The 142220-nt window shown below is 49.7% G+C and overlaps 4 protein-coding genes across 5 annotated transcripts; 1 reads left to right on the plus strand and 3 right to left on the minus strand.

Annotated features, from left to right (window-relative positions):
• The first annotated feature begins 7877 nt into the window (after positions 1-7877).
• LOC123362493 (ly6/PLAUR domain-containing protein 2-like) lies at positions 7878-18530 on the plus strand. Of its 2 annotated transcripts, none has more exons than XM_045002834.1 (3): positions 7878-7962; positions 16672-16791; positions 18183-18530. In XM_045002834.1, exons 2-3 carry the CDS (start codon positions 16707-16709, stop codon positions 18392-18394), a joined length of 297 nt encoding a protein of 98 aa, XP_044858769.1. In that variant the 5' UTR covers positions 7878-7962; positions 16672-16706; the 3' UTR covers positions 18395-18530. The 2 variants fall into 2 exon arrangements, with proteins under 2 accessions (XP_044858769.1, XP_044858768.1); XM_045002833.1 differs by lacking the exon at positions 7878-7962 and adding an exon at positions 14241-14443.
• A 12586-nt stretch (positions 18531-31116) lies between these two features.
• On the minus strand, positions 31117-42249 carry THEM6 (thioesterase superfamily member 6). The gene is made up of 2 exons (XM_045003022.1): positions 41638-42249; positions 31117-33480 (listed from the first exon to the last, which is right to left on the minus strand). Exons 1-2 carry the CDS (start codon positions 42139-42141, stop codon positions 33367-33369), a joined length of 618 nt encoding a protein of 205 aa, XP_044858957.1. The 5' UTR covers positions 42142-42249; the 3' UTR covers positions 31117-33366.
• A 5203-nt stretch (positions 42250-47452) lies between these two features.
• Positions 47453-52979, minus strand: LOC123365282 (ly6/PLAUR domain-containing protein 2-like). The gene is made up of 3 exons (XM_045008001.1): positions 52842-52979; positions 48515-48634; positions 47453-47658 (listed from the first exon to the last, which is right to left on the minus strand). Exons 1-3 carry the CDS (start codon positions 52891-52893, stop codon positions 47453-47455), a joined length of 378 nt encoding a protein of 125 aa, XP_044863936.1. The 5' UTR covers positions 52894-52979.
• A 19262-nt stretch (positions 52980-72241) lies between these two features.
• On the minus strand, positions 72242-79579 carry PSCA (prostate stem cell antigen). Its single transcript, XM_045003617.1, has 3 exons — positions 79510-79579; positions 76146-76253; positions 72242-72456 (listed from the first exon to the last, which is right to left on the minus strand). The coding sequence occupies exons 1-3, from the start codon at positions 79559-79561 to the stop codon at positions 72242-72244; spliced, it is 375 nt and encodes a 124-aa protein (XP_044859552.1). The 5' UTR covers positions 79562-79579.
• Positions 79580-142220: the final 62641 nt, after the last annotated feature.

The following is a 142220-nucleotide window of genomic DNA, read 5'->3' on the forward strand; positions in this document are numbered from 1 at the left end:
AGCTGTGCTGGGATGTCTGCCAGGGTGCTCAGTATACCGTTTTACGGGCTCAGGATCATCCCGGATATCCGGTATTTTTGTACCACCGAGGGGGGCGACCCTCACACAAACTGGGGCAGGGAAAGGGTTGTTTTCATCCCTTTGCCACCCCTAAGGGCCACGGGGGGTGGGGTGGAGGGTTTGGAAATTCTCCCCAGGCTGTATTGTGATTTCGGCTGGTCTTCCCTGCAGGGGCCCTGGGGCAGCCACAGCCAGAGAGCAAAGGGCCCTGCTGGGGCCAGATATGTGCCACAGGATGGGCCTTCAGCATCGATAACCTTGGCCTTCCACAGATCCCTGGTCATCCACCAGCTTTGGGGCCCAGCTGGGTGCCATACAAACATGCTTCCTGCCCCTTGCACAATCTAGGGCCTAGATCCTGCAAGGACATCCCATATTGGCAGATCCCTGAATTCACTGCAGGACTAGAGTCCATGACGACAATAAACAGACAGGATGGAGGAGAGGGAAGCAAAGTCAGTCCAGTACAAGTTTTACCTCAGCGTGCCTAGACGTTGTTTTTAATAAACAATTGCACAACAGTTACGTCTGACAGCCTCTCCTGAATTAGCCGCCTAATGACTTGTGAACATAATAATAACACGACCCCTCTATTTCAGGGATTTGGAGCATTGTAATAAACCCCAGGACAGCACCGTGTCCCCCGCTCCACGCCTGACAGCAAGGAAAATAATGAACGTGTCACATTCCATCCTTCATGAGGTTGGCAACAAAACTCGTGACGGTTTGCTAAGGATAAACTAGAGCAGGGGTCGGCAACCTATGGCACGCGTGCCAAAGATGGCACGCGAGCCAATTTTTAATGGCACGTGGCTGCCTGCTGGGACTCCGCGTGCCATTAAAAATCCTACCTTGACAGCGAAGGAGCAAAAAAGATTGAGTGTGACTCATTTATGAGGCTCTGAGAGCTGCTGTATCTTTTTAAACTGAGTTTGCATAGTGGGCAGGGCCGGATTAACCTTTTCTGAGCCCGGCACCAAACATATTTGTGGGCCTCAGTGGGAAACAATTGTAAAAGACAGGAGATTGACACAGAAGTTGTCTTTGGCACAGCACACAGCTGCACAGGTTTTATTTATGAAATGTACAAGGTTAAGTTGCAGATGGAGGCGGCTATGACTGGAATACCAGCAATGGTAGCCCTAGGGCAAAAAGAACACACAGCCATGTACATCAAATACATGATAAAAGAAAAAATACAGAATAAAACACAGTGAGTAAAACCAGCTAACAAAAGCCAAAGCTGGTCAAAACACCAGCCATGTGCTGCTCCTACCAAAAAGGAACCATCACACTCTCTCACCCTTCACATTTCTTACAGGAACTACCAGGGCTTGATTTACATTTTTGTATGAAATTGAGGCGGATGTAAAACATTTTAAAAATAAAAAAAAATATGAAAAGCTTTAATACATTTTATTTAGAGCATCATCATTCCTACTAGTCTCGCTTGGCCTTCCCTGCAGGCAGAGAGGCAGAGACTATGATCAGGACCAGCTGTGCCCTCAAAAAACCAGCCCAACCCTCCAAATTGGAGCACACCCACATCCTCTTGCACGGGACCTTGTCATTACCTCTGTGGAGTGTAGTAGTCTAGGATGGCCAAGAAGGATGAGGTTTTGAGGTAACTAGATCCTAATCCATTAACTCCCCTGAATTCAGGAATTTGCATTGTGTTCCATGATGAATAGGGCATTAGTGGAGCTCAGCACTCAAGAAAGTCTTGAATTGCCTGTACACTAATGCTAAGAGCCTGGGTAACAAACACGAGGGATTGGAACTGGTCATTTATGAGCATACATCTGATCTAGCTGGCATTACTGAAACCCGGTGGGATGATTCTGGAGTGTTAACATGAATGGTTATAACCTATTTAGGAAAGATCAAATGGGCAAAAGGGCAATCCTGCGTCCACTGATGCTAATAAAAGTGGCTGATGTCACCTGGATCACACCCAGGATTGCCAATTCATCTCTTCCCAATTCATCCCCAATAATGAGAGTCTAGCCTCCACTGGAGCCTGCTTGGCCATGGCCGTGGAAGCTCCAGGGCTTACGTGCACAGTCGAGCAGGGAGCACATTGCAGGAGAACAGGCTTTCCAGGGCTGTGATGGGACAGCCAAGCGCCGCCCACACTCTCCCATTATTTGGTGATGTGCCCCCGACCACGGCACGTAATGACACTGCTGCTGCTGGGTTGCAGCTGACAGCACCTTGCTCCTCCCATGGTGACAGTGGCCTCATTGCCAGACAACTAATGCACCAGGAGAGGATTAAGTTCCAACATGAAAATGGTGAATAGTTCTGTGTGCGAGACCTTCCCATTCTTGGTCTCCGCCATATCTTTGTCATAGGTGGGTCTGATCTCCCCCCAAGAGCAGCTGTGCAGGGTAAGAGCAAGTTCCGTCCCTCCCTAGCCCTTCTAGGACGAGCAGCTGGAGCCTGGAGCATGGTAGGAGCTCCCAGCTGGGATGCCCCCATCCCTGCCCTTCCCTCTCCCCTACAATAACTAGATTTCACAGGGGAGATCTGCTTTCACAGTCTGTGATGCATTTTTCACGGCCGTGAATTTGGTAGGCCCCTACCCATGAGGGGTAGGTAAGTTTGAGGCCTTGGTGCTTTGGTTGCCATTAAGCCAGACCCCAGGAAGGGTAAGAATTGTTTGGAATAGGCTGGGGAAGTAGCATCTGCCTGTACCCACTCTCCTAATTGTGGTATCCCGATCAGAGCTGGGGGGAACTTTTTGGCAAATAATAAACTTGGTGAAAAATACAATTTGGGGGGCACCAAAACTATTCGTGAATTTGGGTCAAATTCACGGATAGTTTCAGGCCAAAAAAACCCTGAAAACAAACATTGGAAATGGCGAAACGGTTCATTTTGGAAAACTCAAAATGAACCGTCCTGAAAATGTCCATTTACTTAGACTTTTCATTTCAAACTGTCGCTTCGAATTGACACTTGAAATGTCTTGTTTCAACTCGAATGATTCCTTTTCAGTTTTTCATTCAGTGAGAAAAAACAAAAAAATTCAGGTTCTGTTTGAAACAAATCGATTTTTTCCCACTGATTTTTTTGGTTCACTCCCCAGATCAAAAAGATCAGTTATTCGTTCAGCTCTAATCCTTATCCTTTCTGCAGGGTTACCAGCCTTTGAGTAGCATCACTCTGCCTGTGTTATTCATTCCTCCTGTCCTCTGGTTTAGCTGATGACTCTGGTATTTTGTTATGTTCTCCTCTCCCAGCTCAGGCCTGGCAGTGCTACGTGGGAGGGGGTGACAAATGCGAGATGCCTACCCAGTGTGCACCTCAGGATAAGTACTGTGTGAAAACACTGACGTCTAAGTTTGGGCATTACTCAGGCTCAGCTAGTAGTGACCAGCCAGGACTTCAGCCTCTCTGGTCTGCTTGCCGTAGGGTTGCCACTTTTCTAATTGCTGGTAACCAGACCCCCAAGGCCCTGCCCCTGCTCTGCCTCTTCCCCAAGGCCCCACCCCATCACTCACTCCTCTCCCCCCGCCCCCATCACTTGCTGTATTCCCCTCCCCACCTGGGCTCCCTCTGCTCCTGGGGCTGGAAAGGGAGCTGCTGCAGCCTGACAAGGAGCCTTCCTGCAGTAGGAGGCAGCCCCGGCGTCCTCCCCACACCCTGTGGTCACCGGACTTTTGGTGTCCAGTCAGTACATCTGACTGGACACTGCCAGGTCCCCTTTTCGACTGGACTTTCCGGTCAAAAACCGGGCACCTGGCAGTGCTAACTGGCACCCAGACACAGAAGCCAAAAACTAGACTGTCCGGGTAAAACACAGACAGGTGGCAACCCTGGCTTACAGATATCCTCTAGCAGGACGCCACATCGTTATAAACAGTGCTTAGCCTTTGTCCTTTCCGTGGACATGGGGTTGAATTTCAGCTGGGATGCATTGTATACCCCCCCCCCTTTATTCATACTCTTTCCTGCAAGAAACACAACTTTGGAGCAGATACCAAGGGCCTGATCTGGAGCCCACTGCCTGGGAGATTAGGCTCAGTGGAAAGACTCACATTTCAATGGGTTTTGCGTCAGACCCTAATATCCCAAAAGACTTCAGGCCCAGAGCCACAAAAGGCTGCCAGCTTCCATTGTGGCTCAGGGCCCGAGTGCCTGTGAGAGGCTAGTCAGTACTGCAGCGAGCTTTAAATCACAGGCTTTGAGAGGTCAGACTGACTAATGGCTGTATCCAGCCTTCTCTTGCGACAACCCTGTCCCTGAACGGTTGTGTGGGAGACAGTGTCCTTGGAAAGCAGAAGAAACAGCTAATTGAGGCCTATCTGTTCTGTGCTGCCAGAGCGACATATGCAATAGTGACTACTATGGTTGTAACCATGGAGACAGGCCAAGAATCAGCTTTGCGGTGATGGCAGTGGGGGTAGCACTTCAGCCAGCTTAATCTTTGCCTTCCTGTGGACTGGAATGTGATATGCCAGGAAACAGGTCACCCCCCTCCACCACCACCACCACATACACACACCAAGGGCCTGCTAGGGCTGCAGCAACCCCTCTGTACAACGCTTTGCTGCTAAAGATTGAGGAGAGCAAAGATTAATAAGACAAGGGCATCATGTGCAAAGTGTGGAAGTGGACCCAGGGCCAGAGGACTGTCGCAGCCAAGGGGATGTAAATCTGATGATCCAATTCCAAATCTGATTGTATTTCATTAATGATAGTCTAGAAACCCCTGTACCAAGGATGTTTCTTTGGATGTCTTATTCCTGTATTGCTTCGCATCTCTGTGCTATCGGGAAAAGGGACAGTGTCTTCCTTTGTGTTCAAAACTGTGAGTGCTACTGGAGTCACTGTAATAAAGAGGAAGAGCCGTGGTGGCTGTTTCTCTTTCTTAGGGGAAGAATCCACCGTGAATAGCTCAAAGATCATTAAAAAAAGGTGACTGGGAGATTAGGCTCACATTTTTTAAAATGGCCACAAACTTTAGGTGCCTAACCCAAGACCCCCAGAGCCCTGATTTGAGAAAACTGCTGATCTGAAGGATTCAAAAATCATGAAATTGGCTTAAAAATCATGAGATTTTTAAAAAATGCATTTGGGGATATTTGCTTCCTGGAGCTTGAGCCTTTAGGAGCACCTGAGTCACTGTTTCAAGCTTTTCTTTATGCTGACATGAGAGCTAGAAACTTTCGTTAAAAAAAAGAGAGAGAGAAAGCAAGCTGAGATTCTCATGCAATAACATGACTCCAGCAGCTGGGACTTTAAGAAACACATCAAATATCATGGGACTCAGGATAAAAACCCTGCAATTGGCAACATTGTTTTCAGAGGTGCCGAGAACCCACAATTCCAGCTGAAGTTGATGGGAGCAGCTGGTTCCCGGCACCTCTGACTATCACGTCATATTTTATTCTATTCAGGAAGCCTATGCATGTGGTGTCTGAGTGCCTTTGGCTGACGGAGGTTGGACATAAGCAGCACGCCAGTGAGATGTTGCTGAGAAGAGATGGCAAGACTGAGACAGAACAACTCCCCCGGTATCTCCTGTTACAAACTATGAACACTTGCATTTGGAAAAAGCAGTGAAGTTTTAGTAACACGAGGCCTCAGGTATCACTGTGCCATGAACACTGGAGCCAGGGGATCAAGAGCGATGCAGGCACTTCCCTCAATACGCATGCACTTGCCTGGGTAAACCGTGAATAAGGACAGGGCTTTGTTCCTGGAGTTTGATTGCACAGTGCCTCCTGCATCATCAGTGCTATGGAAATGTAGTGCTAATATGGGGCTAAATTGTCTACAAGATCTGCTCAGTACAGGAGATGGGGTGTCAGAGAGTCTGTAACAGCACCCTGATTCTGGGGGCTGCTCTGTGCCAGAACAAGGCGTGAGCTAGAGGACCCTTGGAGCCAGATCTCAAAGTTGGGGTTCAGTTGGCACAGAAGTTGGCTACCCCAGCTGAGAACTCCTTTCACTAGCAGGAATTCTCAGCTGGCCAGTTATGGCCAGAAGCTGGGTCTTCTCATGGGTCCCAGATTGAGAATCTGACCCATCATCTTTTTATGGCATGAAATTCCTCCAAAATCCAGTTTTGGTTGCACTAATTTGCATTAAGTGTTTTACCTTAACAAATGTCTTTTCCCAAACACGTTTTGGCAGCTAGCCTTTTACTCTGCCAGACATTAGTTTGATTTGTGGATTTTTTTTTAAATTTTTTTTTGCTTTCTTATCAATCAATGAAAGCAGAACACAACTAGGGTGTGATCTCTACATAAGAGGGGATGTGTTCAGAATAATGTCAGAGCCGTATCTTTCCATGACAGAAAGTTTACTTGCATAACCATGACATAGGTTGGGTGGAAGAGGGAAAACCGTTTCAGTTGCCATAGAGTGTGACTTACCTTTTTGCAGAGTTGAAAAAGGTCTGTGTGACTGATTCTCTTAACATTCCTCTGGTTCAAAACCTCCTTCCTATTAGACACAGATGAGAGGCGATGAAACCACAAAACAAATAGGATGTGATCTCAACAAAAAGGGGAGGCGTGTTCCTCAAAGTGTTAGAGTCATTAAACTTCTTCCATCCAAAAACCTGCTTAAATGAGATCAAATGTCAGGCATACAGATGAATCCACCCATATAGCACATATTGTTCTGGGCAATTTAATACCAGAAACCCAGTCAACCAATGCTTCCAATTCATTCTTTTCTGAATAATAAAACAGACGCAGTCAGTACATTTCCACTTTGCTATAAAGTTTGTGAAGTTCTCAGCTTGGCAAATGGGAAATCTGAGACATCCTGGAGCAGGGATATTGTACATAGTGAGGTCGGGGACACCACAGTCTTCTTCACTAGATAGTCTCGAGATGGAGACAATTACTGGACATTCATAACCAACATAATCAATAAAATGTTATCAAAATATTACAGTCCACTGAATTCACAGGAGAACAGTAGCTAAGAATTTACTGTAGATCATTCCAAAATTTCTTTCATAAGCATGGTGGGAGTTATAGTTTACACAACTTCAGTTAAAGCTAAGGAGCCTGAGTAGAGATATGTCAGAACAAGAAGCAATGGTCTCAAGTTGCAGTGGGGGAGGTCTATGTTGGATATTAGGAAACACTTTTTCACTAGGAGGGTGGTGAAGTACTGGAATGGGTTCCCTAGGGAGGTGGTGGAATCTCCATCCTTAGAGGTTTTTAAGGTCAGACTTGGCAAAGCCCTGGCTGGGATGATTTAGTTGGGGTTGGTCCTGCTTTGAGCAGGGGGTTGGACTAGATACCTCCTGAGGTCACTTCCAACCCTAATATTCTATCTATGATTCTATGTCAGTTTACACTAGCTGAGTATCTGGTGGCTATTCTGAGAATAATTGAAGTCCTGACCCTTTTACTAGTCTAGTAACTAACACGATCCTAACCCAGGTTTCTGGCATAGCAGTTACTCTGATGAATGCTTTATTGTGTTAAACACTGGGTCCATATAATTTTAAACAATGACAACAAATGGGTGGCAGTGAATCCCCGGGAATTAATTCCATCTCAGAGTCCTGGTGACAACCTAAGGAATGAGAATTTAATAACCTTTGGGTGGGATTGTCTCCCTTCAGCTCAGCTATTATTTTCTATTTATAAAATGCACCCCACGGGAATCGGAATCAGACTGGCTAACGAAGGTTCCAGCTGCAAAGTTATCTGGCAGAGCTACACAACAGGACCTGTTAGCCAGTGGTTGCAAACGTGTAAGAAGAACACATTCAAAACAGGAGCACCCCGCCTTCCAGACAGAATGTATTAAGCACCAACATTGCACTCAGCATGATACAGGACATACAATGAAGGCACAAGATAGACATAGAAAAGGCAGAACTAGCTGAGAAGACAGGGGAGAGTGGTAGTCTCTCAATTAGGTTTGGTAAGTACAACCCAACACTTTAAACTGCCCCTGGAAACCCAAAGGCAGCCAGTGCAGATCAATTGAATACGCTCAGGAGAAGATACTCCCTTTACCTGTAGGCCTCTGCATTCTGCACTAGATGATTTTATGTTAATGGTATGAATATTATTTGTACCTGATACTAAAGGCATTTCATAGCCTCGTCTTTTTTATCAGACCCAATGTGAGTTAACAGTTGACAGTTGGGTTCTCAAAGTTTCTGTTGAAGGATGAGGTGTCAAAGACGTTGGTATCAGCTGTGGTTTACAAAAAAAATCAAAGTTCAGTCCTCCTCATTTCAGCCACATCCAGCATCCCTGAGGCGTAAGGCACTGAGTTCAGGTCCCGTTTTGGGAATCATTAGCAATCTGTGACTCTGGGCAGCGAATCAAGTTACAACCTTTATGTCGGATGGACACCCATTTTCTCCTCCCACCCCTCCAGGCCAAAGGAGATTTTGGGTCCTCATTTTTAAACGAGTCTCTCACTCCTCTCTCCAATGCCATGGATGCAATTTTTGCCCCCATGCCCCAGCCAGATGCCCAAGCGTTGAGATCTGCAGCTGCAATTAGTTGCAGAATTCTAGGTACAGATTTTTGTGAGCGCAAATTAGCATCTGCACAGAGGTCCTTTGAGTGTATTTTGGAGGCTCAACATGGAAAAGGGTTCGAATTTCACCAGCTATTACCATGGCCCCCATGCCCCTTGCTGGTCTCACATGGTCTGCCACTTCTCAAGGGCAAAAAGTGGGGAGGGAAATCTCTTAAGAGCTGCTGCCACTGCCTCTTAAAAGTCCCATCTGTCATTACAGAAACTGCTCAGGTGCCACTAATTGCTAAAGAAATGTCAACAAGGCCCAGAGGAAGTTGGAGATGCCTGGGATTAGATAACACGCACTTTGTTGTGAAGAACCAGGGGATGAATGGGGATCACACCTTGTTGCAAAGAAGGTGGACATAATTAGTTTAGTATCAGAGGGGTAGCCGTGTTAGTCTGGTTCTGTAGAAGCAGCAAAGAATCCTGTGGCACCTTATAGACTAACAGACGTTTTGCAGCATGAGCTTTCGTGGGTGAATCTTGCATCCGAAGAAGTGGGTATTCACCCACGAAAGCTCATGCTGCAAAACGTCTGTTAGTCTATAAGGTGCCACAGGATTCTTTGCTGCATAATTAGTTTAGCTATTGTCTGCCATTCAACCCCTTATTGTCTTTCCCAAGCAGCACGAAAAATCTAAAAAAAAATGTACAGCAAAGCGGGAGGTGGGGCCCTGTAATTAGAGATTTAATCCCTTTATGACTCAGACTTGCTTTTCCAGTACAGCTGGATCTCTGGGTGGGAGGGGGGAAAGAAATGGTCAGAATTAGTAAAAGGAAAAACCCACCCAGAGGGTGCATTGATAAAGCTACCTGCGAGGAGCTCCAGGCTGCAAGGCGCTGCTCAAGATGAAGGGGCTTCTGTCTGTTCTGCTGGCTGCCCTTGTGTGCGTGGAGCTAGGTAAGATTCTGCTTTATTAACCAAGCCCTGATTTTGTGGTGGGGTAGGAAGGGTGAATGAAGGGACATCTGTGACAAAATGTCATTGACTTCAACTGCAGAAAGATCTGTCCCTGTGGGAACCTAGAATTCAAGTCATGGGTCATGGCCTGATGTGACAGAAGTGGTCTTTGCAGCCTGCCCAGATGTTTCAGAGCGTCTCTTACAAAAATAGTAAGTTTCAGGCTGGGATCCCTAACCCAGGATAGAGACTTTTAGCAGCTACCAATGGATGTCTCTCCACTGATAGATATTACTTGGCTTTATGTGTGATTTCTTTCATCTGCTCTTGGCTCTGCCTTTGCCATGAGGCCTGATGCTTTAGAGGGTTTGTTGCTCTATCTTGTTCCCACGGGCTGGTGTTGTTCTCGCCTGACACAAACCCAGGAGTCTCTACACTCCTTTACACGCTCTGCTTCAGCTGTCTTCTCCAGCGGCTTGTTTCATGCACCGCGTGTGATTCATAGACACCTGGGCACTTAGAGATGGAAAGGATGGGCTCGGCCACCCAGTCAAGGTCCCCCGGCGGGACTGATTCGCACCACTGCCGTCTGGAGGCTGTTCCCCAGAACAAGAGACCTCAGCATAGGTGTAGTTTGAGTTTTATATTTGGGGAGGAGGCAGCTTCAGTCAGGCCAATGGGGCCATACACAGGGAGGGAGGAGGGAATTCTGCACCTGCCCGAGGCTTGCAATTTGGGGGGCAGCTCCCCCATGTCTCCCTAACTGTACCCAGGCCTTACGGTGGTTTTCAAGATGGCCTGCTGGCATTTCTCTTTGATTCACATCATTCCATTGCATGTCACTGGATGCACCAGCAGCCTGTTCTTCTTGCCACCTCCCTATCAGGGTTGCCTGTGCCACCAGGGATGGGTTATGAGAGCACAGTCCCTGTCGGTCAGGGTGGGTGGCCAAGCAGGAACTGCTATTGTGTCTGGTTGGGTGGGGGAAAAGTCCGATGTGAGCCCGCACAAGGACTTGAGTTGACACAATCCAACTCCCGTTCAGGTCAAGCATGTTCTTCTAAGGGCTGCCTCGCTATGCTGCCATCTCCATCCAGCTCAAGATGATGCCTGGGTTACCACGGGGCACAGAGCAGCGATTCCCTCATTCCCCCCCACATAGGAAACAAACAACCTTATGCAAGCCACATTGTGACTGAATGTGCGACAGTCCCTGTTCTCTGCTCTCCTCGGGGGCTGCCGGCTACCCAGGAACCACAAGCGCGGCCTGCATCTGGTCTTCTCTGCTTCATTGTGACAAGGACACAATGGCCACTTTTTTGTGGTGATGGCTAGGCAAGCCCTGATCGGTGTAATGTTCAGGGGCATTATGGCCCAGATCCCAGCCTGGGAGAGATGAAACCCTCAGGACTTCAGTGAGCGGGAATGCCTCGAGCGAGAACTCCTTCCTGTCAGGGAAAGTCATGTAGCATCTGTACGGCAGCCGGGGCCACCCTGCTGATGGCTGGAGATTTCCATCTGTTCTTATCCAGACTAACAGGAGCCACCATATTGTGTCCCAGGAGCCTTCCTCTTCACTCCCTTCCTCCTCCCGCAGTGGGCTCAGGGGAAGGAGGAGAGTCCAGTTCCCTCCCCTCCTGCGTCTCTCAGAGAAGCCATTGAGCTTTCATCATCTCTATCCGCCCTTCCGGGGTCATGGACCTTCTCAGTCCTTTCTCCCACCCTACAAGGTCCCCTGTTTCTCTTACTCCTGACAGCCTATTTCTCCCTCCCCCGTTCTGGCTCGCCCCCTCCACTTGGCACCCCCATCCCCACTACGGCAAAAGTGTCTCCCATTTGTGGCCCTGGTTTTCTGTGCGTCCCCCCCAGTGCTGGCCCCCCCTTTGTGTATGTGTGTCCCTCCCGTTAAGTTCCTCCTCCCCTATCTGTACGTCCCCTCTCTTTTGCCCCCTCCCTCTTTCCTGGGTAGCCCCTCATTTTGGCTCTCTTTGTTTGCGTTCCTTCTCCATGTTGTTGTTTGAGGGCAGGCAAGGAAATTAGATCTGTGACTGCTTCCCGGGCAGGGAGGAGTATTAGGGGGTGGGGAGACCGGGGGAAGAGGGGTTTGGGGCTTCAGTGAGGGGAGGGGGATGATGATGAGGGGGCTAAATGGGGACGGGTGGAAGGGGAGGGGAGGGGAGAGTTTGAGGTCTCAGGTGAGGGCGGCATGGGGCTTAGGGAGAGTGTGATGGGGTGGGACAGTGGGAAGGGGGACAAGGGGGTGAGTGGCAGGGAATTGGGGGAGAATAGGGGCAGGAGGGCACCTGTCAGCCTCACAGTCTCCTCCTCCATGTGTGTGCCCAGACCTGGGGGGCTCTCGCCCCTCTAGGGGCATCTGAACCCCTCCCTCTCCCTCCCCTGCTCATATGAGCCGGGACATGGGAACCTTGCCCCGCTGGGGGTCTCGGCGCCCCGCTCGCTGCCCTCTGTGTGTGTGCCAGGATGGGGGGCATGTGCCCCTCTACAGGAGCTGGGCTCTTGCCCCTGCCCCGCTCAGGTGACCTGGCTTGGGGTGGGCTTGCCCTTTGGGGAGGCCCCCAATGTGACCCAGGATCCGGGGGAGCCCTGCCCCTTTGGGTGGGGAGCTGAGGACAGGCATCCTTCATGCATATCGCTGGCCTTAAAGCACTCAGGAGGGGGAAGGGAACAGCCACTGAGAAGGAATGGAGCCGTTCCCATGCCTCAGAGCTAGTGTTGCAGGTTGTATCATCTCCCTGGCGAGATCAGCAGAGACCATCCCATTGAGAGGGAAAGGGCCACTTCACACCTTTCAGAGGTGCCTGGGCTGCAGGTGGAGGTGCAGAGGAGCCCTTCCTCTCCAGGGTCTCGTCTTCCTGTTTAAAGGACAGTGCTTCTCAGTGCTCTAAAATCTGCATGCTTGCATGGATTTTCTTGAAATTTGCTGTGCCTCCTGGAAGTGAAAAGTAGGGCTACTGACCCAAATTTGAGGTCAATTGAGGAAGGGGTTCTGCAGATATAAACTCCCTCCCTAGCCCTTTTTCAAAAAGTTCCTAGGGGTGTGTGTGTGTGTGTTGTTTTGGGGGTTTGTTGGGGTTTTTTTATTGCATGGAGCTAGAGATTGACCTACTGCCGCAATGCAGGTCAAAAGTCTCAATCGGTTTTTACCCATGACAATGCATGGCACCCCCCATGTCTTTGGGGCATCTGCACTGTGAGTGGTATTTAAGAACAGGTTCACGTCTTCACTTGCACAGCTGTGCAGTCTGGAAGGATTACAGGGTGCCTGTGCCAATCCATCAAACAAACACGGGAGGTTTCCATGCAGACACTTTAAGCTTGTGTAACCCACAGCCTCCTGGGTGTGGTGTTCTGTCCCATATAGTGGCATCGAGACCACTTAGAGAGAGATAAAATGAGTCTGCTCTACAGCCTGTTGGCTTTTAGCTCATGCGGTAGAGCAGGGGTGGGAAATAATTTCCCCGGGGGGGCCATGCCAGAAGTTTTGGTAAGTTGTCATGGGCTGCACATTTCTACTGTATTAATGGAGAGGGTGCAGGGTCTGGGAGGGAGTTTGGGTACAGGAGGGGGCTCTGGGCTGCTGCAGAGTGTTGGGGTGCAGGAGAGCGTGCGAGGTGCAGGTTCTGACCGGGAGGCACTTACCACAGGCAGCTCCCGGCCGGTGGCGCAGCAGGGCTCAGGCAGGCTGCCTGCATGCTGTGGCCCCATGCCGTTACCGGAAGCGGCTGCTGCTGGCACGTCTCTGCACGCCCCGTGGGGGGAGGGGGGCAGCGGATCTCTGTGTGCTGCCCATGCCTGCAAGCACTGCCCCCACAATCACCGCCCCCGCAACTCCCATTGGCCGATTTCCCGTCCCCGCCAGGAGCACCCAGAGACATGCCAGCAGCATCTGGGCACTTCTGGGAGAAATGTGTTGTTTCGAATAGTCACTACTATAACCTGTAACACTGGGTTTCTGGTATGATCTCAGGTCCCTGAACTTCTATAAACAGAAGGAAGGGATGCAAAGAGATTTCAAGTTTGTCTTCTTCAGGCCACGTCCCTTCATATGCATCCCAGGCATCATTATTGACTCACCTCTGATACTTGTCACTTCAATAATAATTTTGCTTTCCAGAAACAAGCATTTCAGCAAAATAGAATACAATATTTGAACAGAAAAAGGGTTGCGAATTCTAAATCCGTGGGTTTTAGTCCAATGAATAATATCAGAGGGGTAGCCGTGTTAGTCTGGATCTGTAAAAAGCAACAAAGAGTCCTGTGGCATCTTATAGACATATTGGAGCATAAGCTTTCATGGGTGAATTCCCACTTCGTCAGACGCTGAGGAAGTTGGTATTTACTCATGAAAGCTCATGCTCCAATATGTCTGTTAGTCTATAAGGTGCCACAGGACTCTTTGTTGCTTATTCCAGTGAATGTTCATGAATATTTTTGGCAGTATTTGCCCAGTTCTAGTTAGTATAGAAATCATCCTCAGATGATCATCCATCAAGCCACACGTCTTTAAAGAAAACAGCAACAGTGTCAATTTCTGCCTGTGGATGTGAGCAGATGTCTCCCATCGAAGTCAGTGTGAGCTCTGGGCTTACATGTGATGACAGTATCTTGGCCCATCATTTACAGAAATGACACGACAACGGGGTATAACTGTGGGGACCAGCTGCTATTGTTACCTAAGGATGCTGGGTGTGGTTGGAGCGTTCAAATGGCCAGCCTTCATAGAACAACACAGCCGGATCTGAATGCTGATCCAGCAGAGAGCTGCCTGAGATCTGAATGCTGAGCAGAGCAGGGAGCAGCATGTGGTAGCTAGGAGCAGACTTTGCTTTGTTAGGTGAATAATATGCTAAGAAGAAAGGTGTTTATTTGTTTAACACAAGCTCACCTTGTGTTAATGTGGAGGACACCGCAATAACTAGCTGTATCGGCCCTTGTCTACTTGACGTGAGTAAAATCTACATGTTGCAGGTATTTTCTAAGATGCCACCCATCCTGCTGTCCAAGCACCCAATGCAGAGACAAGCGATGGATGATCCATCACTGTCTAAGCTAAGGTGGGCAAAGCTGGTCAGAGCTCATGCCAGTTTGATGCTGTGTGTTCAATAGTGACTTTTGTTGCCTCTACCCGTGACTGTTATGTGTTTTCTATGAACAGTTAGGGTTCAGTCTCTCTCCTGTTCAGAGAGAGGAGTGGCTTTACAGCTCCCACCCTAGCTGATTCCAGATGTTTTAATCTGTGGGTCTCTCTGGAGGACCTTTCCCCCTTTTTCAATAAAGCCCCATTATTTGGCTGTATCTATTTTCATAGGATTATTTCATTCCATTTCCAACCATGCTCTAAACTGCACAGCACCCTGAGCGTCTGGTCAGACAGGGCCCCTTTACAAATAAAACAATAACAATACACTAGTCGTTAGCTTAGCCACCAATATTTGATGACATCTTGCTAACCCAAAGGACATTAATTTAAACGTACGGTGCACGCTGTCAGGGCCTAAATCTTATTGCTATTAAGATCCCTATATACTTCCCCGTTACTGACTCAGAGAAAGGAAAATCCTGTCGTGTTTACTCCGCTGGTAGCTAAGAGGGTAGAAATGAAGGCCACTGGCAGAGCTACTGCTCTAATGCTGAGTTTAGTGCTTTGCTAAATACGGGAGCTGTATAATTTAATTGTCAAAGAGAACAGCCAGAGCACAGTAAGCACTGCAGAGTGACCACCTCTACATTAGAAAGCCTGAGGGAGCAGCTGGGTCCAGTTTTCTAAGGGATCTTTTGGCGGGTCTAACTGGGGTGGAATTAGCTTCCCTTCAGGTTGTTTGGGCTCTGCCCTCATTTATAAAAGCCTCAGGTTAGAAGCTGGGGGCTTGGTTGGTTGGTTGGTTTTCAGAGGGCCCTTCTCCTTAGAGGAAGTTTATCTAGCAAGTGCTTTCCAGAGTTGTTTCCTCCTGGTCGAAGGACTTGCTTCTGGTATAATACTTGTCCTGTGTTTAAATGTTTAACTTTTTTAAATAATGTGAGACCCACTTTTGGATGCGGAACAAACGGCTCAGCACCGAATAGTCCTAGCCTGGGGCCGGCCTGACTTCCCTCAGGCCCACGCAAATCCCATGGGCCTATTCTAGCTCTCCACAATGAGATCTTACCCAGCTGCCCCAAGGATGCTTCTGTGGTCAGCGCTGACCACTGCTTAGCACTGGAGAAAGTGCAAAATAGAACCAGCCCCTGACCCAAAGAGCTTATAGGCTGAGGGTCTGATTCTCACTTACAAGAAGGCTCCTTTATGCTATTTATAAGGTGTCTTTACACCACTCTGGTGCAGACATGCCAAACCCGTGAAAAAAAACACAGAAATTGGGCTTGTTTTTGGCTGAATTGGTTTGTGAGTTGCTTGTTGGCTTGTAGCGTCTTTTTTTTTCTTTTTTTTTGATCGGCTCCCGGCAAGCCGGGGCAATGGGGGGAGAGAGTCAGGGGTGCACAGCTGGCCCCCCCCAGTCCCAGACTGCACGCCGGGGGGGATCGAGGCACAGAGCGTTGGGGATCTTAGGGATTGGCTTGTCCTGGCCTTGTTTTGAAATGGGATTAGCTTGATTTTTGGCTTAGTGTGAAAGTCGGGGGGCTTATTTACCACGCGAGAGTTGGCAACTGCTCTGGAGCTATAAAGGGGATGAGCACAGGGACTCTAGTGTAAATCTAAATCACAATCAGGCCTCAGGAGTGACCAGCCCACCAGTGGAATGATCTCTGTGTAAATCACTTCAGCCTCTCCATTATTCTGGATCTGGTTAGCTGGCTGAGGTTTCTGCCCCTCGGATAACTGTGTGAGACAGGTCGGATTAGCTAATTGTTACACAGCCGACAGACAAACCTCTTCGAAATGATGCTCTCCAAGGGCTGGATTAACCTCTGATACCCGCATGCCTGGAGGCAGTTTAAGAGTAGCCTGGCGTGACACCGAAGACATGGCATGTGGATTTTGCAGCATGCCCCTCCATACATCAGACAAGATGTCTAGGGAACTGCCGGGTCCTGCGGCACCACATTCTGAGAACTACCTTAGGGGAGTGGCGCTAACTAGAGGCGCTAGTGGTTGCCCTAACAGGGGTGATCTGGAAGGGCAGACAGCACCTGTTGCTCCCCATTTTGCAACCCCGTTTTGTTCCTCTTTGCAGCCCACGCCTTGCAGTGTTACACATGCCTGGAGCCGATGAGCGCCTCCCTATGCATGACCATCAGCAACTGCTCCACGGATGACGTTGTGTGCAAGACAGTAATGTACTCCCGAGAGGAAGGTAAGGAAGAGACTCCCGGAGGGAGAAGCCTGTGCTCAAATGTAGGGAAGGGAAGAACGTCCATCCAGCCCCAACCCCAGGGATCAGAGTTCCCCTGGGATTGCTAGCGATGGACCCAGGCTGCAACACGGGTACTTGGGAGCAGTGGATCCTAGTCTTGGCTCTGCCATTGACTCAGTTGGACTCACGTTGGGTGAGGTCCAGATCCACACAGGCACTTAGGCATTGTTACGCTCAGCATCACGGCGCGTAACTTTTAGTGCCCTGGCAAATCACAGGAACAGTCCTGGGAGCCACGAAGCCTGAGTTAGGGACCTAGGCTCCTGTACAATGAATAGGGAGAGACAGCCACCTTAGACTGCGATTCACAAAAGCCGGCACGCTAGGTGGGGACACACCTCTAGCCAATGGGAGAGGCTGATTTGCTAAGTCCCACCCCTCTCAGCAACAGGGGCAGGGAGGCATCTCTGTCTGCTAGTGATTTGCAAATGGGAACCAACTGCAGCTTAGGCTCGGGGGGGGGGGGGGTGGTTCTTGCAGGAATGGGTTAGGTGCCTGCTCTGTGCCACACAAAGCATCAGGTGGTTAGAGCACTTGCCTGGGCATATGGGAGACCCAGGTTCAATTCCCCTCTCTGCCACCAGGGGAGAAAGGTCTCCCACCTCTCAGACGATGCTCTAACCCCTGAGCTCTGGGGCATCCCAACAGGGACAGCGTCAATCTCCCCTGTTGTGGATAAATAATGAAAGAGTGACGGGAGCTGGTGGACTGGAGCCTACGTCTCCCACCTCCCTGGTGGGTGCCTGAATCACTGGGCTCTTAGGAGCCTAAACTGGACCCCGTGACTTCAGAGCATTCTTGGCACCTCTCCGGACGGGGCCTGCATTGGCCCATAGCTGAGCTTTGCCTAGTAAGGAGACACTTTTCCAGAGAGAGGAGATGGGGCACAGGGATACCTGCTGCGCTAGGATTGGCAGCGATTAGAGATGGGATGTCGTATCTGCAGGGAGACAGGTGACACACAATGCACCCAGGCTTAGGTAAAGCCAGGGGCATGCGCCAGGTATCCCTGCTTAGCTTGTGGCTGACCTAGTGGTGTACGTTCACGGAGCCAGAGGGAGACACGCAGGAAGGACACCAGAGATGGGTCAGCGCCCAGAGAGCCAGAGATAGACCCCCAAGGAACGTATGTAGGGCATTCTCTACATAGGAGACCAGCAAAAGGTTGGTTTGTTTTAGCTCCCAGCTAATCCAACCCCTGAAGCTTTTTGGAATTGGAGCTGGAATCCAATGGGATAGATGTTCAGTGCTCCCCACAGGGCTGGAACTTGCCCCCACCCCAATCCTCCCTTTAATACCCTTTTCTTCTCTCTTGCTTTGAAATGTTGTAGTTTACCCCTTCGTGGGCGACTCAACCGTCATCAAGTCGTGTGCTCAGAAATGCATCCCGTCCGACGTGGATGACATCGGGAGCTCTCGCCCCACCTTCTGCTGTAACTCTGACTTGTGCAACGTGGATGGGGCGGTCAGCATACAAATCAGCTACGTGGTGATGGGGATTTCAGCTAGTTTCCTGTGCGTCCTCCTCAGAACTGGGCTGTGAGGAGCCAGGCAGGTGAAGCCTTTACTCCCGGAGCACCACCCAACAAGCCACAAGCCCCTCTTGGCTGCGCTTGCCATCTGCATTCCCAATGGGTGGCCTTGGACACTTGTAGGAAGATGCTTCCTCACTTTCTTAGACACGCTGGCCTCTTGGAAAGATGTTATCTCTGCATTCCTGTCCCTGTCGATAAAGGGACCTGGCTCAGGAATGCCCAGTTTCTACCAGCTCCTTGCTAAATTAAATTCAATGCTAATCTGTAGTGGAATGTCTTTGTTGTGTCAATTAGTTGCGGAAAATACCACGGCACACCCAGTTACTCAAGGCCGAACTATTCGAATTAAGTGCATGACCATTGTGACCAACACCCCTAGCAAATGGCTATTTCACACGCCCCTGTTCTACAGACATCATTGCTAAACAACCAGTCTGGGGTGAAATTCACCTGAATGCAGTGAGCCAGTGCAACCCCTCAGCACGGTAGCTTTTGTGCTGGCCCTTTACACAGAGTAAATTTCATTCTCAGTGCATGATGAGTAAGGGGGTCTTTGGCCTAGCTCTGAAGGACATGGCAGGAGTCTAGACTTGATGTGTCAATGATCTGATCTAGGTGGGTGAAATTCTTCTGTGCTTTTGTGTCCCTGTTTAAGAGGAATAATAATGAGCAGGAATTAATTGCTTAATCAACTGTAATAATTAAAGTTATTTATAGGTCAACTTTTCTCTGCTGAAATCTACTAGAGGATTCCTTTTTGACCTTCAATTCTGGCTTGAAATGCTATTTAGGCAACAAGTGAAGGGAGTTCCATCTCAGTTCTAAGCTGCGCACTCTGCAGCGCGTGCATAAGACTTTGTGGGACTTAAGCAATGCGGTTAAGTGCTTTGCTGAATCAGGGCTTTATTTCAGAGTCTGGTTTGGGAATGCCTGACATTGTTGTCTCTTTCTTTATCTCCATCTCTGCTCCCTCCCAGTCCCTTAGCTCTGACCTCATCTGTCCTCTCAACAGAGCTGGTGGGACAAGAGCCTTCTCCCCTGCAGCTGATGCCTTGCCTTCTCTAATAGCTTCCTACCATCTCAGGGTTGGAAAGGACCTCAGGAAGTATTTAGTCCAACCCCCTGCTCAAAGCAGGACCAAAGCAGGACCCAGACAGATTTTTACCCCAGCTCTCTAAATGGCCCCCTCAAGGATTGAACTCACAACCCTGGGTTTAGCAAGCCAATGCTCAAACCACTGAGCTATCCCTCCCCGTTAATGTCAAGTATCCATTGAAAAAGGTCCCTTTCCCTGGCCTCTCCTCCCTCCCCAATTTATTGGGAACAGTTATTTAATTCCTTAGTACGTGGTGAGGAAAGAGCAGGCATGAATGATGGGCTTCAAAATAAAGCAATGGCAATGGATCGCATTAACTCATGAGCCAGTGGCAGTGCCCTGCATTGACGCTCGTGGGTTGGTCGGTGCACACCCCTTTCACTCCAGAGGAGTTCCCTCCAGTTAAGGGCTGAGGGAAAGTCTGCACTGCCATGGCCCATCTGCTAGGTGACATTCATCCTTGTGCTGCGAGCCTGCCCAAGGGCGAGGCACAACTTGAGTCCGATTGAAGTCTATGGGGGACTCGAGTGGTGGTTAGACATTGTTCTGGCTTCTCTGCATGGGGTGAATTTCCCCCCTGGTGAATGCTGCCCTGGGAAGGATGGCACCTATAAATTGTACAGCGCCTCACACAGTGGAGGAATGACAATAATAAATTAATAATATTATCCCCAGGGAGGGAGGCTTCATTCCCAGAGAAGATTCAGTAAATAATGGGAGAGTTGGGCAGAAGGGATGGAAACAGGCCAGACTGATTGTGAGAATGGACAGATCCAGCCAGGAAACAAGAGGAAGCTCCAGAAATTGAGAAACACCATGCAGAGGGGGCACTTATTGCTCAGTCATCATGTATCTCCCTAGTGAGTCTCAGGGTAGGTCTGGTGGGTAGTGATCGATCTATCGGGGATCAATTTATCATGTCTAGTGTAGGCACGATAAAATCGATCCCCCGATCGCGCTCCCCATCGACTTCGGAACTCCAGTTTGCAAGAGGCGGAAGTGGAGTCAATAGGGGAGTGGCAGCAAGCGACTCACCGCCGTCCTCACAGCCAGGTAAGTTGACCCAAGATACGCCAACCTTAGTTACGCTATTCACGTAGCTGAAGTCGGCGTATTTTAGGTCGACACCCCCCCGCCCGCCCCGCCCAGTGTAGACCAGGGCTTAGTGTAAGGAGCACCCAGGAAACTGGCATGCTTCCAGTTTGTCTAACTTCAATGTTGCTGACCTTTCAGCTTTCCAGTGCAGGAGAACGTCCATGAGTGGATCATGGTGCTTGTAAGAAACAGATAGGGGAGAGACAGCAGGATCAAGAGACAGCCTTGGTAGGGTAACCTGAGAGGCACAAGTCTGGGACTTTTCAGCTTGGAAAAGGGACGATGAAGAGGGGATATAACAGAGGTCTATAAAACCTTGACTGGTGTGGAGAAAGTGACTAAGGAAGTGTTAAAGCAGCAAAGAGTCCTGTGGCACCTTATAGACTAACAGAAGTTTTGGAGCATGAGCTTTCATGGGTGAATACCCACTTCGTCAGATGCATGTGACCCTAGTTAGGGATGCAGCCCCATGCTCTGAGTGTCCCTAGCGTGTTTGCCAGAAGCTGGAAGTGGATGACAGGCGATAGATTACTCGATGATTCCCTGTTCTGTTCATTCTCTCTGAAGCACTTGGCATTGGCCACTGTCGGAATACAGGATCCTGGTTTAGATGGACCATTGGTCTGCCTCAGTATGGCCGTTCTTATGTTCACAAGAGTCTGTGACAGCAGCAGGATTTATGTCCTCTGAGTCAGGTGTTCCTGTTCAAAAAATCACTTGTGAAAAGAGCCGGTTGGGAATTTTTCGACAAATTGTTTTTTCACCCCCAAAACGCTGATTTGTGAAACTTCACAAAATGGGATTGGTTTTCGCGAATCTCCCACCTCCAACTATTTTGGAAAGAAAGTTTTGAAATTGTAAAAACATCCTGTTTTGACATTATTGAACTAGAAATTCTGGGTTTGTTGCGTCAAAGCGAATTTTAGTTTAACTATTTTAATAAATTTAGACGCCAAGAAAAAAATGGTTGCAATCAAAATGAAATGCTTTGAAATTATTGACACAAAACGTTTTGATTGACCCAAAACAAAATCATTTTCAGATTTTTGGTACATGAAATTTTCTGAGATTTTGACATTCCTTCCTGATGCAGGACAGGAAGTTTTTTTGATACCTTGAAAAATTTCACATGATGGGAAAACCATTTCCTGTCCACTTCTACTTATAAGCTTATGAAACATGATAATTTAAGGCCACATTTCTGAAACTATTAAAAGCTAAGCCCCCTTCAGGAAAATAAAACCAAATTTGTCCTTCTGAAAAAAGGTCAAAATTTCTCAATTTGTATACATCTTCTGTGTTCCTTCATGCCCCTAATTTGGGAAATATTGGTGTAGACCATCATAATATCATCCTTCCTCTCCTTTCTTACCTGCTTTGATGAGCAGTGAAATAATGAATAAAATGGGAGTTAAAATAGCATCTCTGGCATCTAATAGCACTCATTGAAAGCTATTGTTTCAGGCACTCTGCAAACTCAGGCAGACGTTGCTGCATCAGTTAAACTTGTGTCACATTTTGAAGGTTTTTTTCACAGCCATAAGACTAATTATGTTTTGACTAAAATGAAAACTGACTCTGGAAAACAATAGAGGTCTCTCCATACTGCATCCTTGGCAAGAGCTTCAGTTTGTTCCCCAGGCTTTGGGAAATACTGATTTAAAATGAGATATACCAAATAGACCTCCTTTTCTGAGGTGTGCAGTTAAAATGCTCAGTTGAGGAGTCCGGTCTGCAAAATTGCACAGAAAAAAGAATTATGTTCAGAAATGCACCTGCAGCATCAGTGCAAGTGGCAGTTCTCTGCACGTGCTCTTTTGCACACTTAACTTCCCGCTTGCACGCCACAGCTCATGCAACACGTTTCCCACTGAGCTAAGTGGTGTTTACATGCAAATCTCATAATATTCCTTTGCAGCATTAATATAGCTCGTGTCTAAGTCCATTTGGTGATCTCAACGCTGTGGGGTTCTCATCCACCGTTTATAGATGGGCAAACTGAGGCATGCAGCAACTTGCCCAAGGTCACTAGCAGTCAGGAATAGAACCCAGGCCCACCTCAGCTCTAACCACTACACCCTGCTGCCTCTCCCTAATAGGTACAGGTGCATAGTGGAGCGATTCTATACAGCAGCCCTGTATTCTGTCTAGCGCTGTTTCTGTACTTTGACATGTCTCCAGAACACCCACCGCTTGGCTTATCTGAAGCTGTTTAACTGCTGCCCTTCACTGAAGAACACGAGCGCCTTCTGGGTAAAATCAGTAGCAATGGGGACGTTCCTAATGGAGCCTCTGGGGTCTGGTGCCTGGTTTAGATTTTATTATTTTCTCCCCTTTTATAAAACCCTGAACCTGTTGGACACATCTAATCACCCCAGGCCCAGACCTGGCTCGGACATCACGGCAGAGGATGCTCTGAGGGTCTGCCTGGGTGTGTCCTTATTGCACTTTGCACTGAGGATATTCTACATGCCAGCCTGCCCCTCCTCTCGCAAATCGAGCCCTTTAAAGGACAGAGGTGAGGCTGTTACTGCCGCAGGTGTCCCCTCTCCCCCCAAGCTAGAATTCCCTGGGCAATCCCCATCCCCAGACCACAGGGAGATTACAGCCCCAGCGAGGATGGAGCAAAAGGCAGCAAAGATTGTATCAAGCCGGAAGATCACAGCGAAGGGGTAATGTCTTTGTGGTTGCACAACTGGAGACTCGGACGGGATCTCATGGAAATTTTCAAAAACTGGAACCAATAGGCAGGGTCATAATACAAACCCAAGGGATTCAGGAGCGAAGCAGGAATTCGGGCAAAGGGGAGCAGAAATGATGCAGGAGGGTGATTGATAGAGCTTGGATTTTGCAGTTGGGATTGGTCCTGCTTTGAGCAGGGGGTGGGACTAGATACCTCCTGAGGTCCCTTCCAACCCTGATATTCTATGATTCTATGAACTGCCAGAAGCTGGGACAGGATGTCAGGGAATAGATCACTTCAAATTGCCCTGTTCTGTTTCTTCCCTCTGAAGCACCTGGCACCGGACACCATCAGGAGACAGGATGCTGGGCTAGAAAAACCATTGGTCTGACCCAGTATGGCTGTTCTTTTGTTCTTATATTCATTAAGTAATTCCAATCCCTCCTTGGTGTTTGCACACTCAAAGACCAGAGGCAATTATAGAGTAGCCATGGAGCTGTCACTACTTTGACAAGCTAGATACAACTAGTTTCTTATCTTTCTAATCATTCCGTCATAAATGCTTTACTTGCGGGAACTCCCTCCAGTTTGTCAATATCTTTTTGTTATCATTGGTGTTATGGCAGTGTCCAGAGAGTCTGGGTGACAGGCTGACAGTATCCTGTAATATCCTGAACAAACCTTATGGACTTACGATAAACTTTATTGAATTCAGTTAAACCTTAGTGACTTAGGGTTTACTCCTTTGGAGTTCACTGTATTACAAATGCAAATAGTGGTGTATTGAGATTGCATGGAATTTCTTGAGCAGAATGACAAGATTTATGCAATCTCTGGAGGTATGCGGCAGTTCAAAGGTCTTTTTGGAACAATACCCGTGAAGGGGATTTCCTTAGGAAATACCCTGAGGTGAGGGGAATGCAAATTCTTCCCCTCCAAAGCCAACTCTTTGAAGATATGCCTTGAGGAAAGTGGCCCATTGTGATCTAATTACTTGCTTCTGGGAACTCCAGATCAAAGCCTCCTGATCTGTATAGAAAGGAAACTGAACATAGTATGAACATGCTTGTTCTGAGCTGAAGCTTTGGTAAACTTGTATCCACAAGGATGCCCCTAGGGTGGGTATTAACACACTGCACTGGCCACCACCAGAAGACAGGACACTGGGCTAGATGGACCATTGGTCTGACCCAGTATGGCCATTCTTATGTTGCTATGCTGGAGGCCAAACGAGAGGTGGGATGAATTCTGGATGAGAAAAGCCACATTCATGGGACTGAGTGATGAGCTAGCCCCAGCCCTGCGGCGCAAGGACACGAGAATGAGAGCTGCCCTGTCTTTGGAGGAGCACGTGCACTGTGGAAGCTGGCTACTCCAGACTGCTACCAATGGGTCACTAACCAGTTCGGAGTGGGAAAGTCGACATGTGTTGCCGGAAGTGTGCAGGGCCATTAATCGCATCCTGCTCTGAAAGACCATGACTCTGGTGTGTGACATTGTGGATGGCTTTTCACAAATGGGCTTCCCTGACAGCGGAGGGGTGATAGCTGGCAGGCATATTCCAATTCTGGCATCAGATCACCTAGCCACCGAGTACATTAATCGCAAGGGGTATTTCTCAATGGTTCTCCAGGCACTTGTGGATCACCGTGGGCATTTCACAGACAGTAACGCAGGCTGGTCCGGAAAGGTGCATGACACACACATCTTTCGGCACACTGGCCTGTTCAGGAAGCTGCAAGCAGGGACTTTCTTCCCAGACTTTCTTCCCAGGGACTTTCACCATAGGGGAAGTCGAAATGCCCATTGTGATCCTGGGAGACGCTGCCTACTCCTTAATGCCGTAGCTCATGAAGCCATACCCGGGGCACCTTGATAGCAGCAAGGACCCGCTCAACAGCAGGCTGAGCAAGTGCAGAATGACTGTTGAGTGCGCTTTTGGCTGTTTAAAGGCCTGCTGGTACCGCCTATATGGGAGGCTGGACATGGCCAATGACAATATTCCTATGCTTATAGCTGGCTTGTGTGCTGTACGCACCATAATATTTGTGAAAGCTTCACTCAGGGCTGGACTGCAGCAGCTCAGCTCCTGGAGGCTGAATTTGAACAGCCAGAGAGCAGGGCTATTAGAGGGGCCCAGCGCAGGGCCATAAGGATCAAGGATGCCTTGAGGCTGCAATCTGAAGCTGAAAGCCACTAATAATTTTGTTGCTATGCTCGGGAGTGCAGTGCTTGCAATGCTAGGAGGTGATTGTGATTGGTGCAGACGATGCACTGTGAAGGTTTAAGAAAACCGCCTGTGGCTTTGCAGGGCTCTGTTTACTATCAATTAATGGAATAAAGATGCTTTCAAACCAAAACCATTATTTTATTAAACAACAACAACAACCGGAGGAGAGAGACAAACAAAAAATCACAACAGCACTGTGGGGGATGGGAGAAGGGAGGGTCTCAAGAGGAGGTGGGGTCCCGGGGCGGTGAAAGATTTGTGTATGTCCAGGGATCATATGCAACCTTGTCCTTTGGAGTACAGTGCAGCGAGCACTGTACTTCAGCAGGGCCAAACTGCAGAGGGCTGGGTGTTGAGTGCAGTGGGCACTGGGAGTCTGCGGGGCTGGACGGTGACGGGGCAGGAGGGGAACGCAGCGGGTACAGACTGGAGCCCGGAGGTTAAGAGCGGGTTGGCAGTGTCTGGGAGGGCACATGTGACAGCAGCTGCAGGGGAGGGAGGGCGGGCGCACAGCTGCTCGGTTTGCAGTGCTAGAAGCACCTAGAGCGTGTCTGCTTGGTGCTCCATAACATTTAAGAGCCGCTCCGTGGTTTCATTCTGGCCACCTGGAAAGATGCGCTGAGACCACTGCACGCGTCACCTAGCAAACAGGAAGGGGACTTTCAAAATTCCCAAGGAATTTAAGGGGTGGGGCTTGCAGTTGGTCACCTGCGGGCAGGGCAGTAGAGTTCAAACCGATGACTAGAGAGGCGAGAACAGGCATTGTGGGGCATCTCCCGGAGGCCAATCGCAGCGCTGTAATCGACCAGGGTGTCTACCCTGGCACTGCGGTGCTGTAGCCCCGGCACAGAAAGCTCTATGCTTCTCGTCAGGGTGGGTTTTTTACAGCGCTGCAACTGCCCAGTTTCTGCGCACTAAGTGGCTCGGCAGTGTGTCCACCTTGGGAGTTACAGCGCAGAAAGCTGCTTTACTGCGCAGAAACTTGGCAGTGTAGACAAGGCCCCCATCTCTGAATAGAAAGCAAGCAGCTGTCTAGGGTAATCTCTGTGCTGGGAATCACACTGTGAAGGCAAAGTAGAAGCGGCTGAGTGATGTCTTGGCAGCTCAGCTTCCAAGGAAGAAGTTGCATGTTGGGAAGGCTTCCCTCAAGTGGAGCCATTATGACATACCATCCTATTGTCCTGGCTGCACCCAGGGAGGTACCTTTGCTCTGACCTTCTTGATGCTCGGCTTTCTATTGGCACAGCCAAAAGGTAAATGCCACCTTTCAGAAACAATGCAGGCTTCCTTCTCTGTTCCCAGAGCCCTGATCTGAAGATTCCTCTCCCCGTCACTGGCCCCACCTCATGTTCTACATGGCAGTGGAAATTTTTATTAGTGACATTTCTAGGATTACCATGAATTCCTGCGGTGGCAACGCCTGCTACGTAAACAAAAAATCCATTTTCTTCTCCAAAAACCTTCTGTGCTTGAGCTGGGAAAGAAATATCCTGAAGGACGTGAGCATAACACGTTTGTATAGTGTGTGCTGACGGAAGTGACAGCCCAAATGGGAAGAATAATAGACCTAGGGGATGCAACCTCTTGTGGACCACAGATGTGTTAGCCTAGCTGCCCCAGACAGGGGAAACAGGATTGCAAAGTATGTGTCATATCCCCTCCCTGCCCCCCTTCTATGCTAATCTGATAACAACTTACTACCTCCAAATGCTAGCGGAGCTGCCCCTTTGGCTCGACAGTGAGGATGCCATGGTGCTGAAGACTCTGGGTTTTATCCCCATTGACAATCTTAATGCTTGCATTTGTATAGTCACTTTCTAACTAAGATCCAAATTCCACCCTCTGCTGGAGTGGATGTGGGTCCTCCTGTCCATTGTGGTGTGGACATAATACTGATTCCCAAATATCAGAGATCTGATGGGATTCCCATATAGGATAAGCATTAAGGAGCAAAGGCTCCTGGTCTCTTCATAGCCAGAGAAGTCCCAAGCAGCAGGCCTGCTGTGGTTCTGTTCCATGGGGACAGAGGGTGAGAAAAGGCCAACCAGGAAAGTCCTACCACCACAGGCCTGGGTGGGCCAGGGTAGCAGAGTGAGCATTGTCAGTGATCTACAGGAAACCACAAGCTGCACTGCGGAGAAGCCCCATTACAGCAGGTTCATCTAGCAAATGTAATCAAATAGGGAGGCAGCAGACCACAGGCTTCCCGCCAGGCGAGCGGTGGGCGGGGCGTCAGGGGGAGGAGGCCGAGCAGGGGCGGGGCCTCGAGGTGGAGGGCGGGTGGAGCAGGGGGCAGGGTCACGGTTTGGGCTCCAGGGCCCACAAAAGATTAGTCCAGCCCTCCAGGTGCTGCGCACCCCCTATTTCTTTTCGGTAGGTGCTTGACCCCAGACTACCATGGAATCGGTTTTTATGCAGCAGGCCCTGCCCGCTGAAAACTCTGTTTTGCAACCTGGCACAGCCCAGAAAGCGTTGGGAACACAGAGCACTGTCATGTGCCAGGCCATTGCCATGTGATTCATTCTGGCCACTTGGAAAGATGCGCTGAGACCACTGCACGCGTCACCGAGCAAACAGGAAGGGGACTTTTCAAAATTCCCAAGGAATTTAAGGGGTGGGGCTCACAGTTGGTCAAAGGAACTGTTGGTCACACTGGTTGATTTCACCCATATAATTGTTACTGGGGCATTTGATGCACTGGTTGAGGTACCCCATGGGACGCAGGTAAACATCAGCTCAGGACTAAACAAAGACTGTGAATGGCTTGCCAACTACAAAACCAGTTTCTCCTCCCTTGGTTTTCACACCTCAGCTGCTAGAACAGGGCCTCATCCTCCCTGACTGAACTAACCTCATTATCTCTAGCCTGCTTCTTGCTTGCTTATATATACCTGCCCCTGGAAATTTCCACTACATGCATCTGACGAAGTGGGTATTCACCCACGAAAGCTCATGCTCCCAAACGTCTGTTAGTCTATAAGGTGCCACAAGACTCTTTGCTGCTCTTATTGCTTGGGGCACCGTGACTGAGAGGTCAGGGACTCATTCTCCCTAGGAAGAAATATTACACACGTTGGTGTGCAAAACTTGACCCCTCTAGGGCCAGGTGTGGGAGAGGGAAAGAATGGCCTAAGCCATTTTAGCAGCATGTAAAGCAGCAGAGGACACAATGGGTGGTGTAGAATAGCTCACATAGACTTGAGAAATGCATGATATTCTAGTGCTTCTGTGAATAGTGGAGATGAATATTGTGTCTAGCACACTGTAAATCTTTAGTTTTTTGCTTGCATAAACTAAGCAACAATAATTTCCATAATACGATGCTGGGATTGTCACGTCATGCTGAAGCCTAGAATGTCTGTTGAGTCAGTGTGAAGTGGCAGAAACAGCTACAAGCATGTGAGACAAAAGTCAGATCTGACAGGATAAGGGTGAAGGAAGACAGGTCTCTCAGTGCTAGTATAGTGAAGGCCCTTTTTACTATGAACTGAAAAGGGGTTAATTAGAGACACTTGACTCCAGTTAAGGCGTTGCCAGTGACCTTTCAAAACCCCTGTTCTGCTAAGAGAGCAAGAGGAGGTTGAAGAAATAAGTTGCAGCAGTGAGAAAAGGTTTCTTCTAGGTAGAGGGATGTTCTCCTCCCTCTCAGGAAAACACTGAGTTTACTTCTGTTTGGGGAAGAGTTGGGGACCGGAACCCAGCACCAACGTTCTGGTGGGCACAAGGAAATATGTTTCTTTTGCATTGTGGGTTTTCTTCCATAAGAGATCAACTCAGGACTGCCTTGTCAATGTTGTAAATAAACCAACGAGAAGAACTAAAAACCTCCAGGGTAGGACTGATTTACTCCAGGCCCCTGTGGTCCCAAAAGCAGAAGAAAGGCAGAGGCTGACGTGGTGAAAAAGATGCTTTGCCACACATGATGGGGAGCAATTTTTGTTCCCAGTATCATCAGGTTCAGTCATCACTGGTATTCGCAGTCTGTTCCCATATGTATTGCTGCAGGGAGGTGCGTGACTTTCTGAATGACACCTGTGCGACACAAGGGACTTTCAGACAGCGATTAGTAATAAGGGATGGGGTGGTAATTCCCTCTGCATATGACAAAGGGTCACAGAGTGAGGCTGGGTGGATTAAAAGGACAGTTGGTTAAACATGTAGCATTGTCAAGTCTTGATACTTTATTGCAAGTCTTGCAATATCAAGTTTCATGCTCAAAGGCCCAGCTCTCTGGGTCAGCTCAGTACATGCGAATCTCAGATTTCATTAAAAAAAAAAAAAGTTTCTCACCCTTATGATTGTAAAGGAAAGCCCGGAAATGTGAACCAAGAGCATCCTCACTCTTTGGGGCCTGACTCATGCTCCTGAATACTTCAGGTTGGCAGAGCTGTCAGTGATCTATGAAGTTGTTAGCTGTGCTGCTAACAGGCTCGTGCAGTGCTTGGTTTCAGGGACAGGCTCACGGCAGTGGGGAAAGGCAGAGATACATTCTCAAGTTGGTCCCCCTCTGTGGTAGGGGGCTGGCATTCTGTGCTTTGTCCCTCTCACACGACTCAATGGGGACACTCACATGCCTCGAGCTAAGCACGTGCTTAAAGCTTTGCAGAATCGGGGCCAGAGTTCCCAACAACTTGCAGGATCCAGCCCAAAGGTAAGTTCTCGCCTACCTATGTACGTTCCAAGCTTGGCATCTGCCACCAGTGTGACACCTCCACAGAGTCACAACAGCAGCAACCCCCCTCTCTTACTTCCTTAGGGTTTTGGTTCTTTGTATTTAAAATGTGGCACCGTCAGGTGCAACTGCAGGAAAGACTAAGGGCTTGGCTACACTTGAGAGTTGCAGCGCTGGGAGTTTACAGCGCTGGTCATCCAGCTATGTAGGAACAGCGCTGGTGTGTGGCCACATTTGCAGCGCTGTTGGGAGTGATGCGTTATGGGCAGCTATCCCAGCGTTCAAGTGGCAGCAACGTGCTTTTCAAAAGAGGGGGGTGGGGTGGGGTGTAGTGTGACAGGGAGCGGGGGAGAGAGAGAGTGGATTTTTTGAGCCAACACTGTGTTAGCTTCCTGCCTTGCAAAATCAGAAAATGTTCCCGACCCCTTACTCTTAACTGCAAACAGCCTGCATCCAACGGACTCCCTTTCTCCCCTCTGCTCCCGCTGTTTCTCTGCCAAGCAAACACTCACTCCCTGCCTGCCTCATTTACAGGGGTTATCTCATTTGATTGTTCACAGTCAGGTACAGATTGATCACAGCAAACAGGAGCTGTGTTTGTTTTTTAGATAAGCAGCTCCCGGAGCACCGGAGCTCCAGAGCTCCGAGTTCACAACAAAACAAAGAGAGGCAGCATAACAAAACAAAGAGAGTAATTTAGTTAAAAGCATTCTGGGATATCTGCTAATACCCTGGAGGCCAATAACAGCGCTGGTGTGTGTCCACACTTGATGAGCAGCGCTGGATCACCAGCACTGCACTCGCTACACCCCAAGCAAACCAGGTGTTCAGCCAGCGCTGCAGCCAGGGAGTTGCAGCACTGGATGTGCCTTGCAGGTGTGGACAGTTACTAAGTTGCAGCGCTAGAAAGCCTCCACCAGCGCTGCAACTCTCAAGTGTAGCCAAGCCCTAAGTGAGATTCTGTCTGCTGTGGCCACCAGTTGTCTTTACTGGATTTTTTTTTCACTGCCTGGTGGAGTTCCTCCAACTCTAGGGAGGGGATGAGATCTCCATCACTGGAGGTTTTTAAGAGCAGCTCAGACAAACACCTGTCAGGGAGGGGCTGGTTATTACTTAGTCCTGGTTTGTGTGCAGGGGACTGGAGATGACCTATTGAGATCCCTTCCCGTCCTACACTCATATGATTCTCTCCCCATCATCTGACAGTGTCTGGTTAATGTTTATACCCCAAAGCCTTGTTCTAGCCAAGTACTTAAGCATATACTTAATTGTAAGGACACTGAGTAGCCTCCACCTGCTTAAAGTTAAGCATATGCCTGACAGCTTTGCTAGATTGCGGTGCAAATGGATCAATTTATTCCTTTAAAAAACAAAGTTTCTCTCAGGATTTCATCTCATTTAGAATCCTTTGATGTCTTCAAGTAAATGTTAAGATACTGTGGCTAAGCAGTTCCAGTAAGTAGTAGTTGCAAGTCAAGAAAACCATTAGAAGCGGCAATAAATATACATTCAGAGACAATTCACAGCTATCTCACGGTCTGGGTTCAGACCACTGCAGGAGGCTCTGGTATTTAGATTACAGAACACATGCACAAATTCACAGGTTAGCCCCACTTCAAAACATGTTCCCTCAATACAGTCTTGGTGTAAAGTGCTCATTAGAGGAAAATGTTCACGGAATATACAGCAATCTTCCATTTACAAAGTACATAACGAGAACGGTTCCAAATATAAATACAATCAAATATCCAACAATCACAAAGAAAATTGCCCTGTTTGGTTACATGGGCAAAGGGGACCTGAATTCCCTGAGCCCTGCTCTAATGCAGGTTGCAACACCTGGGTCATATCTACGCTGGGACCATTTGTGTTTTTCTTGCCCCTCCAATGGTGTGTACCAATAAAGGGAGACTGTAGCACTGAATGGGCTCCAATGTATTTACCGCTGCGTCCTCTAACCCTGATCTGAATCCTGTTTACAACTACACTCCCAGTGGAGTGTTACAGTCCCGGTTTTCCCAAGTGCAGATACTCAAAGGCTTCATCTCAACTAGGATTTCAAGGTCTGTTGTTAGCTAAGACGTGACACGTTCTAATAGTCTAGTGTAGATATTAACATGTGCCATATACACTGCTTTGTCTACACTACGACCTATTAGAAGGCATCAGGAAAGCTCTCAGCTAGCACCTTGAACCAGCACTCCTAGGACTTCGTGTAGGTCAGGATTTCAAGACACCGCACAACCCATTTGCAGCTACAGAGATAAGAAAAGCAGGGCCAGGGGATACTTTTCCTCTTCAAAGCACATCAGTGAATTACAGTAGTTCTCACCCCCACCCCTGGGAGGTAGCATCTCCCTTTCACAGCTGAGTAATCCAGGACACAGAGAGATTGGTCACACAGTAATTCAGTGGTACAGCCATGAGGGGAACACAGGAGGCTCCTGGTCCTAACCTACTTCTCCCAAATATGCTCGGAATAACCCTGGTGATCATATTCATTCTATCTAAAGATAGAGACAACATATGTATGTGGTGATGCCTTATTTACTAGCAAACACCAAGTTAGCCTCCCTGCCATGGCACTGATGTATTTCCTTCCAGACAAATCCTAGGATAGGGTTGTTATTAATGAATATGCGGCTGGGGTCAGGGTTTTTTAAATAGTGCTAGTGTTAATGACTGAAGGCGTGTGGAGGCAGGGCTACTGCAAAGGATTGTGGGTACAGTGGAGGCATCAGCACATCAGCCAGTGGGGGTGGATGTTTCAAATTCCTGGGGAGGAGGAGGAGGTCAGCTGTGCTGATGCCCCAGATCCCCTGCAGTTTGGGCTGTACCAAAGTTTTGTTTTCCTGATGTTACCAGTCTCTGGAAATAAATTTTTTAGTGAAAGCAAACTCCCTTCTAAAGACCAAAAGGTGCCACTCCCCACTGTGCTGGGCTCTAGGTGCTACCTAGCCACCACAGAGCTCAGCGTACCACTGAGATCAGAGAGGGCTTTAACCAACATAATGGGGTTTCTGGGGGTCCTTTCCTAGCCAGCCGTTTGCCGTTTTCGTCTAGCAAGCTGACGGCAATCTGGATCAGTCTCTTATCCGCAGCGGCATGAGCAGGAAAGCTGATGAGAATACAGCACTTGGGTCTGTTTGGAGCACAGGTCTATTGCAGTCTGGAGAAAGACGGGCAGGGGAAAACAATGTCTGGTTACTCATCCTTGGTATTGATTCCTAGGCCGCTTTCAGCTCTTAGCTTCTGGCTGCTGGCTTCGTTGTAGCTGATCCAATGCTGCACCTCCTCTGGAAGTTCGGGGGAGTCCACCTGGAGGAAACAGAGGCAGGATAGATTGGTTCAGGGTCCAAGTTTTACAGATTCCCTGCCAGCGTCACATACAAGATAACTCAGTGGATCCCAAAATCAGCCTCAGCTCAGCAACATGCACCACTCCCCTTTCTGTCCATTATGTTTCCCTCAAGATTTTGGATATCATAGAATGATAGGACTGGAAGGGACCGCGAGAGGTCATCTAGGCCAGTCCCCTGCACTCATGGCAGGACTAAGTATCAAGGACTAGTATATCCAGACCACTCTGATTTTGCGCCCTGTAAGACTGAAATAAATTCTTTAACAAAAGAACACTCCAGGGCTAAAAATCTTACCTATTTTCTACTTGCTGCTTGTGTTTCTTAACTTTCCAACTCCCAAGCTAGGTCTGCTTTCCTCTCCTTACCAGTGATTGCAGCTCGAGTTACAACATACAGATGTGTTCTCTGGGTTACACAGCTCCACCTACCGTGAGCGTCTCCGGAATCCAGCCCTTCTCAGCCTGCATCTGCTGCTGGGCCTCAAGAAACACGGGCAGCGTTTCACAGCCTTTCTTTGCCAGGGTAGGAGCTGCAGCTACCACATGGCTTTAGTCCTATGGCAATAGTCCATTCTGGGCACAGTGCCATGGACAGAAGTGAGTTCAGTAGCCTCCGGTGCCTGGTGCTATGGGCCAGAATTTTTCAAAGCATAAGTAGAAGAGGTCTGGTTTTCAGAGGTGCTGAGCTCAGACAGCTCCCACTGATGGTCAGGGGGAGCTACAAAAACCCAGCACCACGGAGAGTCAGCTCACTTCTGTTCAAGGGGCTGAATTCAGATTCTAGGGTCTGACTTGGGACACCCAAGCTTGGCAATTTTGGTCTGTTGTTTCTGTCGGCACCACACCGAGCTATCAACATCTTCAGCTGGTGAATACTGACTTCAATGCTCGTTCACACCAGCTGAAGATCTGGTACGATTTTTCTCTCACTAGCAGAGTGATACTAAGCTCATGTCATTTTTCTATTAACCCGTTACTAATAAATCCCCTTCATCTACCTTTAAAAGCACAAAAAAGGCAATAACTGAAACATTTCTCTTATAGAAAAGTCCTTTGCAATTGAATAGGGATTAAACCCATATGATTCTACAGCAACTGAATAAGTTTATACATAAATTCACATAAAAAACAACAGGATTTTATGGAGAACCGTAGCCTATTAACACTGTGAAACTGGCTTCAATTCCTTAAATTTTTAAGGAAAGATGAGTATTCTCTAAACCAGTGTTTCTCAAACTTTTGTCCTGGTGACCCCCTTCACATAGCAAACTTATGAGTGTGACCCCCCCCTTTTAAATTAAAAACACTTTTTGTGTGTTTAACACTATTATAAATGCTGGAGGCAAAGTGGGGCTTGGGGGTGGAGGCTGACAGTTGTGACCCCCCCCATGTAATAACCTTGTGACCCCCCTGAGGGGGTCACGACCCCCATTTTGAGACCCCTGCTCTAAACCCTCTACAACTTTCTGTAAGGGTGAAATTTATTTTTCCTTTAACAAGAATGTTGTCAGATTGAAAAAAACTAAACAGAAAAAAAAAATCACACTCATCTGTAAATATGTCCCTACTCTTGTTGCAAAGCAACAGCCAAGATTCCTGGAACTGAGACATCAGTGAGAAATTCTTCTTTCTCTGTTGTTCACTGTGTGAATCTGGGCAGCACTTTGCACAGGATCGACTCCTTCCCCTATATAGTCAGGTAGTCAGTCCCCTCGGTTGTTTGCCCAGGTCTTTCACGCAGCAGCACGGGAGAAACTTCTGGACTGATATACCATTAAAAAAGAATCCACCACAATACAGAACACATGGGTCCCAGCCAGAGTGATCAGATGTCCTGATTTTATAGAAACAGTCCCGATATTTGGGGCTTTGACTTACATAGGTGCCTATTATCCCTCACCCCCATCCCGATTTTTCACACTTGCTGTCTGGTCACCCTAGTCCCAGCTGATCACTACATTCCTCCACTTTTCCATCACTGACTGAAGGCGATAGGGCAGCGAGTCAGACCCACCGTATGCATTTATAGACGGCCCAATTCTCACTTAACTAACTGTCCATACATCTACCGTAGGTATTTATCTGGCCCTGCAAGGGGGTTTACAAACCCCATACTGAGCATAGGCAGAATGGCAGGGAAGGCTTTCCCTGCTCCCAGGCAATCAGACTGAACACATCCTCGCCCAGCTGCCAGAATAGCCGGTCCAGGAGGCAGGCACCCACAGCTGCGATCCCTAAAGAAACAAGCCCAGCTCTAAAGGAGGGAGAACAGAGAGGAAAAGACCTGCAACAGCCCAATCCAGGCTGCCTCTAAGAAACTGACAAAGAGACAGAAGAAGACTGCAAATGCTAGAGTTTGAGGGCTGATGAAGGCAACCTAAATTGAGACTATGCACTAGTCTAATTGTAAGGGATCAGTTCAGACCCCCAGAGAGAATGCCCCAAGAGCAGTCAACAGCCCCCCTGTTAACATGGTATCTGAGCTTCTTACAACCTTTAATATATTTCCCTTCCCCTTACACCTGTGAGGTAAGACAGTGCTAATATCCCCATTGTACAGATGGGGAACTGAGACACAGAGAGACTGAGTGACACAAGGAGCCCATGCCAGAGCAGGGACTTGAGCCCAGGTTTTCCTTAGTCCCAGGTAAGCATGCAACCCACTGTGCCAGCTTCCCTCCATGCTTGCAGCTGTAGCTGACTGGCTATCCTGGCTGCTGTATTACTCATACCATGCTTTGGTGCCCAGATATTTCCTGTCTTCTTTTGACGGATTAGCCCTATGACCACACTGCACCTTGCTGGCTTTCAAGACCCCCCCGGATGTACCTGGCTTTACCTTCTCCTGGCAGGGGTGCTGCTAATCACATGGTGTGAGCAGAGAGCATGACGCAGACAAAGCCGTGGTGGGCGCTGACAAAGTGCTGCTCCAGGGAGAAGGCATGGGCGTCCCAGTCCAGCAGGTGGGTGCGTACGGCCAAGTGCTTAAGGAGGAGCATGGGGTGGCGAGGAAGGGAGCAGGAGGCACTCAGCACGGTGCTGCCCTGTAAGGGGCTGAGGGGTTGGAACATCCTGCAGCGGGACACGAATGAGTCTATGTTGGCCTTGTGTAGGTAGCGGGCATTGTTCATGCGCAGTGTTGGAAAGCAGCACTAAGCCCTGGAAAAGGTGATGCCATAGCACAGGGGTGGGCAAACTTTTTGGCCTGAGGGCCAAATTTGGGTATAAAAAGTGTATGGTAGACCATGAATGCTCATGGAATTGGGGGGGGGGGGGGGCTCTGTCTGGGGGTGTGGCCTGGCCTCCCTGAGTGACACCTTTATTGTATGTTTTTTATTATATGGAGATATACTTATCTCATAGAGCTGGAAGGGACCTTTAAGGGTTTTTGAGTTGAGTTGAGTCCCCTTACTGCACAGGAGGACCAAGTACTATCACTAACACATTTTTGCCCCAGATCCCTAAATGGCCCCCTTAAGGATTGAACTCACAACCCTGGGGTTAGCAGGCCAATGCTCAAACCACAGAGCTACCCCTCCCCACCTTTCCCTGGTAATCTAAGGGATAATTGCTCCCTATGGTTGGGACACTGCAGTAGCCTCTTGCCATTCTGATCTCTTCCCCAGCTCATGGGCCATATGGGCATTCGTTCCTTGAGACGGACATGCGGAGAAAGTCCTCTGACGGCACAGGTGGCCCTTCCTGTGCAGGGGAAAGGGAGAAGCAGACATGTGTGGAAGCGGCTGGGCCCCAGTGGAGATGGGGAAGGACAGCAGCCCATCCCCCCAGCCCCAAGGGAAGTTAATGACTCCTGAAGCTACATTAGTTGTTCCTTATGAGCACGGTGGGAGCCTTCGGGAGAGGAGGACAAGGGCCTGGGGGGAAGACGAGGTTAAGTCAACACCGCAGCTCCACTGGAGTGGTCCCTGGCACACAGGTAGAGACACAAGGTTCCAGCACAGATGGCCATGAGCATCCAGCAGGTTTCCACTTCTCCCACTCCCATCCAATATCCCCAGCTATGAGAATGGGAGGATGAGCCCCCTGCTCATTCCCCTGTGGGGAAGGGCAAGCCTCAAGATGGGGTGATCTGAGGAAATCAGTGATCCAACCTGTCACAGGCTACCGACTGGTCATACTGGAAGGCACGTTTTGTACCCAATCGGTAAGCATGCAAGAGACAATGATCGTCTCAAGGTGACATGATTCACACTGGTCTGACTGGAGAGCAGATGGACACACCTGCTCATCTGAATAACAGCTTGGCAAGATGGGGCCTTTACACTGCATGCCCTCTGGGGCATGGCCCTGGGTCTCTAAAGCTCCATGAGCACCTACCAGACTGTAATCAGTCTCAGATAACAAATGATCATAGCTGGGAATAATGAAACCCAAGGAAGGAGGTTCCAATTGATAACGCAGCAGTGCTAGGGACTGGCCGTCAACATCCTGCAGAAGCAAAATACACAAGGGCTACAGATCATGGGCATTATTTCTACAGGGGAGGATTATTTTTAACAGGCTTTTCTGAACGAATGGGCCATGAGTGGATTGCAGACTCATTGCAACTGGGGCTGCCTTTGTGTTGTTTGTGCGGCGCCTAGCGGAAGGGGTCCCGGTACACAACTAGGAGTCTGAGGTGCCACTACAACACAAATAATAAATAATGGCACCTCCCTGGGGTTTGGAGAGCCTGACCCCTTTAAAGCCTTGTCCTGAGGCAGAGGAAAGGCTGGCTGTTCCAGGGGTGTGGAGAGGGAGAGGACAGGGTGTGTGTGATTGTAGCTCCAATGATGAGGGCTACAGCAAGCAGACCCTCACATAGTGAAGCAGCTGAAAACCAGCTTGGGAGGGACAGAGCAGGTGGAGCCAGGACGAGCACCGTGCCAGGGAGGAAACAAACTGGAGCCGGACCCAGTATCACTGTTGCCCAGAGCTCTGGGGTTTGTGACCTTGCATTGGGAATAAGGAGGGAGGCTGTGGCCGGCTAAGTGGGGCGGTGGGGGCTCCATGTGGGTTTGCAGAGAGCGGCCGAAGGGGGCACCAGGAGGGTTTGTTGGGGGAAGTCCACGGGCACCAAAAAGGGCCAGGAGCACCAAGACTCAGCGCCAGAGTGGAACCTTGCCCAGGACGCCCGTACTCTGAGTGTAGACACATTGCTTGGTGTCTGCCCTGTCAGACTGTGGTACCACTGGGCCTGGGGGGGCCTCGTGCTGGCTGCACCCTTTCCCATAGCCAATGTACTATTCCAGGGGAGGGGGGTGTTCGCTGCAGGGATGTGTGTGTGGAACAGGTGCCCCTGGGGCAGAAGGGGCTTTTCCTTGCTGTGTCACTGTGCCTGCCTTTTCTAAGAATAGAATCATAGAAGATTAGGGTTGGAAGGGACCTCAGGAGGTCATCTAGTCCAACCCCCTGCTCAAAGCAGGAACAACCCCAACTAAATCATCCCAGCCAGGGCTTTGTCAAGCCGGGCCTTAAAAACCTCTAAGGAAGGAGATTCCACCACATAAGAACGGCCGTACCGGGTCAGACCAAAGGACCATCTAGCCCAGTATCCTGTCTACCGACAGTGGCCAGTGCCAGGTGCCCCAGAGGGAGTGAACCTAGCAGGCAATGATCAAGTGATCTCTCTCCTGCCATCCATCTCCATCCTCTGACAAACAGAGGCTAGGGACACCATTCCTTACCCATCCTGGCTAATAGCCTTTTATGGACTTAACCACCATGAATTTATCCAGTTCTCTTTTAAACGCTGTTATAGTCCTAGCTTTCACAACATCCTCATGTAAGGAGTTCCACAAGTTGACTGTGCACTGCGTGAAGAACTTCCTTTTATTTGTTTTAAACCTGCTGCCTATTAATTTCATTTGGTGACCCCTAGTTCTTGTATTATGGGAATAAGTAAATAACTCTTCCTTATCCACTTTCTTCACATCACTCATGATTTTATATACCTCTATCATATCCCCCCTTAGTCTCCTCTTTTCCACGCTGAAGAGTCCTAGCCTCTTTAATCTTTCCTCATATGGGACCCTCTCCAAACCCCTAATCATTTTAGTTGCCCTTTTCTGAACCTTTTCTAGTGCTAGAATATCTTTTTTGAGGTGAGGAGACCACATCTGTACACAGTATTCGAGATGTGGGCGTACCATGGATTTATATAAGAGCAATAATATAGTCTCAGTCTTATTCTCTATCCCCTTTTTAATGATTCCTAACATCCTGTTTGCTTTTTTGACTGCCTCTGCACACTGTGTGGACATCTTCAGAGAACTATCCATGATGACTCCAAGATCTTTTTCCTGACTCGTTGTAGCTAAATTAGCCCCCATCATGTTGTATGTATAGTTGGGGTTATTTCTTTCAATGTGCATTACTTTACATTTATCCACATTAAATGTCATTTGCCATTTTGTTGCCCAATCACTTAGTTCTGTGAGATCTTTTTGAAGTTCTTCACAATCTGCTTTGGTCTTAACGATCTTGAGTAGTTTAGTATCATCTGCAAACTTTGCCACCTCACTGTTTACCCCTTTCTCCAGATCATTTATGAATAAATTGAATAGGACTGGTCCTCGGACTGACCCTTGGGGAACACCACTAGTTACCCTTCTCCATTCTGAGAATTTACCATTAATTCCTACCCTTTGTTCCCTGTCTTTTAACCAGTTCTCAATCCATGAAAGGACCTTCCCTTTTATCCCATGACAGCTTAATTTACGTAAAAGCCTTTAGTGAGGGACCTTGTCAAAGGATTTCTGGAAATCTAAGTACACTATGTCCACTGGATCCCCCTTGTCCACATGTTTGTTGACCCCTTCAAAGAACTCTAATAGATTAGTAAAACATGATTTCCCTTTACAGAAACCATGTTGACTATTGCTCAACAGTTTATGTTTTTCTATGTGTCTGACAATTTTATTCTTAACTATTGTTTTGACTAATTTGCCCGGTACTGACATTAGACTTATTGGTCTGTAATTGCTGGGATCACCTCTAGAGCCCTTTTTAAATATTGGTGTTACATTAGCTAACTTCCAGTCATTAGGTACCGAAGCCGATTTAAAGGACAGGTTACAAACCTTAGTTAATAGTTCTGCAACTTTACATCTGAGTTCTTTCAGAACTCTTGGGTGAATGCCATCTGGTCCCGGTGACTTGTTAATGTTGAGTTTATCAATTAATTCCAAAACCTCCTCTAGTGACACTTCAATCTGTGACAGTTCCTCAGATTTGTCACCTACAAAAGCCGGCTCAGGTTTGGAAATCTCCCTAACATCCTCAGCCGTGACACTAGGTAACCCATTCCAGTGCTTCACCACCCTCCTAGTGAAATAGTGTTTCCTAATATCCAATCTAAACCTCCCCCACTGCAACTTGAGACCACTGATCCTTGTTTTGTCACCTGCCACCACTGACAACAGCAGAGCTCCATCCTCTTTGGAACCCTCCTTCAGGTAATTGAAGGCTGCTATCAAAACCCCCCTCACTCTTCTCTTCTGCAGACTAAATAACCCCAGTTCCTTCAGCCTCTCCTCATAAGTCATGTGCCCCAGCCAGGGCCGGCTCCAGCTTTTTTGCCTCCTCAAGCGGCGAAGAAAAATAAAAAGATAAAGCCGCGATTGGTGGCACTTCGGCGGCAGCTCTACCGCGCCGCTTCTTTCTTCGGCAGCAGTTTGGCAGCTGGTCCTTCCCTCCGAGAGGGACTGAGGGACCCGCGGCCGAATTGCCGCTGAGGACCCAGAAGTGCTGCCCCCTTCCATGGGCCACCCCAAGCACCTGCTTCCTGCACTGGTGCCTGGAGCTGGCCCCGGCCCCAGCCCCCTGGTCATTTTCGTTGCCCTCCGCTGGACTATTTCCAGTTTGTCCACATCCTTGCTGCAATGGGGGGCCCCAAACTGGACACAATACTCCAGATGTGGCCTCCCCGGTGCCGAATAGCGGGGAATAATCACTGGCAATGCTCCTACTCATCCTAATTCTTGGCCGGAGCTGCTCTCTGGCCATCATCGTTCCCGGGGGGGTTGTGCCGCCCGCGGTGCCCGATTCCCCGGGGCGCTGTTCACCCCCCCCAGCCCGTTTATCCTGCCCCCGAGGGCCAGGCGCGGCCTCACCTGTCTCTGGCCCAGGTGCTGCACCAGGCGCCCGGGGCTGCTGCCCACCACGTGCAGGCGGCAGAGCAGCAGGGCGCACACGAAGCCCTGGCGGGGGCTCACGAACCGCTGCTCCAGGTAGAAGGCGCGGGCGTCCCAGCCCAGCAGGCGGGTGCGCACGGCGAAGCGCTCGAAGAGGCGCAGCGGGCGGCGGTGGCGGGCGCAGGAGGCGGCCAGCACCAGGCTGCCCCCCAGGGCGCGCAGGGCGTCGAAGAGGCCGCAGCGCGCCAGGTGGGCGCAGCGCGCCAGGTCGGCCTCGCGCAGGTAGCGGGCGTTGTTCATGTGCAGCAGCCAGTCCAGGTCCGAGGGCAGCACCAGGCCCGGCCAGCTCTGCTCCTGCAGCACGTCCCGCTGCCGGGGCTGCAGCCACCGGGCGTGCAGCACGGCCAGGGGCAGGCGCAGCAGGTACCAGGCGTCCAGCAGGCAGAACAGCGCGGCCCCCGCGCCCAGCAGCAGCAGCAGCATCGCCGCAGCGAAGGGAGCGGGGGGGTGCCCGGGTGCCGCCGCCTCCCGCCTCCCGGCAGCATCCGTGGAGCCGGGAAGGGGAGGGACCGAGAAGCTGCCCGCCCCCGCCCTTTGTTCCGGCGCCGAGCCGCGGCTGTTTCCTCCCCTTCCTGCTCCGAGAGGCCCCGTTCAATCCGCCCCCCAGCGCCGCCCCTTTGCCCGGGACCCGGGTGCACCCGCGAGCAATAGGGGCCCGCACTGGAGCCGGCACCTCGCCCCACCCCGCCCTTCCTCCTGGCTGCTGCCGGCGGCCCGAGCGTCTAAGTGCACGAGGAATAGCGCAAGCCCCGCGGTCCCCTTCTGGCCACGCGGGTCTCCGTGTATTGTAGCCCCCTGCCCCAGTGTGTGCAGCCTCCGCCTCCGCCCTGCCCCGGCTTCTCTCTGGTTACTGCAACTCCGGCTCCCTGCCCAGTCCTCTCCCACTCGCTCAGGTGCCTGGGAGCGCTGCAGGAGCCGCTCCCCTCCTTCCCTCCTTCCCAGACTGTGCTCAGGATCTCCAGAGGCAGCTTGCGGGCTACAGCCAACCCGTCTGGGCACATGATTCAGCCAGGATCCTTAGGACAGGTCTACGCTTGCCATTTAAAGCGGGAAAAGTCTCTTTTTGGTGCAAAACCCCTGGGAAAGCAGCAAAGAGTCTTGTGGCACCTTATGGACTAACAGACGTTTGGGAGCATGAGCTTTCGTGGGTGAATACCCACTTCTTCGGATGCATGTAGTGGAAATTTCCAGGGGCAGGTGTATATAAGCAAGCAAGAAGCAGGCTGGAGATAATGAGGTTAGTTCAATCAGGGAGGATGAGGTCCTCTTCTAGCAGCTGAGGTGTGAAAACCAGGAGAGGAGAAACTGGTTTTGTAGTTGGCAAGACATAAGTTTCCCCGCAAAAAGAAAACCACCTGCACGAGAGGCGTACGGCTCTTACCGGTGATACTTTTGCGGCCATGTGCAAGTGAAGACACGCTCTTCCTGTTTACAGAGCTTTTAGCCTCCGCAGGATATCCCACAGTGCCTAGGTGGCCACTCTGGCCAGCAGCTCTGCTGCCAGGTAAACAGACGTCCATCCCTCCCTCTGTAAAGCCCCGGGGACTTTGAAACTCCCCTTCCTGTTTTCTTTGCAAGTGCTCACTTCTCATGTGGCCAGGTGACAATGGCTGCTCCCCGAAGCAAAGGATCCCCTGCTTGGAGCAATGCTGAGCTGCTGGAGCTGATCAGTGTTTGGGGAGAGGAGGCTGTGCAGGGACTCAGGATGTGCCATGATCATCCCCCCCCCCCTTCCCACAAGACCCATCCTCAAAATGGAGAGAGCTGCACTGTGGGATAGCTACCCTCAGTGCTCCGCTCTCAGCGGGGATGGCAGTGCTGCAAATGTAAACACTCTCCGAGGCCGGAGGAAGTAAGTGAGTACCCAAACCAGCGCTTTTCTCTCACCGGTTCACTGTCACCGGTGAAACTGACAGCCCAAAAACTCTGCAAGTGTAGACAGAGCCTTAGACGAAGTCACCTTTCCCGGGCTTGCCCAGTGACTTGGGCTTCCTGAGCCAGGCTCCCTCTGCAGAGTGGCTGGCTGAGATTATAAAGCCGGAAGGGAGCCCTGGGATGGAGTCTGATCTGCTGCATTCACTTACTTAGATGGCATGTTTGGGCCACAGATCTTAACATAACCCAACAGTGTTCAGCAAGGGTTGGGGTTTAGTACACAGAGACCTCAGCCTGCTTAGTACCATGGCAAACCCACCACTGAATTTTTGTTTAACTTTTTTATTAAAGTCACAGAAAAGAAAGAAAAAGTTCAAGCATTTGACATGGAAAGCATTAAGTCAGGCTTTTAACTGCATCCCTTTTTCCTTTAGCGGGAGAGAGCTTTTAGAAGGAAAACCCCCCTTGTCTGACAGTATTTTTGATGTTATTCAAGATGTGATTGGGGAGAGCGGGGAAGAGATGGGCGGGGAGCTGTTGTTAAAATCCAATCTCATTTCCTAGAAGACAAAACAAGACCAACACACACAAAAGAGGAGAGAAAAGAACAGCAAAGAGAGACAATGTAGCTTCTGTCTCTGGTGGTAACTCTCACATGCTGACAAACAGGCCCAGCACAGGGGCTGATCAGCCGCTCTGAGACCTGGCAAACTCATGCCAGCATTGGGCTGTTTAGGGCAGTGCTTTTAGCCGCTTGTTTTGGGTCAGAGGCTTACAGAAGTGCTGCAAAATATGCCATCTCGGCTAGCTAAGCCAGAAGGAAAAAAGAGAAGGATAGAAACAAGAAAAAAACAAGGCAGGGAAGGAAAAGCACAAGGTGTGGGTGGGCAGGGACAAAGTCTCACATCCCAGGTGCTATTCAGGATTTAGTGGAAGCCGGTAGCGGTGGTAATGTCACCTGGCACCCTCTCTCCGGCGCAATCTGGCCAGGACATCTTTCAGGAGACGTGGGGGTGGCAAAGTTCACACCAGTAGCCAGTTTTTCTCCCCTAAGTCTCTTTCTTAAGGACCCCAAAAGGCAGTGATGGGTGGAATAGCCCATCCCTATGTTATTTTGTCCACCAATTAGGCCTAATATCTGACATACCAATTTTGGTTTATTAATTTTTGCTCCTCAATTCCTATAGTTTACCAGGCATGATCTTAACACAGCCCCTGAGTTCTATCGGTCGGTTTTTTGTTTGGACTAATTCAGTCTTTTTATGCCTTTTCTCAGCAACATGGGTTGTTGTTGTTGTGACATCTTCGAAACGTTCCCTTTTTACAGCAGCGCTCACAATGAGGGTGAATTTGTAGGCCCATTGGTTACAACAGACTTCCTGCCTAAGACAGGCCATAAGACTTCCCTGAATTTTTGAACTAAAGCAGATTTTTCAGAATTTTTTTTTTAAAAACCCAATCTTGATTGAAAAGTTGCCAGTGATTCAGAATCAAGCACGACTCTTGGTAAATTGTTCCAATTACCCTCTGTAATTACCCCCCCCCGTTAAAAATTTGCACCTTATTGCCAAGTCTGAATTTGTCTAGCTTCAAGTCCCAGCCATTGGATCTTGTTCGATCTTTGTCTGCTAGATTGAAATGCCCATTATCAAATTTTAGTTGCCTGTGGTCAGATTGTTGTTCCCCATTGGAGGGGGGCAGTCGGTCCCTGGGCAATGGTTTGGAAGTGTACAGGAACAGGTTGCAGAGCTGGTGAATGTGACTTTGCTTGTTGGATCCTTCCACAGGCCTGCCAGCCTGAACAATAGCCCCATTGGGAGTTCAGGGCCCCTGCCCGCTTCCCCCTCGTATAGACCGTGGCAAATAACTTTACATGTTCAGACAATACAATGTGGAGAATTCAGCTCTGCTCATGTCACCACTTCTGGCTTGGGATCTGCATCAAAAGACCAGAGAGATAATGCTGAACTCCAGTCTTTACAGTGTAGAAAGGGGAAATCGGGACCTTCTTTTAAAAAATAATAATGGTGAGGTTGGTCTGCTCTGGCATTTAGAGTTCAGACTCTCAGAGGTATGGGAAGTAAGGGGGCTTACCAGTCTGAAATGGAAGGGCAGCAGTAACCCAAGGACAAGACCTTGCTCTGCCTGAGGCAGTGTGCCCCCTCTAATGGCAATAATCAGCATTTTTCACCCCTAGATCTCAAAGCACTTTACAAAGCTGTGTCAACGAAGCTGTCTTCATGTTACAGCTGGGGAAACTGAGGCACGGAGCAATGAACCCATGACTTGAACAGGGTGGCACACGGAGTCAGTGGCAGAGCCATGATGAGAGGGCAAGTCCTCTGCCCTCGCCACAAGCTCGTGCTGTGCTCCCTTGTGGGACTCCAGACATACGGGCCCAAGCCAGGCCGAGGGCAAGGACCAGCTAGAGGCAGCGTGCAGCAGAGGATAGAGCAGACATCTTGCCCATCAGGTTTCTGGTCAGTTTCCATGTGCCGGAGTTCATGGGAGCGAAGCTGGATCTTACCCCACATGGGAAGGTAACACAGAGGAAAGGCTGGTCAAAGTGAAACATTTATAACTGGAATTCAGGGCCTGCTGCCCAGACCTCCTTCCCTGATTTACGTGAGGAGAGAGGCCCCGAGTTGGTTTCAGCGGGGCGGCTCACACGCCAAAGTCTTTGTCATGGGAATGAGAGTGGAGCACAGTTCAAATTCTCCTCCCTAGACGGGACAGAGCTAGGAATCCCTGGCAAGCCGTTTCTGAACGGGATCCAGTCACGCTGGATCTAGTTTTACTGCAGAGCTGGGGCAAATGTGCCTTAGAAACATTTCTCAAGAGTCGGGGGCCAGATCCTCAGCGGGGTCAGATCCTCAGCAGAGGACATGCTTCAATGGACTATGAAGACCGGATGTGGCCCAGTAATACATTTCCCTTTTATTTATTTTGGGGTGGGGGTGGGGGTGGAGGCAGGTGTTTGAAGCCAATTGGGAACTTGTCTGGATTTTAGTGCAATTGAAAGTAAAGGCCTGAGACCACTAGTTCACATCAGGCAAAGGGCAGGCAGGTTCCCTACTAGCTGCACCTGCAGCTCTGCTACTGCCCTCGTTTCTGATTTGCACAACCCCCCCTGCCCTTCCAACTCGGGGCCTCTCTCTTGAGCTGGGCAGTGGGATGTGCAGCCTAGAGGAACTCTCAGATGAGCCCTCAAGCTCCGTTCGCTCATTGTCCTAAGCAGCACTTGAAAACAGGCCTCCTGGGGTTCAAAATAAAAGCATGCTGAGAAAATGGGAAGTGGAAATTGACGGCCCCAGAGAACAGGGAATCGCTACGTTAAGCTATTTAGGGGACAGGAAGATGGGTGACTGCAGTGCTTGGGAGCTGCGAGGAAGGAATCAAATGTGGCAGGATTGGGGTTAAATGCTGGATCCCCTGCACAAGAAAACAGGCTTTAGCTGAGGGTTGAGTTTGAGTAGTTCTTTGACCTGCCTGCCATGGCCCTGTCCTGTTCTTGCCCCACCCTCCAGCACAGAACAGTGCCCACCCCCCCACAGTCCCTGTCGCCTGGCAACTCCTGCTATGCAGAACGGCCACGTCTCTTCCATGTCCCCATCCCTGGAGGGGTGCAGCGGCAGGATGTAGTCAATGCTGAAGCAACATGTCCCCTTGATTAGCAGCTGGGAGCAGAGCACTGCCCAGGATTTCAAAGCTGGGTGGGTTTGATCTCCAATGGTCCATTAAATTCCCGGCATCGATCGAAGAAGCCACAGTTAACTGGAGAAATATCTCCCTCAAGTGTCTAATGGTTCCACGCGTTGGGCAGCTTGGCCAGGGGGACTTCTGCCTGAGACCCCCTGCGCTACTGCATGACCCTCAGGAGGGTCCAGAGAGCGGCAGCTGTGATTGCCATGGCATCGGCTGTCAGCCCTGGCACGCCACCGGTATTGCACAGGTCGGTGTGACAGCACGAGTTGGGGTGGGACTCCCCGATTCCATCCGGGTCGGAGGGTGTGCACGTCTTAGCACAGGATTTGGAGACGGTGATGTTCCCGAAAAAGGGGTAACCTATAATGGATGGATTAGGAAAAACCGGGGAGAGAGAAATGGTGAAGGGAGGTTTATAGATTTAGGTTCTCCTTTATGCTAAGGCCACTTGACACTGAAAGGGCCTTAAAAGGGTAAACAAACTATATTCAAAGGAGCCTGAGTGCAAGTGGGAAAAAGGCTCATTGGCTTTAGTTAGTATCTGTAATCCGGTGGTACTCACAATGTGCTAGTTGTTCTGTACGTGCATGTGAAGACACAGTCACTGTGCCAAAGTTACATGGAATTCAGACCTAGGCACCAGCTGGTATTTCCATCCTCTCCAGGGGCCTGATTCTGAGCTGATGCCCATGTAAATTAAGGGAAAAGTCACTGCATATGATGATGGGGAACAGCCATATGAACAGTATTTAGTTTCTCCAGTAAGGGCACAGTGCAGACTATCAATTCAGAGGGTTCAGGAGACGCTACTGCAAAATTAGCACCGGCGCATTGTTATTCTCCTTTGTAAACGACCAGCGCCGGCCAAAGCTTCTGTGAAGCAAAATGAACAAAGGGAGTCCCGATCCCCACAAGCTAGAGAGGTAAGATCCCCTGATATGTAGATGAAGCAAAGTAAGGAGAGAGAGCCCAGATCCTGGTGATTTACCACTAGGGTAGAGTTAAATAGACTATTCTCCTTCTTCTGTAAATTTGAATTTGGACTTCTCCATCTGGGTTCCTCAAAGACAGTGTAGGGGGCAATGCCACACTGGCTGGGGAAGCGGGTAGGAGGAAAAGAGAGAAGAGGGTGCGTGAGAAGTTATAACCAAGTTGCATCAGGGATGTATTTCCTTTGCCGTGTTTACTGTATTTGCTGTGATCGGATGAGACTTACCAGAGTCTACAGAAAGCACAGTTGTCCTGCACGCGGTGTCGTTCTCAGAGCAGTTGCTGACCGAGGTGCATGCAGAGAGATCGGTCGGTTCTTTGCAGGTGTAGCATCGCAAGGACTGGGCTGTCAAGAGGAACAAAATAGCAGGTACTGAGTGTGGCTCTGCTTTTTTTGGTCAGCTTTGGAGAACCTGCAATTGTGCTAAATGGCTGTTTAGAACACCAGATTCCCTCCCCCGCAGGGTATGTTGAGATTGTAAGTCAGAGGTTCAGGTACCTTGATAACCAGCCATGTGCAGTGGTATTTGAACCCAGATCTTCAGAGCTAAAAGCATGAACCTCTATCACTTGAGCTAAAAGCCCAAGCTGTAGCTGGCTCATTAATTATTGCTATTATTTTATTTTGGAAGGACCTAAGATCCATAGTCTCCTAGTTTGGGTTCCGCAACTTGAAAAGTGCAGGGATCTAGTATGAATCATCTGCCTGGCAATCCTCATTACTTCCTTGTAGAGTTGCCACCTCTGAGGTTATATCAGGTGCTTGCGTGGTCAGCATTTTTGTCAAGCAGTACAGACACTTGTTCCTGTCACGCCTGTTTATATACATGAGAGCCAGTGCTGGGAGCTGCTGTGCGGCAGTGCATGACGAGCAAGCGTGTTCCAGCCACCTGAAATGACTTTGGTTTTAGATTAAGAAAAGCAACGAAGAACAAAAGGGATGTTTTCTCATGAGCGTGTGTGCGTGTGTGCGCGTGTGTGCGTGTCTTCTGGAACAAACTGCTGCAGCACCCAGGGCAAGGATCCCTTTCACTTGCTCAGAGGGTTCTCAAAAGAAATTCCTCTCGGGATGAATTTTTCTATGCACGTTCTCTCCGCTCAGAAGTTAGTTGTTTTTTAGACTAACTTGTTTCAGCCTGAGTTGTGTGTGTGTGTGTGTGTGTGTGTGTGTGAAATGCCCTGATGTAATTGAGATCAGAATATGGGCCAGTGAATTTCAGATTTACCCCAGAGTTACTGAGGACAGAGTGAGGACATGCACCCATCAAGGTATTTTATTGCCGTATAATACCGCTGATGATGTTACAGTTGTTTCGTAATATGCGAAGAGCAGCGGCTTGCACAGTCAAGACCTTTGACCTGTTGAAACCTTCTTTCCTATTGTCCTTTTTATAAACATCATCAGTCTAATGGTAGTTTTAAAATGCAACAAATGTTTCTACTGCCACCTCCTGGTGAAAATGTAGAAAGAAATGATTTTTGTTTCTAACGATATATTACTTGGATCCATAGAAAGCAACAATCTGAGTCCTGTGGCACCTTATAGACTAACAGACGTACTGGAGCATGAGCTTTCATGGGTGACTACCCACTTCGTCAGACGCATGTAGTGGAAATTTCCAGAGGCAGGTATAAATATGCAGGCAAGAATATACCTGCCTCTGGAAATTTCCACTACATGCGTCTGACGAAGGGAGATTCACCCACGAAAGCTCATGCTCCAATACGTCTGTTAGTCTATAAGGTGCCACAGGACTTTTTGTCGCTTTACAGATCCAGACTAACATGGGACCCCTCTGCTACTTGGATCCAGGTGCTCTGTATGGGCAATTCTCCACAGCCTCATACCTAGGGTAGTCATTTTGGACCCGAAGGCAATTAGCTATTCAGTGCCGACTGAATTTCAAGGGGAGCTGAGCATGAGTATGAAATGGTCCCATTTTGATTTGCAGATGCTCTCCACTTACTTTGCACAGGTCAGAATGACAATATAAGGTGGCAAGGAGTGGTAAATTAGGCTCAGTGGGCCAGATCCCACCTCGCAGGGTCCTAGAGTCCGGGCTTTAGCCCGAGCTGGAACATCTACACTACAATTCAACAGTCCTGTAGCCCGAGCGCCGTGAGCCCAAGTCAGCTGGCATGGGCCAGCCGCAGATTTTTAACTGCAGTGTAGACACATCTGTGCTCTACGGGGCTAAAAACAGCAGTGTAGATGTTCTCCCTTGGGCTGGATCTCGGGCTCTGAGAACCATCCCCTCCTCTGGGTTTTGCAGCCCGAGATCCAACCCGAGCGGGAATGTCTACACTGATAATTGTAGCCCCAGGTGCGAGTCGTGTGAGCCTGAGTCAGTTGGCCCAGGCTCTGAGACTCACTGATGTGGCTTTTTTTTTTTTTTTCCAGCATAGACGTACCCCAGGTGACCTGCAAAGATTTATTTGCATAATAACAAGCGAAGGGTGGTGCAGGGAAATAGAGTTCTCCATCTCCTTCCCCCCCCCCCCCCAAAGATGGTTGTTAACATGTGGGATCCGAACTCAGCGAGTATAAATCAGTGTAGCTGGCATGGTCTGGCCGGCAATTTTTGGTTGGGTCTGATTTGGATCTCACACCAGTTTTCTACTAGGGTAACTCCATTGACTTCAGTGGAGTTACTTCCGATTTACACCATGTTAAAGGAGAAGAGAATCAGGCCCCCACGTTCCTTGGCAAATGAATCCTTCCCAGAGGAGCAAAAGGCCATTATTGCCAGGGAGAGGGGGCAGTGGAAGGAACCAAAGAAGCACGAGGGAAGGTTACAAAACTAAGGAACAGTCCAACGGTGAGGAAAGAGCCCACGGAGAAGCAGAACAAGGGCATACAAAGGGCTGTGCTATGCTCTGGCCTGCACACCCGAGAGTGATTCAAGGGATCACGGTTCTGGGCCCAGCCATGCCCTGTCTCACTGCAGGATCTAGGGCAAGTCACTCTTCCCTCTCTGTGCCTCAATCTTTCCATCTGTAAAATGGGTCAGTATCATGTCCCCCATCTATGGTATTTTAATATTAAGCAATATTCTGACACCCCAGAGAGAAATAATTAAGTATGTGGAATAGGTTACCTGGATGGGGGCTGAAACAAGAACATGGGGTAGAGCTTCAGCTGGGGTAAATCGGTGTAGCTCTGGTGAAGTAAATGGAGCTCTGCTTATTTAACCCAGCTGAGAAGCTGTCCCGTGGTATAGAAATAAGAAGTTCAGCAGATGGCTGGGTTAGCTGCAGCAGATGGAGAGGATCGAGGGGTAGGGAGGAAAGGCAGGACAGTGCAGATCAGGAAAACCCCCAAGCGGTTAACTCTTGAAAGACTCCTGGATTAAGATTAAAGTCACAGCAGAGATGTCAAAAGACCCCCCCCCCCAGCAGGCTGTTAAATCTCAGCATGGCCAGGGTTGCACACTGCAAGGATATATAACAGGATCACACCAAGACTGGATCACTCCCAAGGTTCATCGGGGCCAGTATCTGTCCCTGACTGTAGCCAGAACCAGATGCTTCAGGGGAAGGTCCAGGAAACGCTATACAAGGTACGTGTAGGATCAGCTCCCCCATGAAGGTCTCATTCTAACCCCACTAGCTAGAGATTGGCTTACACGCTGAATCCCATGGGCCAACACCTTTTCCAAAATTTGTGTTAGCATTAACTATCCGAGTTCTGGACGCATCCCTCCCCATCATCTGGCCCCCCCCGATTTACGGACTGCCACCACAGTCACATAGCAGGTGGAGCGCAACCCATCCTGCACTTAAAGGCCCAAGCTGGCAGGCTAGGTGGAGCACATGTGTTAGGTCAGATCCCTGCCTACTATTCCACGGCCTCCTTCCCGGCCAGGGGCGGCTCTAGCCATTTCGCAGCCCCAAGCACGGCGGCATGCCACGGGGGGCGCTCTGCCGGTCGCCGGTCCCGCGGCTCCGGTGGACCTCCTGCAGACGTTCTTGCAGAGGGTCCGCTGGTCCCGCGGCTCTGGTGGACCTCCCGCCTGCGGGAGGTCCACCGGAGCCGCCTGCTGCCCTCCTGGCGACCGGCACAGCGCCCTCCGCAGCATGCCGCCCCAAGCATGCGCTTGGCGTGCTGTGGCCTGGAGCCGCCCCTGTTCCCGGCATGTCCCAGTCCTTTCACCCTCCCCGTTCTGCTGTGGGTCATGGATCTGGAGCAGAGAGGAGAATCCCATTCTCCCTTGCCCCGTTACCTTGCTAGTTCTTTACACCAGCATAGAGGGGATGTGAGATGTCACCACCCAGAGGCGGTCGCATTACACCCGTGTGAATGCCTGCACCTAGTGCAATGCAGGAGAGCCTCCCTCTCGACTGTCAGTAACTGTCCAGCTGGGAACATGCCCCCCCATTTCCCTTCCCCAAAACCTTCCTCTCATTTTGCCTGATTATTTGTCAAATACATAACGACACGGCTTCCCTCTCTCTGGGCTGTCCAGCCTTTGTCCAGCGTAGCCGCACGCTGGGAACATCACAGATAAATCACTGCACCCCGGATAATCCAGGTGGAGCCCCTGCAATCTTACCTAGCTCCACGCACACAAGGCCAGCCAGCAGTACGGCCAGAAGCGCCTTCATCCTGAGCAGACCCTCAGCCTGGGCGGCCAGGAAGAGCAAGAGCTGCTTGTTCTACTCTTCCCCTCTGCAGCTGATTTCCCAGCCTCCGCTGGTTCTGATCAGAGCCTTCTCCAAACCTGTAGTGCAACAAGTTCCTTGAGTGATCTCATCGCCGCAGGGTCCCGCCCCCTTCCTCCCCCACCCCTGCACATCCTGAAGCTCTCCAGGGCTGGAAATAGCAGGACAGAGGGGTTATGGTCAGGGATCCTTGCCTTGGTTGGGGGGGGGTTGTACCCTCCCCATCGGAGTGACTCTTCGTGGCAGCTCCTTGTGCCACACTGATGCCCCTCACTGACCCTCTTTGCTTTCTCAGGCAGCTGGGAGCCCCTCAGGGATAATGGCCCTGGATGAAACTGTCTTTAGAAGCTCTGGGCGGCAGGGAGTGAAGTGGCACCAGGGAAGTGAAGCAAGTCCGAGAGCATGGACGTCCCTCTGTCAGACTGCTAGGCTGGGACTTGGGCGACCTGTGCTCTGCCACAGACTTCCTGTGTGACCTTGGGTGGGTCACTTAGCTTCTCTGTGTCTCAGTTCCCCTTCTGTACATTTGTGTGTGTGTGTGGGGGGGCAACGCTGCTTCTTGCCCCCTCCCCCTGTCAGACTGGGAGCTCTGTGAGGCCAGGCTGCCTGCCACTCTGTGTTTGTACCACCCTGAGCAATGGCAGGTGCTCCTGGAATGCAAGTGACGACGTTCTTTGCTCTCTCTTTCCCTGCCCGCTGTACATGGGCCTCCATTAATCCAGTCCTAGCAGTGACAGGTTGGCAACTCCTCTTCCCCTCAGCAGCCTCCAGGCCTGGAAGAGTTTCTTTGCCCGTTCTGCCCTTCTCCAGGCCCCACTGCTCTCAGACTAGGCCAGGCTTCCACTCCAGGACTGTCTAGGTCCTGATATGGCCCCTCCGCACGACCCACAGGCTACAGAGCAGGAACTGAGGCATGGTCAACAAAAGGACAGGCCTGAGCATTAAGCTCAAATCACCTGATTCCCAATCCTGGGCCTTGACCACCGGCCCATCCTTCCTCCCTTGAGGAAGCACTATCAGGAAACTAACCCCTCCCCACCTCCGCCCTTGCCTGGTGCAAGCCCTCGTGTGGTAGGGCACAGCTGGCTCACCCTGCTCTGAACAAGCCTGGATAATAATCATAGAGGTCACGGTGGTGAGGAAAAGACAGGGACAGTCCACACTAGCTCTCCGACCACTGCTACCCACTGGTGGAGCTGCATCAATGCAACAACCAGAGGATGGATCTGCTTGGGATCCATCTGAGGAGGGTCTTCTGGGATTTGCTAAGCTGCAGGGGATGTCTGGGATTCTGGCCTGTTTACCTGTTTACCCAGAAGCGGCACTGTGGAGGAGATGCACCGTGGCCTATTCGAAGTCCATGGGAACCCAAGAGTTTTTAAAGATGACGCTATTGCTAGTGATTGTAATGATAGGAAACGGTTGTGTCTCAGCAGCCAACGGTTTAAGAGCTACCAGCCTTGGGCTCCAGCCTCGTACGTAATCAGCCTGTCGCACAGTTAATCTATTGCATTTTTAATAACAAGGGAAGAAGCATTAAAGATCTGCTCTCCTGGGCTCGGTTGTGGTGACCGGGAGCAAAGCTGTGGTTGCCATGGGAGGCAGAGCTTCAGAACATCTTGGGGGTTGTGTTGGGACTTGGTGTTCCCCACCCTCCCTGTGTGCTCAGCGAAGACATTTTCACATGAGTGAGCAAAAGCTGGGCGTGTGGGACACACGGCTCAGCTGGGTGAGAGGCCTTCATCGTCACCTGCCCGCTGGCTAATGGACCAGATAGCAGGGTGTGCCAGCTTTACTTAGAACTGGGGGTGTCGTCCTGGGACATTGTTGTGGCCAGCTGTTCTCTCAGAGGGTGAGACAATGGCTGCTTTGTCTTGTGCGTATGAGCTCTCCGCTCATCCCCCCATCACAGATCTGGACCTGAGGTGAACCAGCACCAAAGGAGCTTGACCAACAATCCTTCTGAGCTACCTTCAGTCGGTTTCCACTCTGGGCTCCCCAATTCCACCCCCTCTGACTGCCAGAGATGGGCTGCCTCCCCACAGCTTGTTTTGCTACCATCCAGCTCTCTCCTGCCACCCTATTCTGGACCTTCATCCCATGTCCTGACGGCCTGCTAGGCATCCACACAAAGCAGCAGTCACTGGCTCTCCCACTCTTAACGGTGCATATTGGGGTGCCTTTGACTCTTTGCGGGGCCCAGGTGCCTGCACCTTTAGGGACGGCTTCTCAGCTGGAAATAAATGTTGCTCCCTTTACTTTAGCAGACCCATGCGGATTCACCCTGCTGAGGATCAGGCCCTTACTTTCTGTGTGCTCAGCGGAGCTGCACCGAACCAGAAAGGCATGGCTTTAGGTGAGATGAGTTTGGTAGGTCTCTCCCCTTGGTACCTTGGTGGGCTGTTTCTCCATATTAGTTTCTTCAGCCCAATAGCTTCAATGGGGAGATCATAAAATCATAGACTTCAAGGTCAGAAGGGACCATTATGATCATCTAGTCTGACCTCCTGCACAACGTAGGCCACAGAATCTCACCCACCTACTCCTGTATCAAACCCCTAACCTATGTCTGAGTTATTGAAGTCCTCAAATCGTGGTTTAAAGACTTCAAGGTGCAGAGAATCTTCCAGCAAGTGACCCCGGCCCCATGCTGCAGAGGAATTTGAAAACCCCCCAGGGCCTCTGCCAATCTGCCCTGGAGGAAAATTCCTTCCCCACACCAAATATGGTGATCAGCTAAACCAGATGCCTGAAGCTACAGCAGCAGGTAGGAGTGGAGATCAGAAGGGGGGGGGGGTGACTGGCAAAGGGAAAGAGAGGAAGGATGGTCCGGTGGTTAGGGATCAAGTCCCTTCTCTAACACTATGATTGTATGACACTATGACCTTAGGTATAATACATAGAACTTCCCCAAAAGAATTCCTAGCGCAGCTCTTTAAAAAAACCACCCAACCGTGATTTTAAAATTGCCAGTGATGGAGAATCCACCATGATCCTTTACAAATTGTTCCAATGGTTAATTACGCTCACTGTCAAAAACGTACACCTTATTTCCAGTCCGAATTCTTCCTGCTTCAACTTCCAGCCATTGGATAATGTCACTCCTTTCTCTGCTAGATTAAAGAGCGCGTTATTAAATATTTGTTCCCTATATAGCCACTTACGAACCTTTTCTTTGTTAAGCTAAGTAGATTGAACTCTTTGGGTCTATCACTATAAGACACGTGTTCTAATCCTTTAATCATTCTCATGGCTCTTCTCTGAACCCTCTGCAATTTATCAACATCCTTCTAAATTGTGGGCATCAGAACTGGACACAGGATTCCAGTAGTCACACCAGTGCCAAATACAGAGTTAAAATAGCTTCTCTATTCGTACTTGAAATTCCCCTGTTTCTGCATCTAAGGATTGCATTAGTTCCTTTGGCCACAACTGACTATCCATCACAACCCCCAAATCTTTTCCAGAGTCACTGCTTCCCGGGGTAGAATCCCGCATCGTGTAGGTATGGCCAATATTCTTTGTTCTTCTACATATGCAATTACAGTTAGCCATATTAAAACTGATAGTAAACAAGATTTCTGCAAGCCACTCTCAGTCCATTGTAGCTCCATGAAACTCACCGAACAGGCTTGGTGGGTAGTTTTAGAAGAACCACTAGCAAAACCAAGGCGATAATTTCCTGGGGGCCAAGGTACCACTAAAGCCACGTTTAAAGCCATGATAGGTTGCGCACAGGAACTGCGACCAATGAGAGCTGCGGGGGCAGCGCCTGCGGGTGTGAGAGCAGGCACGGAGCCGCCCTGGCCACCCATGTACCTGGGGGCTGCAGGGACCTGGCATCTGCTTCCGGGAGCCGCAGTAAGTGCCACTGGGACCTCACACCCCCTCCTGCACCCCAAACCCCTGCACCCCAAACCACCCCAGCCGGAGCCCTCACCCTCTACCCGCACCCTGCCCCCCTGTCCCAGCCCAGTGAAAATGAGTGAGGGTGGGGGGAGAGCGAGTGATGGAGGGAGGGGGGATGGAGCGAGGGGTGTGGGCTTGGGGAAGGGGCTGGGTGGGGTGGGGCAGGGGTGTTCAGTTCTGTAGCATTAGAAAGTTGGCAACCCTGCAGCTTTGGGGCGGTGCGGACCTACATCTGCCCTTGGCAGAGGGGCCAGGTGGTGGAGACATGAGTTGGGGGCTGCTCTCGGGCTTTCCCCACCCAGGGCAGGTGGCAGGTCCGCGGCTTCCCACAGCTGCCCGGGCTCCCCAGGCCGCTCTTCCCCGCAATCCAGCCTGGCCGGGGGCAGGGCATCAGAGGGGAAGAGGAGGGGCAGGTGGTCATGCTCGTGGTGAAAAATGGACGGGCCCATCCAGTTTAAAAAGTGGGAGGGCCATGGCCTTGGCCTCGCCGTTCCAGCGCCCCCCGACGCTGTGGCTCCCAGGAGCTAGTTGTTGAACCAGAGGGTGTGTTGGAGCAGGACTCCCAACCTCGACAACCAGCACTGGCTCAGCGAGCTGTGCCTAGCCCCTGGCTACAGCACGTCAGGACGGACGCCGCGGTGTTTAAAACACTGGCAGAGGCTCATGGCTTGTGTGCATTGGCGTTCCTGCCCGAGCTACCCAGGGTGCGGCTGAGCTGGGGGTGACAACAACAGGGTGCTTTACGGAAAATAAGCTACCAGGCCTTAGCTGGCTGGACCTCAGTGCAGTGAACGGAGACTGAAAGCCAAGCAACCCCCTTGAAATCTGGGGGTCACCTGGAGCTTGCTGCCTTTGGGGAGGTGTTAGGAGGTAGGACTGGTCAGGGAGCTCCCTCAGGCAGTCGCTCCCTGCCCTCCTTTTCTTTCCTAACTGGCTGGGATTTCACAACCAGAGCCCGAGGCTGCCTGGGGGACAGGGCCTGGGCCTGTCGGCGGATCGCCCAGTTGGGATGTTTATGGCTCTTTTCGGGAGAGCGTTGTGATCATCTCAGGTGTCTTGGCTGAATTCCAGCTAGAACCTTTGCGTTCCATTCCAGCTCGACGCACAGGGACAGCCTTAGGGAAAATGAGGCCCTGGCCCAATTTGTATTGTGGTGCCCGGGTGTCCCACCCTGCCCCCTCCCTCACCCCGCTGCCTCCCTGGCCCCACACCCATCCTCCCATCGCTCCTCACCCCCACCACCTCCTTATCCATCCTCTCATTGCTCCTGGCCCCCACCACCTCCAAATCCATCCCTTCATTGCTCCTGACCCCCACTGCCTCCCTGGCCCCACACCCATCCCCCCATTTCTCCTGCCCCCCACAACCTCCCTACCCATCCCCTCATTGCTCCTGGCACCCGCTGCCTTCCTTGTCCCACACCCATCCCCCCCATCACTCCTGGTCCCCACCACCTCCCTATCCATCCCCTCATCGCTCCTGGCCCCTGCTGCCTCCTCTGGCTCCCCACCCATTCCCCCCATCGCCCCGGTCTCCACTGCCTCCACCGGCCCCCCAACCATCCCCTCATTGCCCCTTGCGCCTGCTGCCTCCCCCAGGCCCTCACCCATTCCCCCCATTGCCCTGGTCTCCACTGCCTCCACCGGCCCCCCAACCATCCCCTCATTGCCCCTGGCGCCTGCTGCCTCACCCATTCCCCCCATTGCCCTGGTCTCCACTGCCTCCACCGGCCCCCCAACCATCCCCTCATTGCCCCTGGCACCTGCTGCCTCCCCCAGGCCCTCACCCATTACCCCCATCACCCTGGTCTCCACTGCCTCCCCGGGTTGCCCACCTCCCCCACCACTGCTGAACCCCACTGCCTTCTCCCATTTCCCCAAGCTCCCTTTCATGGCCTCACACCTCACCCTGCTCCTTGACTCTTGACCACGGCACCCCCAAGACCACAGCACCCACCCGTGAGGCTGGCCCTGTCAGCGCAGAGCACACGGCCTGCTGTGTTTCCATGCTGGGTGTGGTGACTGGCAGAAGGCGACAACCTGAGTGGGTGATTCAGCCTGAGACCAGGCAAAACTCAGGTTCAATCTGTGATTCACAGGCCAGGTGGGACCATTGTGATCATTCAGCCTGATCTCCCGCGTAGCACAGGCCAGAGAAATTCTCCCAGCCATCCTTGCATGAAGTCCAACGGCATGCGGCAGGGATAGACAAGTAAAGCTTCACTCTGTCTCAGGAAAGAGGCTCCCACAAAGCCTGTAGATGATTCAGACTGTCTCCTAACAAGGCCTGGTTTGCACCGAGTTCAGTATGAGATGGCCAGTTTTCAGAGCGGAAAGAAGTAAATATCAGGGTCCCCCAGGAGTCTGTACTGGGACCAGAACTCTTCAGCATGTTCATAAATTATCTGGAAAAAGCGGTAAATAGTGAGATGGCAAAGTTTGCAGATGATACAAAAATTACTTAAGATAGTCAAGTCCAAGGCAGACTGTGAAGAGTTACAAAGGGATCTCTCAAAACTGGGTGACTGGGCAAGAAAATGGCAGATGAAATTCAGTGCTGGTAAAGGCAAAGTAATGCACATTGGAAAACAGAATCCCAACTAGACATACCAAGTGATGGGGTCTAAATTACCTGTTGCCACTCAAGAAAGAGACCTTGGAGTCATTGTGGATAGTTCTCTGAAAACATCCGCTCAACGTGCAGCAACAGTCAAAAAAAGTGAACAGAATATAAGGACCCAGTAGGAAAGGGATAGATAATAAGACAGAAAATATCATAATGCCACTATGTAAATCCACGGTATGCCCACATCTGGAATACTGCAAACAGTGTTGGTTGCCATCTCAAAAAAGAGATATTAGAAATGGGATAAGTACAGAGAAGGGCAACAAAAATGATTAGGGACATGGAACAGCTTCTGTATGAGGAGAGATTAAAAAGACTGGGACTGTTCAGCTTGGAAAAGAGACAGCTGAGGGGGATATGATAGAGGTTGATAAAATCGTGACTGGTGTGGAGACAGTGAATAAAGAAATGTTATTTACCCCTTCCCATAACACAGGAAGTAGGGGTCATCCCATGAAATTAATGGGCAGCAGGTTTAAAACAAACAGAGGGAAGTATTTCTTCACACACTGCACAGTCAGCCTGTGGGACTCATTGCCAGTGGATGTTGTGGAGGCCATAAGTATAAATGGATTCAAAAAAGGATTAGGTAGGTTCACGGAAGACAGGTCCATCCATGGCTATTAGCCAAGATGGTCAAGGACACAACACCATGCTCTGGTTGTCCCTAAGACTCTGACTGGCAGAAGCTGGGAGTGGATGACAGGGGATGGATCACTCGATGCTTCTCTGTTCTGTTCATGCTCTCGGAAACATCTGCCTTTGGCCACTGTGGGAAGACAGGATACTGGGCTGGATGGACCATTGGGCTGACCTGGTGTGGCCATTCTTATGAGATGGTTTCTGGGGATCCCTGTAGCCCACATGCTCCCTCCCCCACAATGTTTGGGGGTAGATTCCTTCCTATCTTTTTGGGGCAGGCAGCAGGCTTGCTCCCCACATCAGCCATCTCTAGGGGGTACCTGAAAAGGCCCTCTGCCCGCTATATCCTTAACTATCTTCAGGGGAGTGGGTGGCCTGTTTCCTTCTCACCCCGCTTCAGCAGCAGCAGAGCAACACTGGGTGCATCTACACATTCTGCGGCGGCCCGCAGCAGCAATTCTCGGGCTCACGGTACAGTGCTAAGGATAGCTGCGTGGACTCTGCGGCTCAGGCCAGAACTCGGGCTCTGAAGTCTAGGGAGGTGGGTGGATTTCAGAGCTCGAGCTCCACCTGAATGTCCACACCGCTGCTTTTAGCACCATAGTGTGAGGTCCCCAGGCTCTGTGACTGGCTGCTGTGGGTGGTATAGATGTATCCGCAGAGGTCTACCTTTACCCAGGCCTGAGAGTGCAGCTGTGAGGAAAGCACAAGGGTAGTGTCTCTCTCATCTGAAGCATGCGGAAGCAGAATGCCAGGTAAAGTGAGCCTGGGCATTCTCTCAAGATTTGGGGGTGAGAGAGCTGGAGGTTTGACACAGCTCATTGCAGAGGTACGGGCCAGCCGTGTGAGGTCTTCCTAACATTCAGGAAGACTAGGCTATGGCGTTGGGGTGCGGTTTGGGCATTCTCCCTCATTGGAGTACACCAAGCAGAGGGGAACATGAAAGCTGCAGCTTCTCCAGAGGCTGAACTTCTGTGACTCATAAGCTGATTAGGGTCACCTTAATTAAAAACACCCAGTTTGAGAAATGTCACTAACTCACCTCTACTGTAAACCTCTAAGTGGGAGAGCCATTCATTGCACAAGGCTTAGAAAGGGCAGGGAAACAAAAGCTCTCTTTGAACGTCCCCGAGTCTGTGAATTTCCATAAACGGCTCTGCCATTTCACCACCGGTGTTGAGGCAAATGGTCTCAGTCCAAAGGCAGCAAAGAGTGCATGTGCTGTAAGGGTTCGGCACAGGATGTCTTTTTAATTGAGGATCTGCTTTTTTCCCCGATCTTCTTTCCGATCTATGAAGAAGGCCTGAGAGGGGTGGTGGTTTGTTTGTCTTTAAGCATTGGGTGTCACTGCTTGCATTTACATTTAGGCATGTCATGCCTTTCCCTCCCTGTTTTTTCCTAGAAGCCCCTTTGTGGGTGTAGAGGGACAGAAAAGATCAGTGATCCTTGAGTGCTCACAACTTAAATGAAGGGTTGAATCTTTAACCAAGCCTTCCTTTCTCCCAAATGTTCATTAGGCATCAGAGTTAAATGTGAGCCAACAGACGCAAACAGAGTCAAACAAAAGGGCCTTGTCTTCACTGCAAAGTTACCATATATTATATCTCAGGCTCATGTCTGCCTGGGGTACCCAGAAAGGACAGACAAGTTCTCTCACAATACACTGCAAAAGCATACATAGAGCGGGGAAGCTCATTGTGCAGCTACAAGCCATATCACGTCCCTCAGAAGTCTGCACAACACACCAGGTGGTAGAGCGCCAGTGTGGACCCAGGGCATTATGACACCGGGTCTGTTATTCTGTTGCGTGGCCAGGACCCCTCATGACAGGCTAAATATGACTGAAGTAGCTCCAGGGTAGATCACTCAAATTAACGCTGTAGTGAAATTGTACTAAAAAACCTTATTCCTCTCTCATTTGTTCCACCTTCATTCTCTTGACTTTTGTGACCACAAGTTCTCTGTAGACTCTTCCAGGGCAGACAAGATTTTAACTTCTCATAAAAAGAATAAGCATAGGGGGAAAATGAAACGCTTTTGAGGGGCAAAATCTACTCCAACCTTCTTTATTAATCACAAAGAGCCCCCAAAAATGGCAGAAGCCCATTGTTTTATGCAAATTCTATTGCAGGTCACCTTTAAATCAACTGCTGATTTCATAACCTTGAAAAAACAACAACCAGGTATTTGGTGATCACGGAGGCCTGAAATAAGCTACTCTTATTCTGTAATAAGTGTGTCCACATTGGAGGGTTATACCAGTATAACTATAGTTTGGCTTGACAGAATTCCTTTTTAAAAATAATTTTGATGCATAATTTCCATGTTAATTTTTAAGCATCCCTCCTGCCTGATTTTTATCTATTTAAATGTTCACAGTTGCAGGAAATCAGGCAGCAGGTCAGATAATAATTATTTAATGACAATAAACATTGAGATGCAAAAATTTAAAGCTTTAAAACACAAGTTGTCGACATCCCAGGTCAAAATAGACACAGTAAATATCCTGAAAATCAAAACCTCTAATAAGTTCTCAAGCAGCATTTTTCTTATTTTGTCTGTCTGCAAGTTTCAATTATCATCAATGGAAATATGTTGTTGCTTTGTGTGTGTGTGTTGTGTGTGTGTGTGTGTTGAAATCAACATTTACTGATAATCTAATCCTTCCATCCCCAATTATAGTGGTTTGACGATGGCAGTATACTAAACCACTATAGTTATACTGGTATAACTCCACCACGTGGACACACTTATTCCAGAATAAGTATAGCTTTTTTTCACAGTTTAACTCCCTTCCAAAGCAAAATAAATTAAGGTTCTTCTTCGAGTGATTGTTCATGTCCATTCCAAGCAGGTGTGTGCGCGCCGTGTGCACGGCAGACGGAAGATTTTCCCTTAGGAGCGTCCATAGGGTCGGCCTTGGCACCCCCTGGACTGGCGCCTCCATGGCGCTCTATATAGTGGTTCGCCGACCCTCCACCCCCTCAGTTTCTTCTTACCGAAGGTGAAGGCTAGCTGGAACTTTTGCTCACTCTTACAGCAAGCATAGCAATGTCCTGTTTAAGTGTATATAGTTGTTCCTTCTCTCATAGTTTAGAGTTAGTGTTAGACAGTTAATAGTTTGGGAGTTTTTCCCCCAATGTACTCGTCGCCCCGCTGGGGCATGCCCGGATCCCCAGGGTTTAAACTCTGCAAGGACTGTGGGAGGTTTATGCCGAAGAATGACTCGCACTCTTCCTGCTTAAGTTGCCTTGGAGAGAGCCACCAAAGAGACCAGTGCAGTATCTGCAGGGGATTCCATCTCAGGACTCTTAAGGACAGAGAGCAGAGACTCAAAGTGCTCCTGATGGAGGCAGCCTTATGGCCACACTCGAACCCCGAGCTGCCTGACCGGGTGCCCAGCACCTCTTCCTCGGTGCGCAGCACCCCGGCACCGCTATCAAGTCAGGAGGCCCAGTCTAAGACTTCTAAGTCCCGGCACCAGGGAGAATCGGGACATAGAAAATCGGCCTCCATGAGGCACCGATCACCATCTCCGGTGCCCGCAAAGAAAAAGAGGCCAGTGCGGGGCCGATCAGCCCACCAGGACCTTAAAAGGCCAATGGGTTCGGTTGACTCCCGCCCCGGCGGGGGTGCGGTCGGGTCCGGACTGGTCGAGATCCACGGACCTCAACGAGGATGAGCATCTTCCATCGACGCCGGAGCCGTTTGAGGCGGCCTCTGACTCAGTTGGCTGCGTGCGTGTTCCCTCTGTGTGCTGCCCCGGCTCTGCAGATCGCTGGCACAGCAGACCCCGAGAGAACCTCCAATGACCGCAGACTCCGATAAGGCACAAAGGCACCCGGGACAGGTTTACTGTCGAAGAGAAACAGTCTCCAGCTCCCCGGATTAGATATCCAAGTTGCTGCTAGCTAGTACATATGTGTTCTCTGGCAATGGACCGGCTCAGTCAGTGGCGGGACTTTCCACTGCCCCCTAGGCTGGACAAAGACGTCCACTCAGGGATGCGTTCTTATACACAGGTACAAACAGATTACGCATCACTCCTGACGTATTGAGGTGCAACCCCTCTACGCAGCAAGGTACAACCCCTCTACGCAGTAAGGTGCCGCCTCTCGCCTTGTACATGTTGGTTCGAACAAAACAACTCTATCCATCATATTCCCCTTTGGCCCTGTCCTTGTTATCTGTGTGGAATGTGCAAGTATCGGAGTGTTCTGGAGTCTCTAGTGTCCAGGACCTTTTAGGTATGTGTATTTTTGCAGCATCAGCCCTTTCCTTGCCAGCGTCTGTGAGCAGGGCCTGCCTCTGGCTCACAGCTTAACTTTGCTTTATGTTAGCAAAGTCTTGACCATTACTTTAGTTCAGGCCTTAGGCCTCATAGCGGGCCTCTGATATGGGTTTATGTTTCAGGGCCTCATCTTACTACAAGGGCCAGGGGATCCGCTCCCCACAAGGCAGAAACAGGATCTCCACTTCAGGGAAGGGTGACGTCTGCCTGGCTGACGCAAATAGCCAGAATAGGGGTGCCTATGGATTCAGGCAATGGAACCAATCCAATGGGTGAACTTTGGAGTGAGGGGGAGTATAGAATGGGAGTGGATCAATTCAACAGCCTGGGAAATCAATCAGCCAGCAATACTAATCCTAATGCCACTAGATAAATCCATGGTACGCCCACACCTGAAATACTGAGTGCCGTCCTGGTCATTCCAACTCAAAAATGCTGTATTAGAATTGGAAAAAAGTGCAGAGAAGGGCAACCAAAATGATTAGAGGAATGGAACAGCTTCCATATGATGAGAGATTAAAAAGACTGGGACCGTTCAGCTTGCAAAAGAGATGACTAGTCTTGAGAAAAGCAGACAGAGGGGAGACTGGGAATCTTCACATGTGTTAAGGCCTGTTATAATTGTTATAATGAGGACAGTGATCAACTGTGTTCCATGTCCACTGCAGGTAGAACCAGAAGTAAAGGGCTTAATCTGCAGCAAGGGGGGGTTAGGTTAGATATTAGACCGTTTTTCCTGACTCTAAGGATAGTTGAGCTCCAGACTAGGCTTCCAAGGGAGGTTGTAGAACATCCCGTCATTGGAGGATTTCAAGAACAGGTAAGACAAACACTTGTCAAGGATGGTCTAGGTTTATTTGGTCCTGCCTCAGTGCAGGGGAGCTGGACTTGATGAGGTGCCTTCCAGACCGACATTTCTATGGGTCTATGACTGAGGGGGCATATTAAGAGGTCTATAAAATCGTGACTGGTGTGGAGTAAGTAACTAAGAAAGTGTTATTTTATTTTATTTAGTTTATTTACCCCTTCATATAACACATGAACGAGAGGTCACCCAATGACATTGTCATGGGATCTCACCCCCACTTTGAGCTTGTGGGTTCAAAGATGGGGACCCGCATGTATTCTGCCACCATGTCCTATGGGATCTCACCCCCACTTTGAGCTTGTGGGTTCAAAGATGGGGACCCGCAGGTATTCTGCCACCACCCTAACCCTTAGGGTAGGGTTCCTTCTTGCTGCCACCACTCAATCAAGAAATGTGGATTGAGACACAGTCCTTCCCCAAAATCCTAGGGGATTCCAAGAGCCCCAAATCCATGGAGTTCTCACACCCAGGAGAAACAAACCATTCCCCCTGCTTCCTCCCCCCTCCCTTTTCCTAGGAGAGATACCGGGATCCAACTACAGAGGGATACCTCCCCCTCCCCTTTCCCTGAGAATCCACCCAAGGAAAGACCAACAAGTACTTAATAGAAAAGAATTTATTAAAGAATAAAAAGAAAATACAGAATCTCTATGAGCCCAAGCTGGACACTCATAGGGTATAACCTTATCAATCTCTGGAGAGAATCCCCTCTCCCCCTTTTCTCAGTAAAAGCAATATCAGCAAACAGGAATAAAGCATTTCCTTTAGCAAACACACAATTGCAAATATAGAAATCAAATCATAAGACTAATTCGCCTTTCTAATTAATACTCACTATTAATTAGTAGAAACTACTCCAGGAGAACTTGGAGACATGACTGTCCTCTGTTAGATCCAAAAAACAGTTCTCACACAGACAAAGGCTTCCCTCCACAGAGATTTGAAAAAATCTTATCTCTGATTGGTCCTCTGGTCAGGTGGTCACCAGGTACTACATGTTAACCCTTTACAGGTAAAACAGACCTTAACCCTTAACTATCTGTTTATGACAGACATTAATAAGCAGCAGGTTTAAAAAAACACACAAGGAAGCACTTTTCACACAACTCACAGTCAACCAGTGGAACTTGTTACCAGGGGGTGTGGTGAAGGCCAAAAATGTAAGAGGGTTAAAAAAAGAACCTCTCTTTGATAAGTTAGGCCTGGTCTACTCTGGGGGGGGGGGGTGGTTCGATCTAAGGTCCGCAACTTCAGCTACGCAAATAGCGTAGCTGAAGTCGAAGTACCTTAGTTCGAATTACTTACCCGTCCTCACGGTGCGGGATCGACGTCCGCGGCTCCCCCGTCGACTCCGCCACCGCCGTTCGCGGTGGTGGAGTTCCGGAGTCGACGGGAGCGCGTTCGGAGTTCGATATATCGCGTCTAGATGAGACGCGATATATCGAACTCCGAGAAATCGATTGCTACCCGCCGATATGGCGGGTAGTGAAGACGTACCCTTAGACAGACTGAGCTCCTTAAGTCCTTCACACATTGTAAAGGCCCCAGAAAATGCCCCCAGCTTCCTGCACGGAGATCCCACCTTCTCCTGAGGCCCTGTGTAGGTGCTGTGGAGAAGAACGAAAGGCTGGCGGCCCCTGGGGCTAGATTGGTGGGTTATCAGAGTCGTGATGATGGCATCACAGCCTCTGGGGCACCCCTGACACATACACAGCTACAGCAGTGTCTCTCAGAGCCCTCAGGGGGCATGCGATGCTGCTGCTGCTAGGGAGGTGCCACCTCAGCCACTGACTTTGATGAGCCACTCCGCAGGTCCTGACACAATAACACAGGCCCGGGAGGGGCTCTTGGCCAAAAAGGCTTCTTTCTCAAAGAGGAAGGTTGCTCCCCCACCCACTAAAGGGCGACTCTCTGGAAATACTTGAAGTGCAAACAAACCCCCATCTGCTTCAGAGCTCTGTGCTGAATGCCCAACGAGAAAGCAAGCTGGGAGAGGCCGGTCCATACGCCGATTATGTCTTCAGTCCTACAACCTAAGCTGTGGCTGGGTAGTACTGGGGCAGCAGAATATCTAGGAACTACAGGCGGCAGTAGGGTCCCATTGGACTCATCCCCAGGGCTCAGACAGCAGCCGGGGGCCCAATGAGCTCATCCCCAGGGCTCAGTCTAACTGAAACGTCTGCTGACCAACCACCTATATATCCCATACGTCCTCTTCTCTTTCTCTCAACTGCTGGATTTTGCCTCCTATTTGCCATTGCCTAGGACCTTGGCCCATCTCCCTAAGCACAGTTCATCCATAAGCAAACAGAGTAGCTCGCGTGAATGGAGAGCAGATCTTGAAGGGTAAGGCAGGTGAATCGGCCTCTTGGATCTTAATCTGGGGCGTTGAACAACATAGTTTCCTCTTTCGCTGTAAGCCGCTAAACAGGACCACCTCCCATGTCCTGCCTTGTGTACAGGAGGGTGTGGTAGCTACAGATGAGCTGCCTGGTAAATAGGCTTTTGTGTCCTTACATTACTAGCATGGGCAATGGCAGAGGCCCGGGGCAGTGAAGAGTAAATGCCCCTCCTCAGCCTTGGTTTGCAGGCTCCTGAGAAGTCAGATGTGAATCGGCCCCTTTATTTTAGCAGCCAGTAGAAAGGAGCAGCAGGGTCTGACAGAGACAGTCCGGTCTATGCGCGTCATGGGGTCGCAGCAGAGGGGATGGATCGTGGTCTTGTGGCTAAAGCACAGGCCAGACATGCAGGAGACCAGGGTCCTAGGCCCAGCTCTGGCACTGATCGTTCCTAACGGTGTAAGTGTCCATTGCTTGAACCCTATGCTGAGCAGGACTTTACATTGGGTCAGCCTGGGTCCATCCAGTTCAGCGTCTTGCCTCCCACAGTGGCTGGTGCCAGCTGCTTCAGAGGCAAGTACGAAAGGCCTCTAAGGGATAATGATGGGAGACCTTGCTCCACAGGGGAAGTTTCTTCCTAACAAGTCAGTTAGTGGCTGGCTTGTGCCTTGAAGCAGGTGGGTTTATATCCCTTCTAATTGTTTTAATCCTGACTGATGTAACTGGGAGTTCTCACATGGATCCGTGTTCGTGTTGTGTTCCTCGTCAGTACCTGGCCCTGGCCAGAGAAGCTAATTGTCCAACCAGCAGACCAAATTCAGTGATGAATCCTGGTCATGTGCCATCGGAGGCACGTTGTGCATACACTGAGGAGACCATCCATGTAAATGTCTGATTCTTTGACTCTTCCTGAACTCTTGGTCTCAGGGATCCTCTAACAGCGGCAGTGAGTTCCGCAAGTACATTGTGCATCAGTGTCCTATTGTCCTGGTCTTATAGAATCATAGAAATGTCGGGCTGGAAGGGACCTCGGGATGTCATCAAGTCCAGCCCACTGCACTGAGGCAGGACCCAAGTGAACCTAGACCAGCCCTGACAGGTGTGTGTCCAACTTGCTCTTAAAAACCTCCAGTGATGGGGATTCCCCAACCTCCCTTGGACTCCTATTCCAGTGCTGAACTCCCCTTATGGTTAAAAAATTTATATGAGAAAGGGTAAATAGGAGCATCCGACCTGCCTTCTCTAGACCATTCATTAATTTATACACCTCTCTCATGGCTTCTCTTCTTAGCTTCCTCTCCTTGCTAAACGGTTCTAATCTTCCCAGTGTCTCCTCATACAGAAATCTCTCCAGGCTTTTAATCGTGGTCAGAGCCTGTCTTGGAATCTCCTCTATATCTGCTGCGACTTTTTTGGTGACATTCTGATCAGACCTCAACCCAGTATTGCAGCTGGAGGTGCACCACGGCGTGGCATGGCATTGTAACGGTTTCTATCACATCCGTCATAGTAGGTTTGGGTTTTGACCGTGGCTGGTGAGAGGCTTTCATTGAGTTGTTCACGGTGGGTGAAAGCCTGACCCCAGGGAAGTGCGTGGGAGTTTTGCTATTGAGTTCAGTAGGGGCCATGACACCCAGTCTATTGTCTGAGTGCTCAGAGTTAGGTTTTTAGAACTCAGCAATGTCTGCTTCCAATGAGACATAAGAACGGATGTCTTCCAGCTAGCCCAGTATTTTGTCTTCTGACAGTGGCTGGTGCCAGATGCGTCAGAGGAAATGAATAGAGCAGGGCAATTTATTGAGTGATCCATCCCCTATTGTCCAGTCCCAGCTCCTGGCAGTCAGAGGCAGCATCCAGAGCATGGCGTTGCATTCCTGACCCTCTTAGGGACTAGCCACTGATGGCCCTATTCTCCATGAACGTAGCCAGAGCTTTTTTGAACCCAGTTATACTTTTGGCCTTCACAACACCCCTGGCAACAAGTTTCACAGGTTGACTGTGCGGTGTGTGAAGAAATACTTCCTTTTGAGTGTTTTAAACCTGCTGCCTGTTAATGTCATTGGATGACCCTGGCTCTTGTGTTGTGTGACGGGGTAAATAACACTTCCTTAGTCACTTTCTCCACACAACTCATGATTTTATAGACCTCTGTCATATCCCCTCTTAGTCACTTCTTTTCTAAACTGAACCATCTCAGTCTTTTTAATCTCTCCTAGTACAGAAGCTGTTCTATACCCTAATAATTTTTTTTGCCCTTCGCTATGTCTTTTCTGTATCTTTTCTGAGAGGGGGTCGACCAGATCTGCATACAGTATTCCAGATATGGGCAGACCATGGATTTATATAGTGGCATTATCATATTTTCTATCTATCCCTTTCCTAACCATTCCTAACATTTTTTTTGGGTAGCTTTTTTGACTGCTGCTGCACATTGAGTGGATGTTTTCAGAGAACTATCCACAACGACTCCAAGGTCTCTTTCTTGAGTGGTAGCAGCGAATTTAGACCCCATCATTTTGTAGGTGTAGGTGGGATTACAGTTTTCATTGTGCATCGATTTGCATTTATCAACACTGAATTTCATCTGCCATTTTCTTGCCCAGTCACCCAGTTTTGTGAGATTCCTTTGTAACTCTTCTGAATCAGCTTTGGACTTAAGTGTCCTGAGTAATTGTATATGATCTATTAATTGTATATAGTTATAGCGCATGAAAGCTTATGCCCAAATAAATTTGTTAGTCTCTAAGGTGCCACAAGGACTCCTTGTTGTTTTTCCTGATACAGACTAACACGGCTACCCCCCTGAAACCTGTATATAGTCTGCAAACTTTGCCACCTCACTGTTTACCCCTTTTTCCAGATCATTTATGAATATGCTGAACAGCACAGGTCCCAGAATAGATCCTTGGGGGAACCCAAAGTACCAAAGAACCCCCTTGCATATACCAACTTGCTACTCAATCGCCTGCCTTTACCAGAGTCTTCTAATGCAAGCGGATGAGTAGCTGGGACCTCCTCATCACACCTATGTAAGGAGGCTAACCTTGCTCCTAAATGCACTGCATCCTATGCAAACCAGCCACAATCCTCTGAGCTAGCTGCCTGTGTACTCTGGCAGGTGTGGGCAGGCAAACAGGTTTTGTCAGTGAGGATGGACTCTTATGCCAGAGATCGCCCTGAGTCCTCCCTGTGGAGGAAGTTGCCATTAAACTCGGAGGGATGTTAGATAATACAGAGCCTTAAACATGTGAGGGAAGGAGAGAGCCACCAGGGCCTGAATGGGAGCTCCCAGGCAGCAAGGAGGTGGCATGGATGTGCTTGGGAGGTAGGGGAAATTCCCACGATCCCCGGGAAGGAGGGAGGAATCTAGGTGGGCTATTTTGCAGAGGCTCCCAGAAATCCCAGGGCCAGTCCTGAGAGGGGGAAATATTGTGATGATCCTAGACAGGATCTCCTCTCTGCTCCTGAGTGCTATTGAGAACATCTCACTGAGGCAGAGTCCGTCCAGACAAGTCTCTGTATCTCCCCTTCTCTGGGTTCTGTTAGTGATTTTCTAGCCCTGGCTTCTCCTCCCCCTGGAGCTCGCCAGTGGTATTGGGCGTGTGCGTGTGTGTCTCAGAAATCAAGCAGCTGGGGTGGAAAATATGCACCTGCTTGTTGACTCTCTCTACTCTTCCTTGTACAGTGCATAACCCCGGAGCTGCTTCAAGGGAAACACCTCATCAGCCATGCAGCAAAGCTTGTTCCCATCTCCGCCTTCAGACATGCACCAGGGAGTAGCCTGGAGGATACATAGCGAGAGAGAATCAAAGACCCCAAGGGAGGGTGGCTTCAGAGGGTGCGACTACCACTCAGAACAGCAGACAAGGGGAACAACTGCAGACAATCCTAGCGCTGGGGTGACTCCAGGTGAAAATGTCTCCAGGGGCCTGGCCTGGGTCGGGGAAAGAGAGCAGCATGGAAGGAGTTAACAAGAAATCACGGCTGGTGGGCTGCTGACAAGTGTAGGTCTTTCTTTTCCTAGTGGGACAGCTGAGAAGCTGATTAGACACGGTGTGCATGGTACCGGGGCCCCCAAACACGCCAAGGCTTCCCTTCCTTTATTGTTATCATTTATTATTTGTTCAGCAGTCACACCTAGGAACCAGCGTCACGGGCCAGGGCTCCAGCTGTTCTTTATGTACAATTCATGCCTTCTGCTTTGCTATACAACAGTAAAGGGTATCTCACATTACACACATGCTCCCGACAACAGTGACAAAGCACGTGTGTCTGCCAAAATCGGTGTCTTGGCACACAAACACACACGCACGGATGTGCACTTGATGGAGCAACAAATGCATCAGCTGAGCAGTGTGTCCTTCTCAGAGGCGCGCGCGCATAGACACACAGACACAGACACAGACACAGACACACACACACACACACACACACACACACACACACACACTCTTTCTTATTCTCAATTAACAGCAGGAACGAAGCTCTTGCCAAGGAGGCATCGGCAGCCAGCTATAAGCGTGCGAGAGAGAGCTGAGTGTGAAGCTGGGGTTAGCATCCTAGCTGCAGTGGGGAAGCGCCAGGATTCTGTCAGGCCGAAGGCCTCCTCCCCACGCCTCACAACCCGTTCCTCAGAAGGACGCAGAGGACGCTGGCGGAAAGCCCTGCTGCCATGGTGGCGTAGCTGCTGCTCACGCTGCCCGCCCCGTTGCGGTTGCAGAGGTCGGTACTGCAGCAGGAAACGTTCTGCTTTCCCACGCTGAAGTCCTGGAAGCGCGTCTCGCACGACGTAGCGCACTCCTTGTTGATGACACTGAAAAGGCCCACGACGTCTGGAAGGAAGACAAAAGGGTTTCATTTTGGGCGGGGGGCCGTGGAAAGGGTTTACGTGGGTTGCCTGTCACTGCCCTTCCCCCTGACATCAATCCCTGCCCCGTGCATTCCCCAGAAGTATTCCCCCCCCCACCAGGGTCACCCAGAAGGAGGTGGGGGCAAAAATGGTAGCTTGCCCTGGGCCCCCTACCTGAGAGGCCCCTCAGCCCGAGTGGTGGTGTGACCTGGTGCACGGCGTTACACCACTACTCGGGTTTGGCCCAGTCCCATCTGTTATGATGGAGGAGGCGCCGGGCCAAATCTGAGCGAGTGGCACTGCGACCTGGTGCCTGGGGCCGCAGCACCACTTAGGTTTGGGGGCCCGGTGACAGAGGGGCGGCTGGGCCAAACCTGACCGGCACGGCAACCCTCATGCACCAGTTTGCAACGCCTGGAGCTGGAAGCCAGGCCGAGCCCCCGGGACAGGAGTTGCTGCAGCGGGGTGTGGGGGGGGGGCAGGATCACCGTCTCTCCCAGGCAGACCAGAATATGGGACTCGGGGGCCCGGCCCAGGAGGGGAGCTGGGATGGAGACAGGGGTGCTCTTCTCGCCTTGACGGAGGGGAAGACTGGGATTGTGGGGCTGGGAGGGGGCTCTGTGGTGGGGGCTGTTCAGTTAGCCCCTCCCCTCGCCCACAGACGTGAAAGGATGAAGAGGGTGAGGCTAATCTCTCCTAGGACAGAAACAGCCTGGAGGGCTCTTCTGTTCCCTTGTAGCCTGTCTTCCGCTCTCACTTACAGCCTGAACTACAGGGCTGGAGCAGGAGCCCTGCTCTATTCACAAGAGGCACAGGCAGGGTGACCAGACAGCAAGTGTGAAAAATCAGGACAGGGGGTGGGGGGTAATAGGAGCCTATATAAGAAAAAGACCCCAAAATCGGGTCTGTCCTTATAAAATCGGGACATCTGCTCACCCTAGGCATCGGTGCTAGACCTAGGGGTGCGAGCGGGGGTAGGGGGGAGCTCCGCCCCCCCGGCTTGAAGTGGTTTCCGTCATATCCAGGGTTTACCAGTTTGGTTCAATGGCTCTCAGCCCCCCCCACTGCACAAGTTGTTCAGAGACCGAGAGCAGGAGGGCTGGGGGGAGCCGAGCAGGGGGCTTGGGGAGCCGGGCTGGTCTAGGAGGGGAAGCGGCAGCAGGGGGCTGAGGAGGGGTGCTAGCAGTGTGGAAATCACTTGATTTTGTGTTTCTCTCTCTCTCTCTCTCTGTAATGGTGGGTTCCCCAAAAGAGACAACATGCAGCTGGTAGGTCGCCTTAGTCAAAAGTTTGGGAACCCCTGCACGGGGGATTCTAAATAGGGCAACCATCCGTCTTCTTTTTAAAGGGACAGTCCCATTTTTGGGGACTTTTTCGTATATAGGCACCTATTATCACACACCCCCTGCCCCATTTTTTCACAGTTGCTATCTGGTAATGCTAATTCTAAAACACTACCACAGCCAGGGCCGGCTCCAGGCACCAGCCCAGCAAGCAGCTGCTTCGGGCGGCGAACGGTGAAGGCCGGCAATTCGGCAGCGGGTCCCTCACTCCCTCTCGGAGCGAAGGACCAGCCGCCGAATTGCCACCGAAGACTGAAGCGGCAGCGGTAGAACTGATCGTGATCGCGGCTTTTCTTTTTCTTTTTGCTGCTTGGGGCGACAAAAACCCTGGAGCCGGCCCTGACCACAGCCAAGTCTCACTGAATTGAATCAGCCGAGGCAGTTCATAACGGTGACCACTAGAAGGAGCCTAGGCAAAGGAGTGGCAAAGAGAAGGGAAAGAACATAAAGCAGGTGGCGTTTCTTGGGAGAACTGGCTTGTAAAAAAAATCCCGTTTACTTGGGCGTGTTTGCTTGAATCATAGTATAACAAACCCTTTGCCTTTCTATAGCGCACTTAGCCAAGGTTTTCAAAGCATTATTATTATAACTCCAGAGACCCCGTGCAGGGTTCGGCACACCCCGTTGTGGCAAGCACTGTACAATCACAGAGCCTGGGACAGTCCCGCGCCTCTGTTATAAACACGTCTAGCCTCACGACATCCCTGTGAGTTAATGGAGTCTTGGTATCCCCATTTTACAGATGGGAGAGTGGCAGGGGCTAAAGCAATTTGCCCAGAGACACACAGGGGATCAAATTCAGAGCTGGACACTATAAGCTGGTGTAACAAACTTTTTCTTGGCCCTTCAGTGTGTCAGGTACAAAAGCTCAGACTTCCTTGCACATAGGTGCAAGGTTAATGAAAGTGGGTCTAAGAGAGTTTAAGATAACATCAGGGAGATAAGGCTACAGCTACACTACAGCTGTTACAGCCGCGCAGGTGCCCGCTGCAGCCTCACCGCCGTAGGGCTTCTGATGAAGAGGCTCGAAGCCGACGGGAGAGAGCTCTTCATGAGTCCACCCCCCGCAAGAGGCGGTAGCTATGTTGGCGTGAGACACTCTCCCGCTGACCCAGCGCTGTCTACATCGCTCAGGGATGTGGATTATTTACACCCCGGAACGACATAAGTTATACCAAAGTAAGTTCTAGTGTAGACAAGGTGACAGTGTAGACATTACCTACACCGACACGACGAATTCATCTGTTACTGTAGTTAATCTACCTCCTGAGAGGTGGTGGCTAGGTTGCTGGAAGAATTCTTCCATCAGCCCAGAGCTGTCTATACTAGGGCTTAGATCGGTATAGCTACGTCTCCCAGAGGCACTGGGACCCTTTTTATACTGGGGGTGCTGAAAGTCAGCTAACGAAACTGTAAATTATGTGTCTTCAAAAGCAATGTGGAAAAGCGCAATTCCTGCTCTCACCACATGGCAGCTCTAGGATTTTCAAGAATCGTGAAATAACGCTTGCTTCGTTCTGACAGCACCAGCAAACTTTTAAACCTGGGGATGCTGCGGCACCTGCCACACCCCTTGTTCCCATGCCTGTGCTCAGAGGCGAGGTGTTTTCACACCCTCAAGAAATGTAACTAGGCTGATGTAAGCTCCCAGTGTAGACCAGCTCTGAGTGAAGTCCTCACTACCAAATCTGGCCTGATGAGTTAACGGAAGAGCCAGCAATACAGAACTCACGAGTCCTGGTTCCCAATGTCCCTGTTCTAACCACTAAACCATACAGCCTTCCTGTCTAACCCAGGGAAGTTTTGTGTGAAAGAAAGCATTAACAGAGGATATTAGTGTTCCTCCAACAGGTAATTTCTAAAGCTAGAATTGCTTTCAGTGTCCCTGGGCTCCCTACACGTTGACGTCAATGGAGCAGTGCTGATTTATGCCAGCTGAGGATCTGGCTCAGCGACTTCCAGATGGGCAAAGAGGGGTACACCCTAATGGGCTGGGTTTTACAATATGAATATAACACCACCCTCTTCTGGGCACTGGGGGAGAAGTGGTTTCTGCAGAGAGGCTGCTGCAGGAAAGCAGTGTACACCATAAGCACTGCGCATCACTGTTCGCTTTCTGCCTTTCGTGAATAAAGTGAAAGCCTTTTGCCCCCACTCATTCCCAGTCAGTGTTTCTCCTCCTGTAGCGCACCGTGCCTTTAAGAGACCCGGCCCCTGGACAGGAATCTCAGAAAGGCTGCCATGGAAGGGGATCTGTTCGCACATCCTAGGGGGATGTCTCTGTGTTAGCCCCTTCAGTGTCTGATACCAAACTGGGACTTTGCCTTACTGATCACATCCGTCTTGCACATTTGTGAGTTGTTGGCACACGTCATCTCCGTCAGACAGTTGGAGTTGCTGAGCTGCGTCTTGCACATGTAACATTTCAAAGAACCACCTGCAGGAGAGGAAGAGGGGTTAGAAGGGAATGCAATACGGGGAGTCTCATGCGCACTACCAAGCAGACAGGGTGTCAACCAGGGCTTAAAAGACCCTCCCTCCATTTTTACCGTGGGTCACACCCCAGACAGTCGTGTGTAGGAAGGGGGCAGGAGATGGGAAATTTTTGGAGGGGTTGGGGCAGGTTCCCTCTAAATAGTTTGAGGAATAAGGACTATCAAGGAGAGAACAGTTTATTAATGCTGATGATGATTATTGGTAAATGAGAACATGGACCATTTCTTCCAAAATGTTGGATAACACCGAGCACCCTGGCATTCCGCTCCTGATTGGAGCCCCCGAGAGCTATGGTAGTAATTTACAATCGGACATCAATGTTTAATTTAACAGGGATGGATGGAGGAAGGCCCAAAAGGTGTAGACTGATCCAATGTTCATGTGACAGCGTTGTGACTTGTGACACCAGCTCTCTGGCAACCCCCTCGAGCACAGAGTCTGTACACACCCTTCATCTCCCTCTGGAAATGAATCCCAGTGGGTAGAGTGGTCCTGGGTGAATTGAAAGGGTTCATACGCCCGGGCGTGTGTGAAGGCCCTGGGGGAGCGTGACGCAACGCTGTACATTTCCACAGCACGGTGAAGTGCACTGAACAAAGGCAATGACACAAGCGCAGACATTCGCAGTTTAAAGCCCAGATCCTCAGTGGTGCTTAGGTAGCTATTGATGGGAGTTAGGTGCCTAAAAACCCCCACTTGTGTTGTACCTGGTTGCTCAGCACTACGCTGGCTGGAATCGCTTACCTACCTCCCAGAAGTGTTGGGAGGAGAAGTGCCTGATTTTCTGTGAAATGCCCAACAGCACAGCAGGTGTGTTCAGCATGAGGACTTGCAATGAACATACCTGCTTTACTCTCAATGGGGAACTAGAAGGCTGGAGCTTTCACCTTACCAGCCCTAGCCCCCCGCCCACCATTTGTTAAACTTTTGAATAGTTTATTTTTTTGAGCATTGGTCGCCCATCTCGCTGACTGACTGGCGGCGCCCCGCCCCTTGTATACCCATGAGGGCGTGGTGACAACATTCTAGGAGGTTTGAGGAAAATGTAGTTCTCTGAAAATCTGGAAGGTTCCATGAGATTCTACAAAGGTCCAGAACATTCTAGCGGGTTAGTGAAAAATGAGGCCACATACGGAATACCTGAAACATTTTACTTCAGACGTTCTATTTTCCCTTTTGTTGCTAACAACAAAAACAGCCCCTCTAGCCCAAAGCCCCCTGAGCCTGGCCCTAAATCTGGCCCTGCTTAAGTCTATATGCACAAACTCTTGTGGGTTTAGCTCACTGCCTCCATCTTGATCTAGCTTAGACACTTATCTGGTCCCCACTAGCACAGTATCTGAGCACCTTGTAACCTCTCATACACTTGCCCTGACAGCACCCCATTATCTCCCTTTTACAGATGGGGAGCGGAGGCACAGAGAGGCCAGGTGATGTGCTCCAACATGCCTGTAGCAGAGCAAAACATTGAACTCAGGTCTAGCACCCTCACCACCAGACCAGCCTTCCTCTCCGAGTGCAGAATTTCAGGGAAGTTCCATTATGCGGCTTCCCTTCCCAGTCTTGGCTTTGATTCACCAGCACAACCACCAGTGGAAGGGAAGCCCAGTAGCATAAAGTTCTTCCTGCTCCCAGGCGAGGCTGGCTAGCCGGGGCATACCCAGGATGCCTGGGGAGATACATTGATCCAGCCAGCTCTTAGGTGGGACTCCCATGTGGCCTTCCCTGGGGGATCCATAACCCCTTGGGAGCAGCTGTCCCCATGGGATCTGAGATGGGAATTCATTCCCCCTTCCCACACATGCCAAGTGGGTTTCTCAAGCTCCATAACCTGTAATGGTTCTTCTGTGTGTGTGGTGGGGAGAGGGTGTCAATTATACCCAGGACTAAGGAGATGCCCTCCAGGATAAAATGAATCCAGGAAGCCGATCTAATCTCATGCCAACTTTGCACTGGTCCCCTTGGTTCACAGGCTCAGATCAAGGGGATCAGAGTTCCCAGATCTAGGGCAACATCCAGGCCTGACATTGTGCCTTCGGCAGGGTTCGTGGCACGAGGATGATTATTAATAACAATGTGGCCGGAGCGCAGACTGGCTCCTGTCAGGATCAGAGCACCAGTGCACTAGCAGCTGCACAAACAAATAAACCAAAGACCGCCCCAGTGTGCTCAGACTCCCATGTCTCTCCCAGCTGTAACCCAGGCTCCAGAGTGCAGAGCTGTAGAACTGCACGTGCTCTGTTAGATTGCCCAGTTCATCACCCAGAATGGCAGGATGGTTCTTACTTAACATTTTCTAGGGTATTATCCCAAATGCTTATAAAAGACCCAAATAATTTGCCTAACACCCATTCCCTTGGGAGGCTGTTCCACAGCCCAAGAAGTCTGGCAGGATGCTTTTTCCAGCTTTTCAGCCTAAATTTTCCCTTTCTTATTCCATCTCAGTATTCTCAGCCAGACCCTCTTGTGCCATCTCAAATCATTCCTCTCCCACACATCTCTGTAGGCACATCACCTGCCCCCTTTGGCTATGACTTAGAGAAGCTAGACAGTCTAGTTTTTCCTCCCCATTCATTCTGTTGCTCGTCTCTAAACTCCCTCTCACAATAAGCCCCTGAGGCATCTCACTGGTTTCCAAAGCGACACCGCTCCAAGCAGTAAGAAAACCTGCCAGTAAATGGAACCCTCCTGTGGTATGTGGCAGGGGAAAGTCATAAAAAAAAAGATTAGAAAGGTAGCCAGGTATTCAGATACCGGGGTAATGGAGGGAGTGTGGATAGATAGATAGATAGATAGATATGAGCACTCATATCAAATCCCAAGCACATAAACTCCCATCAGGAATGCAGAGGACCATCTTTATCCTCATACGGACAGGTCTGCTGTCCATAAGAACATAAGAACAGCCACACTGAGTTAGACCAATGGTCCATCTATCCCAGTATCCTGTCTTCCGACAGTGGCCAATGCCAGGTGCTTCAGAGGGAATGAACTGAGCAGGTAATCATCAAGTGATCAACCATCAAGTGGTCCAGGAGAATGCCAATACACTATATTTGGAGCTGGAGCCAGTGACTTCAGTAGTTCTTTCTTTGCTGCAAACGCATCCTAAAGATCTCTCCAGCCACTCCCAGAGCCGTTTATCTTGGTGGTAAGGAGATGGGTTGGGGTACGGAGGAATCTCCTGGATGTCTTACCTGGCTCTGTGCACAGGACGGCAGCCAGCAGGATGACCAGAAAAGCCTTCATCTTCGGAGGGTGAGCCAAGCACAGAGAATACAGGACACCTCCTCCTGGGGTGCTTTATAGCCCATTTCAGTTATCTCATCAACCGCAAGAGGCTGGGAGGTTTCACTGGTAAATCTGTCATTTCAGGTCCAGCTGGTTCTTTGAGTCATGGCACTGATATTTGTGATAAATGCCCCTCCTCTGTCTACCTGTCCCCATCATGCTGTGCTCTCAGATACTTCCCTCCGCATCACCGCTCATTTCCTCATTGTCCAACGTGCTTGGGCAAATGGTTCACATCTCAACGGAGAAAAACAAAGCACCTACAATCAAGGATGGCCTTCTCTTTGTGACCCTTCCCTGGGCTGGGGAGATTTTTGCTGCTCAGGTGTGACTAATCTGCGAGTGCTACGCCCATTGTAACCAGGGACACTGGCTTTAAATTAAACACAGGCTCATTCTTTAACGAATTTTCCAGGTGTCTCCACAGTAGCTCAGAGTCACGCCTCTCTAAGACCATGTGCATGATGCAAGCCGTCTCCCGGGCTCTTTGCAGAACACTGGAGGGGAATAAAATTCCATTCACGTTTCCTAGGGGGCAATTCCCAGGGTCTCTGGTTTTGCCACATGTGGCCAATGCCCAGTTTCAGAGAACAGATGACCTCCGTGTATGGTGGCATGGTGGTTCCCATTGGGAAGAAAGACAGGAGAACTTCTAGCCCTCTGAATACTAAATGGGGGACTCGCTGAGAGGAGAATATGGTTCTCAGGACACTCGGCCAATTAAACAGGGTGGCAAAGACCCCCGCAACCTCACCAGCAGCCAACAGGAAGTAGGGTGACCAGACAGCAAGTGTGAAAAATAGGGATGGGGTGAGGGGGTAATAGGAGCCTATATAAGAAAAAGCCCCAAATATTGGGACTGTCCCTATAAAAATGGGGTATCTGGTCACCCTAACAGGAAGGAAGGATAAAATCCCTGTTGTTGAAGGAGAGGGGATGGTAGAGACCCTGTAGGGGGAAAGTCCTGAAGAAGGGAGGGCTGTTCTGATAGCAGACTGATCATAGAATATCAGGGTTAGAGGGGACCTTAGGAGGTCACTTAGTCCAACCCCCTGACAGATTTTTGCCCCAGACCCCTGAATGGCCCCCTCCAGGATTGAACTCACAGTCTTGGGCTTAGCAGGCAAATGCGCAAGCCATGGAACTATCCCTCTCCTGCCTTGCTGACCCTCCTAGCAGAGTCCTTCTGCCATTGCTCCATCTGTGTCGTGGGCATGTTGCTGTGAATTCGGGTTCCTCATCTGTTAGCCAGGACAGAGAGCTTGCGTATTAACTCAAATATCCAAGCGAGACATGTGATGCAGAATCATAGAGGAGCTGGAGGAGGAAGGATGCGTAGGAGCCCCTGGGCACACACGGAGCTGGTTAGAGGGTGGACAGGGTTGTAAGTGCACCTCCTTGTGGCTAGGTCTGGGTATTAGCTCTCACCCCCTCTGGCACCCTGCTGTGTGTCCCCCACCCTCGCTCATGACCTGGGGTGTGCCCTCTTCATGAGTCAGCCCTCTGGCCAGGTCCCTGTATAGTCCCCAGGGCTTACTGTTCCCCTGGATCTCCACCTTGTCCCTATCCAAGTCCCTTTCCCTCTTGGCAGTGATTACAGACCTACTCCCTGCAGCCCCCTTCCTGCTCTCACTTCCTGGCTTATTCGGCTATCCCAGCTCCTCCCACAGCTTTGACTATAGCAGGGTTTAAAAGAGAACTGGATAAATTCATGGTGGTTAAGTCCATTAATGGCTATTAGCCAGGATGGGTAAGGAATGGTGTCCCTAGCCTCTGTTTGTCAGAGGATGGAGATGGATGGCAGGAGAGAGATCACTTGATCATTGCCTGTTAGGTTCACTCCCTCTGGGGCACCTGGCATTGGCCACTGTCGGCAGACAGGATACTGGGCTGGATGGACCTTTGGTCTGACCCTGTACGGCCGTTCTTATGTTCCTCCAGTACCCGCCAACATCCACAGGAAGGGATGTTGGCGGGTACTGGGGGACGCACTAGCGAGCTGTCGGGAACGGACAGGATCAGTTCTCACTTGGTACCTGGAACAGGCTACAATTGTCCTCAATGCTCTAGACGGAGTCCTCCCTGCAGTCACAGAAATAGCCACAGCATCACTAAGGGACTGATCATCAGAAACCAAGGCTCCCGCAGGAGAGGGAAGAAGAGACCCATGGGGGGCACTGTGGAATCTTTCAGAAGGGCCCCAAAGAAAGGGATTAAACATCCCCTACAGACCCAGGATGAAAGGAATCGTAGACACTTACTGGAGACACTTACATCTGGTTAAAGGGCCCTTTCCCTCTCCTAAGCTCCTCCTGCAGTGAAGTCCCATGTCTGAGTTTGTGCTGTCACACAGTGTCATCAGTACAGCATCATGGGCCATCAATTCATTATGCTGAGCCGCCCAGTGATTTTGATGGGCATTTCTCTGTGTGGATGGCAAAATATGGCCTGATGCCTTCCTGGGGGGAAGCAGAGCCATGAGAGAGGAAGCCCTTATTTAACACTAGAAGTGAACAACCGTATTAGGAATAAATATACCAGAAGGACAGCTGGGAAGTAAATTTCTGTTTCTATCTGTAGCTGTATTCCCTGAAAGCACAGGCCTTCTTAAAGCAGCCAAGGTCTTTTCTTGCCAATTTAGGACCCTATCAATCCCCTGACAAAACCTCCCATTCCAGTACGTGGGTGAAAACCAGAGAGAGTCCTTTTCCCAGGCCCTTGAATAGGTGCATGGAAAAGCGGAGAGCGAGATCCCAGAACCAATGTATGGAGGAGGCCGCCGGGGTGCGCTGAGCCCAGTTTTGCTCGGTTTGGTACAGTTAATGAGCAGTCAGGGCTGCGGGACTCTGGTCCTCAGAGGGAGGAGGTGGAACCAATTTTCTGTCAGGGGGTCTCTGCGGGGTCACCCCTGAACTGAGAGGTGCTTTTGGGTGATGTCCCATGGGCAGAATGGTCTAGCAGACAGAACACCAAGCTGGAACTCAAGAGACAGCTGGTTTCAGTTCATGAGTCTGCCACAGACAATGTGTTTGACCTGGGACAAAAAACTCCCTCTACTCTCTGCCTCTGTTCCCCACCTGTAGAGGTGAGGTGATGGGAAGGGCCTCTAACATCACAGAGAGGAGAGCCACGTAAATACCTCTATAGACACTAGATGGGTCTCGCTTGTTTGTATCCTCAGGTGTGTGGTGAGACTTGATTGAATGACGCTCTCGATGCAATCAGAGCATAGCTAAGCTCTCTCCCTGGGTGTGTCCTGTGGCTTGTCCCTGCCCAGAGGGTAGATTCAGTTCTCATAGTTGGATTCACATCAGGTCCTCATGCAAATTTAGGGTTCCTAAGAAAACACTTTTCCCCATTGTAGGTGAAGGTTAGTTCATTCAGATTCCAACTTGCAGGTTGCATGTTTACTTTAGCGAGTTGATCAGACAGGTTTTTCCATTCCTTGTGCCATTTGCTGGGTGGTTTTTTTTATTGAGATCAGTGTGAAAGGAAACAGACTGGTTTTCAAATTCAATTTCCTGCAGTTTCCTGCTTTCTTTAGGGCTAATTTCTCTATCTTCGAAACACAGCTCTTTCACAGTATATAGCATTGGGGGGGGGGGGGGGTGTATTCTTTTTGGCTTTTACTTTCAGGATGCTATGAGCTTTTTCTAATTAAAAAAAAGGGTGTTGGAGCTCGGACAGAGCTTAGCGTGTGATCAGTAATTTCTGGATTGATATTATGAAGTCAGCAGGTGTAGATCCATGGAAGTCGAAGGAAAAGCATTCCCACCTCCTGCATGACAGCATGGATGGGAGCGTTGTTCATCTGCTGTGTAAGCCAAGAGCTTGGATGGTGGGGCCACAGTACCCATCTGCTGGGGGGCACCACAACCAGGTTTCAAAATCCCAACAGGGCATCTTGGGATTGTCCTATGGAGAGACCAAAACAGAATTCTCAGAATTCAGTGGGATGTGGGTACCCCAGCCATATGCATCCCAGCTGATCCAGTAAACAGATGTATACTGCATGTGTCACAAACTGTGCCACTGGGGACAATTCAGAGAAGAAGGAGGATGGTCCAATGGTTAGGGACTTTGTCTAGGACGTGAAGACCTACAGTCAGTTCCCTGCTCTGCCACAGACTTTCTGTGTGACCTTGGGCAAGTCACTCAGCCTCGATCTGTGCCTCAATTTCCCATCTGTGCACTATGGTAGTAATGCCCTACCTCAAGCAGAGGCTTTACCCTGAAAAGGGAGCAGTGCCAGAGATTTTGCTATAGTTGATTTTACATGGAAGGTGCTCAGATACAGCAGTGACAGGTGGTAGGATAAAACTAAAATCTAGAAACATAGACAGATAATAGTTCCCTATTTCATGGGGGTGGCTTGAGGTTCCCTGATACCACGATGATGGGCTCTATAAAAAGCACCTAAGCACAATATATCTCCTATGTTCACCCCCTTGTTTGATTCAAGACTCCAGCCCCAATATTCCCAAATGTCCCCAGGGATAGAGACAAGTCGTTCAGAACCCTTGTCCCCTGGAAATCTCTACCAGGAGCCATAGAGCTCAAGGAGCAGGAACTGGCCACGAGTCCTTTGGAGAACCCCACTGTGAGCCACCTCTCTCCTATGCCCCACAGGGGGTAGAACCCCCCCATAGCCTACAGAGGGTAGAACCACCTCCCCCCATACCCCACAGGGGGCAGAAACACCTCTCCCCATACCCCACAGGGGGCAGAAACACCTCTCCCCATACCCCACAGGGGGCAGAAACACCTCCCCCCACAGTCTATAGGGGATAGAACCACCTCCCCCCATAGCCTACAGGGGCAGAAACACCTCCCCCAATAGCCTACAAGGGGTAGAACAATCTCCCGCCATAGGAGTTGTTGGGGGGGTCTCAAGGTTATTGTAAGGGGAGTTGCGGTACTGCTACCCTTCCTTCTGCACTGCTGCTGGCGGCAGCGCTGCCTTCACACCTGGAGGCCCGGCCAACAGCCGCCGCTCTTTGGCTGCCCAGCTCTGAAGGCAGCACAGAAGTAAGGGTGGTAATATCGTGACCCCCCTTAAAACAATGTTGTGACCCCCCTGCAACTCCCTTTCGGGTCAGGACCCCCAATTTGAGAAACGCTGGTCTCCCCTCGTGAAATCTGTACAGTATAGGGTAAAAACACACAAAAGACCAGATTTCACAGGGGAGAGACCAGATTTCATGGTCGGTGACATGTTTTCCATGGCCAAGAATTTGGTAGGGCCCTATTTACGAAGCTGAATGGCTTTATGGGTGCATAGGGGCATGGGGAGTGTGCAAGGAGTCCTCTCTCCTACACAGCAGCCAGTCTCAGGCTAAGTTCCTTCTAAGCTGTGCGGCTGTGCGGCCAGGCAGCAGCCTATTAAGCACTGTGCAGGCGCTCAGGGCTGTGGTGAGGAGAGATTTCCCTCCCTCAGCCCTGGACCTGCTACAGCCAGTGGAGAGGCGCCCATCCCGCGGCCCCAGCCCCAGAGCTGCCATGGCAGGGAGAGGTGCCTCACATCACCTCCATACTGGTGCACATAACAAAATTCATTCCGTACACAGGTGGGAAAAATTAGAGGGAACGCTGGGCTCAGGGGCTGTCTCTGCACCCCCCTGGGAGAGCAGCACATCCGGAAGGGGATGGGAAGGAGGTGGACCCTGCCCTCCACACACTGGACAGCTGAGCTACTTAGGTGCACCTTAGGGAAAGTATACGCTGCACTACCAGCGAGGGGTAGCAGTGGGTAAGCCCTTTCTGTGAGTTCGGGGAGGAATCTCCCCCCCCTACCTCATGGGGAGCTGCCACTCTACCAGGGGCGGTTCTAGATATTTTGCCGCCCCAAGCACGGCAGGCAGGCTGCCTTCGGCGGCTTGCCTGCGGGAGGTCCCCGGTCCTGCAAATTCCACGGCAACCTGCGGGAGGTCCGCCGAAGCCGCAGGATCAGCAGACCTTCCACCAGGGGCAGCTCTAGGATTTGTGCCACCCCAAGCAGGGCGGCACGCCGCGGGGGGCGCTCTGGCGGTCGCCGGTCCCGCGGCTCCGGTGGACCTCCCGCAGACGTGCCTGCGGAGGGTCCGCTGGTCCCACGGCTCCGGTGGACCTCCCGCAGACGCGCCTGTGGATGCTCCCCCGAAGCTGCGGTCTGGAGCCGGCCCTGCACTCTACCCTGACACCCACACAGCGGGGCTGTGCCTAACCAGCAAAGGAGCGAACCCAAAGGGAGTGAAAAGTCTTGGGAGTAGCACTGTGCACATCCAGAGTTAGATTTTCAACCCGCAGCCTCTCCCTGTGCTTATTCATGTGCTTTCCCCTGCCCTCGGCAGGTGCAAATAACTGCACGTGCATGCCCTTTAACGAGCCTAATGCTTGTGCACACACAGTAGTCAGGCGAGGGACAGGGCGTATGCGAGTGTCAGAGTTTCCAGCTGGCGTTTGCCCCTGCCAATGTTGCCTGCTCACAAAGTGGAGGGAGAGTAGAAGCCCCGATGAAACCATGCACCGAAGTCACTAGTTATTGCTAAATGTGTGCTCACAGATTCCTAGCAAGTAGCTTACGGTTAGAAGCATTGTGTGTAAATTGACGTGATGCAGTGGTTTCCTTCTTCTCTTTACAGGCGTTGGAAATACAGGTGGAGCCCGATTAGGTAAGGGATTTTCCTGGAATTGTCCCACATTTGAGGGGGATCCTCTGGCTAAGCCGACATTACAGGGTGATGACCTGGCCTAGTTCTATTTGATTCATTTCTGCTCTCTCTCTATACCCAGCTGTTGTTTCTGTGTCTTTAGCTCAGCGTCTGATTGAAACCACTGGCACCTGGGTTTCTGTTTTCAACCTTGTGGCTACAGTTCATGCCCTGGGGCTCTGTACGATCCTGATCTTCGGAGAGGCCCAAAGGGTGGACACAGCCTCTGCATACATAGATCTATAGTCGCTGGAAAGATGAAATCTTTTGAAGGGTTTAGGACTGTAATTTCTATTCATAGCTGTTGCGCAAATGGTTCTTTGCGGAAGAAAATATTGTTATATTGTAGAACTTAAATAGAAAAAATCTATGGAGAAACTATTACGGGCCTGAACTAAACCCAGAGGAGGGAGGAAATCCAGAGTTAGAACTTTGCTCAGGGGAATGGCTGATGGGTTATAGAGCCTTTCAGCTCCAGTTCACCAGTTTGAATGTGAATTCACTAGACACTGAATGAAGCAGCTGATGGCTTATCTGAAGTCCATTGGTGGCTCTAGTCCAGTTTCTAGTGCAGAAATAGCCTCATGGCAGGGAACGCCATCCCAGATGACACTAAGCGGTAACTTAGCTGGGAGACTCAGCAGAGATGCCAAGGACTGAACGGCTCAGTGAGCGTGAACTCCTCTTTCATCCTGGGAGCTGCTCCCTCCAGGACAGAGATGAGGCATCTCAGCAGTGCGGGAATCATTCATTGCAGGTGTCCATGTTCTACCTGCTCTGTGGCTGAGAAGATCACTCCCATCTCCGGGGCTGTCAACCAGTTCCTTTCATTGACACTAAATGAACTTAATAATACCAAGGACTGTCCTTAACCTGCCCTCGTGTGTCTCAGTAGAGCCATAAATATAGAGCCCTACTAAATTCATGACAGGTTTCAGAGTAGCAGCCGTGTTAGTCTGTATCCGCAAAAAGAACAGGAGTACTTGTGGCACCTTAGAGACTAACACATTTATTTCAGCATAAGCTTTCGTGGGCTACAACCCACTTCATCAGATGCATAGGTCAATTTCACGGGCATGGGATTTTAAAATTGGTAAATTTTGGTCCTGACCCAAAAGGGAATTGTGTGTGTGAGGGGGTGCTCCCAACAGCACAGGAAGATCGGATCCAACTCCACAAGTCTCCTCCAGCTGCAGGAACCTCTGGGGCAGAGGGAACGGGGGAGGCACCTGGAGATGGGTCTTGTCTCCCTCTGTCCCAGAGCGGCTGTGCAGGGGATGGCTAAGTCTGGTCCTACCCCAGCCCAGCCGGAGCCCCCTTTGCTGGCGCGCTTCTAGGAATGGGGGGACATCAGATTTCAGGGGAAGGGCTAATTTCATGGTCTATGTGATGTTTTTCACAGCCGTGAAATTGGTAGGGCCCTACCTTTACCCTGCAAGTGGTAGAACCACCTCCCCCATATCCCACATGGGTAGAACCACTTCTTCTCATACCCCCCAGGGTAGCACCACCTCCTCTCATACCCCACAGGGGGTAGAACCACCTCCCCCATACCCCATGAAGGGTAGAACCACCTCCCCCCATACCGCAGGGTGGGTAGAACCACCTCCCCAGTATCCAATGGGGGGTAGAACCACCTCCCCCATACCCAACAGGGGGTAGAACCACCTCCAACATACCCCACAGGGCATAGACCACCTCCCCCTATACCCCAGGGGGGGTAGAACCGCCTCCCCCATACCCAACGGGGGGTAGAACCACCTCCCCCTATACCCCAGGGGGGTAGAACCACCTCCCCCTATACCCCAGGGGGGGTAGAACCACCTCCCCCTATACCCCAGGGGGGGTAGAACCACATCCCCCTATACGCCGGGGGGGGGGTAGAACCACCTCCCCCTATATCCTGGGGGGGGTAGAACTGCAGGCAGGGGTTGGCTCAGCAATTGTTCCAGTGAACACATACAATGGCACGGCCCAGTGATGTTGTGCGGATCCCATTGCAGGTTCAGAGCCCAAAGCGGTCCTGGGAGATGGGGACTTGGGGCCAGGTCCCCAGACATCAATTGGCTGCTCCCCATTGACTCGGACAGAGCTGCTGTGATCTCCGGCTCTCCGTGTTCAGTCAACTCTCTACATATGCACATAAGAACATACGAGCGGCCATACTGGGTCAGACCAAAGGTCCATCTAGCCCAGTATCCTGTATACCGACAGTGGCCAGTGCCAGGTGCCCCTGAGGGAATGAACAGAACAGGGGAATCATCACGTGATCCATCCCCGGTCGCCCATTCCCAGCTTCTGGCAAACAGAGGCTAGGGACACCATCCCTGCCCATCCTGGCTAATAGCCACTGATGGACCTATCCTCCATTAACTTATCTAGTTCTTTTTTGAACCCTCTTATAGGCTTGGCCTTCACACCATCCTCTGACAAGGAGTTCCACAGGTTGACTGTGCGTTGTGTGAAGAAATACTTCCTTGTGTTTGTTTTAAACCGGCTGCCTATTCATTTCATTGGGTGACCCCTAGTGTGATGCTGTATGGAATTGTGAGACACTTTGAATTATTATTTTTTTATTATTATTATTATTACTACCAATATTATAAAATTGCAATGAATCATGCCAGATCTGCGGTGTGAGGTATCTGCGAAAATGTTATAATTTGCGCCAGGTATGATAATCTTGTTTACATGTGTGTATCGCTTTGTATTGTGAGTTATAGGTATGTAGGGGATATTTGTATTATGTTTCTGGGTGACACCCACAGACAGCTTGGCATCAGCACGGCCTAACCTGTTTGATGAACCCACTGAGAGGAGCCAGGGGATACACCTTATGAGTCAGCAAGGCATGTAGGGAAATGCCTATGGACAGAACTCTAAGGCTTTTTCATGCCATGTGCTGTGAAGCTTGTGTTTGGGACGCATGAAGTACCAGCCACACGGCAAAAGAATATAAAAGACAGCTGCCTCATCTCCAGTTTTTCTTCAGTCCTGTGGGGATCGCAGAAACCTGGCTTGCCTGTTTCACACACAGGTATATTAACTCTGTGCTTGTCCTCAGAGAGTCTCCGTCCGAGCCCGGGCCCAGTTTCTCGTCTGGAAGAGGAGCAGAGTAACTGTGCAAAAAGGCCAACTCATGAGCCACTAAAAGATTATTCCCAGGCCAAGAATTTGCTTTTCCTCTGTTCACCCAGCTCGCTGAGGACAGTGTTGCTATTATTTTTTATTTGTATTACAGCAGCACCCTGAGTTTTCAGCTGAGATCAGGACCCCATTGTGCTAGGAGCTGGATATGCATATAGCAAGAGACTGCCCTTGAGCTTACTAAGTAAATGGGAAAGCCAAGCAAAGGATGGGAGCAAGGAAATATATTTATTCTTGTATTGCGGAGGGAGAACTGAGGCACAGATGGAGTAAGTGACTTGTTCACAGTCACGCAGGCAGTCTGCGGCAGAGCCGGGAAATTATTCCCAGTCCAGTGCTTTACCCATATGGCCACCCTTCCTCGCTGCCTTTTTCAGTAAGGGCTCCTCTACGTCTGAAGCACAAGCTGAGGTGTGAATCGACAGTGTGCCGGTTGGCCGCGCAGCAACAGCCTGTGTGGACACTGCTACAGCGCGTGAAAAGTCCGGCAGTGTGTTTGAAACGGGAGTGTGGCAAAGTGCACACCACAACTTATAGTGTGCTGTCCACGTGTCCACGTGGGACATTAATGTGTGGCGGGTGCGTGCTCTGTAGATTCGCACCCTGGCTTGCCACACACAAATGTCCTGTGTAGACAAGCCCTGAGACTGCCATCAACAACCCGTTCTGCAGACGCTACGGATGATGCCTGGACGTCGTCCAGCTTACTCACTGACCCGTGTTTCCTTAGCTTGTGACCTCAGATGGGATCGCATCCCAAGGTGGAATGGGCTTCAGGTTCTGGGGAAAAAATAAATATAGGATATAGCGAAAAGAAACGTAGAAAGATCTTAATACGTGTAGCTGGGCCAGGCTCTGTAGGCCACAGCTCCAGGAAGGGGGGATGCGGACAGGGTAAAGGGGTCAAGGCCAGGGCCACAGCTGGGGTGGGTGTGGAGCCCCCGGTGCAGGGCTGGGAGCAGAGGCCTGGGCACGGGCCACAGCTGAGACCCCAGGCAGAGGGCCAGCAGTTGGGGCCAGGGCCAGGGGCAGAGCAGGGTGACACTCCCTCCTGCCCCGCAGTGGGGGGTGGCCCAGGTCCCAACTGCACACCCCCAAATGTTCCTCGGGGCCCCCCTAGGGGGGCACGTCCCACAGATTGGGGACCTCTGCTGTAGGACATGGTTAACTGTCTGCAAGGTGGGAACACTAAGGAGACAAGAGCAACGTTTCAGCTAGGACTATGAGTAAGGGAGAGAAAAACGAGCTAAGGGAACGTATGTCGGAACTGAAATACTAGCGCCGATGTAAAGTTAATATTAAAATATTACAACCTGGCTGACTATTAGGGAACATTCCCTAACAGTGAGGGCTCTTAGGGTACGTCTCCGCTGCAATCCCAGGTCTGACTGCAGCACCATACCCATCCTGGCATAGCTAAAAATAGCAGGGCAGATGAAACCGGATGGGCTTCAGCATGAGCTATACAAGCAGGCCAGGCAGGATGGGTTCCCCAGTTCCCCGTGCCCATTTTGGGGGTACCGTGAAAACCTATGCATTTCTGTACCTTTGAGGCATGAATGACTCCTAATGGTACTTTGAATATATGTGCAATTCCGGCTCAGTTCCTGAAGATGGCAAACATGCACCATTTTAGATACCAGCAGGTAGCATCAACATGCAGCCATACATGTGTGAGTATGTGTGCATATATTTTATTCCTCCCTGTATTTTCAAATCACAAGTCCACTTAACTGTGCATAATATACGGCCGTCTATTTCTCCTGAGGATCTAGGAAGATCTACAAATCACTCGGGCTTTGCTTTTGTGTCAGTATAAAGTCTTGATAGAAATATATTCTTGTGTCTTTCCATCGAAGGTATAGTTTATTCTCCAGATAATATATGGGCACCTGGCATTACCCTTTAAATGTCAGGCTTGAGTAGCTTGGTGTTTCACGGTGCGATGTCACTGGTTACAATGACATGGTACATCGCTGCTGTCATAAGTAGTTAGTTAAGGGTTAAGTTCTACCTGTAAAGGGTTAACCCAGACCTGGTGAAACACCTGACCAAAGGACCAATCAGGGAAGAGAATTTGAAAATCCCAGAGAGCGGGAACTTGGGTCTCTGTGTTCTTTGTTCTGTGTTCTTAGCCGTCTGGAACTACACCAGCACAGACGCTTAACCAAGTCTACGCATCTTTCTGAACTAATTTCTTTTATTCAAGCTAGTGAGTATTAGAAGTACTGGGTAATTTCATATAAGAATCCTGTGTCTGCAATTCTGTGTGTTTGTATTGATTATTCGTAATTTTGCCTGTATTGTTCGTACTGAGGAAAAGGGAGAAATTTCTCCAGGGATTAATAAGACTAGACCCTATGAATGTCTATCTTGGATTCATAGAGATTGTGTATTTTTTTTCTTTTTTTATTCTTTTAATAAACTCTTTTAGGTTCAGGACTTGGTTAAGTTCCTTACCTGTGGATTCAGGGGAAGGAAGCTAGGCGCCACTCTGTGGAGACAAGGGTTGTCTCCAAGCAGAGAAAGCAGGGAAGGGAGAGGGAAGTGAAAGGAATCTTTCTCCCTCTGTGATTTGATCTGTGCTTCCCCAGGAAAGTCTCTGGAAGGAGGAGGGGGGAACAGAGGGGTGTCTCGATTCACCGAATTAAATCGAGTGGTGGCAGCGAGAAGGAAACCTACCCTACGGGTTAGGGTGGGGGGAGAATACCTGCGGGTCCCCATCTTTGAACTCACAAGCTCAAAGTGGGGGTGAGACCCTAGGACAGCTGCAGAAGATGTCACATGAAGACATGTCACATGAAGAAGTCTCAGGCCATCAAAGACAGTAGGTGAGCCGTTGCACCAGGAAATTTGGGGTATCACAGGTGTGTATCAATGAAAGAAACTTGCTTAGCATTCCAAGGTTGTAGTAACCATTAGAGCAGGTGGTTAGAAGGTACTGCAGCAAGGTGGGCCAGATGGCAGAGAGAAATTTCTATGATTTCAGGAACGGCCTGGTTTTGTTGGAATGTCTCTAGAAGTGCAGAAAAAGAACACAGGGGAATTCCAAATTAAGTTCTACACACGGATCTCAGGGTTCTGACTGGCTCACAGACCTGGAAAGGGAAAGTCATTAGGGGAACCCTGAGGTGCCGGCATAGCCCAATAGCTATACAGATGTGTCGTGTTCTCACATTGCTTCCAAGCCCCGCAGCGTACAATGGGCATTCCCTTTTCTTTAAAGCTTGAAGACAGACCAGATCTTTGACACTAGTGCATGGGGTAGGAGCAGCCCCTCTGGGAGAGCTCCCAGTGGTCTCTGCCCCCAGGTCTGCACAAATCTCTGACTCTCTTTATGGATAACACATTTTATGGCTAAGAGACAGGAGTAAGAGTCAGGAAATCTGGACTCTGTTCCAGACTCGGCCGCTCACATTCTGTGACCTGTGGCAATGCCCAGAACCTCTTTGCACCTCAGCAAATAGGTAAAAATTGAGATGATCATCTTCATCCAGTTTTGCCAAATCCTTTGGGATCTAAGGATGGAAAGAATGTGTGCTGAGTTTCTCATCTGTCTAGAAAACGAATTCTACTGGACAAATTCATAGCCAGCAGGGACCATCTAGCCTGACCTCCAATGACTTGGTTGGTTACTTTCTTGATTCAAATCCCTCTTCGTATTTCCCTTCCTTGAAATAAACGATCGCATTATTGCTACAGCTGTCTAGTTTGCTGGCAATTATTTCACATTAAAGGCCACTCATTTTCTGTCCTGCCGTGGCAACAAAGATCACTGGGATGCTCTGGTTGTCAGTTCCTAAGCATTTCCAGGGGAGGAAGGATGGTCCAGTGGTTAGTGCTCTAACAGAAGACTTGGGTTGAAATCCCTGCAAATCACCGAGTTGCAGTCTCTCATCTGTACAGTGGGGATAATAGCACTTCCTGCCTCCTGGGCGCATTGTAAAACTCACCGCACTAAAGACTGTGTAACAAATGTGTGCCGACAGACTTCAGCAGCCAATGTGCCTTTTCAAAACAGTCTCCCCCACTCCTGCGAAATAGGCAGCTGGGTTTGAGCCCTGAGTGCTTAGTGTACAACCCTGCCATTGAGGCAGTCACATTTGGGTGTCCACATCAACCCTGGTAATTGGGATGAGAATGTCGGCAAGGAAATGAGGGGGAGTGATTCCTTGACCCAGCTGTTTCTTCAGTGTTACCTTGTCCATGGGGAGGTCTCTTTCTGACGGCTGAGGATTTGCCCTTTCAATGGACAATCAGGCTGCTTATTTAAGCCCCTAAAGTTGGATTGAGGTGTCCAAATTTAGGTCCCATGTCTCAGTATAGAACTATAAGGAGTTCGCTATCACTTGAATTATTTCTGAAAACTTATGTCCTCTCTAAAAGCCTTGTTTCCTTTTCTTTGAATAGCTGACTAGCTCCTTTCATACAAAGCCATTGTTATTTATCACTGTTGCTAACTTGTGCACTTTTAACACAGCTCTCATGCTATTTGGTGAGTTTCTTAAAGCCCCAGCTTCTGGAGTCAGGTGAATAGGTGAGAGTCTCAGCTTTCTTTTTTTTTTAAAAAGTATGTTTCCAGGTCTCATGGTTGTGAAGAAAACCCTGAAAATGTGACCCAAACTCCCCGTAACAGCTCAAGAACCAGAAGAAAAATAAAAAGAACCCAAATGTATTTATTTATTTAAAGATCATGATTTTTAAGCCAGTCTTTTGATTCGGGTGGGGTGGGGCAGGGGATGGGCTGACTCCTAATTTTTAAATGGTTGGTGATTCTGTATATACTTCCTAGGCAAGGTCCTTAGCTAGTTGGCGTAAATTGGCCTACCTCCGCTGAAACCAACGTGCTGCAAGTTAATGGGGCTAGACTGATTCACTCCCATTAAGTAATAATATCACACAACGAGCTAGGTGCATTATGGGAATTTTCAGCTTCCTCTGAATATCTGGCATATAAGCTACTGTGGGAGGCAGGACAATGGGCTATATGGAATAAACTGGACTAGCTGACCTCTCAAGGTCCCTTCCAGTCCTACGATTCTATGATCCCATGTTCTACCACTAGCTGTCAGTATAGACAGTCACATTACACTGTTCTTACACTGTTGTTTGTAAAGAGAGCAGGGCTGGATTTTGAATGGCTTGCTTGTCATAACTACATATTTGCCATCATTAGTGAGGAGTTTTAGTCCCGCTCGGGCGCTGTGCAAACATAACATTATCCCATCCTTCACAGCATTCATAGCCCACGAAAGCTTATGCTCAAATAAATGTGTTAGTCGCTAAGGTGCCACAAGTGCTCCTGTTCTTTTTGCCGATACAGACTAACACGGCTGCTGCTCTGAAACCTGTTTCCCTACAGTACAACCCAGCAAGAAACCTTTGGCCAAGCAGGAGGCAATTAATACAGTAATATAAAAATATTAGCTAGATCAGGAGCAATGTACAATAATCGGTAGGAAGACACACCGTTCTATAACTGCATTTGTTAGTAAGTTTTGACTTTTCCCGTATGAGCACACTCTTGTGGCTGAAGGAAAGAATGCCTGAGCTGTCTCGGGCAACGAACGGTTTCAGCCAGTGCTTCCAGCTACTCTCCAGGCCTCCAGGCTTGTTGTTTTGTGGCTCAGAAGAGAAAATTCAGACCTGGCATCCGCAACTGCAACACCCATGGGATTTGATAGGAATGACACCTGCTTTCGCCAGGGCTGAACTCGCTCAGACTTTAAGTAGAACACGGTGTTGAATTTGGAGCCAGATTCAGAGGTGTTTGCATCTGCGGGGCTGGCTCAGATCTTGATAAAGATTGGGGCAATTTGTGAAATTTGGATCCTGATTTGAGCGTAGCTTTAGAACACCCCTGGAGATACTTTGAGGTCAGGTGGCCTAGACAGACTCTCCAGGATCTGCCAAGATGGAGCTGCCCTAATGAGCTGGATTAAACGAAAGGATAGAGCATTGGGCCAAGACTCAGAAGGACTGGGTTGCATCCTGGCTCTGTCACTTGCTAGGTGCCTCTTCGTCTCCATCTTTAAAAGGGAGATAAAGATACTGACCTCCTTTGCAGAGCACTTGGAGATCTATGGATGAAAAATGCTGTAGAAGGGCTATCCAAGTTCATTAAACAAGAAACCTGTTTGACCTTGAGCATTTCTAGAAGGGCCAAGGGAGAGACCGACATTCCCAACCAAGAACCTGTATCGTCTGTCCACATGCGCTCTCTAGCCAGCCTGATCGGCTTGGAAGGAGAATTCCCCACTACCTCACACATGGTCTTGCTGGAGACCAGGAAATCAATATAGCACCACAACTTAATGCTAATTGTGGCTGGTGGCTAGCACATCGCTAGATTGATTTTGGAGGGCTGCGGGTCCTGGAAGCTTTCCAGAAGGTGGCGTTGTTGCACCACCATTCGTGCCCAGGTGGTTTTGCGGGGAGGAGTAGCCCAGACTGTTTGTTCAAAATCCCAGCAACTCCAGCACATCAAAAATGCATCTGACATTTTTTGTCATTTTGCTAATTGCTGCGCTCGTTTGGTTGTAAAAAGATTCCGTGTGTGGGATCCCTGCCAGCGGCTGCAGGAGGAGCCTAGCGCGTCTCCGTGCTGTTTGCAGGAGGAGATGGGAATGGACTTTCTTTCTTGGAGCTTTGCTGTTGGGGGAAACAGCTCAAGGCAGGAATTCAGACCAGCTACCTGGGTTCTCAAAGCTCTGTGCAGGCCTCGGCAATGCGCCTCTGAGGCAGGTCCCTGTTTTATAAAGGGGGCAACTAAGAGCAGAAATGACTGGCCCAAGGTCACACGGTGGCTGAGCTGGGAATGGAATCTGGAAACCTGGGCACTCTCCTGTGTGCTAACCAGTAGGATGCCCCCGACCAGTGCCGGGCTAGTGACATTTGATCAGTGCTCTCCAGGAGCCCAGGCTCAGAGCAGATTGGGTGGGGTTTGGAAATGATTGGGCAGACCCTAAGATTACTTCAGCATGGAAGAGAGAGTGAGGAGGACCAGGGAGATCTCACTCATGGGGCAGCCAGAATACCATTGCTGGGCCAGGGATGTGAGCATCCACACCCCATTGAGGGTGTGGCTGCGTTGGGGTGTGGCCAGCCAAGGCTCCTCCCCCTTGGTTTGGGCTGATGGTCTGAGGCTGGTGCTGGGAGGTAATACGGTACATGTTACACCTCTTAAGGCCGGTGTATGACAATGCATGGGCGGCTACTGCTAAAGAGGCAGACCTCTTAAAGCTATCACTGCTAGCAGTGGTGGAGTCAAGAGCTGCCTATAAAACTGGGTAGATGCCTATGTAACCTACCCGTGATGCCAGTAGTTCTGCTCTTCAGAAGGAAGTGCTCTCCCCATCTCTCAGGGGCCCCCCGCCTGCCTTAGTCCTCTGGAGAGAGAATCCCTTTGGTACGACACAGCTCTGTGTCTCAGCTGTCTATGTCTCTGCTGCTAGAGTCATACTTAAATCTGGAGCATTCTGGGTCTGTGCTCTCCTGCCATTACAGGGTTGGCAACTCAGCTCTCCTAGCATGGGATGGCTCTGCAGGCACTCCAGCCTCAGTTTCCCCTTCTTGGGGCTCCTCAAGAAACTCTCTCCAACACTCTGAGGCTGATAATACCCGTGTGGTGGGGTAATGTATTAATATGGACACCTCAACTCACAAATAACTCACAAGGATCAGGCTCTGCTGCCTTCTTTGGCTTCAGGCTTGTCATCGGTCTTCATCATCCTTCAGTCTGGAGGGCTCTCAGGCTTACCCCTTCTCTGCCCCTTGCCTGACTCCCCCAGCACGCCCCCCCTTCTAGGATCTAGGTGCCTTCTCTTGCAGCCCAACTGGGATCAGCTGACCAGTCACAGGAACACTGGCCAATTCCATCTTAAAGAGCCAGCAGCACCCTGTGACACATGGATCCTTTTGATGATTTTCAGCAGAGAGTTTGCCTGGTGATTTTGAACCGGTGTGAAACTCATAAGAACATAAAAATGGCCATACTGGGTCAGACCAAAGGTCCATCTAGCCCAGTAGCCTGTCTTCCGACAGTGGCCAGTGCCACTCCACACATTTGTATCACAATGAACGCAAGAATCATCCCCCCAGGAGCACTTGTGCACCCGATGTGGCTGACCTTTCCACCCTCTATGAATTTTTGTGAGCTCACGGCACATCTTTCAAGGCCAAACAGTGGCTTTCCACCCTCTGGGAAATGCCCGTTTTTTTGGTGCATCAGAAAATCATGCAGGTGCAAGAATGTTAAGCATGTTCTGTTTTTTGTGCACTGGGGAAAAGATTTTTTCTCCATCTTTTTGTCCTACGCTGCATGTGTTATCATATACTATGGTGATGGGGGCGGTCTGATAACGGAGATAGAATAGACCATAAGAATTCCAATTAATATCTGCATTTCCTTCTGCTACACATATTTTGCTGCAAAACCTATTAGAAAACCCCACACTTTCTCAGAGCTGTTATGCAAATGGAAGTGATGCTGGCTAATACCCATATGAAAGAGTTCCCATTGTGCACATGGGGAAGGCTTGATTCTAGTGACCTCTGCTATTCTATTTATTTATTCTCCAGTAGCAGCAATGTGAATGTGCATTAGCATGGCAGAGGATATGCACTGAGGGTAACATCCTGGCCCCAGTGAAGACAATGGGAGTTTTGCTGTTGACTTCAATAGGGTCAGGAGTTCCCCCGAAATATGTGATTTTTCAAAACGACTCAGCGTTGGCCTAAGTCTGTCCCTATTGATTTCAATAGCAAACTCCCTTTAACATCAGCAGGGGCAGGGATCAGCTAACCTTGAACTTTCTGAGCTTGATACATTGTGCACTGGAGTGAATGGGCAGCTTTCCCAAGGATTTGAACGGGATTTGAATTGGTTCTTAAGAGCTGGATTCCACATCTCTTTTCTAAGTTGAACAGTCCCTCTCCTCACATGGAAGCTGTTCCATGCCCCTCTTGATTTTTGTTGCCCTCTTCTGTACCTTTTCCAATTCGAATAGACCTTTTGTGGTGGTTAGCCGGTGGCTGTGGAATGCTGTTGTGCCAGGTGTACGGGTGCCTGCCACTTTCAGAATGAAACAAACCCCACTCTCCTCCCACAAGAAGGACCTTAAAGAATGGCTCAGCATCATGTGCCTGAAGATAAAATCTGATATAATAATATCATACTAAGTCAATATCCTGCCACCACAGGGGCCTCGGGCACTGGTGCACTTAAGTCCATCCTAGTGTCTGCTGGTGGCACACAATAGTTTGTGTGAAGGCTGTAACACTTTGGTCTAATTCCAGCTCTTGGGTTTAGTGGGAAGTTGTGCTGTAATATACAGGATCTCGGATTCGATGATCTAATGATCCTTTCTTGAAGTAAACTCTCTAAATAATCATTAGAGATGCTCAGATAAAGATAAGTGGAACATTTCTCGGCGGCCACGTGCATCCCATTAACGAAGGTCCATGGGTCTCTTTGTGATCAGCTGATCTGTGCTGCCAAAAACAGCTTTGCAACTGAAAAGAAGATGAAAGGATTAATTGGACAAATTAATCATGTGCCATCAGGGATTATGGGCCTTGTTCTGAGTAGATGTAGGAAGGAGAATCCTGAGGGCTGGTTGCCCCACAGATTATTTTCCAAGTTCCTTTGCATGATGAATTAGGCTATATATATTTATAGACCCTTCTTCTGCCCATGTAATGACATTTGATATACAGTGCTCATTTTATGTTAACGATGGGCAGATTCTGATAGCCTTGCACACGTTGAGTGAGACCCTACTGCACAAGTCATACCATTTCAGTCGGTGCCTCTAGGTGGCATCATAATATACATCATAATACCGCAAAGGCAGGGGTTAATCTCTTACACAGCACTCTTTGTGACGATGCTGGCTCAATCGAAACCTGGAATTTGAACACCAGTGAACTTCAAAAGTGATCTAGACCAAAGTTTGCCATCTTCTAATAACAGCATCACCTGACTCTTATGTACAGGTTTTCATCTGTAGAGCTCAAAGTGCTTTACGAAGGAGCTCAGTAACATTATCCCATTTTAAATACAGGGAGGTGCCATGATTTGCCCAAGGTTATCAGCAGACTAATCACAGAGCCAGGAATAGAACTCGGTCAACTGAGTTCCAGTCCACTGCTCTATCCACTAGACCACACTGCCCCGTGGACAACTGTTGGACTATTTGTAGTAAGGGACTATTCAGGCGTATGGTCTAGTGGAAAGGGCCCCTGGACCTGGAATCAGGAGACGAGGGGTGTTATTTCCAACTCTGCCCCTGTCCTGCTGTGTGACCGTCACTGGGCTTGTCTCCTCTGCTCCCACTCATTGTCTGTTTAGTTTGTAAACTCTTTGGGGGCAGGAATTGTCTTTTTTCCCTACAAGCACGATGGTGCCCTGACCACAGTTGGCACCGCTGGGCATTACTGCAATGCAAATAACAATGCTTCACCATGAATAACAGGAGCAAAATTTGGCCCTAAAATAGTGGAGCTTCAATATGGGAGAGAGGCAGTGGGACTCTATTGAGAATACTAGAAACAATGAACTGAGAGTGCTTTTCTGTGATCAGCAAGAGTTAGTGCAATGCCTGCTTCTTTCACCTGGCCTTCCCATAACAACATAGCAAGAGACAAACCTTTCCACTGAAAATACTGCGCAGTCCGGGCTGACTGCAAAGAGAGAAAGGGGTCACCAAATGAAATTAATGGGCAGCAGGTTTAAAACAAATAAAAGGAGGTTCTTCTTCACGCAGCGCACAGTCAACTTGTGGAACTCCTTGCCTGAGGAGGTTGTGAAGGCTAGGACTGTAACAGGGTTTAAAAGAGAACTAGATAAATTCATGGAGGTTAAGTCCATTAATGGCTATTAGCCAGGCTGGGTAAGGAATGGTGTCCCTAACCTCTGTTTGTCAGAGGGTGGAGATGGACGGCAGGCGAGAGATCACTTGATCATCACCTGTTAGGTTCACTCCCTCTGGAGCACCTGGCATTGGCCACTGTTGGTAGACAGATACTGGGCTGGATGGACTTTTGGTCTGACCCGGTACGGCCATTCTTATGTTTTTATGTTCTTAATGCATCATTCTATGGCACTTTATAATTGTGGGGGGTGCTTGGACACCAGGAAGATGGTAGGAAATGGTTGTGAAATGGATTTTATTTCCCATGGAATAGTTCAAAGAAAATGAAAAATTTACCTTTCCCCCCAGTTTTTAGGGGGATTTTTAGTGAAAAACTGAAAACCCCCAAACCCAAATATTTCGAGGGGAGTTGAAAAATGAAAAAAAGGTTTTCACGATAGATAGATAGACAGATAGATAGATAGATAGATGTGTATGAATAGAGATGGATGGATGGGTACCAGTAGGGATGGATGGGTGGATAGATGGGTATCAATAAGGATGGATGGATATCAATAGGGCTGGTTGGCTGGGTAGATCGGTATCAACAGAGTTGGCTGGCTGGGTATCAATAGGGATGGATGGATGAATGGGTATCGTTGGGAATGGAGGGACGGATGGACAGATATCAGTAGGGATGGATGGATGGTTGGATAGGTGGATGTGTATATAAATGGCTAGATAGATATGTAGTCTTTTCATAACAGCAGATATTTAGTTCGTTTCTTTCCTGTGCTATAATTATAAATTGTGTGGACTCTCTACTCATTTTCATCATACCTGAAGCATGTGCCATACTTTGAGCATTGGATAACAAGAACTGGCGTGCCAGTGGGACACTTACAATCTTTAATCGCCTCAGAGCATAGGCAAGGCCTTTCTTCAGGTTGCTTTTCCCAAAACGGTCTCATTAGAAAGCGCCCCTGACAATAGGCTGCTCAGCATTGGTTATCTCTGAACGATGAAAAGCTGAGTTGACTCTGCCAGCCATAAACCTGGAGGTTCGGGGAATGTAAATATGTCTAATCAAAGCTATCTCCTCCAGGCTGATTTCCCTTCAAAGAACTCTCCCTAGAGCTCGGTTTCGGAAAGGAAACGTAGCATCATTAGAATCAGAGTGTTCACAGAAGCACCAGGCAGTGCGAAGACCAGGTGTCCACCTCCTGTGACACTGCCCTTTCTCCTGTTTGTTCCTGGAGAAAGTTATAGCCCATTCTCTACAATCACTCAGACAAAATGAGCAGCCCGTCGGCCTTTATTATCATTCGGCTCGGTCAGCGACAGCTAACTAATTGGGGAGGCCACTCGAGATGGAGAGATGAATAAGAGAACAGCTACTAAAATTGCTTTACAGAAGCGGAGAGGCCCTTCCCGGCTACACAATGGCAGCTGGAGGCATTCCAGCCCAGCGAGGTACATGTCGGAGAGGAGTCTCGCTCCCAAATGTAGCACGATGGAGCCTTTTCTCAGCATCTGGAGTTTAGTGAGTAACTGTCGGAGTGAAAATGAGTAAGAGGCTATTTGACATATTGAATATTTGATTCTAGAGTCATGGAATTGCCTTCGCTGGAGGTTTTCAAAAGGAGGCTGGAGAGCCATCTGTTTGGGGTGGATTAGACACAACAAATCCTGCATCTTGGCAGGGGGTTAGATGACCCTTGTGGTCCCTTCTAACTCTGTGGTTCTATGATTCCATGACGTGCAGTAAATAGATGTGTTTTGATATCATATCTAGTGCATGTACCTGGCTCTGTCTATACTAGTACTTTTATTGATCCCTCCGTAGATGTTGATCTAGAGGCCACTGAAGTCACTGGAAAAGGTCCCACTGACTCCAGTGGACTTTGGCTCAGGCCAAATGAGCAATGGCTAAGTCACATGGGCTGTAGAGGTCGGGGTGTGACCGGCTACAAGGGAAGGCCGTCAAATGGCCACGGACAAAATATTATGGGGTAATGTTTCCTTGTACCACATTCCAGCAACGAATAGAGCGCTCTGTCAATGAGGTCTGTACATCACCTGGAGGATGGATATCAGCAGGTGCTTCTACCTCCAAGCCTACCAAGAACCCCATCCCCAAACTTTCTTCGCCTTGAAATTCTCAAATGGACGTTTGCTAAAGGATGCATCGCAGATCTGGGGAATAGGATTCCTCCAGCCAGGCCAGTCAGACTAGCCGCAGGATAATTACAGGTGCTCACTAAATAGCCTACCTTTCAACCAAAGAACAAAATATATGGTTATTACTTTATCCACTACTGAAACACAGCCACTTCTGGGGTGGAACATCTCAGTTGTTTTCATATCACATAGCCACACAGCACAACAGCTGAGGACAGAAAGTAAGGAAGTATAGCATATCAATTAAAACAACAGGGGAATTTCAGGTAGGCAGGATGCAATTATCTGATTTGGAACTTGGCCAGGACACCAGATTAACATGCCTTCTTTAACAACCACACTTATTTTACATCTCATCAGTAGGCTGCTATCTTCCAGAAAACAGTGGCCTCTGGCAATAGTCTGGGGGCATTGGTTCAATAGTAACTCTTAGGATTTCTACCTATTCTGCAAATCACTAAAGCAAGTGCTTAACTTTAAGTTCATGCTTAAGTCCAGTTGACTTCAGTGGAGCTACACCTGACATCAGACGAGGACCTGGCTCAGAATCTGGCTCCATTCAAGCTGCCCACTCAAAAGAGGGATTCAGCCGAACCTCACAGCTGCACTTGCTTTGATTGTTATTATTTATTTCTGTCTAATAAAGTCATTTCTGCACCTTCCTGACTGGGGTACCTGTGTGCTGGCCCAGCCGCTCGGCAGCTAGATAGCTGAGACCTTGGTTTGGATCAAAGGCCTGGGATGCCGTGTGCCGTCTGTTTTTATAGGTCTCTGTGTGACTCTGTGGGGTTTTGTTAAGATTTCCTATTTTCAGGCACCCGAGCTGGTTGGTAATTACGTTGTCTTTGAGAAAATTTCTATTAAACACATCTCGTAACCACCTCGCCGGCTCTGATGGCCTGTGATTTATCATAACGGTTTGTGGAGCCTGCACTTTCTCTCTTCTGCATAGAAGAAAAGGAAACAAGCAAGGGGAATTGTAATTTTAGTCTACGCACACTATTAAACACTGTTTCTCTGTTTGTTTGTTTTCTCCCCTCCGCAGCAGAGGCAGTTTTAATGTTAAACCAGCTGCTGATGCTGAACATAAGCAAACAGCCTTTTACTAGAGTGAGATATTTTATCTCCTGGCTTTTGTGCATATGGACTAAGCCTCCGGGAAGCTTTTCAAGGACCTGTAAGGTTTGCTTAATGTTATTCCCAGTCAGTTCCTAGACCTCTATGAAGCACTTCGGTCTTGATCCTGCTTCTATTGAAGTCATTGGCACAGACCCCATTCAATGGTGTAAGGTCAGGCTTTCAGTCTTTGCTATTGCAAACACCCACATATGTCCCTCATTGTAATCATGTAAGTAGCTCCAGTAAAGTCAGTGGAACTATTCATCTGCTGTATGTTAAGTGTGTGTAGGTGTTTGCTGGATCAGGGCCATAAGCACTTGCCTAAATTTAAACACACATTTGAAGTCAATGCTTATAATTAAGTATATGTGTGAATGCTTTGCTGAACAGAGATGAGTTTACTCATGTGCTTAGCTGATCCAGGAATTTCAATCTGTACTCTGCTAGTTAGGAATATAGAGGTTGCCAGATTGGATCAGACCCAAGGACCATCTAGCCTGGCTCTGACAGTGACCAGAACCAGATGCTCCAAAGGAAGGTATCCCAATGCACAGTGCAGAGCACAGTCAACCTGTGGAACTCCTTGCCAGAGGATGGTGTGAAGGCCAAGACTATAAGATGGTTCAAAAAAGAACTAGATAAGTTCATGGAGGATGGGTCCATCAATGGCTATTAGCCAGGATAGGCAGAGATGGTGTCTCTAGCCTCTGTTTGCCAGGAGCTAGAAATGGGCGACGTGAGATGGATCATTTGGTGATTACCTGTTCTGTTCATTGCCTCGGAAGCACCCAGCATTGGCCACTGTCGGAAGACAGGACACTGGGCTAGATGGCCCATTCTTCTGGCCCAGTAAGGCCATTCTTATGTTCTTAAGGTGTAAGATGTGACCATCCCAGCATTTGTGGGAAAATCTGCCCTTCACATTAGGTGTCCCCTCGATTTCTGGTTTTAAGGCCTGAAGGTTTAGTATCCCTTCCAAAATGTGTGTTAGATGAATAATGATCACTCTTCATATTCTTGTTATCTACAGGAATATCCAGTCCCTTTTTGAATCTTGTTACATTCTTGGCTTCAAGTTGAGGGTTTGCAGGTGTTAGATTTCCTTCTATCTTCCTGTAGTATCTCAGTCTGGACTGTTCATATACCATTTCCTGAAGTTGTCCTAGGAGCAGCAATTTTCAATTGTTTGAAGCAGACATATATGTCTGTAAAAAGCACAATGTGGCCCTGATCCGGATGGGCGTCTGTGGATGCTAACGTAATAGACATTAATACATTATGATAATAATTTCTAAATTACAGCTGTATCCACTCCACTACAGCTGTCCCAACAATATTGGAGCGATATTGATGCAGCTAATCTAAATATTTCATATTTGCAAATTTTCTATGGCAATTGTCGTCCAAAATTCAAGGAAAATTTCATGGATTTGTTTGGGTTTTGCTTTTCAACCAACCGTGGAGCTGTGAAACATTTTTAAACATGCTGATGAAACTTTCTATTGATATTTTGAAATTAGTCCTTCCCCTGTGTGAACAAGAGCAGAAAGAGGCCCGCAGAGCATGAAGAGGTGTAAATCAGCATCCATTCAAGTCAGTTGTGTTGATTTACACAAGCTGAGGTTCTGGCTCAGACGGAGTGATAGCACTAGAAGATTTCATCCACAGCAAGAGGCAGCTGCTGGGAAGGAAGAAAGCACGTTAGAAAAAGAATAGTGCAAATCAGCAAGAGAAAAGATGTTGTTTGTTGCCTTTAAAGTGAGCTGGGGAAGAAGCAGAACTGGTGTGTTTGGCATTCACAAGAAGAGCAAAAAAACGATTAAGGGTATGGAGTGGCTCTCATTTGAGGAGAGATTAAAAAGACTGGGACTGTTCAGCTTAGAAAAGAGACAACTGAGGGATTTTTTTAGGGAGCTGTATCAAATCATGACTGGTGTAGAAGAATCGACTAAAAAAATGTTACACCGCTACCTCGATATAACGCTGTCCTTGGGAGCCAAAAAATCTTACTGCGTTATAGGTGAAACCGCGTTATATCGAACTTGCTTTGATCCACTGGAGTGCGCAGTCCCACCCCCCCGGAGCGCTGCTTTACCACGTTATAGCCGAATTCGTGTTATATTGGGTGGCGTTATATCAAGGTAGTGGTATTTACCTCTTCACTTAACACAAGAACCAGAGGTCCCCCAATGACATTAACAGGCAGCAGGTTTAAAACAAACAGAAGGAAGTACTTCTTCACACAAAGCACAGTCAACCTGTGGAACTCATTGCCAGGGGATGTTGTGAAGGCCAAAAGTATAACTGGGTTCAGAAAAGATTTAGACAAGTTCCTGGAGGATAGGTCCATCAATAGCTATTAGCCAGGATGGGCAGGGATGCAACCCCATGCTCCTGGTGGCCCCTAAACCTCTGACTGCCAAAAGCTGGGACTGGACAACAGAGGATGGATCACTCAAAATTGCCCTGTTTGGTTTATTCCCTCTGAAGCATTTGGTAGTATCAGAGAAAGGATACTGGGCTAGATGGACAATTGGTCTCTCCCGGTATGGCTATTCTTATGTTCGTATTTGTTACTGTGTGTCGGAATACAGCAGCAAGTGCATAGAAATGAGTGTTTGTTTGTACCAGCTGTGCCTCATGCCATATGCACCGTATTCTGGCATCACAGCTGGTTCCCGCTCTGTACTCCTTTGTCCTTCGCCATTGTGCTTTCTGCCAGGAAGACATTAGCATCAACGCATACATTTTCAGGTGGAAAATCGCTCCCGATTGACATGGCTCATTGAGGTGTGCTGGGTTTTTCTTTAGAGTCTGAGTTCATGCCACTGCAATGTCTGTTCAGACGCCTTCGCTGCCATGACAAATACAGGGAGCAAAGCGTCAAAGCCTCTCCTCTTGGTGGCTGAAAACCCACAAGAGCAACATCCATTAAGGAGCTTTCTAATTTCATGGGTCAATCAGCTTTTAATGGCAACTTTATTATTAATTTAATATTTCTTAAGCACTGATGATGGGTAATGAAAACCATTTTCATGGTCACACTGCCTGGCCTGTGAAGATCTGCAGCTATCAACTGTCTCTCTCTCTATCCTCTTATTAAGAACTTTTCAGCAGTTTTTAGGCACCGTCTTGAGAGGCCCTTTCATGGTAAGCACACGCCTCCTGAGAATCGGGCTTTTTTAAGGTGTCTCAAATCAGGCATCCAAAAATGGAGGCACCCCAATCACTTTCTACATTTTTAGCTTGTCTCCTTTTGGCTTGTCAGGTTCAGAAGATTTTCTTCTTACCTGCGTGATCAGTGGGAGATGCTCCAGGGTTGGGAGAGGTACAAAATCCTTACAGAGATCAAATTTTGGAGATAATTATTATCTAGCTGTTGTATTCCTAGCACAAATGCTATCCCCGATGCTTTGCAAAAGTAATACAATCTAGGTTAGATATAACGTGACATGATGCAAAGTCCAAAGACATCAGGCAAGGGAGGGACATTTCCACAAAAATCATGCTGAAGTTCGCTGGCACGTATCTATCAGTCCTAGGTACCTGTATGGCCCCATTGATGTCATACCTGAGTGCTTGCAGTCTTCTCTGGAGGGCTAGCTCAGTGGTTTGAGGATTGGCCTGCTAAACCCAGGGTTATGAATTCATTCAACCAACTGTCAGGGACACTACTTGGTCCTGCTAGTGAAGGCAAGGGACTGGACTCACTGACCTTTCAAGATCCCTTCTAGTACCATGAAATAGGTCTATCTTCATATTTAATTTGAATTTTTTAAAACACCCCTGTGTGGTGGGGAAGGCCTGTCACTGAGGTATCAACACCACTCTAGGGATCTTTACTTAATTAAGAGCTCTCTCTCTCTCTCTCTCTCCCCGCACACACTCACAAAACTCTAGGGACCTTTGCCTGATTAAGAGCTAAGATATATATAAAGAGAGAGCTCAAGTTCTGTGTATCCAAAGAGAGCGAGAGACAGAGACGCATGCACGAAAACATTTGCAACCTCTACTGTAGCTCCTTTAGCATGGCTGCCGCTAAAACCCTTCAAAGATCCCTTTCACATTTCCAGCCAGCACTGCGGCTCAACCAACCCCTTTGCCTCTGAGTTTGGCTTTTGGAAAAGCTTCCATCTTGTTCTATCTCCACCCTGGACTCCAGCAACCTGGGAACCAGACTCCTGACCTTCTACCTCCATTAATGCCATAGGCCAGTGGGTCTCAATATCTTGGGGCTCAGGACCCATTTGTAAATGTTTATGGGCTGTTGTGACTGAGTAAATAGTCAGGGGTGGAGGCCTTGGGGTGGTTTTGGTAGGGTCCTGCCCCGCAAGGGGTCGGGTCCTGCCTGGCACTCACCCCGCAGTGCTGACTCCTGCAGCTCCGGGGCTGGCTGGGCTCGGCTCTCCGCTCCGTATTGCAACCTCTGGGGTTGCAGCGCCGCTCGGGTTTGGCCCCGCCCCTGATTGGGTTGGATTTGTGCCACTGGAGTTGTGACCCGGCTCATGGAGTCGCAGGGCCACTCACTCAAATCTGGCCTCCCCGGACTCCTGTCGTCATGCCGGCTGGGCCGAACCTGAGTGGCGCTGGGACCCCGGAGGCTGCAGGGCCAGGAGCAGGGAGGCGCGCGCAGCCAGCCCCGTGGGACAGGAGCTGCCACGCGACCCTTTGAAACACTCTGACGGCCCAGTTCTGGGTCCCGACCCACGGGTGGAGAAACCCTGGTGTAGAGCGCGGGTGAGCCCCCTAGAGGCTCAGGGTGGTAGTTCAGGAGAACTCCCTGCCAAGGGCTCCTACCCGCCTAAGCGCTGAGCAGATTGCTCACCCAAGCAGCACTTTAAGCAGTGCAAATGGAATGGGCATGAAAGGCTGGTCCCTAACAGACCCACGGGGAGGGGCCTCTATAGGAAATTATATGTTACGTGCTCGTGCAGGCGGGCACCTCAATTAACGTTTGCGCAAGAGAATGTGGCCAGTGATTTCACTCCGATTAGCCTCGTGTGACAGTAAAATCTGGCCTGTGTGACATTAAAGGCTCCCAGCCCATTCATTACTAGTTCTCCTCCTGAGAGCAAACGTTCCTCACTCAGCATGGATTTCTTAACGGGTAACGTAGGCAGGAACTGACCGTAAAGGGCTGTGAAATAGCAACACCCCAGGTAACGTGCCAAGGCATTGACAGATAAACAAATTCATGCTGATGAGGGTTAGGTATTAGTTGGAGCATTGTAACTCCTAACTAATGACGCCTGCCAGCATCCTTGTGAAGCAGGGAAGTATCACCAGCCCTGTTTTAGAGATGGGGAAACTGAGGCACAGGAGGGCACAGAGCCGGATTTTCCGAGGTGCTGACCACGCCTAATTCCAGCCAGTCAGCGAGTGCCGCAGACGTGCAGTTCCTCTGAAAAAACCGGGCTCTCTGGCCTTGTCTAGACCAGACTCTGAAAATGCGCTAGTGACCACCACCCCTCCAAAGCCTGCTGTAGACAAGGCCTAAGTGACTGGCTCGAAGTCTCCTAGAGAATCAGCGGCAGAAGCCCTGACTTCCCGTCCCTTGCTCTAATCATGAAACCGCAGCCCCCTTCCCAAAGCTGGACACAGAACCAGGAGTCCTGACCCCCAGCCCCATGCTCTGACCACTAGGTAATTCTAAAACTATCCCAGGAGAACCAAAGTCTAGTCCAGACACAATAAATCGATCCCCGAGCGCTCCCCCGTCGACTCCTGTACTCCAGCTCGGCGAGAGGCGCAGGCGGAGTTGACGGGGGACCGGCAGCAGTCGACTCACCGCAGTGAAGGCACCGCGGTGAGTCGATCTAAGTAAGTCGACTTCAGCTACGTTAGTCAGGTAGCTGAAGTTGTGTAACTTAGATCGATCCCCCCCCCTCCCCATGTAGACCAGGGCTAAGAGAAGAAGGGAATTCCCGCTTTAGTTCTAAACTGAGGTGGGATTCCAAGGAATCGGAAGGCCTGGATGCATAAAAAGGAGCCTCAAAACAGCCTCTCCCCAGCTTGTAGGATACTTTGGCCACAAATCCAAGGCTGCTTGGACACAGTCTCAGCGCCCCCGCTGAAGCCAATCTGGTCATTACGAGTCTGCATTAACAGACACAGGACCAGCACGTTTTAGGCTGACGGGTGCATCTCAGCAACTGGGTGACAGACTCATCACTGCTTCCTTACAGCTGGCCTGGAATAACCTCACTCTTCTGGTGCCCATCCCTAGACTGGAGGGAAAGGAGGGCTGGCTGCTCCCAGCTGGCCCAGCCCAGCCCAGCCCAAAGCATGGATGGGACACAGGGAAGAGCCCCTTATGCTGCATCCCTGGCTTGCTGGCAGGAGTACAGGCTCCAACAGCAGAAGCCAAAGCCAAATGTTGCTGTGTTTGCCCTGTCTTGTTCCTAAAGCTCATGCTCCAGGGTTTCAGCTGGCCTGCAGTAGGGGTCAGGAAGGGGTTTCTCCCCACCAATGTATTCTGGGTAGTGTTTTTAATCTTCTTCCTGTGAAGCATCAGGGATGTCCCTGGCTGGAGAAGGGACATTCAGCAGGGTGGGCCGGTGCTCTGAGGTGTCACCGAGCACCCTCTCTCTCAGGGGCTTGGCTGGCTGGTTCTTGCTCACACACTCAGGGTCTAACTGATGGCCATATGTAGGGTCAGGATGGAATTTCCCCCCAGCTCAGATTGGCAGGGCCCTTTGGGGGGGGTGTTCACCTTGCTCTGCAGCGTGGGGTGCAGGTCACTTGCTGGGATTACCTGGGTGTATCTCAGTTAATCATTGTCCTGCCATTGCAGGAGCTTTGGGCACAGCCTGTTCTCTGACAGTGGCACATGACAGCCTAGTCTCCTGTGGTACTTTGGTCTCATTTCGGTTGTTGGGTTTAGTCTGTGGGGTGGCGTTGGCAGCCTGGCGGGGAGGGTCAGACTGGATGACCTAGTGGTCCCTTCTGTCCTTAAACTCTACGACTCTACGGACCCTAACACTAGAGAGGATAGGGTGCATCTGTGCAGAGGAAGCAGAAATGCTATGAAGTCCCGTCTCCCCAGGCCCTTTCCCTCTCAGGGCTTAACACACAGCCCACCCAGGCCCATCCCTTGCAGCCCGGTGCATGCACAGAGTCACAGACTTTAAGGTCAGAAGGGACCATTATGATCATCTAGTCTGACCTCCTGCACAACGCAGGCCACAGAATCTCATCTACCCACTCCTGTAACAAACCTCTAACCTGTGTCTGAGTTATTGAAGTCCTCAAATCGTGGTTTAAAGACTTCAAGGTGCAGAGAAGCTTCCAGCAAGTGACCCGTGCCCCACGCTGCAGAGGAAGGCAAAAAACCGCAGGGCAGGATTGATGGGTTCATGTCTTGGCTTTTCTAAGGGCTAAGGGCACGGCTGTGTCTAAGAGCGCAGTGGCTCAGAGTTCCCTGCTCCTCCCTTGCAGGGGTTATGTGATTGTCAGGGGGCCAGGCAGGAGGTTAATTTGGCAGCCAAACAGCAGGGGGCTGGATGAGACTCAGGGGCTAGTTATTTGACTCTCTGTCTGTCCCCTGTTCTGAGGCTCCCGGGAAGATGAGACATGGATTCATGAGCATTTATCACTGATTATGGTGTTTTTCTTTGGCTCCAGTGATAACAGGAGCGAGTCAACAGTGTTACAGTACATATAATACTCTCTCCTCCTGTTGCTTCCAGGATCAGCTGTTCTCTCACCTCTCTACAACGGCAGCCTGTCCATGGCAATATAGCCTGTATTTTTCTATTGCCTGTGAGAGGAAGGAATGGAAGCAGAGAGGAGAAAAGCTAGCACGCAACTTAAAAAATGGCACGTCACAGGAGTTGTTACTTTTGCAGGTAAATAAATACACAAGCATCTCTCTGGGGCTTGGCAGAACCAGGCACTGTTGGCCATTTCCTTTTGGAAAACACCTGCAAACACATCACAGTTTCCACCATGTTCTTCATTTGCAATGACTCAGCCAGTGTTTAATACAAATAGATTTCAGCCCACTGGCAGTTCCCAAGATGTTTGCTGAGGGTATTGCTTTGAGCAGCCAATATTGGAAATCCAAGCTGCTTGATTGGACACATCGGTCATGTGGTACATTTCTGGTCCTGGATTGGAGGACTTAAGGTCACTTGGTATGTTTCTGTTTCCAGACTGGATGAGTGTACTGCATAGCACCAGGTCTCCAGTGCAAAGCCATGCAATTGATTTATCCACAAGTGTTCTGCTAGGTGTATTTCTGCAAATGTTCCTGTCAGTAAAATGCTTTCCACAGAGGATGCTGCAAGGCATGCAAGCAAAATCAAAAATTTAAAAATAGAAACATTTGTACATAATTTTTGTGCTGCATTCACCCAGCTCTTGCTGTTACTGTCTTGTTGACATGCCAGCCTGCTCCAACACAGATCCAGGGTCTGAACCACACGTCCCAAAGCTGCAGATTTAACTGAAAACAGCTTAAGAAGTGCTCCTGTCTCCAGCACCCAGACACCCAGCTCCCAATGGAATCCAACCCCCCAATGAATCCGTTTTACTCTGTATAAAGCTTATACGGGGTAAACTCATAAATTGTCCACTCTCTATAACACTGACAGAGAGATATGCACAGCTGTTTGCTCCCCCAGGTATTAATCACTTACTCTGGGTTAATTAATAAGCAAAAGTGATTTTATTAAATATAAAAAGTGGGATTTAAATGGTTCCAAGTAATAGCAGACAGAACAAAGTAAGTTACTAAGCAAAATAAAACAAAACATTCAAGTCTAAGCCTAATACATTTAAGAAACTGAATACAGGTAAATCTCACCCTCAGAGATGTTGCAATAAGCTTCTTTCACAGACTAGACTCCTTCCTAGTCTGGGCCCAATCCTGTCCCCTGGTACAGCCCTTGTTCCAGCTCAGCTGGTAGCTAGGGGATTTATCATGGCTGCAGCCCCCTTTGTTCTGTTCCAGCCCCTTTTATAGCTTTGGCACAAGGCAGGAATCTTTTGTCTCTCTGGGTCCCCACCCCTCCATCTAATGGAAAAGCACCAGGTTTAAGATGGATTCCAGTACCAGGTAACAAGGTCACATGTCCCGTGAGACCTGAAGCCTTCATTCCTCCTGACCTGATTCGCAGGAAGGCTGGCAAGTAAACAGAGCCACATATAACCCATTGTCCTGGTTAATGGGAGTCATCAAGATTCCAAACCCCCATTAATGGCCCACACTTCGCATAATTACAATAGGCCCTCAGAGTTATATTTGATATTTCTAGTTTCAGATACAAGAATGATACATTTACACAAACTGGATGACCACATTCAGTAGATTATAAGCTTTGCAATGATACCCTACAAGAGACCTTTTGCATGATGCATATTCCAGTTACATCATATTCACACTCATTAGCATATTTTCATTAAATCATATGGAGTGCAACATCACAGGGATTACCCACCATGCCGACTGCATGTGAGTCAGGCTTGCAAGCCCTGCTTGAAGGACCATCTGTGCAGAACCGCAAACCCTTTGTACTGGGGCAGACTCAGAGGCAGCAGACATGCCCTCTGGCAGGTGGAGGGTATTAGGGCTACTAGCTGCCATTGCATTAGATTGTTTGGTCACTGGATCTAGTTCCAATGAAGACCTATTCCACGCTATGGCGGAAACAGATCTCTGGCAGCCAGCCAGTGTGATGTGACTACCCATGACTGTTATGTCCTAGGGGCAGCCGGTGTAGGAAGCAATCACTTGAGGCCAGAGAGCAGACAGCTAACCAAAACCTCCATTTTATTTACAGACACAGAGAGCTCACTCAGCCGGTTGAAACCGGCTGAGCTATCCCTTAATAGTCTAACTCAGTTGCCATAGTAACAAAACCCATGACAACCAAATACACAACATATTCCTCCCCCCCTAATAAGAACATCCCCAAAATAAAACACACACTAAACTAGAGAAGGAGGGTAGACTGCCTCCATTCCCGGCTAAACCCTGGGGATTATTTTGCCCCATAACCGTGGGTTCGCCCTAACTAAAGATCCAGCCGATGAGGAGGCCTTCTGTCTCTAGGTGGATTACGGCGAACTTCTGGTGTTGTTGCACCCGAAAGTACTAGGGGCTGAGGGTCCGCAGCACGAATAGTTGAGGAGGTGGTATCAGCTCGTGCTGGGCAAAGGGGTATCTCAGCTGCCGGCGGTAATGGAGAACAGTCAGGAACAGGTGACTCATGATTCGGTGTCTCACCAGGAGGGGTGAAGTCAGACCCCTCAACTGCAGATGCGTCCTGAAGACTGGCATGACCTGGCAACAGCTGATCTACATGTCGCCGCCAGGTAAGATTCTCTGCAGTCCGGACTGTAAAGGAAACAGGTCCTGTTTGAGTGATGACTGTGGCCGGGACCCATTTAGCTCTGGAAGTATAATTCCGAGCCAAAACTGGCTGTCCTGGGCTAAAGGTTCGGTCTTTTGCTCTGGGTGCCCGTCTGATGACTTGATATTGCTGCTGATGTTGCACAGTTTGTCTGGGTTCAGAAGGTTTCAGCAGATCAAAGCAAGTGCGCAGCTGTCGTCCCATCATTAGAAAGGCTGGGGAAGCCTGGGTCGTAGCATGAGGTATGTTTCTATAGGAAAGTAAGAAGGTATCCAGACGCTTTTGAATGGAGTGTTGTCCCTTTGCTGATTTCAAAGCGTTTTTCATTGTCTGCACAAATCTTTCAGCTAATCCGTTGGTGGACGGATGATATGGTGCTGACGTGATGTGGTGTATCCCATTTGCCTTCATAAAATTTTGAAACTCCTGAGAGACGAACTGTGGTCCGTTGTCGCTCACAAGTTGTTCTGGCAGACCAAAACGACTAAAGAGTCCTCGTAGTTTTTGAATAGTACTCTCTGCAGTAGTGGACTGCATTATAGAGACTTCTGGCCATTTAGAATGGGCATCTACTGCCACCAAGAACATGCTTCCTTCAAGGGGGCCAGCAAAGTCAACATGAATACGTTGCCACGGGTTTTCAGGCCAGTCCCATGGGTGTAGGGGTGCCAACTGGGGTGCATTTCTTACACCCTGACATGACATACAAGCTTTTGCCTTCTCTTCAATAGCACTGTCCAATCTAGGCCACCAAAAATAGCTTTGTGCAATTTCCTTCATGCGCCCTATTCCACAGTGACCGGAATGTAGCTGTTCTAACATCTGTGATCTCAGGGGTGGTGGAATAATGACACGTCTCCCCCACAACAAACAACCAGATTGGACCGATAACTCTGTCCGCCTGGACATGTAGGGAACAAGGTTGGGTGAGACCGGAGAGGTTTGTCGAGATTTTCCATGCATCACCAGGTCCATAACTTGGGATAATACTGGGTCAACGCGGGTTGCCTTCTTTATCTGAGTAGCAGTGATGGGTGTATTCTCTACCTGTTCAAAGTAGAAGATTTCCTTTTGGGCACTATCTTGATGTTTGACTGGTAAAGGCAACCTTGAGAGGCCATCTGCATTGCCGTGCAGAGTGGATTTCCGATATTTGATTTCATATGTGTGTGCAGAAAGTATCAATGCCCAACGTTGCATACGACTAGCAGCTAATGGGGGAATGCCTGTGTAGGGTCCAAAAATTGATGTCAGAGGTCGATGGTCTGTAAGAAGAGTAAACTTTCGCCCAAACAGGTACTGATGAAACTTCCTAATTCCAAAAACAATTCCTAATGCCTCACGTTCGATTTGGGCGTAGTTAGTTTCTGCTTTGCTTAGAGTGCGTGAAGCAAAAGCAATAGGTCTTTCTTCTCCCGAAGGCATAATGTGTGACACGACCGCTCCCACTCCATAAGGGGAAGCATCGCAGGCCAATTGCAGGGGTAAGGATGGATCAAAGTGCGTTAGAACTTCAGAATTTAACAATGCATCCTTAGCTTTGTTAAATGCAACATCACAGGCTTCAGTCCACTTCCAGGCCTTGTTCTGCCCAAGGAGCTCATGAAGTGGTTTTAGCAGTGTGGCTAACTGTGAGATGAACTTTCCATAATAGTTCAGTAGTCCTAGAAATGAGCGCAGCTGGCTTACATTTCGAGGTGGGGGAGCCTCCACAATAGCTTTAACTTTTGCAGGGGCTTTATGAAGACCTGCAGAATCGATGATGTGTCCCAAATATTCAACAGAGGGCTTGAAGAATTCAAACTTGTCTTTGCGAACTCGTAGGCCATACTCTTCCAGTCTTTGTAGGGTAGCCTCTAAATTCTTTAAGTGATCCTCTTCATTTCTTCCAGTGACCAGGATATCATCCAGATAGCACTGAACTCCTGACAAGCCACACAAGAACTGGTCCATAGCCCTCTGGAACAGGGCGGGAGCCGATGTGATTCCGAAGGGTAGGCGACAGTATCGATAAAGCCCCTTATGAGTCACAATAGTCAACAGCTCTTGGGACTTTTCATCGACGTGCATCTGTAAATATGCTTGACTCAGATCAATCTTACTGAACTTTTGTCCCCCAGCCAGGCCTGCGAAGAGGTCATCGATGCGGGGAAGCGGGTATTGCTCTGCACACAACACTGGGTTGACAGTGACTTTAAAATCACCACAAATCCGGAGAGAGCCATCTTTCTTCACTATTGGAACGATAGGAGTGGCCCATGAGCTATGGGTAACTGGTATTAGGACTCCATTGGTGACCAGACGCTCCAGGTCTGCTTCAACTTTTGGCCTGATGGCATATGGCACAGTTCGGGCTTTCAGATATTTTGGTGGACTGCCAGGTTTAATGTTCAATGTCACAGTGATTCCCTTCATACTTCCCAAATCATCTCCAAAAACAGCAGCATGTTTCCTTAGTATAGGGGTTAGACTGGTTTCTTCTTTAGTCATCTGGTGCACTTCTGCCCAGTTCAGCTGAATCTTCCCAAGCCAAGACCTACCCATTAAGGCTGGGTAGTTACCTCTCACCACAAACAGTGGCAATTTAGCCGCCCGTCCATTGAGCTCCACCTTAACATCAATAGTGCCCAACATGGGCACAGCTTCACCTGTATACGTCTTCAGAACAGTTTTTGTTGCCTTAAGCGGAAGATGCTGTAGCTTTTCCTTATACACAGTCTCAGGAACCAGCGAGACAGCTGCACCGGTGTCCAGTTCCATGCGTATAGGTTTGCCCTCCAATAAGGGGGTTACCCAGTATTCATGGGAGCCCGCTGCCAAAGACAAAACATGCAGTGGCACTTCCTCTTGTGAGGCGGTGTCACCTTGATCATCCTGGGTCTGCTCTAGGGTATGCAAGGTTCCTCTTTTTGTCGGCCAGACCACAGGCCTCTTTTTCTTTTGTTTACAGGCACACTCAATGTGTCCCTTTTTGCCACAGTGTCGACACACCAGGTCCTTACACCAGCATTCTGATGCCTGGTGTCCTGGCTTACCACAGCGGTAACATTCTTGACTCTGCACAGTTTTGTGGGTCGGTTCTTGTGACACTTTTTGCACCCTAGGGGGTGCACCGATGTATTGTGCCTCCCTTGTAGCCAGTTCCATGGAGACAGCAATATCAACAGCCTTCTGTAATGTAAGCTGAGCCTCTGTCAGTAGGCGCTTCCGTATAGCTTCACTGCAGAGGCCACACACTAACCTGTCATGCAGGGCATCATTTAACATCTCTTTAAATTCACAGTGTTCTGCTAGCTTTTTTAAAATGGCTACAAATTGTACAACTGTTTCATCTTCCTTTTGGTCTCTTTTGTGGAACCTATATCTTTCAGCAATTACCAGTGGTTTTGGGGAGAAATGAGACCCCAGGATTTCCACAATGTCACTGTAAGATTTAGTCTCAGGCTTAACAGGGTGTAATAAGCTGCGTAGCAGAGAGTAGGTTTTAGCCCCTACAACAGTTAAGAATATTGGCACCTTCTTCGCTTCTGTAATGTCATTTGCAATACCAAAAAGCTCAAAACGCTCAGTATACACATGCCACTGCTCTGTATTCTCATCAAAAGGCTCCAGGGGCCTGGTCAGAGTAGCCATGATTTTTAGTTTCACTTTCACAGTCAGTGCAAACAAGCAGCTTTTTTTCTTTGTTTGGTCTTTACCTTGACTTCTACTTCCTTCTGTTACTGGAGCAGCACCAGGATCCCATCCTCGTCGCCAGTGTTATGTCCTAGGGGCAGCCGATATAGGAAGCAATCACTTGAGGCCAGAGAGCAGACAGCTAACCAAAACCTCCATTTTATTTACAGACACAGAGAGCTCACTCAGCCGGTTGAAACCGGCTGAGCTATCCCTTAATAGTCTAACTCAGTTGCCATAGTAACAAAACCCATGACAACCAAATACACAACAATGACATATAAGACAATATCCTGGACAACCTGAAGTGAATGGAGCTTAAGTATCTTAGGAGCTCATTGTATCAAACATGTTAGTGTTTATGTGTCTTTGTGGGAATGCATGTAATATCACCAGGGAGGAGAGCTGACTAATGTAAACCCTGGGCCACATTCTGAGCTGCACAGGGCAATTTGAAACAATGTGACAGTTTAAAGTTACGTTGGTTTCCCGGGAAATTGCTAGGGGGAAGGTGTATGCCAGTGAAACCCTCCAGTTACGCAGGAATTCAGCCTTTTGAAGCTTCGCCCTGAGGGAGAGACCTTTTGTCGGCTGATCTCCTGTTCCATGAGGACAGATCAGAGACCCCAACCGTATAAAGAAGTGACTTACGGATCCACAGGGATGCTTGTTCTAAGCCAAGGCAGGTTAAGAACTTGTAACCATAGAATAAGCCCTGTGGGGGGTTGGCAGGCCCATTCACCGCAGAGCACTTGCTGGTGTTGGGGTGATCTCTAGTAAGCTGATTCCATGCGTGTAGGTTCTTTGATTGTTTGTGATGTTTTCTCTGTCACGCTGTCATCTTAAGGATAAATGTGCTTGCCTACGAAGAGCCATGTGATAACTTAACTATGGGAAATTAGGCTGTTTAAGGAAGGAAGGAAGGCAAAGCAGGCCTGCTTAGGCTGTCTGCCTTGCTGGGAATTCACAGCGTAGGCAGGGAACAGTGTAACCTGGAAAAACCCCTGTCAGGAGGGAGAGAGACACTGGGCTCCACCCAAGAGAGGTGATGGCTGGGGAGACGGAATGTAAGATCGGCCATACAGCGTCAGACCAACGGTCCATCTAGCCCTGAACCACGTCTTCCGATAACTTGGTGAGGCATGATTTCCCTTTACAAAATCCATGTTGACTCTTCCCCAACATATCATGTTCATCTACGTGTCTGATCATTCTGTTCTTTCCCATAGCTTCAATCAGCTTGCCTGGTACTGAAGTTAGGTTTGCTGGCCTGTAATTGCCAGGATCGCCTCTGGATCCCTTTTAAACAAGTCAGCGTCGCAGTAGCTATCTCCCAGTCGTCTGGTGCAGAGGAGGTAGGGTGACCAGACAGCAAGTGTGAAAAATCAGGATGGAGGTGGGGGGTAATAGGCATCTATATAAGAAAAGCCCCAAATATTGGGACTGTCCCTATAAAATTGGGACATCTAGTCACCCTAAAAGGAGGGTTTTAGCGACGGGCTATGCATCACAGTTAGTAGTTCTGCAATTTCACATTTGAGTTCCTTCAGAACTCTCGGGTGAATCCCATCTGGCCCGGGTGATGTAGTACTGTTTAGTTTATCCCTCTGTGCCCAAATCTCCTCTGTTGACACCTCAATCTGGGACAGTTCCTCAGAGACCTCTGCAGTGAAGACCAATGCAAAGAATTCATTTAGCTTCTCCACAATGGCTTAAGAGTGGGTGCCCTCACTGGCCCATGGAGGGGGAATACAGGTGCAGCCCTTAGCCAAGCATAGCTGTCTGTCAGCTGCAGCAGGGGATTTTATCAGGGCTGGGAGAACCGAGGAAGGAACTGAGAAGAGAAATGTCGCCTAGATAACAACAATAATAAACTGGCCTTTTCCATCCTGCAAAGGAACCCCTGAGAGGCTGGAGATTTCACCTTGGTCGTATGGTACAGCTTCCCGAGGCTCCATTTCTCTCTCAGCCAGTCGCCTCGACATGGAAATGATTTACACACTGAGGCTGTCGTGACAGCATGGGCCGGGGTGTGTGTGTGTGTGTGTGTGTGTGTGTGTGTGTTGCTCTCGTGGAAGGAATGTGTCATTTGTCATTCTCATCCCATGGCACTTCTCTAGCACCGACCGGCGAAGGATCTCAAAACATTTTCCCAAACATTAATGAATTCACCTGCACAACACCCTCAGGGTCGGCCAGCAAGCGCTGCTATTGCACTTGGGAAACGGAGGTTCAGGGAGCTGACGTGACTTAGCCAAGGACACACCGGGGGCCAGTAGCGGAGCTGGGAACAGACCTGACAAGACCTGGATCTCAGGTTTGTCATTTATTCACTAGATCCCCCTTGAACCTGGCAGGGTCCTAGGGCCCAAGCTCAAACCCAATTGTCTGCACCGCAATTAAACAGCCCCTTAGCCGAGCCCGCCAGCCCACGTCAGCTGGCACAGGCTAGGTGTGGATTTTTAATGGCAGTGTAGACATGCCCTGAGTGAGCGGAGGATGGGCTCACCTGGTCACGCCCTGCACTCCGTCACATGGTGCGCAGCGCTCTATCGCTCAGCTGTCGCTAGGAGTGGTTGTGGGTCCCTGCCTTTGACCACGCAAATCCAGGGCATAGGGTGGTGGGTTATGGAACCAGGTCTAGAGCTCACTGCTCTGAATCTGCCTCCCGGGAGAAAGCTGATTGGTAGCCTAGGTGGAGCTGGGCCCGGCCCAGGGGCTCCCCTTTGCATCCCTGGCCAAATTCAAGCTCCTCTCGCTCACGTTTGAGTCTCTACGCAGCTCGCTCATCCCTTGCTATTCACACTCTTTGCTCTGCCAACACTTCATGCTCAGCCACTCCCTTTGTATCCGTCTCCCACCCTCACCTTCATGCCTCCATCCATGGTGGTGTCCCATGTCAGGCATGCCCTCCACATCCCGGTGCAGCAGGCTTCCACTGTCTCCATCCCTCAGCCCCATAGCCACTTCCCTGGGCTCTTGCTCACTCCTACAGCTATAAAACCCCTGAGACAGATTCAGCTCCAGGGCTAGCTGGTGTAACTTCACTCAAGTCAATGGAGCTGCCTCCTGGTAGCGTCTGCCTCTTTGTCTTCCTTAGGAGTCCAGCTTCTTGTGGCACTTGTCTGAGGTCTGATCCTGCATCCATCGGAGTCAATGGTAAATCTCTCGTTGACTTGAATGATGCAGGACCCGGGTCCAAATCAGAGAACCCTCTGTGCCCAGTGGAACTAGTCCATCACCTGGGCAGCAGGGCTGGCTGAGACAACAAGGACTTAATAGCTATGGAGTCAGACTGTCCCTTGGGCCCTAGACTGGGGACCTCCAGGGTAGAGTCATAGGCAAAATTGTGGGGACATTTGCTCTGGGCCTGTCCCTGTCCCATGCTTTTCATGCTTCGAGCGCAGCTAGTCCAGTGCTCCTGCTTGCACCGCGTTGGCTTTGAAGGAGAATTGTGCCACTGATCAGATCATTAATTGAACTGGGCCTTCCACAGTCAGTGTGTTAACGAGCCAGAAGCCAGACATTCAGGGAGGCTAATGGCTTAATGTGAGCCGCAATAAAAGGCCTGGCCCCCGGCTTCTGGCAATTCAACTAGGAATGGAGGGAACATCTGCTCCTTGTTGGGATGTTGGTGCAGCAAGGATGGTGTGCGGTGGCCTGTCACCATCCGTCAGCCCAAGCACAGCCTGGCGATTAATTACAGCCGATAGCTGCTTCCTTTCATAGAGATATGCACATATTGCAATTAGCAAGGGGTAGCTCTTCTGCTGCTAATTAGAGGAGCTGGCAGACACTTTGCAGGAAGAAATATGGTCGCTGGAGGAGCCTGAGCCACCAGCTTCACTGCTTTTTAATGTGCCTTTCTAGAGAATTTAGTACGGGTGAGATGTGCTAGCTGGGCTGACATTAATGAGGGAAGCTCCATACTCAAGCAGAGAACCACACCAGCACCGGACAGCCATTCTCGGGGGTGATGACATGCTTTGCCTGTCAGTTACATAGCTCCTCCCAAACACGCACGATGCGTCTCCCCTCTAGGGTCACTCTCCATCGACCCTTGGCCCCTCGCCTGGGTTATGAAGCTGAGTGATGGGCTGTCTAATGGGAGTGCCCACGCGCTGCCCTCAACGTCTGTCACTGAGCCACATGAGCGAGGAGTGCTGGCGTAACACACCGGCTCGGCTCCTCCGCTGTTGCAAATCAATGGAGCGCCCATGGAGTTTAAATCCAGCGGTGAACTCGGTCCGCTGTGTAGCGTGCTGCTGCATCTCCAGCGATCTCGGTGCTCCAGCTCCTAAGAAGCTCTCTTTACCAGAGAGCCCGTTTCCAGCCGGGCCATTCCTGGGATTTGTGTCTCACTGGCTGAGTGACTGAGATCAGGTCATTCTCCTGGGACACCAGGACCAAGTCCCTTGCATCCCCTCTCGCCAGCTCCTTGGATGCTGACATGGGAGGAAAATGCACTGGGAAACAAGGGGGCAATTGGGCTAGTAGCGAGTTCTCCCAGTGCTCACGTAATGGGACGGCCTTGGCCATGGGACCTGCCAAATGCAATCGGCCCATCTCTCTGGGTGAAGGGAGCCGGAGCAGCACAGAGTTCTCTGTCCCCACTGACCAGGGCCAGCCTCGCTGCTGCCCTGCCAGTGCTTTTCAACCCCAGGAGCCGCTCTGGTGAGCGAGAGGGGAGTTCAACATGGCTTAGTCAGTCGTTGAGTGGCAACAGGCGGGCCGGGCGGTGTTGCTCAGAACCAGATGGTTCACCATCAGGAAACAACTTCTTTCTGCTGCCTCATCCTCCCTCCTCTTCCTCATTGACTTCAGCACTGGCTTGGATATTTCAGACCACCGCTTCCCTCCTCCTGCACCGGCTCCATCGATTCTAAGGCCAGGAAGGATCGTGGTGGTCAGCTAGTCTGTGCAGGCCGGAGAACTCCTCCTGCCCCAGTGCTGGACAGGGAGTGGGTGGTGGTGATACCTTTGACCCCACCCCTTCCATCTAATACAACATCACACAGGAAATGTAGGGTAGAGCAGGGAGTTGAACCTAAGTTCCCAACCACTGGCCCATCCATCCCCTCTAGGGGCGGCAGTGACTCTAGCGCCTTCTGGTGGATCTGCTCCTCCCCCTCACTCGTCTCTTTCTCTCATCATCATGATGTCTCTTCTGCGCCCAGAGCCTTCCTCTGCAAGTCTCCCACTTGGCTCCCACAAGCATTCCCGCCAGTCAGCTGCTATGTGCGCACCGCGGTGGAAAAGGATCCCGAAAGGAGTGGGAGCAGACGGGAGGCGAATGCGTTTGGAAGGAGGAGTGAATATGGGTGGGGCTTTTCTGCAGCGTTTTCCCAGCTGTCTCTACAAAGCCCATTCGTGTTGTGTAGCGCTGCATATGGTTGGAGCATCTGTCTCTGTATTCACAGAGGCTTTCTAATGCCTATCTTTTCCCCCGCCATGCTTGGTCCCTCCAGCTGCAGCAGAAGCATGGGCCAGATGTTTTAAAATTCAAACGAAGCAACTCTCCATTCGTTCTTCACACTGAGCTCAGCTTTGTACAGGCCGTTCGGAGAAGGGGTGAGGTGGGGTTTTCCAGCAGGGCACAGCTCATCCCTTTAATCACACAATTAGCCTCCGTGACCTTTTCTTCCTTCTCTCTTTCTGAGTGCGGCAGCGTAGGTTTGTCACTGTGCTGTCAGGAGCAGAAGAGAGCAGGGGCCCTTGGATCAAAGCATGTTCAAGATGCTGTCACAACACCCTCCCCTCCCCTAAGTCCTGCTGGGTGTTCAGAGGAACATGTTCTTCTCTTAAAGGGCTCATGCTTTATAAAGGTCAGGCAAAGCCCACGTCAGCTCAGCAGCTCACCCTTAGGAACCCAAAGGAAGAAGGAAAAGACCCCATGACCCCAAACCATAGAATATTAGGGCTGGAAGGGACCTTAGGAGATCATCTAGCCCAACCTGGGGCTCAAAGCAGGACCTACCCCCAAACAGAATTTTACCCCAGTTCCCTAAATGGCCCCCTCAAGGATTGACCTCACAGCCCTGGGTTTAGCAGACCAATGCTCAAACCACTGAGCGATCCCTCCCCTGAAATGGTCTGACTTAGGTGTAAATGTTCCCGAGACTGAAAAGCCTCAGACCCCGATTTACAGCTCCTGGGGCTGATTCAGTGCTGTGTTACTCCACATTTCTTGCCCACGTGACTTCACTAAAACCAACGGCCTCACACTGGAGTAATGCAGGGTGAGTCAGCACCAGTATTCTAGAAGAGGATTCCTGCCAGGAATGATCAAGGAAACAATGGGGAGACTTCCAGAGAGGGATTTCATAGCGTTTAAGGCCAGAAGGGACTATGAGAGATCTAGTCCGTTGTCCACCCAGATACCCCTGTATTAAGAACAATGACGTTAGTTAGGCTAAAGATTTCAGGCCTCAAAAAACTATCCTGTGTGCCATAGGCAGAGAACAGGAGAGACCAAGAAGCCATTCATGGATAAAACAGTGCTGGACCCAAGAGTCTGCTGGCAGAAATGTCCATGGGAATAACACTGAGAGTAAGTCCCTTTTACGTTAAAACATCAGACTCCCGTGGGAGCAGAGCTCCTCCAAACATGGAGAAAATGTCCATGGAAATGCTCCCTTTCTTCCATTTTTCATTCAACTTTTGAAATTTTCCAACAGGCCCAAGAGCATTTGGAATAAACACCAGATTACACACGTTGTAGTGACATTTCACTTAACTTCTGTTATATGTAATACAACACCACCCCAGCTTTTTCCAGCATACCGTGTAGGGTTCAGACCATTTAGAATATAGCTAGCTAGCTAGCTAGATAGATGAGGGGGTGTATGGGGATAGAGAGAGAGAGAGATGAGGGGGTGTATGAGGATTAGGGTGACCAGACGTCCCGATTTTATCGGGACTGTCCCGATATTTGCTTGTTTGTCCCGCGTCCCGACCAATGTTAGGTCGGGACACTGGACAAACAAGCAAAGGCTCCAGAGCCCGGAAGGGCTCGCATCCTCCCCCGCCCCAACTCCACCCCCTCCATCCCCCATTGGCTCCCTCCCCAAATCCCCGCCTCTTGCCAAGCACACCATGCCCAGGAGACGCCGGGGTGAATGTGAGTCCAGCCTGGCCCCGAGCAGGCAGGACTCGGGCGCGGTACCTGGATGGAGAGTAGGGGGCGGCCCGCGGGGCCAGGCGGCGGCTGTTCTCCCCACCTGGGCAGCGGGAGTCGGGAGCAGATGCTGCTGCAGCTTCCACTGCCGCGAAGGGAGGAAGTGGCCAAGCACGTGGAGCCTGGGCCTGAACCCCCCGAGCCCGGGCCTGCTGCGGGGACCCAGCAGTGCGCACGCTACCCCAGCCCCTGGCCAGTCGTGTCTGGGCTGGCTGCCCGGCTGGTGCAATCCCGTGGCAGAGGCATCGGCAGCCCAGCCCCGTTCGTTCCCCTGCGGGACCCGAGCGGGATGGGGGAACTGGGGCCTGCTGCCCCCAGTCCGGGGCCGCCCGCGGTATTGCTGGGCAGCCAGCCCAGATGCGACTGGCCAGGGGCTGGGCGCAGTGTGCACGCTGCTGGGTCCCCGCAGCAGGCCCGGGCTCGGGGGGTTCATGGGCGCCAGAGCCACAGCCGCCGAGCTTGGCCAGCGGCCGCTTCCTCCACCCACAGCAGTGGGAGCTGCAACAGCCGCCACCTGGCCCCACAGGCCACCCCCTACTCTCCCCCGCCCCCCTGCGTCCCGATATTTGACCTGGGTGACCTGGTCACCCTAATGAGGATAGATAGAAGAGGAGGTGTATGGGATAGATAGATAGTGGGGGTGTATGGGGATAGATAGATAGATACAGAGAGAGAGAGAGAGAAAAAACCTGATTTTTTAAAATTAACCCAGTAATCCAAAATACAGCATGTATAAAATGTCCTGCTGTGAAATCATGTCTTAGCAATCAACTAACCTTGAAGCAATTCAAGCAAAGAGAAGAGCAATAATAGCTACTGTTAATGGTATCACCTTGAGGCCTGCTCTGAGGTAGGGCCCAGTACTGTACATAGAGCCCATCATCTGAATAGACACACCCAGGATGGGAAATGGAGGCAGAAACTAACTTGCCTGAGAGCACCCGGTAAGTCAGTACTGGAACTAGTTCCCAGGTCTTTTGATGAGCAGGTCTAGGTCTAGGTCCCATCAGCTAGAACACACAGCCTCCCCCTACTAGTTAGAAGGGCAGGCTGGCCAAATCTGGTAAAGAGAACTGTCCTGGCCCAAAGAGTTTACAGTCTAAAATGGACACCTCATGAGGGACAACAGTAGAGGACAGGGAGAGTGAGGAGAGGTGAATGGGGAAGATAGCAAGGAAAGACGCTGTCTGGGAAGAAGTAGGTTTGAGAAGACAAGGGAAAGGCAGCAAGCTGCAGAGGCCTATGGCCTAGTGACTAGTGTACTTGACTGGAATGCAGGAGAGCTGGGTTTTACTCTTGGCTCTGCCACTGGTTGGCTGGGTGACTTGTGCAAGCCCCTTTGGCTCGCTCCGTGCCTCAGTTTCCCCCTTTTATAGCACTTTGAGATCTTCAAGCACTAGGTGTAAGGGTGGAGGGCAGGAAGTGGGTTAGGAACTGTTCCAAATGTGGAGAGCCAGCATGATAGGAGGGTTAGAGCAGCGAGTGAGAGAAAGCCATCAGGAGTCAGAGATGCCACCTTCGGTCACCGTTTGTCCCACTGATTCTAGTAAGAGTCCCGGTGAAGTAAGGCAGAGTAAAGGAGAAGATGGGGAGGGAGATTAGATTGGCCTTTGTGCTTCCTAAACTACCTAGTATGGTTGTGAATCATCCTTTTGTCCTGTTTGCAACTGTTCTCGCCGGGGGCTGAGGTTTGGCTAGCTGCAGAAGTGAAATCACCCCACGCTGTGGCGCGAATCAGCATCAAGCAGAAATAGCTCAGTTCCCCCTGAAATTCCAGCCTTATATAGGGTGACCAGACAGCAAGTGTGAAAAATCAGGACAGGGGTGGGGGGTCATAGGAACCTATATAAGAAAAAGACCCCAAAATCGGGACTGTCCCTATAAAATCGGGACATCTGGTCACCCTAGCCTTATATAGACAGCCTCTTGCTAGCCTCTAGAGCTCTCTCTGTGACCTACTTTCCCTCTTTGGAACCAGTCAGAGAACTTTATATAAACGTCCTGATTTGCAGGTTTGAAAAAAAAATAAAATAAAACAACCCCAAAACACCCAACCCTGCTTCCCTGCTTATTGCACATTGCATAAAGCATTAATGACAAGTAATAGCTTACACGGGTTTGATTTTATTACACTTAAATGGGTAATTCTCATCTCTCCAACTGTGCCCAAGAGAGCTGGAAGAGGACAGAAGTGACGGTGCCGGAGTTCAGGTGGATCTCTGAATTCCTCTGTCATAGAATCCTACAGCCGGTGGTGTATTAAATAAGTCATACTCGGCACACGCAACCAAGTGGCCTGGACAAGATTCATTAATATTTGTGAGGCACTGCAGTTATGAGTGTGTTAGAAGAACACTGCAGAGAGAGAGAGAGACGAGTGGCTGGAAAAAAACATGTCAGCTTTGTTGAGATGGCCTCTTTTCCCCCGCCTCCCTGTAATTGTCAGTGCACATTAAATTCACCACCAGCAACACTCCCCTGCCCTCAGCTGAAGAATCAGGTAAAAGCCAGTAGTAGTAGATGGGTGTGAGGTCAATGTTGCCCTCTAGTGGCGGGACTCAGGCAAACTAAGGGGCCTTCTATTAGTAACAGCTACACACTCTCCCCCTTAGCTCGGATCTCTGCAGGCCTAGATTTGAAGGTGTAATTTTCTAGTCCTGTCTTTGTGTGAGATTCCTATGGGAATGGTGTCTGCTACCTGCAGTCCATAGATTTCTCGCAGTGTTTCTCGAGCCAGTAGCACCTATTTCCAGGGGCGGCTCTAGACATTTGGCCGCCCCAAGCACGGCGTCATGCGGCGGGGGGCGCTCTGCCGTTCACCGGTCCCGTGGCTCTGGTGGACCTCCCGCAGACGTGCCTGCGGAGGGTCCGCTGGTCCCGTGGCTTCGCTGGAGCCGTGGGACCAGCGGATCCTCCGCAGGCACGCCTGCAGGGGGTCCATCAGAGCCGCGGGACCAGCAGACCCTCTGCAGGCATGCCGCCGAAGGCACCCTGCCTGCTGCCCTCCCAGCGACCGGCAGAGCGCCCCCCGCGGCGTGCCACCCCAAGCACGCGCTTGGCGTGCTGGGGCCTGGAGCCGCCTCTGCCTATTTCAGGGCTGCAACGAAACGTCCAAACTGAAAGAGCAACATGGAGTTAAAAGACACCTGTGCTGGTGCGAGGGGCTTGCAAGCGTCACCCACGTAATGCCTTTTTGCCGGTTGGGCTAGCGTGGTTGTTTTTGCAGTGGGCTGGCTAGTCTTGTGTCCCAAGAGCTGACATTCACGAGCTGCGTCCCTCCTTCCATAGCTCCCTTGCCGCGCCTAGAGCTCCCGCTTTTCCACGGCACGACATTTCAGCTTCTTGTTACTGCCTCCTAAGCTCTGCCCCTCACTGCCTATCTACCGATGCCAGGCTCCAGAGCCACACTTATCCCCTGTTCTACCAATGAGGCCTCCCATCTCTCAGCATCTCACCACCATGCTGAGCTCATCTGCAAGGTCTCTGCCCTGTGTACGTACACGGGTCTCCTGAAGACCCACCTTTGTCACAATACTGTTAAGAAAGGTATAGAAACCTATGAGCAATAGGACGCTGGGCTAGACAGAGAGGGGGTGTGAGCTAGCAGGGGACGCTGAGTGTTAAGTCCTTGGGGCAGCCGGTGTAGGAAACAATCACTTGAGGCCAGAGAGCAGACAGCTAACCAAAACCTCCATTTTATTTACAGAAACAGAGAGCTCACTCAGCCGGTTGAAACCGGCTGAGCTATCCCTTAATAGTCTAACTCAGTTGCCATAGTAACAAAACCCATGACAACCAAATACACAACACTGAGTGGTTCAGGGATGCTAGAATGGGCTATGAAGCCTTGCATCGCTAAAACGTTGGTTTAAATCTGTCCTTGGTGGCAGCCACCATCTCTTAGGGTTGCAGGAGAGTTTGATCTCCACAGCACTTTCAATCCTGAAAATTAAAACAAGGATGAGTCATGGTGTATCTTAAAGTCCCGTTTACCGGAGAATTAACAGATGGTTTAATAAATGATTAATCAATTGTCACAGAGGTCAATAGGTATCCTATAACCCTTTCTGTAACACCTTCTAATGAGATACCTATAATTACCTATAGCACATTGGCCCTGTGTCTGCAACATGCTTATCACATCCATTAATCACTTATTAACCCATTATAAATGGAAACAATATAAAGTGTCACAATAGCCACTGAATACCACTGAGATAGGGATTTAGGGTCAGTACGAACTGACCTGGGTTGGATTCAAAGTTGTGACTTAGAAGTGAAAGGTTCTATTTTCCCACTACCAATCTCACCTGCCAGCCATTCATCAAATATTATATTAATGACAGTACAATTTCCTGCCCCTGATATTATGCAATAAACTCCCTGGTATTAAGGCACCAATTGCACAAAGAACTGTTATTGATTCTATCCAGCATCTACTAGTCCAATTACTTGTGCTTTTTCTCGCAGGAATCCTCATGATTCTGCGTTCTGCAGCGTTCGACCCTGAAATATTCCCCCTGAAAATCGATGCAACTCTCGGGCAAAGGGGTGTGACTGTTATTCATATTATTGAATCGCCGAGTGACAGCAGCAGCAGGATGCTTTCAGAAAAAGGCCCCGTGCCCAGTGTGAAAGACGATCAGTAAAAGCACAGCTCTGTCAAATATCCCTAAGCCATCTACTCACTGCACGTCCTTGTCTGTTTCCCTCTCTCCTGTCGGAAGGACACTTATTGCGTGTCCTGCTTAGAGCTGAAGGGATGCCACAGATATTGTCCACAAACGTTTTCAGATTTTTAAATGAATTTCATTCCGCCGGGTTCACAACTCTTTTCTGTTTACTTTCTGCAAAGCGCCTGCCGAAGGAGTTGGCTGGAGGGAATGTTCACAGGGCAAGCGGATGAGGTAGAAATCGAAAACTCCACATTCATAGCCATGAGGAGGGTGGGAAGCATGGTCTTGTGGCTGGAAAATTCACTGGGACACAAGAAACCCAGGGTCTATTCCTACCTTATGTAACCCTTCTGCCGGGCCGAAACGATAGCAGCAAGGGCCGGGTTCAATACCTAGGGGTCCCTTCCCCACAACATAATGCAAAACCAGCTCGAGCCCCCACCCAGTGACCTGGGAAAATCTTACACACACCCCTGGGCGCCTCGAGGAGGCAATACTTCCCCTCTCGCAAGCACAGAGTCTTGGTGTAGCAGAAAAGGTTTAATTACATGACAAACAACAAGCATTAAACTGGGAAAATACCTCAGCTAGAGTTCATAGGTCAAACCGTGAGCAAAGACCCACTCCAGCAAATTGGGCCATGTCCTTCTCTCGGGGCCCTTGAGTCCAGCAACCCCCAAATCACCCACAGTCCCAAAAGTCCCACAATCCAAAAGTCTCTGTCCCGGGTCAGTGCAGCCCCAGAGCTCAAGAGTCTCTCTGCAGAGGTCCCCCTCCCCAGCCTGGGTAGAAAGGGGCACCTTATGTGGTTTCAGGGCCAACTGCCCTGCCTCTTCGTGGGGTTCTGCTTCCACTAGTCATCCCTGCAAACAGCTCAGCTCCGCTTGCTCTGTGGGCTGCTCCGCTCTGCCAGCTGCTCTGGCCCACCAGCTGTCCTGTGAGCCACTCCAGCCATCCTCACGAGCTGCTTGGCTCCACTCACCCAGTGGCTGCACAAACTGCTCCACTCTGCTCTGCTCCACAGTATTGCTTCAGGCTCCCCCACTCATAAGCACAGTACTTAGTGCTCTCAGCTCAGCAAGTCCAGCTCTTCAGTGATTTCAGCTCTTAGTAGGGGAGCCCCAGTACCAGTGAATTCAGCTCAGTAACCTGTATTTAGATTCTTAAGGGAATCAAAAATTAACTCTGACATTCCACAGTGGAGAGAGGCACAGGTGAAACTGGTGCTTCTGGCTCACACAAAGAGCCTACACCACCAAGTACAGATCTCTGTCCCCAGCCTCTTTCTTTTCAATGGGTTTTGGAACCCATGTGCCCCATCTAGCAAGCGCTATCCAGCTGACAATGAAACCCCCCATCACAAGACAATTTTGTAGTTCCCCATTTACCCAATCAGGGTGACAACATTTCATTCCTCCTGCCCCAATAACAACGAAATTGGGACTCCCACAGCTGCGAAAATAACCATCCCATGCTGCTTTGCGGTATGCTAAGTGGGGTGGGAGTGCCCATGCAAATAACCGAAATACCAATGCAGCACTTTCCGCACTCCCCATAATTTACCACCAGATGTCAGGGTGGGGCTCATCCTGACTCTGCTTACACTTAGGCACAGAGTCCCCATCTGTGCCTCAGTTTCCCACCTCTAAAAATGGGGATAGTTCCTCTCTGCCTCACAGGAATGTTGGTAGGCTACAATCCATGAACGATTGTGTGGTCTCAGATACTACAGTGATGAAGGTCAGATTAGTATCCCCGTGGAGAGTATTTGTGCTGGACACAGAGGGCTGCTCTCATCCAATCAGAGAACAGAAATGTGTCACTAGCGAAGCTGTGCCGTTCATCCCCCTGTTCATTTGCGGCTGTGTTTGTCCTAAGTCCCCAACCTCCGCTCTGCGAGGCAGGCACCTTTTTGTTTATACAGCACCCAGCAGCACACGGGGTCTTATCGGCCCCTGGCATGCTACTGTAATACATAACAGCAGCACTAATGCCGTGGGTCCTGCGTGTCCAGCGTGAATCCCGAAAACATGCAACAAAAAACTGATCACAGACCGTCTGCACAACCAAGAATTTTCTCTGCAGAAAGTGGCAAATAAACTCAAAGAACAGAAGAACTCCTGGGTAGAAAGAGGCTATAAACTCATGGCCCAAGCCTGCTAGTACTAATGGCAGTTGACCCACGATTCCTAAAAGGTGATATTCAGCACCAGCTTAACCCCCCTTTTTATCCAGTGATTATTCCAATGAGATGGCTCTGGTTGGCTCTAGGTTTGTTTTAACGTAGGCTGGGGGGGCTTGTTTCTTCCTCTGATTGCTGCTGTTTGAGCCACACATCCCAGACTCTCTGCAATAGGCGGTGCTTGGCGTCCTTTCTTCTAAACTCGAGGGTAGAGACTTCACTCATTTAAGCAGCAGCCTGGAAACTACAGTTCAGACAATGTGCTTTCCTGGACAGCAACACCGTTTGCCTGCAGCGTTTCCAGCGTCAGGGAAGGATGAACGAGAGCCTTTGGGGGCATTTGTCAGATTGCTCGAGTACGTGTAATAAATGAATAAAGCCAGGCGTTGCTATTATTAACCATCATTATTATGAACGACCGAATACCTTGCATTCTTATCGTATTTTTCATCCAAGGGTCTCAAAGGACTTTACCAAAGTTGTTAACTCACTAAGCAAGGCCTGTGTTAGGCAGGCAGAGGAAATATATGCAGCTTCTAGCACAGTCAGACCCCGATCTCATTTGGGGTCTCCAGGCACTAGCGAAACAGAAAGAATCACTAACGCTCCGCCCAAGAGGGATGCATTTCAACGAGGGAAGAAGTGATTCCAATATGTATCGGGCCACTTCCTAAAGGGTTTATACAGGTTTCCTCTGGCCAAATTCCTACCGAAGTCAATGGGCCAAATACTTCATTTTTACTTAGGTTAAATTCCCAGGGAAAATGAAGGTTAATGGGACCTTGTCTGGACTGGAAACGGGATGTTGGTCGGCTGTTTCTAAATCCGTGGAGGTGCTCCCAGGGCTTTCATCTGCAGGGCATCTGAGGCCCTCACAACCATTAATAATTTTATCCTCATAAATTAACTGAGCAGTGAAGCAATGTCTCCATTTTACCGAGCAGAGTAGGGGACTGGCCCATCTTCACAACAGACGTCTGATAGAAATCAAACGTGAATTTCCTGTCTCTCTAGCCCACGCACTAACTACTAGACCAGCTTTGCTACCACACTGTCCTTTCACTGCTCTTAAAACTGTTCTTCCCACTGCACCACTCAAACCAGGCCTGAGAGCAGCATCCATCCATCCTCTTCAGGATTAACATGGAGCCTCTTTCCAAAGCCCACTGTAGTCAATAGAAAGGCTCCTATTGGGTTCAATGGCCTTTGAAGGAGACTGATTCCAGTAGCCTCTGGCACACTGTCCTGTCACTGTAATATTAATGACAACAATCCAATGGCTGAGAGAAGAGACACAGTCCTCAATGCACGTCACACATTAACGTGTTAGAGACGTTTGATGGGTTTCCACAGACCAGGGAAAGAAAACAAAAGGCCGAGGGATTTCATCTTTCCGGCCCCCTCTTACACAGCCTCTCTCGCTAGGTTGCCACAGCAACTCATTTCTAGGCTGCTACCCTGACGACATCTACTGCATTTTTGAACAGCTCAGCGATTAATCATCATTTCACATGCTCTCCTCCCTCCTGAGCAAACGGATGGGATGCTCCTCAAATGACAGGGGATGCAAACACCCAGGTGCTGTCTGCTAATGGAGCCCACTGGTCAGTGTGCATTAGAGGGCCTCTGATGTGCCCAATTCACAGAGGATATGAGTCAGTCACAGCCACACAGCTAGAAGGTTCCCACTTAAGCTGTAGCAGCTCATGATATTAGCTCTGGAAGTTTCCAGTTCAGCCCCTGGTATGTCGGCAAAGATAGCGGCCGTCTCTCAAATGCTCTTAACTCTCCTGTCACTAACCTTCTGCCATGTATGATTCCATCTGCTCCGACTTGTGCATTTCATCCTGTCTCCGTTTGTATTGTCTTCATCCACATTATGCTGTGGAGCAGGGACCATCTCTCGCTGTTTGTACAAGACCATGCACACCCGTCAGTATGGACTGCACCATAATAAAGCAATAATCTCATGCTAGTCAAAGAGAATGGTTCCAGGGAACCTAGTAAGAGACTGGGCATCGGGATAGCTGAGATCTAGCTAGTCAGTGACTTGCTGAAGGTGGACACGTCCCTGGACCACTCCGTTCCTCCAACCTGCCACCCGTATTGTGAGGATAAATTCCTCAATGTCAGGGTGGTGCTCAGATACTGCTTGGGCCTACGCTCTTGAAAGCCGATGGCAAAGCTCCCACTGCCTGTAATGGCGCAAGATCAGAGCCGCGCTGCGGTGATGGGAGCCAGTTAAGTATCTAAACAGATGTGGGATCCAGCGTCCCACACAGTTTTGGTTTAGTTCATCTCAGAATTTAAGCCACGTTTCATGCCAGGGCGGTCAGGACTGGCGAGACGGCTGCAAAAACGCGTCACCTGCGCTGCTAATTCTCCATAACGAAGCCAAATAATAACGAAACTTTCGATGCACTTATTACGCGACCCAAATAAAGGCAAAGCACTTTTGTTTTGAGAAGAAAAAGGTGCAAAACAGGCCCACGAACTCCAAGCTACATTTTCCCTTCCCTGTTTTGTTTTTTAAATTCCTAGTGATTTGTAAGCTGTTGGGGGGCAGGGACCATCTCTTTTTGCTCTGTGTATGTACAGCACCGAGCACCCTGGGTCCTGGTCAACACGTGGGGCTCCTACATGCTACTGCAATGCATCTAGTAATGCTAGGAGACAGACTGCTGGCCAAGGAGGGACTGAAGATCTCTGTTTAATCCTTTGAACAGGTGCGTCTGGCACAGCTACCCACACACACATAATTCTAGGGCTCGTCCCTGCTCCCCTAGACAACAGCAGCTAAACTCCCTCAGGCTTCTGCAAGGACACGTTCATGCCCATCACACCTGCTGGCATGCCTGGCTGCTCTTACCGAGAGGCTATCCACCCTGGTGGGGTTTCGTTTACGCTCTGTCTCTTGGAGCGCCAACCTCCTATTGCGCCCATGGGAATTTGGGACTCGTCCCCTTGAGATGAAGGTCTCCCTATCCCATCACCACTGTCATGCGCCATCGGGGCCCCTCTTCCTTCCCTTTCCCCCCGATCTTTCTGGTCCAGACAAGGAGCCGTGAGGATGTGTGTTCGATGCTGGGAGGCCATGATAGACCAGAGCTAGCGTCTCTGAAATACACCGTGCGTGTCCTCCTTCCCACTCCTCTGCTTTAGAGCCAGCCGCGGCACCGAGGGGCTCCGGGCGGTGATTTGGTGGGAGGTGGCACGTGTGGGGGAGGGGAAACGGCTGCAAACATGCTGCTTAAATATGAAGGCCGAGAAAGCCTTTAATAAACAACCCCTCCCGACTCGCCGCCTGCTTTCCACGGGGTGGTGTGCGGGGGCAGGGTGGGATCTGCTGCCTGACATTTCTAATTATCACATGGCGTAGGTGTGTCGAGGCTCCTGCGGAGAGCATTCCCGCGCTGTGCCGGTGTGAATGACTAACGAGCGGTCGCGTCGGCTGGCGCGCCTTAGCCGCTCTGAGCTGACAGCTCTGCCTCAGCCGCGGGTCTGCAATCTCTCCTAGCCATATAGCAGGGAGGGGAGGATGGCCTAATGGGCAGAGCACTAGAGCACGGCTCAGGAGAACTGGTTTCAGTTGTCAGCTCTGCTACAGATGCCTTGCGTGACCTTGGGAGAGTCACATAATCTTCCCTGTGCCTCGGTTTCCCACTTGTAAAAATGGGGGGGTGCCGGTTCTCTACCCTTGCAGGGGTGTGGTGAAGCTAAACTCTGTTAATGATGCTGGGGTGCCCAGATACTGAGATGGAGGAAGCTCAGGGGGGATGGAAGGCTGGAGTGCTCAATAAGATGACCCGTATCAATCACCGGGCCTACCCAGGCACTGTCTTTAAGGTCAGGCTTGACAAAGCCCTGGCTGGGATGATTTAGTTGGGGGTTGGTCCTGCTTTGAGCAGGGGGTTGGACTAGATACCTCCTGAGGTCCCTTCCAACCCTGAGATTCTATGAGTCTATGATTTAAGGACAGTGACTGCACAGAAAGCACCATCCACCTTTGCACCTGAAACCAATCAGCGTCTCGACTGTGCATGCCTGCCCTATGCTGCACCTGCGAAACGGGGAGCTGTGGGTCACATCTCTGCTGGTCTTCCAAGGCAGAAAGTAGCCATGCCCCTCTGTGTTTTCATTGACGGCGTCGGTCCAGCTCCTAACGGGGAGGTGTTTGCTTCATGGCAGATTTCTCTGGCAACTGGTACTGACGGGAGCTCCTGTGTCACCCTCCCAGCAAAGAAGCCTGAGTTAAGGCTTGGCCCAACGAAGGCCGAACTGCTCTCTGACCCCAGGAACCTGCCCTGCCGGGCATGGCATTGGAGATGGAGGTACCGTAGGAGCAGTGTGGGGAAAGCCTTCAGACACGGATTCAAACCAGCGAAGTCAGCAACAGACTTCCCGTTGACTTCCACGGGCTTTGGATCAGCCCTGTAAGACGTCCTGCACGGCTTGGGGGCGTTGGTTTATTGTGTTACCTGCTGGGCACTTTTCATCAGCCCTGACCCCCCGCTTTGTGTGTTTTAAAGACGATTGCTCAGGTGGCAAAGGCAGAGATGAGGAAACGCTTCCCTGATACTAAAGGGAACTTCCAGTGCGTCAAAATGTGAGCTCCCATCCGTGTTTACAGGGAGCTATAAATAAGCGAACACAATGCTGAGCCACTTGGTCATTTTTTTCCCTGATTGCTGGCGCTTGTCTCTTTTCTGTGGTTGGTTTTCATTATTGAAATTGTTGCTGTGGGAGGCTTGAATGGTCACATGCTTTTTCTGCACAGCTTTAAAAGAAGGATCAGCTACCACTGGACTGGAGTGGCACCCTCTCAAGTCCATTTTTTGCAGCAAGATTTCATTAAACCTAGGACATACCTACTCTCGCTCTGCCTCTCTCTCGCCTGCTCCCTGTTGGCTGTGAAAGAAGAAGAAAAGAAACCATCCCATGCATATTGGTAAAGAATTGATGAGCTCGGAGCACATGGGAAATCATGTCTCTTTTGAATATTGCTACATTCCTCTTTCCCATCGAACCTATAAGTATAAAAGACTCAGGTCTCCTCCTCGAACTAAATCGTATGGAGGCATGAAATAATCTGCAAAGCCACCTTGGTTTCCTTAATGGCTCACATATTATGGACCGAGGGCCATATAAGTACCTAGGTAGAGACAATATTAGACCAATATTGATTTGCACTATTGATTTAAAAGCTTAAGCCACTGACCACACACGGTTTTTCCAGCAACCGGCTCTGTGTTTCCTGACTGTGATTTGAATCAGTGTGTGAAATTCTCTGGCCTGGGCTATGCTGCTGATGACTATTTAAATAGCCATTGGGCCAGAGACAAGGAGAGTGAGAATGACTCTGTAGTCCAGTGCTTGGTGCACCCACGTAGGTGGGAGACCCAGGGTCCCCATGGTGATGCTGGCAGACCAGGTGACAGCTCATGCCAAGGCCCAGGGCCTCCCTGGCAAATGCCTAGCTGGAAACCAGCCTGGCTCACCAGTGGGTTAGTATTGTTAAAGCAGATCACAGTGTTATAAGAATGTGCTTAGAGTTTAGGGAATGCTGGTAGGATGCTGCGTGCATTAATCCTACCTACAGTATCTGTATCCCATGGTATAAAGCTATGAGTGTTTGCATCGTAAACCTCTGTAATGGTGTAACTCAGCAAACAGGAAAAGGAGCATTAACTCAGGTAAAGTGCTTGCCCTGCACACAAGATGGCCCACGGAAGGCAAATGAGGCATTGTGTAGCACCAAAGGGCAGAGACCTTGTTGACTGCATTCCTCACTCCCTCCAGCCAGGGGAGGCCTGCACATGAATTCATCCCATCAGCTTGGATTCTGGGGTCAACAGGATAAAAATCCCTGACAAGGAGAATCTGGGATCTTTCTGCCGTCTGGACTCTGAGGGGCAAAGATTCCTCATCGTAAGCAAGAGATCCCCATGTTGCTTGGCATGGGTCAGCTCTAAAGGCTAGAGCTGCATATAACAGAAGCTGATATTACCTCTTTAAATCTAAGACTGTAACTCATTTGTCTGTGTTTGTTTCCTGTTTTAACCTTGCAAATCACTCACACTTCTTTTGTTACTTCATAAATCTTTAGTTAGTTCATTACAGGATTGGCTACAGGCATTGTCTTTGGTTTGAGATTGGAGTAAAATTGACCTAGCTAAGTGACTGGTCCTTTGGGATTGGGAGTAACCTGAAGTCACCTACTCCAGGACAGACTCAACAAAGAAAGTAACAGAACACCACTAGCCATCACCTTCAGCCCCCAACTAAAACCTCTCCAGCGCATCATCAAGGATCTACAACCTATCCTGAAGGACGATCCATCACTCTCATAGATCTTGGGAGACAGGCCAGTCCTTGCTTACAGACAGCCCCCGAACCTGAAGCAAATAGTCAGCAGCAACCACACACCACACAACAAAAACACTAACCCAGGAACCTATCCTTGCAACAAAGCCTGTTGCCAACTCTGTCCACATATCTATTCAGGGGACACAATCATAGGACCTAATCACATCAGCCACACCATCAGGGACTCGTTCACCTGCACATCTACCAACGTGATATATGCCATCTTGTGCCAGCAATGTCCCTCTGCCATGTACTTTGGCCAAACCGGACAGTCTCTACACAAAAGAATAAATGGACACAAATCAGACGTCAAGAATTATAACATTCAAAAACCAGTTGGAGAACACTTCAACCTCCCTGGTCACTCAATTACAGACCTAAAAGTCACAATAGTACAACAAAAAAACTTCAAAAACAGACTCCAGCGAGAGACTGCTGAATTGGAATTAATTTGCAAAATGGACACCATTAAATTAGGTGTGAATAAAGGCTGGGAGTGGATGGGTCATTACACAAAGTAAAACTATTTTCCCATGTTTATTTCCCCTCACCCCCCACTGTTCCTCACACCTTCTTGTCAACTGCTGCAAATGGACCATTTTGATTTTTTCTCTCCTGCTGGTAATAGCTCACCTTAACTGATCACTCTTGTTAGAGTGTGTATGGTAACACCCATTGTTTCATGTTCTCTGTGTGTGTGTGTGTGTATATCTATATCTTCCTACTGTATTTTCCACTGCATGCATCCGATGAAGTGGGCTGTAGCCCACAAAAGCTTATACTCAAATAAATGTGTTAGTCTCTAAGGTGCCACAAGTACTCCTGTTCTTTTTGCGGATACAGACTAACACGGCTGCTGCTCTGAAACCTGAATATTGTGATTTATGGTGTAAAGTGACCCTCTATCACATAGTCATAAATTGCCTAGGGAGGTTGTGGAATCTCCATCATTGGGGATTTTTAACAGCAGGTTGGACAAACTCCTGTCAGGGATGGTCTAGATAATACCTAGTCCTGCCGTGAGAGCAGGGGACTGGACTAGACGACCTCTCAAGGTCCCTCCCAGTCCTGTGATAGTCTCCAGCTTGCCTGGGTGACAGAATAGATTGGAATGCCTAAAGGGACTGTCTATAACTCCATGGTAAGACTGTTATAGTGCGTTAGGAGTTCATATTTATTAGTGGGTTGTTGAAATCTGATTACAGAAAATGCAACCAGGTTGGAGTGTCTGCCCTGAGGTTGGCACTCCTGGCAGGAGCCATTCCAGACAGCGTGATTGAGCCCTGCATGTGATTTAGGGGGACAAACACCCGGTTAATTAGTTGCTGTGGGATTTAGGCAGGAGACAGGTGTCCAGACACCTAGAAGGAAGCAGCAGTGCATGCGCCCAGAAGCAGAAACATAGGCGTCTAGGGAGCTTTTACCCTGAAAACTTAGGTGCTGCCTGAGTTTAGGTGCCTACGCCGTTTGGTGGGAGCTCTGTGGGTCATGGTGGAGCCTAAAACTGGGATTTAGGCTCTTAACTTTCACACAGAGAGATTAAATGATTTGCCCAAGGTCACAGGGAATATGGCAGCACTGGCATTTGAATGCAGATTTTCTGAATGTCAATGTAACTGTGTCTCATTCCTTTCTAAGAACAAAGCTACAGCCCAGGAACTGGTCAGATCTCTTGATAATTTGTTTTTTAATTTGCAAAATTAAAAAACCCGACTATCAAATAATGGGATTTATTCAGCAATCTACTCACCATCATCTTCTTTTACCAATCAATTGTGCATTCCCTTTAACGTGAGCATTGTTACTGCGATGCTTCTAGACCAGATAATCCCTTAAGAAGATTTTTGCATTGTGTTGTTTAATTAACTTGGATGTTTAATATATTATCGTGCTCTCTATGCTTCATTAAAAATAAAGAGCACATCGAGGGAAGACACACCCACATGAAGACACGCTCAAATACAGACAGACACGCACGGGCACCCAGCTACAGAACAGACTCGCTTTGGAGACACGCTTGCAGAACTATTTTCGTAGAAGGTCTCTTTTGCCTTGAGACAAGCCGCAGAGTGAATTTCCGGACTTCATCAGCCCAAAGGTTAAACAATTTGTTCTCTCAAGAGTAACGAGAGAGAGAGAGAGAGAGAGAGAGAGAGAGAGAGAGAGAGAGAGGAGGAGGAAAAAAGATAAGTACCTCTAGGAAATCCAACATAGTCAGGTAGGAGCCAAGCAATTAAGTGGAACCAAGTGACAGGACAAGCCGAGCTGCCCAGGGCCAGGAGGGAAATTAACAAAGGCCAGGGAGCTGAAGTAGCCATGGGCTAAATCATTCTGCTGACCTGCTTGTCACTGGTAGAAACTGAGCCAGCTAGGACCTCTAAACCACAGAGGAACAAAAGTGCGATCGCGATCCCGCTTACACTAGTGACTGCAGCAGAGACGCCCCGGTTGGTGAGAGGGGAAGCAGGCCCACATTTCCCAGGTTCCTGGTGGAATGGGGATGGTATCGGCTGATGGCCGTGACACCGTGGTTGATCTGACTGAGCGGATTGCGGCTGGCAGCCCAGGTGAAATGGGGGTAACGGGCAGGCAAGGAGTCTCTCGCCTTCTTTTTTTTTACCCTTTCTGCCAATCTGGCAGTGTGCCCAAGTGCTCACCCACCAGGCTTGCTTTGCAGAAGGAAGAAGTGGTGAGTTAAAGCTCAGCGAGGAGAGCAGGGACTCTTGTAATTAGGGCTGTTGGCCCGTTCGGGGGCTGGGGGTGGGGGTCACAGATTTTCGGATTCCTCTGGTGCTGAAGAGGCATCCGGGCAGAGCTGTTGCTCCTGGTGCTTTTGCAGAGACCGGGGAAGGGAAGAAGAGAGGGGCAAGCACCCCTTCTTTCCCCACCCCCACACTGTGCTGCTGCTACAGTAGGGCTCAACTGGAAATGGGGGTAGGACTATTTGGGGGCCCTCAGTTGCTACAATGATAGAAAGGTTGTTCTGTGATTAAAGCTGTAGCCTGGGGACCCAAGTGACCAGGGTGCAGCTCAGCCACAGAGAATCTCTGCGGCCTTGGGCATGTCACTTCAGCTACCTCTCTCTTTAAGGATCATTAGCCTTATTTAAACCCTTTGTCCACTTAGATGTTAAGCCTCTCAGAGCAGGGATCTCTCTCCCTATGTGTCCATACAATGTCTAGCACAATGGGGCAGGGATCTCGGTTGGGGTCCTTAAGTATTATCATAATATAAAGAACAATGGGAAGTTGTTCCCAATGGGAAAGAGGGCCCATTGTATGCATGGAGATGGAATTCATGGGCCGAAGGGGTTAACATAACCCAGTCATCGTCCCACATTGAACAGTGTTAAAGGAGTTCTAGAGCTTGGCATACAGAGCCCTCAGCCTGCTTAGCACCACAGCAAACTCACCGTTAACCATCCTTTTCACCTTTCATTAAAGATGAAGAATAGAAGGAAAACCAGCTAGAGCATTTGACATGTAAAGTCTCCTATAAGGCTTCCATTTTAACACCACCCCTTGTTTGACAGTTTTTTGGATGGTATTGAAGTTGGTAATAACTGTCCTTCTGGGTAAAAGAGAAGTTAGTTGAGATGAGCTGGAGATGTTGCTGCTACTGTTGTTAAAGTCCAACCCTGTTTCATCCCAGGTGGTGTTTGGCATTCAGCTGAAGCTGGTAGAGATGGCAACATTATCTGGGTCCCTCTCTCTGGTCTAGTCTAGTCAGGACATCTCTCAGTATGGGGGTGACAAAGGGTCCCAGGAGATGGTGGGGGTGGCAGTCATGAGGATGAAGTTCACCCCAATAGCATCCATCTGTTCTTCCATAGTTTCCTCCCAGTCTCTTTCTTTAAGGACTCAAAAAGAGAGTGATGGGCGGAACACCCCAGCCCCTCGTTATTTTGTCCTCCACTTAGGCCTAATATTTGACACGCCAATTTTGGTTCGTTAATTTTTGGTTTCACATCTTCTGTTCATATCAAGCATGATTTTAACATAGTCCTTGAACCATATCAGTAGTCCCTTTTGTTTAGACTAAATTTAGTTCTTCTGTCTCCTTTTCGTATCTTTCTCCATCAACACTTGTTGTTCCAGGTTATTGTGACAACTCATGAACTTCCACAGACTTCTTTACCATTGAGCTCACAGTTAAGATAAATTTGTCATCCTGGTTATCACAATCGGCCCTCTCTCC

The sequence above is a fragment of the Mauremys mutica genome, chromosome 2, assembly GCF_020497125.1.
Source record: "Mauremys mutica isolate MM-2020 ecotype Southern chromosome 2, ASM2049712v1, whole genome shotgun sequence".
Classification (NCBI taxonomy): Eukaryota; Metazoa; Chordata; order Testudines; family Geoemydidae; genus Mauremys; species Mauremys mutica.

What these genes read in the sequence shown, in the direction of transcription:
- LOC123362493 (XM_045002834.1), top strand. Translation starts at nt 16,707, where the DNA reads ATGAGCGCCTCCCTATGCATGACCATCAGCAACTGCTCCACGGATGAC. An exon ending in AATGTACTCCCGAGAGGAAG is followed by an intron (nt 16,792 to 18,182) that starts GTAAGGAAGAGA and finishes GAAATGTTGTAG; the next exon opens with TTTACCCCTTCGTGGGCGAC.
- THEM6 (XM_045003022.1), bottom strand. Translation starts at nt 42,141, where the DNA reads ATGCTGCTGCTGCTGCTGGGCGCGGGGGCCGCGCTGTTCTGCCTGCTG. An exon ending in AGCACCTGGGCCAGAGACAG is followed by an intron (nt 33,481 to 41,637) that starts GTGAGGCCGCGC and finishes TGTTTCCTCCAG; the next exon opens with GTGGACTCCCCCGAACTTCC.
- LOC123365282 (XM_045008001.1), bottom strand. Translation starts at nt 52,893, where the DNA reads ATGAAGGCGCTTCTGGCCGTACTGCTGGCTGGCCTTGTGTGCGTGGAG. An exon ending in CCTTGTGTGCGTGGAGCTAG is followed by an intron (nt 48,635 to 52,841) that starts GTAAGATTGCAG and finishes TCCTCTTGACAG; the next exon opens with CCCAGTCCTTGCGATGCTAC. An exon ending in TGTGCTTTCTGTAGACTCTG is followed by an intron (nt 47,659 to 48,514) that starts GTAAGTCTCATC and finishes CATCCATTATAG; the next exon opens with GTTACCCCTTTTTCGGGAAC.
- PSCA (XM_045003617.1), bottom strand. Translation starts at nt 79,561, where the DNA reads ATGAAGGCTTTTCTGGTCATCCTGCTGGCTGCCGTCCTGTGCACAGAG. An exon ending in CGTCCTGTGCACAGAGCCAG is followed by an intron (nt 76,254 to 79,509) that starts GTAAGACATCCA and finishes CCTCTCCTGCAG; the next exon opens with GTGGTTCTTTGAAATGTTAC. An exon ending in GTGCAAGACGGATGTGATCA is followed by an intron (nt 72,457 to 76,145) that starts GTAAGGCAAAGT and finishes TCTTCCTTCCAG; the next exon opens with ACGTCGTGGGCCTTTTCAGT.